Source organism: Chanos chanos, chromosome 3, assembly GCF_902362185.1.
Source record: "Chanos chanos chromosome 3, fChaCha1.1, whole genome shotgun sequence".
NCBI lineage: Eukaryota > Metazoa > Chordata > Actinopteri > Gonorynchiformes > Chanidae > Chanos > Chanos chanos.
The window spans coordinates 28,680,634-28,824,812 of record NC_044497.1 but is presented as its reverse complement, the minus strand read 5'-3'; the positions used below and the strand labels follow the sequence as shown (position 1 = coordinate 28,824,812).

The window sequence follows — 144,179 nt, the reverse complement described above, 5'->3', positions numbered from 1 at the left end:
TATGAGAATAACATTGGCTAAAACCTCACGCAGATGCTGTTCTCATAAGCAAAGACATACAGAATGACTGAAACTAATTAGCTTTGTAATTTGGGGAGAACGTTCAAAGCCAAGAAATGTTTTGTCCTCTCCATGGCTATAGGGAAAAGCACAACAATAATTAAGTCATAATAAACACATGCAATGCCAATGTGACTTAGCCATACGAGTTGAACTCTGAGAGCCAAATCTCTGATTCGGTTTGATAGTCGGTAACCTAATCACCTGACCTTTCAGAGCAGTCTGAAGCTAATGTGTAAGGGCCGACCAATGTATTGTTAAGGAGGAAATGTTCCACCACCCATGGGTGCTTAGCCTCCTCCCTCCAGACACTCGCATTCTAATGCTCTTTATAGATGCTCTGTGCAGCTGTTGGTTCATTTCAGTGAAACCCTAAACATATGGGATCCATTGGGGTCTAGGAGACCTCACAGCTGGGATACATTGAAAGTGCAGATCAGTAGAATGGACGAGGCCAGTACGCCAGACAGAATAAGCTGGGTCTTTAAGATCCTGGACAAGGTGCGATGGAACTGTGGGGTTTAGATCAAGCTTTGAAGCCAATGCGGCGTTCAGTTCGGTCTTTAACGTGTTGTGTTGTGCCTTTGTTGTTGGAGTGTTAGTTTGTATGCATGCATTAAGTTCATAAATGAGTATGAGCTCCAGGCGCAAAACAAGAATTCTCAGGGGCAATTTAAACCTCAGGTCTGCAAAATAACTTTCCAGTTCCTGTCATTAGAGAGTGAGAGTAACAGGCAAGCACAGGATTTAGTAGCCAGTGCATAAACCAAAACGGCAGGTGTGTATTTATGAGAGTGTGTTTCCTACACTCTATCCACATGCATTCTGTAACAGCACAGCACAGCACTAGGATCAGTGCATGAGGTCACACAGCAAAAAAAAAAAAAAAAAAACCCAAGAACATACACGTCTATACACACCGGCCAGAGAAGATCATATATAATCAGGTTCAACCAGGTGTGTGCAGACATGGTCTCAGCAGCCCAAGGCTGGATTTGAAGGCTAATGGAGAGGGACAGGAGTATTGGGAGAGAAAGCCATGAGAGATATGGTTGGCTAACATTCAATGACAACAGAGCCCTGAAGCAGAGGGAGAGATATTTGGACATGTCCGTGTTTCCTGTAATCCTCTCATGCTCAGGCTTTTTAGATAAAGAGCGAGAGGGAAAGAATGAAGAGAGAAAACGACTCTGATCTACTCAGCAACTCAACTAGCTTTCCAACAATCCCAGGCCTCCAGCAGTCCTCTCAACTCAGAAAGCACCTGTGATGCCTGAAACTCTACAATCACTGCTGCAATTTTTCATCCGCCAAATGACAAATCCCCATTCACTATTAGTGCATGACACTGTGTAATCTTAATTTCTCTCATCTAGTTTAAAGTCCTCTTCAGTTTAAAAAGATCACATTATTCCACCAAATGGCCTTTCCTATCAGTTACTGTTACACTTACCTTTACATTTAATCATTTGGCGGATGCTTTTGTCCAAAGCGACTTAAAAAAGAACAAAAGAGTAGACTGTATGGTCTAGCGGGTACAGATCAAATTAAAGATAAAAGAGAAGACATCCATAATCGCACCTGCACTGACATACACACAAGAAAACAGGCAATGCTCATGGTGATTTATGAGTTGTATTTGACTCATGTCTTCTGTGGGAACAGCAGTACCTTCATCATAAAAGTTTATCATTGTATCTTAATACCTGTCACTTTTTGACATCTGCCAGGAGATTTGTTTGTAATACAATCCCATTTTACCAAACCTGCAGAAGACTCGTGTTATCCTTAACACAGAGGGGCTCCAGCATTGTAGGAGTCTGAGAATCATTTATGTACTTTATGAATCCATACTGTCTGTTTACCTGACCCTTTGTCCCTTTTTTATTGAGACCCAATGAGAGTTCAGGGCCAGAAACTTGTCACGCATATGCACACACACTCACAGAGAGAGAGAGAATGAGAAAGAGAGAGTTAGAGAGAGAGAAAGAGTGAGTCTAAAGGGATACCTTTTCATTTTTTCAGACTTTGAATTTTTCATCTACTTTGCAGCAAATAAAAAACATACCTACAGTTTTAGAGAATTCCTGTGAACCCCCCCCCCCCCCCCACACACACACACACACACACTCACAAACATCTGGTAAAATTTAGTACTTAAGTACAGATAAAACATTCATCAATCACATCTCATTCCAAGACATCTGTGTCAGACATATAAATCACACTGGCAAATACTAAAGATTGATTTTGGTATGAATTTTCAGGCTATTTGAAAAGCTATGTCATAACATAGGACACAATGAACTTCCATTACAAAAGATCAGCCAGCTCAGCTAAACTTCCCACGTTACTCTGCGTTTTGGAATCACTGAGCTGATCCAAAATTTTTGACTCGTCAAATTGGCAGCACTTATAGAATTTGCTCTTAACTCATCATCATGTGTAGATTTACTTCTGCTGAAACTGAGTTATACTGTTTCACAAAACTTCATCCTCAAACGCTAGGGGAGACGAATGGTGATACCAAGGCAACCAGATTTGAACATTTGGTGGATGGAGTAAGAAAGGGAAAGGGAACTGTGGCTGCTGTACCAGGAGCAGATGTCTGCAGTCTTTACCACTGATCAAGTGTGTTCGGCGGCTGTTTCGTGTTTTAACCAGGCAAAGGTCTTTCCGTGAAGTCTACTTCACACCTTTCTGCCACTTCCAGAGGACTTAATCTCTGTTGTATCGCCCTGACCCCCTTGACCTGAGGTTTCCAAACGCTGGTGTCACAGGAGGGAAAAACTTGACCCAGAGACAGCCGACGGAACTGTAGCAGACAATATAGGTCTGTGCTGTAGCTGGAAAATGTTCCTACCCCAGGATCACTAGGCCTAGGAATGCCTTACAGGGATGTGTGATGCAGCACAGACACTGTGTGTGTTGTATGTGTGCGTGTGTGTGTGTGTGTGTGAGTAATATTTCTCTCTGTTGGCTGCAAGGTCCTGACAAAACTTCTGAAGCTTGAAGAAGTCCTCATTAACAGACATTTACAAAAGCAAACATTGCTAATTAACCTGTCTGAGAGCAATGCCTGTGAATTCTCCCTTTCCTGTGTTTCTCTGTCTCATTTCATAACTTTACTAGAGATTTCTTTGCTCTCTATCACTTACCACTTGCTTATGACATAAGTTTGTGGTTATCTTGTGGTCCTCAAAATCTAAACCGCCAATAACCAGACACGCTTTTATAAGTTTCCAACTGTGAGATATCCCATAAACAGATGCTAGCTATCTAAACATTACAAGCCATTATGGAATGGTCCTAGGCTAAAATTCATTTTGAATGGAGGATCTTCTCTGAATGAAATTTAATCCTGGATCATCCTTAACCCTCATCTTCAGTAATACAATTTCGAAACTGGACATTTACGCTAATTATCTCAAGAGACCGTAACAATAGCAAAGGTTATGGGAAGAAAAGCTATTTTTTTATTTTTATTTCACTGCAGAAGAAACAGCTGTCACAGGGATGCAGTCCTTTGTAGTGTGGTGGCGGATGGAGACAAAAGTGAAAGCCACTTCGTTTTAGGTTCTTCTGTCACTGTTTTTTTTTATATATAAACATCTTCAGACAAGTCATGAGGCAGAAAAGTCCAGACAACCACAGTGTAAAGAACACACAAGCATGTCTAAACTCAACAGATGACAACTTTTTACTTTCCACAGGTCCTGTGAACACGGCGTGACTGGCTTTACAACGTTCTTGAGAAACGCACACACACCAGGCTAGTTCAGCAGTTTTGAATCCATTGTGCAACAAAACCCAGAAGAAGTTAAACAAGTTCCTCAGGGGGGAAATGCAAAGTGTTGTTTTTTCTGTTACAAATCATCTAGACTGCTTCCTTTTCCTCCTCTCTCTCTCTCTCTCTTTTTTCTCTTCTCTTTTGAGATTCCCCTCATACTTTTCAAAGACATCAAACTCACGCTGTCCTGTGGGGGGGCTCTGAGGTCAAAAGGTGACTGTTCTCCTGCCAAGTGGCAGTAAACACCACTGTCATGTTTCTTCATGCATAAATTACCACAGGAGAGGGTAAATACTATCACAGGCCCTGGAAAAACTCGGGATTCAAGGGCATCAAATGCAGAGATGTGATGATTGGACACCAACAAAATGCAATATAAGCATCAGAAATCTTTAATTGATGTTCAGTGAGGAATGCGTACCAAAACCTGTGTTCACTGATGCACTGTGACACTGCAGTATAAACTACACATTCCTGTGATGACATGATTTTATCAATATTCCTTGGCCTAAATTTTAAACATCAAAACTCACTTTCATGTAGCATAAATTCATAAATATTGTGGTAAACAAATCAAAGTCCTAAAACCTCGTCCTTAAACCTTGTATTAATTGTTAGTTTAAGCATTGTTTTCAAGGCCTGTGGACTTTTTCCCCCCATCTTTGTTCCTGTGTGAGTGTTGAGGTTCTGTTGCTGTGAATAACTTGTGGAGAGGGGTAAACAGGAGAGGCATACATGAAGGGGTTAGGGTTAAACTGGCGCCGTGAGGGAGCTTTGTTAGGAAGGCACAGTCCAGTGTAAACATGCCCCATCTTTCTCCAATTACATTACTGTCCTTTAAATTCACATCCTCAACAGTCTGGGCCCATGGACGCATTTTCCTCTTTCGAGGCTGCTCAGCTCTTATATATTTCCATACTGGAGAAAGAAAGAACGAAAGCAAGCAAGAAAGAGAGACAGAAAGAAAGAAAGAAAAGATTGATTTTGTTTTCTTTCTCCCGAAAGAAACGTTCACATACTCAAGAGAAAAAATATCAATCCTCTCCACACCAGTGATTTATTAGTTGACTGTGGTCCATCTATTTATGCCAAGACTCATCTGAACATAGTACTCATTGTGTTCGTGACACACCCTGAATGAACGAACCCTCTGAGCCATCTACAGACAATACAAACATACATTTGTTTTTACCCAGCTGGACCTTCATTGGGGCAGTTACAGGTAAACAAATTCTGAAAGACAAAAAAAAAGGTAGGGTAACAGCTGGTATGAGTAGGGGGAGTCATCCCAAATAGTCTGAACAGATGTTACCCAAGTGGAGCTTTACTGGATACTGTATGAGTCTATTCTATAAGCAGCTCTGATGGTCGTTAATTCTTAAAACTGATCTGGATTTAAATTAGAGCAGTGCTTTCCATAGCACGAACATACACTGAAAACGTGTTAAAATGATGTCTCATAAAATTAAAAATAATTTCTATCAAATTTTACACCATTCAGTAAGTTGATCCAGACTATAAATGTCTGACAGAGCTTAATGGTGTGGTATACAGACCAGCAGCAGAAAGAGAAACCACACCCCACACATAGACCTGAAACACAGAGTTCTCTTTCTTCCAGGTTGGACTGTACTACAGTAGGACATAGCAGATCATTTGAATAATTTATTTCAGCCTCTCATTTACATGCATACTGGACCAACATGAAAGAGAAAAGCAGATTTAGATTTCACAAACAATTCAGTCACTTCCATATAAGCTTTCCTGACAGTAATATTAGCCAAAATGGAACCATACTCCTCCATTCCACAGGATAGATGGGACATTGCCATATTTACTGAAACCATAAACACATGTATGAATTAACTGTTTCAGTGCTGATGTGTAGTATGTGCGCATACATACTACAGTGTTGGATATGGACACAACACTGCTATGCTTCTGAGGCTTTTCTAGGCTTGAACTCTGACCCTAATGTGTCAGTGTGATATTGTTTTATTTCCACACTCCCATCACCAATAAACACATGCATTGCTGAGCCATTGTATGTCTTACAACAGCAACAAACAAAAACAACCACACCCACGCACACACACAAAAAAAAAACCCAAAACAAAACAAAAAACAAAGAACAAAAGGGGCATGGTTTGAATTTACTGTCACTGAAATTTAACGGTGCAACCATACTTTAATTCTGAAAGATTAAACGTTCACTGGAAAAAGGGGGGAGGCGGGGGGGGGACAAAGAATTTCCCGAGGGTCAAGTTTGCATCACACGCAATGGTGCATTATATGTGACTGATTACGTCATATGACAATGAAAACCAACTCCACTGGACTCCTCCCCTGAATGGCTAACATTCAAATCTGATCAATGAATCTCTGCACATTTCCCCCTCACATTCAAAAGCATATGAACAATAAAAGTTCTCACGCAAACTGCACCCTCTAACCAACTGAAAGTGCACATCACATTACAGGAAAATCATAGTATACATCCTATATTATTGTTTAGTATAGCTGTAAAGCACGACTCAGGAGCAAGTAAACTTTAAATTTTGTTTATGACACAATGGGTTGAGCTTTGTGGAGAGCAACATTATCACAAGGCACACTTACACTAACTGGCCCTTCGGCTCATAAACAGTTATAACCAAAGAGAATGAAAATAGCTGGCAGGGGAAGGTTTTTACAGAGAGAGCTGGCAAATTAGGTTAGCAAGACCACAATGCGCGAATATAAACTTCAAGAAACATCGACCATACGGCTACGGTGTTGTGTTGGGAGCAATGTAGCGTTGACAGGGCTACCAGCTTTCCTTGCTTTCTTGGTCGGCAGATAAACAATTTGTGAGTGATTTCTCTCTGACACGCACATATTATAACTAATAAAGGGCATGGCACCAAAGATTGGAAGAAATTTCCGAATAACCAAAGTGTAACAGTTTTATACTGAAATATAAAAAAATGCCATAAAAATTCTTCTCAATATTAAACAATCTGTTTCACTGCGCGCTCTTGGAACCGGGCTTTGTAACTGTTCACAGATGGAATTAATCAATGGATTTAATTGGTGACAGAATGGCAGCTATTTCTCTTTCGCCATTCAGAGCTTAATGAACGCTGGCTCCCACTACGAAATCTTCCAGTGCGTTTACAACATTCTCTGTTTAAGAATATGCTAACTCTCCCCCACCACGGTCGTTTGTTTCTGAAATTATGCCAAGTATATATAGGCTGCGGGCAGTTCGTTCTGCTAAACGTGGTTGCGATTCAAAAGAGGGGTTCACTGAGAGTTGTATGTGTACTCACTGTTTCTCTCTCTGGCCAGTAGGCCTCTGTCCTCAGAATACGATGAAAAGTTAAACTCTAACAGATTTCTGTGTGGGAGTGTTATTGGATGCGCTATCTGCAAGGAGTGACGTATTTAAAAAGGAGCAATAATTTTAAATTTACATTTGTTCATTTAGCAGAGCTTATAATCCAGACTGACTTGTAAAAGAGGATACAGTCAACTGGTAAAACCACAGAAGTGTATGTTCCTGCAGGCAGAAATCGATACATTCACTTTTGCCCTTTTGAGAGGTAATCATCCTGACAACCATTGATTCTGAGACAAAACACCTCGGGAAACAGCAGACGGATCCCGTCACAGCCATGCCCATCATAAAACATGCCATAATAACTACCAAGCGTGAAAGCTGTCAAAGTCATAGTGTAGCTGGATCAGTGTCTTGCCAGTTAAGGAAAGAAAGTCCATTCAGGCTGGTAACTGTAGACGCAGAATCACTAATGACTGCCTCTGCTGACGCCACACATGGACGCACATTGCAGCAGGTTACACACAATTAGTGACAGTGCATGAAACTGATGACACACTGTTTGTTTCAGACAAACAGCCAAAAGTGAAACAGCTCTTTTATATCCCTTCGCAGGACTGCACCCTGCACGGCAATGGCACTCTCACTCAGCCCCCTGTCCTCAACAGCTGTGTGCAGCTCATAAAAACAGAGCCTGTGTTCTCACATTATTCTGAATTATTTAAAAAAAAGAAGAAAACTCTTAGTTTCCTCTCCTCAGAAACTATATGTAAATGAGTCTTAAAGTGTGTGATTGGTATATTTTTTCCCCATATGTTTCCAGAACATACAGTATAATATGTGGCTTTGTCCAGTTCAAAGGTAGCTGAGGGATAAAATTACGAGGAAATTAGTTGACATACCAAAAAGAGATTAAAAAAGAGCTCAAAACAACTTTGCATGTAATAGTAAAGCTTATTTGGAATTCTTTCGAGTTCAGTACATTCTAGATTTTTATTTAGGAGTGTCTCTGATTGGCTTAGAAGTCAGGGGTGGAACATCTGAAATGAAGTGATCATTTTAAGTTTGGACATGAAGATCGAAAAAAAAAACCACACTTCTGTAAATAATAAAATATTCTGCTATGTGATAAACAGAAAATCAAAAGAGATATACAAAAGATATAAACAAAAAACAAAAGACAACAACATCTTTAGGGAGAAATATTTCAAGGGACTAACTAAATAAATAAGGATGATATGATGTAGAATTAATAGTCAGATTGCACTGGAGAGGCAGAAGATACAAAGAAGTGTGTGAAGGTATGTGTTACCATGGTTAAATAGAGGGTCAGCTAGCGCCGAGGGAGACAATGACATAGTGCAGCCCAGCACAGTGTAGTCATGTCCTGTAGGGCTTGTTTGTAGATGCTTTGCATTCAATCCACCCAGTAAACAACAGGCTAAGCTGGAACAAATCAAACCAAAGATGCTCCAGACATTCTTTAACAATAGCTGGAGCTCAGTGGAGGCTGATGACCCTTCACTATTGGAGCACTCTTCCATGTTGGCTCTGCAAGAGCAAAGAGAAAGGGAGCAATGGAGACAAACTTCACTTTTACTAGACCTGAGTGACTTGGCTCTGTCTCAAAGAAGAAATTAGGCATGAGGAGAAAGAAAGAGAGAGAGAAATAAAGAGCTACCTTTTCCTTGACTGGTCCAGTTCAGTTACTTTTCCTTGAAAGACTCTACCCTGTCCTGTCACTACCAAAAGCAACATGATCTCTCTCAATCTGATCATAGCAAATGGGGTTGTTATGGTAACAATACAAATTGAGTAGTCTTTCATTAAACATCAAAAGTGACTGTTTCCCAGTGCAGCCATTTGTAGCATGTCTTATTAAATAAGCTCTGGGAAAATCCACTGCTGCCCAAATGGAGGGATTTGGTCATTGTTATTCAAGCTAATTAAGTATTAAAGAGAAATTTAACCCCACCAATCATCCTCACTGAGTTTAACAAGGGAGCAGCATGATCCATGGGTGGAGTCAGATTAGGACTACACCATGTCCAAGTATAAATGAAAATCTAAAAACATTCCTCACTGTTTTAGCAAAGAAGCAGAATATGTGGTTACAAATGGACTGCTATCCTGTGGTAGCAAAGTCATCCAAAGTGTGAAATGTAGCAGGCAGTTCCACTCTGATAGATGTGACTCTGTGCAAAAGTGATATTATAAAATAAAATTCCTCTTACCTTACCACTACGTAGTTTCTTGTCGAGGACCAAAAGGGCCATATGTTATTCTTCAAATACAATTCATCCCTTTCTTTTGCCTCTGACAACAATCCCTACTTTTCATTTCTTTTTTCCCCCTCTTTTTTCTCTTCCTTTCTGTGCAGTAAGCTCATTTAATCTCTCTGATCCTGATTTGTCTTGCCTGCCTGAATCACTGCAGGAAAAATATGGCTTCATTTCACACCTCTTAATCCCATTTCACACTGTCTGTGGGGTCAGGGGGACCTGAGAGTCTCTCGCTCTCTTTCTCTGGTCCACTCCACACAGACATCAGACAAAGCCTATGTCCGGACATGGTGGGTTTTGATTCCCAGAGTCCATTGTGAGGTGTGTCGAGGTGTCTGTGTCTGGCTGTGGCTTGGTTGTGTTGTACTGGAGTGGAGCACAGGATGCCAGGTGGCATCAAATCTAACGCTGAAGTTAAATTGAAGGGTGGGGCAGACAGGAAGCTGGTAAAGCCTAGGGGGATAAGCCTTGTTCCCTCTAACCTTGTTCTCTGTAACGCATGTTAACCCTACTCACCCACAGCAGGAAACGAAGCCCTCTATGACAAACCAGTGTATGTCACATAAAGGCATACACATCAACAAGGACTTTGCTGAGGGTCATACATATTACTCACTCAGGTACTGAGTACCTAGAGTACCAGTTAAAGCATCGGCACTCTGTGATGTGGACTAATGGGGAAGATAGTGGTGTAGAGGCCATCGCAGAGAGAGCCAGGAAGCCTTCAGTTCACTAATTAACCATGTGATTCACCCTGACACCACACCTGACTAAGACAATAACAACACTGAACCCAAGGCCCGTGAGCTTCATACACTTCACTCCCATCTAATTAAACGGAGCATATGACAACTCTCACTGCTGTTTTACGCAGATCAGCTGAACAGAGCAAGCGCCAGGATACAGCACGGCCGTGCCAAAGAGAATGCATTTATTACAGTTCTCTCTGGAATGGTTGGACCTGCCCCCACCCCCCACACCCCCTATTGTTTCTGGCTCATTTTTACCATTCTGGTGAGGACTTCCATTGGTACCTTCCGAGAGAACACAGACAGTTGGTTTTATTTGAGCTTAAATGAATTTGCTTGCATTCTGTGATATGTGAAGCTGTGTTTGATTTTCTGTGAGGTCTCGATGTTAAAGTCCCTAACAGATCTTCACCGATGCATGTAATCATTTAAATAGTGAGAAGAATCACTTCATTAATAATTGGAAAGTCATTTGAATATGTTACGGAATGTAAATATTTAGCCAAATGTGACACACCAGAGCAGCTGGCAAACAAAAGCCTTCATGCTGATTTTTGAGAAAGGCCCTTTTCCCAGCACTTCAACATGAACAAGATGATTAAACTGATTTTCTCAGTCTGCAAATGTATCTCCTCATTACACAGCCGTGTTTAAATGATTTCATATTAATAAAGCCATAAATTCCCAGGAATTCTTTGGAAAACAGCCCTTGGATTTTCATATGATCTTTATGGGAATCGAAAAAACTTTGGACTGTGATCATACACACATACACACATCAGCTGTGTACAAAAACACACTGTCTCTCACATGGGCATATACATATGGGGTGGCTTTAATCAGTCTTCCATACTACAGATAATACAGGGGGCTTTGTGAAAAGCTAGGGAGACTTGAGAGAACAGGAAGGGCAAAGAGAGAGCCCTTAGACAGGCAAAAGGGTTGGAAGCAGCTGGGAATACCCTCCAGTGCTAGCATCTAACACTGTCCCCATTGGTCCATTAATCTCACTTTACCTCCAGTAACAGAAGCCAGCTGCTGGGGACTGACAGGTTGAAATGTTGAGGGTAGGGGATGGGGGGTTGGGAGGGGGCTAACACTCCTACCTACTGTAACAGACCTTTACAAAGTCCCATTTTAAACCTCAAACTGACAATGGGCCGAGCAAGATTCTACTGAGAGTCTCACGTGCGGGGGAATCATCATCTTTCACAGTGCTCTTTCACTCCCTTGTAGTGTTACATGCCATAGAAGAGTTCATTCAGACCTCAGATGGGATCCCGGATAAAATTGCCTCACAGCAGTGAACACACTGGAAAGTAAAAGGCAGTTTAAGGTTATATTAAAATGCCTATTTTATGGTCCTTTTATTATTTCTAAATGGTAAGTCTTTCCAGCATTTTTTTTTCTCTTCCACAATTGCCCAGAGCAATGAAATCAAACTGTAATTTTGACAAGACCTCTCTGAAGCACTTCACACACTGGTACTACATTCACGCCCAACAGAAGTGATGGATTGTCTGTTTTTTCAAACACCATTCCATTCCCTTGGTGATATGACTGCTTTTCCCCAACACTAAATAAGGAACAGTCAGTGAGTGTCTGTCAAATGTGGATTTTGAGAGATGCACCATCTGGTTTCACTGTGTTTCTCACTCTTATGCTACAAACTATTCATGGCAAACAGTAAAATGATTTAGACCTTTCAGAGAGACACAGGGCACATCATTCTGAGTTTGTTAGAGCTCCAGAGGAGTCAAGCTGTCCAAGGTTTGTCCAGAGGAGAACAAATTAAGAAAACAAAAACAAACAAAGGCCAGTGTTTTCTTGGGGGGTGGTATCAGTTCCTCTACACTTTACTACACACCTCAGGTTATCCCCTGAGCTCTTTAATTCAACACATAATTCCAGTAGGCATGTAGGGGGTCAAACCTATTCAAAGACAAAGGATGAAAACTAGTGAACACCTTTGGCCAACTTTTCAGTCATGGGTGAAGAAATGTCATCTGGGAGATCAAATCCCCTGGGGATGGCTAATTCAATCGAACTAAGAGATAAAGTCAAGCGCAGGCCAAAAAAAAGTTGTGTCAATAGTGATAGCTTTAGGAAGGTTTTTAAGTCTGCTCCAGAGCTGTTTTCTTTTAATAAAATCACTGGTAGTGACAGGGAAGATTGAAGTCCCCCCAGCCACTGAGCTACAAATCTCCCTGGCGTAAGGGGCAGGATATTACGGATGTCTGCCACACCATTCCCACAGACTTGCCTTACTGTACCACATGACATCTGAGGCACATGTTCCAAGTCTGGAATTCTGGAGACCTATTTGGAATTCCCTGACGCATTCAGAGTTTCCCCAACACTTCTCCTAAATCCTGTCCAAATCTGTAGGGCATCAGAAGTGTAAATTTACCTCTCAGAGAAAGAAAGAGAAGGTCAACATGTCAGTTCTCAGCTTGGGTATAATCTCATTTCTGCTTTGACCTCCACTGTGCACTGACAGGCACAGGGTTTTTTTTCCACTGGAGGAAAATCTACAGGGTGGTAAGGAGGTCACTGATGGCCTTTTATCTTAGCCTAATCTGGCCAATGAAGATAAATGAACATAGGGAAAAGGGGGTAAAAAAGAATTCATCAGTTTTTGTCACTTCAAGGAATGCATAGATATAAATATAAATATAGATATAGATATAGATATAGATATAGATATAGATATAGATTTAGATACAGATACAGATATAGATATAGATACAGATACAGATACAGATACAGATACAGATACAGATATTCAGTATGATTTGTACAGCAGTGTTCACAGTGAACATTGTCATACAGAAGCTTTATAGCGTACTGGGCCTGAGTTCCCCATCAAGCAAGCCCTAGGAGACAGTGACAAGGAAAACCTCCCTTTAACTGAGAGGTAGTCATTTGGTGAAACATTTGTCACGATCATGACAGTTAAATCTGTTTACGTGCAAGCTCAAATTGTCTTTTTCCCTTTCCAACATGGCAGATTATGAGATCCTGCTGTCTGTGTCTAAACATATGGAGACACAGACAGCAGAGCGGAGAGCAGAGAACATCACATAAGAGCCTAACAAAATACATCCAAAAAAACAGACTCTTTCAGTTCAATGGAACACCAATGCTCATCTCCTTTCATATTTGAAGGTGATCCTTGTGAATGGTTGTTGTCAGTGTCAGTATGCTATCCAAGCAGAGCATTTATCCATATGGATGTATTTCCTCTCCTTTCTTTTATAGGAGGGAAGCAGACAATCCTCTTTCCTGTAAGCCGCAGGGCTGAGATCTGTCTCTCCTGTCAGTGGTAAAAAACCCTTCAGAACCCATAACTCTGCCATAATTCTCCGAGTATAATCGACGTGTAGGGGTTAGCAAGGGCACAGATTTAAGACCCAACAGCCTTGTTCTTACGGTAGACAGACATTCTCTGTGATTTAGTGAAACCCAAATGGTAACCAGAGTCATCTTCCTGACTGGGCAATTTTTTTTTTTGAAAGGAGAAGAGCAGTTACCAGACACCAGTATGTTTGTTTTGGTTATGAGAAATGAGGATGGTTGGTGAGGAGGGGGAGGAGGGGTTTGTTTAAAAGGTAAGGGTGGGCGAGAGGAGCTAAAGGAGAGAGACCAGACACCCACAGATGTTCTCCTCACATTGCTTAATCTTAGAAACATGGGGCCCAGATCTGACGGATTTCAAGAATGGAAACTTAACACAACTTTACAGTATACTCTCAGATAAAAGCAGACACTTTCCCATCGTGTAACTGTATGATATTATCCATGCCACAGGAATGAACACAAACACATGGATACTTCAGGTTTAAGTTCCTAAAAAGCCAACTCACTACCTCTACCCAGAGTAATCGTAACAATAAACACATCTACAAAGTGAGTGTGTGAGGTCATTTGCTCCCTCAAAGTGGCTTGCTTTGCAGTTACATAGGTAAGATCTTGTGTTCTCAGCTGTTTGTATGTAAAGGAGAAGGTAAGAAGAGCACAAGCAGGCATTGCTGATACATCCCAAAAAACAACAAAAAAAAAACCATCTGGCACATGTCAATTTCCTCCTCATTTCAACCCGCGCCACTGCTGGACCAAAGATTATTTATTTTGCTGTAGGGCCAGGCTGCCTTATGCTGTGTTTGCAGGAAGGGATACAGACGGAAAGCTGCACGAGCAGAATATCATTAAGCGACCGTTGAATCTTCACTCCGAAACGTATGCCCAAAAACGTCTCCTCCAGCTGCCTATGGGAAAGCCAGACAAACATTTAAGTGTTTGGATTGGATGTAACTCTTTTTCATTTTACTTTACAAAGATCAGCACTCCAAGATGCTGCATCTAATATGATCCGATCTGACCGTAGATACCTTTCAACTCCTTTGTGACCAGCATACCCAAACATAAGCACACGTGCGTACTCAAATATGTATTCACTGCAAATATATCACATTTCTTCGTATAATCTTCTCTTCTTGCCAGAAAATGGTGGGCTGAATACAGCCAAGAAAAGTTTTAAACAAAGGATCTCTTGGATTGAGAGAGATATCCCAGACCTCATATAGCACCAAAAGAATACTTGGAGGACAAAGTTGGTACGTTTCACATAGTTTATCACATTTCTGACCACATATAATGAGCACCATCGTTTAGTCCGATTAATGACTGCAACCATTACAAATCACGTACTCACCATGAAGTGTTGATTGAATTACTCCTTTGCACTGATACCTTTGCCAAAATAGACGGTAAAAGGGATAACAGAAAACTGGCAGCCAGGCTCTGGGCAGCAGGGTATTCTCTTTCATTGTCACTGTATAGATTAAAGGTAATTAGGACATGGACATTGTCCAAGCAGGGAGAGTGTCCAAAGCGTGTTTATTTCTCAGGTATACAGGTTTAGGAGTAATAAAAACCAGACCCCAAAAAATTCAACCAATGAGAATAAACTAATGACCCTGGGGGAAGAATTCAACAGAGAACAAAGAGGAAGAAAAAGATAAAAAATGAAGAAAAGCAAGGATGAAAGTAAGAGATGAGAAGTAAACAGGAAACACACTGGAAAAAAAAAGAAACTGAAGGGATTAAGAAGATGAAGCAAACCGACCCCCCTCCGCCCCCATGGAATTCTTTTCAACACATTATCGATTCCCTCTGAATAAACAAAAAACGAAAGAGTAACGCCGAGAGCGTGTCCTCAAGAGTGACCGGACTCCTAGCAGATCTCCATTCTCCAGGACCCTAAAACTGATTTATGTAACGTTCCGTAGGTCCGGAGCTCCACGGTCATCAGGCGCATCCGCACTGACACAGCACACGTGCGCAGGAGAAACACACGCAAGCGTGTAAGCAAACACTGACGAGCGGTCCCTCCAGGGCCAGCAAACGGCTCGAAAAAGATTACAATTAACTATTCTCACACTGAAGGAAAACCGTTTTGTTTTAAGACTGGCCCTGACTGTTCGCACATACACACACCCAGACCCTGCCTTTCGCTCCTCCATGACCTCTGCCATGCAGCAGTGCAGGCGAGCACAGTCTTAGGCCTGCGATGGAGGCTGGGGAACAACTAAAGGGGAGAATACAATATCGGGGTAAAAGGGAGGGATGTCCCTGGGGAATACAGCACTATGAGGAATGCTGATGTATTTACAGTTTTTGTGCCTCGCTGATGTATTTACAATCTGATTATCATAAAAAAAAAAGTCGAAGTCTAAGCCAGATATAATATATCTCCATGGCAACAGGAGTGTGCTAAAACCTCAACCAGACACATGCGGTCACAGTCTCTAACAGATAGTCGCTGATTGAGAGAAATGGTCAGGCAATTAAAGCAGTTTAATTACAGTGGTGAGAGAAACATGAGAGTAATTTAGGCAGGACTGGGAGGAATTTTTCTGGAGGTTTTATTAAATCACATACATGAGTCAGAGAGGACTCCAGACTATGAATAAAGACACAAGCTTTACACCAACAGCCTGGCGTATTTAGATAAGATGTGAAGAGGATGAAAGGCCAATTCAGATGGAGGAAGGACACGTATAAATAAGAGGGGGATTAAGATGAATGGATTAAATGGATTTGAGACTGTGAATTGATAGCGCTGCTTCAGTCAGGCAGAGAACGGAGGGGTTTGTGGAGTGCCCCTCATCACGACCACAGTGATTCAGCGTTTGCTGACTTAGCATTGAGAGGGAGACAGTCAATTATCCTAAACACTCAGAGATGAAGACAGAAGACAGAACTGAGCCTCACAGCTACACTCAAAGGTCAAACAAGACCAGAAGGTCTGTCAGACTGATACATGGGAAGAGAAGGCCAGGCATTGGTCTGCTGGTCATTTTTGGCCCTTGATGACATCAGCGCTGGAGCACAAGATTCAAGCCATGTAACAGGTGGTTAAACAAATATTTTTTTCTCTGTATCTTCCGTTAACACTGTTTGTTGACTGACCTGTTAATGACCAAGCTCTGGAAGAGCGCATGGAAATCGAAAGCTAGACAAAAACACATAGGGACACAGATGTTACAGCCTATAAGAAAGGGAGACCAAGATGATTTACCACTCAGGGAACAGGAGACATCCGCCCTGGAGCTGCCTCTAATCAGACACACATCTGAGAAAAGGATTTTTTTGGTTTTTTTGGAGGGTTTGAAAAAGGTCCCAAGCTCAGTCATACTTTAACGGCTTTTTAGGACCTGTGTTGGACTGGCTCGGACAGAGCCTCTCCCCAGAACTCGAACCCGGTCCAACAGCACACCCGTAAAATTGCAGCCTGTCACTGGAGCACGGAGAGGCCCAGAAATTTACTGTTATATTAAAAAGATGAAGGAAGAAAAAAAAACAGGTGAAATGGATTTTTCGGCTTTTTAAAAGCACCCTGTGTCCAAAATAAATCAGGCATTTCCAAAAATTGGGATGGTGTGATGAGTGACCTCCCTACTCAAAACACACACACACACACATACACACACACACACACACACACACCTGCTGCCCTGACACTGATGCAAAAAAAAGAGAAGCGGGGTATGTAAGGTGCAAGAGATGGAAAAGGTCCTCTCAGTGTGACCATTACTATGCTAATGAGAGCTGGGTGTGTGGATCAGTGGCCCTATAAAAATAACACACACGCTCTCTCCATCAGCCTCTCCTGCTCAACAAACAGCGAAAAGAGGCTTTTAAATGACCACTTAAATCACTGGAAAAATTCAAACTGTGTTATGTATAGTAAACGCAGGTATTTCTTTTAGCCTAAATGCATCTTTCAATTTTGGGAATGATTTCATGCTGACACTATTTCCAGGTCTCTCCCCATAGAGAAAAAAAAAAGAAAAAAGATGAGGAAAAAAATTCAGGCTGAGACAAAAAAGTCCACCTCATTTACCTTAGAGGATCAAATTTACAGCATGTGCTAAATGCAGAGCAGTGCTGTCCTGCTGGTTCAGACACATAAGCCATAACAAGAGAGGCCCAATAAAACTAAAACAGCAGTGGACCTCTTATTCTTGTGTGAAAAAGAGTTTAAGAGAGACAAAGTTTAAAAAACAGGGAGAGAAAAGGAAAAAAAATTAAAAGTGTAGACAGAATAGAGGAAACATAGAAGAGGATGAAGACAGAAGGGGGAGAAAAAAAGTGGGAGAGCGAAACAGCTGAGGAGTACTGAAGTTTATTTTATCAAAGGTTTAGGAGAAGGAACACTAATGATATTGTGTCTGATCAGTGATCCACAGCTGAAAGCCATATTCATAACCAGAATTTCCCTTTCGCCCTTCCTCCCTGTCCCCAGACGTTCCCAAAGAGTCTCTCATGGGTCCAGAATGGGAGAGGTCCGATTTCATGTCACTGCACTCCAATACCAAAAAAAAAACAAAAAAAAAAAAACACGGTATCAGAACCAACACCTCTTTAGTCCAGCAAAAAGGGAAGAACTAGCAACTTTCTTTCTTTCTTTCTTTTTTTTAGACGTGAACAGACAAAACTAAGGGGGAATATACTCCAGCACTTGAAACTCTCAGATCATTCACCCACTGTAAGGGTCTGCCAGAGTTTAGGTTCGGTTGCCAAAGACAACACAAGGCAGTGTGGCGCACACATGAACCCCTACTACCTGACCCAGCAATTGATTGATAGGCGGAGGAAGGGAGAGAGAAAAAGAGAGAGAGAAAGAGAGAGAAACCTTGACAACAGTGCTACTCAAGAAAACGTAGGCTGTACCTCCCAAGTACAGAAAGAGCAGCAAGAGTTCACAGCAGTGTTTCTTTTTCCCTGGAATGATAGACCAGTAAACAGAGTGAGGGACTGATAGGAGAGCTAGGTTAAACTTTATGAAGCTGAAATTTTTCCTCCTTCGACAGTTTCTCCAAATCTCCTGACTCCTTCATCTCGCTTCTTTCAACACCCTGCTAGGTCATTCATGGAAACATTTACCCTCCAGGAAGTTTTCATCCAAAACTAGTCTATTTAACAGTGACACTAATGGCCAACTAAACAAGCCAGGGATACAGGCCCTCAAATGTACCATTCATCAAAAGTAGCTATGAAACTGGTCACACGAAGGCTACATACACTGGCTCACTTACGAACAAAGGGTCCAAATAGCCGGCAGACAGGTGCGGTGCTTCAATAAAACACAAAACGACTCTTTATTACTCCAAGCAATACAGGTTTATTGTCTACAAATGGAACATACATACCATTGCATCATCATATGATCTTCCCAAAGTATTAGGTTATATACAATAATCTCAGCCTTTCATCTTTAATTGATTACATGATTCATATGGCTTTTCAATGTTGTGTTTTCAGAGAGCAGGGAGAGTAGTAACATGTAGTCAATAAAAACAGAGTTACAGCTTAAAGAAAATGTAGCCTACTTAGGCAGAAATGAAAGCAGAAAGTACCTGAGTGCTTGGACCAAAAAAAAAAAAAAAAAGACAACTTAGTTAAGTAATGGACTATTATTCCATCTAACTAAAAAATACAATATTTGTTTTGCAATGTCGCTTTTTTGACACTGCATTTGAATGAAGAATGGGTAGAAATATAAAATCTAAATTATGGTGCTGCTAGATAAATGTATTATTAGTACAAAATGTAGTTTAGACACATTAGATGTTAAAGCTCGCTAGATAAACTAGTTAGCATGGTGGCAACCAAAGAGCCCACCTTAGTCAGTCAGTAAGAATACGCACCAGAGCAATGTCCAACAGCCCGGTCACTTTACCACTTAACTTAGAGAGGGGCGTCACCTTTAATGCCGAACTGGGGGGGGGGGTGCAGGGGAGCTTTAACTGTGCTGCAAGAAAACAGCTTTATTGTTATATTCTGCACAATGGGCCACTCCTTAGTCCAGCCATCACACTGCAAAGGAATCTGAGGAGAATGTCCTGAAATGTGACTTAATGTTTTCTGATGTGGTGATTTACATTACTTTACTCATATCTTAGTTTGCAAAGAAATAAAGTGCAAATAGCGCTGATCATTGCTGCAGTGTTGTGTATTTATATAACTTTTCTTTCCTCCTCTCGGGCCAAAGCAGGACAAGTAGTGTATGCAACAAAAAGGGAGGAGAATGCTTCAAACAACAACTGGCCACAAAGAATTCAACAAGTTCATTTATGAGGACAATCACTATTCTAATAAAAGCTACGTTGGTGAAATTTGTCTCTGAAGCTTTGCCAGAAAGCTGATTGAGACAGTTTCAGGCCAGCCCCTTCAGCGTGGGACTCTCTCCTCTCTGACGGCGACTATGTTGTGCGAAATTTCACTTGCATCAGTGCTGTCTCCCGCTCTGTGTGGCGGCCCCATGAGACCAAACAGACATTAAAAACCAGGCTTTATTCTGTCCACATGTTGTCGTGTCATTACAAGCTCTAGTCCTGACTAAAGCTTCGTTCCACTGGGCCTGATCTTCTGGTTCAGTATCCGGGTGAAGAGTCAAGAGAAAGAACGGCCCACTGCCCACGCTTTCAATAGAGGATACCCGCATGAGGACCTAATGTTAAAAATTACAGGCAGGAATTTTAAAGCAATGAGTCAAATGACCATAATCTACAAATTTTTCAAATCTCTTGACAGGCTCTTGACAGACTCAGACAGTGTGAGAGTCGCAGACAGACCCTGGCCATTTCTCCCATATAATAGTTATGAGGCAGAATGATTCACAGACCTTCAGCATGGGATTGTCAGGGAAATAAAATTACTGCAGCGTCGCACTACTCATCAGTTAATGCTGCAAAAGGATTTCTCTGGTTGACTTGTTGTTGGCTTTGCTTGATCTTAGAGGTCCTTTTATTGTGACAGCAGCCCATAACACCAATAACTTCATGAGCCATTTCCTTATAACTGCAATCATAAGACGAAATAGCTTGTAACCCACAAGCAAAGATTACTTGTTCATGTGTTGCCCACACTTTTACCTTATTTGTCAGCAGGAGCTCAAGTACACGGTTCGTGCATGCACAGTGCGAGCAAAAGCAGTTTGTGTGTCACGACAGCTTGCCTTATCCTCCTTCCGTTTTGGATTGTTTTTCAGGTTTTCAGTTTCTTTGTTGATTCTGATTTAGTGCAGATGGTCTTATGACTGCCTGGCCAGACATGTTGCCCTTATATCATTTCATTCCTCCGTTCACCTTTCCTCTCTCTGCGGTTTGACCCTGAATTCTGCTTCCCTTCCCTCTACCCTTATCCGTATCCCATCTGTCCAACCACAAGACGGTGAATCAGAATGACTTACTGACCAACTCCTCTAATATCTGATCCACTTCCTCTCAAGTGAAGTCCACTAATGACCCAGGAACTGTGCGCGAGTAAGCCATCATGGGCAAATCTGAAATATGTTAGGATCGTTGTTTATCTTATTTGTTGGATAAGACCGCTTACAAGGTTAAGCCGCGTAAATCTGGACAAGTAAGAGGGAAGTCATTGCTGAAACAGCTGAACGTCCCGTGTCTTCCCCGGTTATCTCTGTATAGCAGACCTAAAACCCAGATGCTTTAGAGAGCTCTGTAAGTGGCGTGGATCTGTCTGAGGAATGCTGTGTCAGAACCAACCGCGGGTTCACAAGGCCACGTGTTAAACCCCCGTCCTTCAGCAGCTTATCCACCTCAGCAGCACTGGAGACAGAGAGAGAGAGAGAGAGAGAGAAAGAGAGAGAGAGAGAAGAAAAATGAGATCAAAATCAGTCTCTTTCAGGTTCAAACTCATGAACACATGGTTCAAAAGAAGAGGAAGAAGAGAAATGAACATTTCAAATGAACAAGGGATGATAATCTCCAAACCAGTCTAAATGGTGGATACACATATGACATAGTTTTAGTTCCTCATAAAAAATTCTTGGAGCAGAATGTAATAATTTTTCATAATATTTATAAATATCAATCAGTTTGTATGAACCTCAGAGGTCTATTTTGTATAAAGCATAGTATAGCATGGTGATTTTAAAATATATATGGCGCTTGGGCGGGGGGACATTAAAGCATTTAATGAGACCCTTAGGTCTGTGCATACCAGCCTCATGCGAATGTGAGCCATTCTTCCCTTTCTTCTTCTGGACCCCACTTTTAAGGGTAGGACCACCTTGCTGTAGACGGGGACCAGGTTCGTTTGCTCCTGAACCACATGGCAAAGTTCAGAGACTACTGCTTCAAAGGAGCCTTGGCCTTGTATTCAGCTTCTGCCGTTAATTACATCTCCAGAACACTGAGTGAGTACTTACTGCTAACAAGCATACAAACACACACACACACACACATAAATACTCCCAAGAAAAATACGTTTTAACCTACACAGAGAAGTAATACACAATTAATCAAAGTACCCACCTTTGCAAAACAAAGCATATTCAGCTGTCCTAAAACTTTTTTTTTGTCTTTCTTTCTTTCTCTTACACACACACACACACACACACACGCATGCACACAGAATGAGGCGTAACAAGAATGACTAAGGCTCCGTGTGTGTATGTGTGTGTGTGTGAGTAGTGGGGAAGTGGAGCACGTGCCTGCCTCACGTTTAGGTCGTGTGAGGAGGCCATGTGAAATGAGGGTGATTCTTTCAGCTGTTAGCAACACGGACCCAAAACACCGCACGGCTCAGGAAGCTGAGCTCCACTGGCCCCCAGAGAGCTAGCACATCTCTGCAGAGTGATAGCAGCCCACATGGGAGAACCAGAGCAGTGCTGGTAAAGATATCAGCACCAGCCTATTCATTCATTCTCAAATCAAAACAAAAGCGCTACACATGCAAGCTAAATCTGAACATTTATCTTTACTCCTGTAGATTCAATACATACAATGATTTTTTTTTTTTTAATGTGCATGGATTTATTACTTAATGACATGCAAAAATTAGTGACAATGATCCCTGAAATAAAGATGATTTTGATATAATCCTAAAAAACGTTTTTGCATGAGGAGAAAAACAGAGGACTCTCAGTGCAAAAATGACCCCCCCCCCCCATCCTGCCCTAAAAATACTCACAAAAGGAATAGCAACTGTCATTGCCTTGCCACACGCGCCCTCCTCCTTCCTCCCAGCCCTACTAACTGTATAATCACAGGGATATGGTCAATTAGAGAAAAAGAGCCACAGTTTGACAAGCCATTTGTTTTCATTAGGATCTACACGATGCTTAAGAGCAGAAATGCAGCTCAACGCTCAAGAGACTTCCTCTCTCAGTGTGCTCCAGAGAAGAGACATCTCAGCTTATTTAACCCCCAGACGTATTGTTAATGTTGATTAATTCATAAGGCATCCAATAGTCTCGATTCACACACTTAACGTCTCTCTCATTCACAAACACAGCATGACATCCATCCACTTTTTGGCGTTTTTTTCCTCTCCCAAACACTGTGCCCAGTTGTTTGTGTGTGTGTGTGTGTGTGTGTGTGTGAGAGAGAGTGTGTGTGTGAGTGGAAACTAAGCAGCCAGTGTTTGCTTTGGCAAGCAGAGACTATGTCCCCGGTTCTCTGGCCATATGAGGGACACACATCTAATGGACTGAAAACCCACAGTGAGTGACAGGTCTTGACAAGGCCTCCAGGCTCCCTGCAAAGTGGACAACTCACTCACGTTTCTGCTGCCGTGGAAACCAACGAAAGGAATCACAGCTCGTGAGACAAAAAGAAAACTGTTACCACTCTAGACATAACATTAAGGAAATTTCTCAGATGGGGGCAGAATCATTTAGACATCAGATTGAATGGCGCGACTTCTCACTAAAGAAAGAGCTAAGAATTGGAGCCATTTTTGTCCTGACAAATCAGGCATTTGGTTTCGAAAGCTTCCCAGACAAGATTAACATATTTACATATAAGTACTTAACCCTGACCAAGGAGTGGCGTGAGAGCTCAACAGGCCTATATCCGGGTCGCGACCTGGACTGAAGTCTGAAGTCTGAATTGTCTGCCAAAGAGCCAAAGGCTGGTGTGAACTACTGACTCAAAAAACTGACCTGATAAATCAGACACTCAGGTGTGAGTGCTGATATTTGCCCTTCTATATCTGAAACAGTGAGACGAGCAACTTGGACCAGAACTGAAGCAAAACGTACATTATATGTTTGGTCCGTAGCTTTACGTAAATTAAGCAGCCGCTTAATCTATACGTGGAATGTTTTAGTGTTTTTTTTGGTGGCCCTGTTTAAGCATATAAAAAAGGTACTAGAAGTTCAATTCAGGACAGCGACGTCCCGCTCCTGACAGGACGTCATTCAGGAATTCAGCACTGCTTAGTGTATGTCAGAGGGACAGAATTTCTTCAGACTCTTTTAGGTAACTGCTGTCCCTCACATTATACTTTTAGCACTTATTCCAGAGAGCGTGACAAAAGCCAGCACCAGAGCAGGGCAGGTCAACTGACGTACCTCTCTGGATCGCTAATAATAAAAACTAACAATGCATGTGAGTTCAGTCAGGGGAATATCTGTGTGAAAGAGAAAAACAGGACAAAAATCTGCACCGTTCTGATTCCTACCACACAGTGTCAACAGGGGACTGTGATTAGCGAGATCAAAAAACACCAGACTCTGGGTGTCACTGTCCCAGTGCTGAGACATTTGGAATGAGGTTCTGAAAATATAGCTCATTTTTGTGAGCGGTTCAAAAGCCTCTTTCAGAAAGCGAATAAAAAGGCCACTGTTTCACATGAGAAAACTAGAAACACAAGTCACCACGGCAAAACTGAGCTGAATCACAACAAACTATTTTCTACCCAGTATAAAACAGAATCAAGCGAATCAATTTTTTAAATTTAAAAAAAAAAAAAAAAAAAAAAAAAAAAGCTCACTTAGAATGAGATTTGAAAGAGCTTATTTTAGTCACAACGTTACACACTGAGAAGAAATCTCATTGCTGGCAGCTGCAGAAGAAGGAAGAGGTTTGAATTGATGGAATGAATAGAGGTGAATGGTAAAGAAAACAGGCAGGCAGCCATAAGACCCATCAATTTAACAGAGAAGTCAGCTAATGAAAAGAGGTTTTTCCTCTTTCAATTTAACTCACCCTCCCAAAGCTCTTGAATGAGCTTTAGAGTGATAAGGTTATAGAACTGGTGAGACTCCCTCCCCACGCTGCTCCTGCTTTTCAGACGGAAGAAACTAAAAAGAAAAAAGAAAAAAAGAACGCAAAAAAAGGCTTTGGGAAGGATCACCAATACATCTGAAAGACACCTCAACACAGAGTATGGTCACAGCCTTAAATAGTGGGGCGTCTTCGATTCTCCCCGCTGTGGGAAGGGGGCATTTTTTATTCAGTCTTGGCTTGAGACCTAGTGTTTCCACAGTGTCCCAGTGCTTAATCACCCCACAGGCCACAGAAGGTAAAGCAACACAGTGAGACTACACAGACAGGAGGTGGTGAGACCTCTTGTCCCCAGCATCACGTCAGTGGTGGAGCGTTTAGTATCAGACATTAAACCCTGTGTGGGACGCTGCATTTTACAGGACTGTGATGGGAACACTACATAGCGCATACATAGCAGCACTGGACTGCGTCTTCTTTTAATGAATACCAGCTAGATGTGGGATGATAATAAAACCCACAAATGCAAGACATGCCCTTAAATGTGCCAATCCGCTCTAGGCCGTTTTATTTATCGGGCCGTTTTATTTATCTGAGCAAGCAAAAAAAAAATTGGGCATTTCAGATGTGGAGGGACTTTTGACATACTCTGCCCTCTAGTGGACATCTTAACCACACTGTAGCGCACACTGTAGCACAAAAAAAAACACACACATACAGATGTAACTACATAGTTGTATCAAAATGCTTTATTACTGGATGTGTCCTTATTAAAAGGTATAATAAATCTTGGGACAAGCCAAGCATACACCTGGCTGTAATAGAGGTGGCTGGAAGGTATGAGAGCAACATTAATGGCACAAGTCCTGGAAAACTCCAGCTTGCCTTGTGTCCTTGGGCGCCAGTTCTCAGAGCACTGCCAACAGAGAGGTCCCTCTGGTCTAAGCGTCAGCCAAAACTTTTCAGTCCAAAATGCACAAAGATTTAATATGCAATTAGTCTAATGTACAGGATGATGCAATATGACATGTACATATTCATAGACTTGTATGATGATGCTTTAGATCTCTCTCATTTTTTTGCAGTGAAGTATCACTAATGGTGATCACTAATATTCCTCTTCCTACTGAATCCCATTTTGCAGCATTGGGATTCAGCCTGGACTGTGTTGACCATAATGCTGCTGGAAGAGATGCTTCGGCATATTCTTGAGAAGTCCGTTGTCTGGGGCCCCTTACAGTATGTTTTTGGAGCTGCATGTGTGATCAGTCCAACGTGACTCCTTCGGGAAGCTCCACCACAACGGGGGCGCAGTCGTCCAAGTCGACGTCGAAATCCCAGCGGAACTTCTTGGTCAGGTAAGCTTTGAATTTCTCCGCCCTCTTGCGTAGGGTTCCATCTACTCCAGGGCTACTAGCAAACTGAAACAAGTCCTTCAGAGGACAGAGAAAGATTACATGCATACATGTGAATTGTTCTTCACAACTAAAATAAAAACACTTTGGAATTCATTAAGGTTTGTTTTCAGCTCACACAATGTTCAACAAAAGTGCTTTAGGAATTAACAGTAATTCTCATACTGAACACATGATGATTCTCATACTACATATTATGTTAATGTCTGCAAACCCTAAACAGATATACTGTGGGAAGCTATATTCATGTAAAAATGTAAGCATAAACACTGGTTTGGAAAGTCATACTAGTCCTCCAGTAGCTAAATCTCGAGGACTGTTCACATATATTACACTCAAAGACTGACAAACCTGATTTTAATCCTTTACATATGTCCTTGATCATTTAATAGAAACACACCACTGCTAGTGCCCTGACTGGTCAGGAACGAATGCTTTTTCTGCCTCCTAGTGGCCATAAGGTGTACTGCATAAAACAGCTTACCTGGAGGGTGGAAGTAAGGAAGTTGTTTTGAGAGACGATGTCCACAAAGAAGTCAGGTGGAATTTCTCCCAGCTGATGATAGAGCACAGAGATGAGGCCTAGGTACAGCTCCCGCCGTTCACGGATGGCATCCTCGCTGCGACACAGCAGCGTTAACAAGCACTTCCAATGCTCAAAGCCCTCATAAACATTCCCAACGAGAAAACACACAAAGGCAAACTGCAATTCACCTGCAGCAGAGAGAGATAAAGAGAGAAAAAAAAAGATAAGAATATACCAAAAATAATCAAATGAGAAAAAGATCTCAACCGGGCAAGAGTTCCTCTAGAAAAGAGCAGGGATGGAAGAATGCTGAAATGTTATCAAGGGAAGATGGATATGACCATGGCAGAATACAGCTGTACTCAGAGTCCTGGAAACCTCCTCAGTAAGTAAGAGCAAATAAGTTTCATGAATTTACGGACACATACAACCAAATCCTGCTTAGTGGAGTGGACATCATTAGTTTAGTCCAGGGGTCCTCAAACTTTCTTTTACCAGCCGAAGCCCTTTAACCCAAATTATGATCTTCAAAGCCCCCCCCCCCCCTTCAGCTTTTAACTGAATTGACTTGGATTGATGTTTCCATCACAGTTTCAGTAACCCCAATGCGTGTGTGAACCCTCAGCTGAAAACCTCTAGTCTACTATAAAGAAAGAATTAGCCTTCATCATGCAATTCTGCCTTTGAGCAGTTTGTTGAACTCACCAAGCACATTCAGCGGCTGCTCCTTGTAATGTCTCTCCAGCAGGCAGCTAAGGGCGTAACTGTGGTCCATGCTATACTGGGTGATCTGGGCGGGGGTGGCCCCAGGCGGATACGTCTGTTTGGGGATGTGGGAGAAGCGCAGCTCCGTGCCTTCCCGCTGTTTCATGCGGGGTAATCTTTCCAGCCCCTCTTTCATGCTCTGACAGGCTGTGGCGTTAATCGGGAGGTTTTGTTCCTCACGGTCTTTGGTATGGGTCAGCTGTAACTCCGGGACCACGTCACTGAAGGCGCATATCCTGCCACTGAGGGGCTGCAAGGCCTTAGCAACCTCTGGGTTGAGCCTGTCAGTGAGAGACACCCATTTCCGCAGTGTTTCGTACGGATAGGGACCGAGGTACGGGTCCAGTTCCCGAAGGCCTGCCCGCACACGCTCCACCTCTTCTTGATTCTGAGAGGCCGAAAAGTCCAGGTCCTCCTCTTTCTTGTTCCAGTGGGCCAGAACCAGTTCCCGAGGCTTCAGTGAGAGGAAGAGACCGGTTTTGGGACCTACCTCTCCACCTGTGCTCTCGGAGTTGGCTGAGCTGTAATGGAGAAAGTGAAGGCCGGGTGGAATCATCTTCACTCCGCGGAACCGAGGACCCACCCTCCAGCTCTTATAATCGACTCCCAGCTCGGTTCCCTCGGGGACACCTAAAAGCACCAGGGTGGCACCCTCCTCGAACAGTCCTCGCGCCACTTCTGGATCCATATCTGCTGCTGCCATTACTGACCAAAAAGAAAAGAGATTCACAATATTGCGACCACTAGACTACGAGATCTACTTACGGCACGTTTGATTTTACTCATCTTCATTCTGTAAGACGAAACTAACTAAATATTGTTCTACTACTGCTTATTTGTTCATTCTCTGTACTCCATCTCTGACAGTATGGTGTGACAGAATAGTTTCAGCATCAGTTCTGCCAAAGACCAATGCAGAGCAGAATTAATCCATTCCATTAACTATAAGGACCGGTGCTGAAACATGGTATCTAGCTAGCACTGTGCTTTCAGGTAGCTAATACTTTTAACGAGCCAGTTGTAAAGCCTCAAAACTTAGTGAAACACTTATTTCATGTGATAAATGCAATATGTTGTTTAAACATACCTGATAAAGTCTAATAGTACTTAAACAAATGATTTTGGTTATTCAGCTCTGCGTAGTCAAGACGTTGGCGGTTCCATTCTCCCTGTCGTCAACTAAGCAACATGCTTCCGGTTTCACAGCGTCCTGTGGTATTTCACTATAAAAGTCATGTTTCCTTGGTCAAATGTCTCCTTAGGGACACTTGTGTGCGCATCTACTTTGATAAATCACCTATGTGTTAAAACTTTTATTATGTCGTGGTCGGATTAGCCTAATACTATTTTAATCGTATCTAAATTGTAATATTTTATAATGGTTTATATTTATAAAATATACGTTTTTTTAATAATTTATTTTTAAAAAATCAACATTCACATAGAACATGTGCAGAGAATATAGCCGAAAAATAGCAAATTCATGTCATTTCACAATATTTTCATTCTAAACAACTCGATAAGGTTGAACTTGGTGTTTCAGTAGTATTCCAATTTCCAAATGAATGTTTAGAGTGAATCAATACTTTGTAGCTATTAAAGGTAGATCATTCTCATCACAGGTTCCAGCAGGTCACTACAACACCAACAAATAGAAGCATAAGAATATACATATGAATTACAAAATAATAACAGCTCATTATATCTGAATGCCCAAACTTTAAAATGGTGATTACTGACAATTCAAATGCAAAATTGATCTCATGTTACTGAGGAAATAGGGCAGATTTTATTTTCATCACTAATAACATATAATCAAACAGTATAAAAAGCATGTACTTAATTGTTACAAGAAGAAAAATGTCCATGCAGTGCTCAGGATGTTTTTAAAATGGGCAGGGTTTTTTTTTTTTTGCCATTAGACATACAGAGCACATTTGAGATGGTGTAATGAGAGCCTAATTGTGCTCACTTAAAAAGAAAATAAATCTTTAAGTAAATCAACTTGTTAAGGCAAGTGAAATGAAATAGCAGCACAAGTGTGTCAAAAGTCATTCATCTAACGTACTGCAGGATGTAGAGATTTATAAGATCACATGTTTTTATTAGTCAATGTAACTTTCATAATTTAAGACACAAAGCCTCTGAAAATGACAATTTAATGAAATACAGCATATTTTGGTTAACATAAATTGTGCATGTGCTTTTGTCATAGCATGGAGTAATTTCTGTATGTAATAATACATGAGAAAAAGACAAGTTTCTCTCCCGTCACTTTGCAGCATTAGAAATTTTACTGTACATTTACATTGAGTGCCCAGTCATTATTACAAAGAATGAGTAAAAAAAAAATAAAAAAATACTGTATTTAGTAAATCATAAAGCAAAATGTTTGTCATGTATGTAACATCAACAACAGATGAAACACGTGCCGAGATCTGTTTAGACTGTTGTCCTACGATTTAGCACCGGATGTGACAGAAGAAAATAGTTTAATCTATTGTAGTGTTGTCTGTTGTATTTCCAAAGTCATTTCTCGAGTCTTTTTTCCTCCAAGCACCAGCATATTCCTTATGTAGTCTAGGCTTGTTTCATCAGCGGTATACACTCTGTAACTTCTGCCAGCAATTTCTGAGCATTCCAATTATTTTCATTCTCTTCTTCCTTCGCCCTCCGGATCTCCTACCAGCTTTACAATTTGCCATCTTCTGCCTTTTTTCCTGAAACCAAAATGTGTAAAAATTTCAACTTTGATTACATGTCTGCATATAAAAGGGAAGATGCGTTTGGTTGGATCAAAAAGACAGTTCAGAAGGTTAAGCAGATAAAGATGTAAAAGCTTCTATGCAAATGTTTCCCTGAAACATATGGAATGTGTTTCAGTTCAATATGTGCACATTTTTTGAAGAACGCATGCTTTAGACCAACATCAAAAAGACTGGTTTCATTTGTTAGGCTGGCCTGGATTCGGTTTTTGCATAATTTTGAGGAAATCACTAGGAGGGATACAGAGGCTTTAAAATCTCACCAGATCACCACTCCTGCAGTTCTGTCTGATGAGCAAGCCCATCCTCTCCACCACTTTGCCCATATTGTCCCGCCCCTGACCCTTGCCTTGGCAGGCAAACAGCTGAGTCATGCCGTAGATAGAGCGCAGAATGTAGTACACCTGCAGCCACAAAACAGAAGGTATGAGTCAGTATGTCCACTAATATAAACATGGTCATAAGTCGAGTATACTTTTAATTGGTAGCTTTACCTTGTTAGAGGGGCAACGGTCCCTCGTTGCACTTATATCACTCGGACCTGTCAGATTCTGGGTTAAATAGAGGCACGCAATACAGTTTAAAAGCACATTTCTACGTCAAACGAACCCTCAAAGTGTGCCACGCATCATCAAATCATAGGGGTTTTTTTTTGGTTTTTTTACAAGTCTCTGTTTTGACCAGCAGATGTCAGCAATACCAAACACTCAATCGAGGTTACACCCACCTTCACCTTTTGTGGGTGGGCATTAAACACGTGCATTTAGAAGCCTAATTAAAAAGCCCCTGTTTAATTCAGTCAGGTAAGAGATTTCAGCAAATATCTGTGGTCCTCCACACCAAAACTGACAAACATTACATAGGCTACCGAAGATCGGGGATGGTCCTGTTAAGATACTCGAATAGTGTCTGTAGGAAACGTAAACTATTGTAAAGATAATAATGTTTATTTAGAGCCCAATATCACCATTTATAGTCTCATAGGGCTTTACATGTCTATAATGTCAGTGTCACTGTTTTAGTGCTGTTAAATGTCGAACACTTACAAGCTAACTGGCAACCACAAACGGCTCGTATCAAACGTACCAAATTCTGGAGTTCGGCCAGGATCAACGTCTGGTACGTACTTAGTATCACTGAATAGTTGCACCTACGTTTACTGTAGGCGACTGCGAAGAGCAGTATCACAGTGAGACGAAAAACTGGCCTGTTGACAAACTGCGGGTTGAACACATACAAAATTAATAGTTATGCAAGCCACTGAACAAAAGCGCATCTGGAAAATATCTGAATTATTAAAGTCAATCCTTTAGACCTCAAATCAAGAACATTCACTGCCACTACCAGGGAAAATTCAGATTGATCATTGATTGGCCACCGTTTATCTACTCTAATCGAGTCAGTTCAAATGCGCAATCATTCAATGACATTTCTGAGGTTTAAGATACAAACTTGCACACTAACATTTTGTGCCTATGAGTGAAATCATGTTAAAATTCTCAGCAACGTGTACACAGCTAATAATCACTACTTACCATTGATCATTGTCTGTTAAATGATCCTTCAGACGTACGAATCCCATCCTGCGAAGACTCGCCAGGGCTATGGCTGCCAAACATGGTTAAACGGAGTCAAACCAGCATGTTTCGGAGTAGTTTTCTGCGTGGTCTCCAGATGGCTCAACTATCATCCAAAAAGAGTAAACCGTTCGATCTACTTTAAGTGTTGTTCATGTATAATGAAGACGTTTGGATAGGAGCTCTCTTAAAGCGCCTTGGCAGGTTATTCTCCAGCATCGCCGAACTTTCGATCACGACTCTAATTTCCCTCACCGTCATGGATTGCTGGCGGTGGGCTTTGGATTTCACGAAAGCGCCAGTCTGATCAAGTCTAGAAAACTTCCGCGATCAATCACTTTTCAGTTTTCTTTCGGTTTCGGTAAGGATATAAAAAATAAATCATGTATCAGCAATGAGTTGGGCTGTGTGTGTGTGCTTAAATACTGAACAGTAAGTTACTAGGCAGCCGTTTTCTTTCAAATTTTCCCCTTTACAACGGCTGCCTGTAATTGTTATGTGTAATGGCGCACTTGAAGTTATTTTAGATTGATTGTTGTGTAGTTAGCCACAGAAACTGTCACAGAAAGAGCATTATGTGGTTGGTCGTTTCAGATGATGTATGATCTAGGATGCTGTGAAACGAAGTGGACACTTTTACTTCATCATTTATTGCAACGTTTTCTAGAAATGTTTAGACAAGCATCCTGGAACCCACAAATGCATAAACACAAAAAAGGGCAAAGAAAACAGGGTTCAATGAGTCGTGATACCGAGATTCAGAGACTTTTAAGTGGACAGACATTTCTAAATTTCTTCAAGGCTGTTAAAACTAGCCAGAGTGAACACACAATTAGCCCAGTCAAACCAAGAACAAGTTGTCATTGTTCCAACAAAACTATTTTAACAAAATTATTTTAAAAGGACAAAATTCACTTGTTTCTCCTTTCACAATCATCAAGAAACAAAGCATACACATTATTTTTATACATGGATATACTTATACATTGTGTGTGACAGTCAAAGGCTTAGAATGTATTTTTGATCTTTGCGGCCACCAACACCAGGATCTCGCCGATTTTTTTCTGCCAGTTGAGAATGTGTTTGGACTCTGCACACCACAGCTCCCCATGTCGTGGCTCTGCGTTCTCGCAGCGCTTTTTCACCTCCTCCTGCTGCTCCTGTGGAGAGACAGAACAAAGGAGAAAATTAACCCTGATATCCTTAACAAAAGAAAAAAAAATATCCAGGCAGTACTGGAATGATTTGGATCCAGGATCCAGTTCAGATGCGTTCCTGTGAGCTGGGTGGAGAACAATGTCAGTGTGTGTGACTGAATGATTCTTTGATTCATTTTATGATTTTACCTCAGTCCCATGCTGCAGTTCAAATTTATAGAAGAGGGCCCAGGCGTCGCCTAGGTCTGGCTCAATCTTTACTGTGCGCAGGAACCATTCTCTGGCTTTGGTTATCTTCCTTTCACTCCAAAACAACCTTGGATTTAGACACACAAACACACACACAATCACATCATGCACGGTCTGAAAGTATTTACCCTTAAACAAACTGATCAACTGATCTTTAAGTTAATTAGTAAAAGATCATAACATTCTTATGAGAGGGAGAACTGGACACTCAAGCAGAGGGGAAAAATGGACGTTTCTGTTCGTAATTCTTACTTAGCGACAGCCAGGAGGACGTGTGGATCGTGCTCGCACTTCTTCAGAGCGTCAACGCTCTTCGTCTTTCTCTGAGGTCGAGGCTCCAAGAAAATCGCCTCGGCCCAAAGAATCCCTGTTAGACAAATGACATCAGTGATGACTGTCAAACCTCACCTGTAATCGGTGCAGGTGAAAACACACTGATGAGGTGAATGATAACAGAGAAATTTAGATGCTAAACATACCTGAGTTGGGGCATTCCTGCAGGGCTTTGGCCATAAGAGTGTTGGCAATGTTCTTTAAGCCTGCCCTGTACTCCAGCCGAACAGACTCCAACCTGACACAAGGAGGAAGAGAATCAGGCTCAACCTGTGCCTTGGTCGTAATTTTGTGATGAGTACCGGGTGAGAGAAGAGAACTGATACAAACCATTCTGACTGACTTCTAGCCTCTGAGGCTCACCCTTTGAGTCAGAAGTCTCCGTGCATTCAGGAGAGACCAGAAACTCCAGCAAGAAGGTTTACACCAATTCTCCACTGCAGTGGATGCTGAGTTGGACTAAATGACTTACCATAGCTCTGGAGTCTGTGGGTTTTTGAGACGAGCTTTCTCCAGGATGGCTCTGGCCCGAGTGAGTTGACCTACCCTCTCCTCTAGTCGGGAGAGAAGCAACCAAAGCGGCATGGAATGTGGGCACTTCTTCAGCTGAAAGGAACACAAAAAGTTCTCCTCATAAACCACCTTAGCTTCAATCCTGAATCGCTTCCCTGGTCACACTACTCCATACCATCTCCCTTTTACTTAAAATTTCCTTAAATGATCTCTACTATTGCTTCACTGACACTCTTCTTGTTTTGTTTTTTTAAACAAATCAATTTCAATTTTAAGTCCAGGAATACATGTTTAATGTCTGGTAGTCAACCTGAGCTCATTTGCACAGCCGCTGCATCACCTGACACCAAACTTAAACATGCCTTCACTCATCCCTGGCAACTGGCCTGAGATGACTTTAAACGCTACTCACCCCCTGGTTGTAGGCCTCTCGGGCCTTGTCTAAGTTCTCTGACTGTTCCTCAATCTGGCCCCTCATCATCCACAGCTTTGGGAAATCTTCGTAATGCTTCAAGGCTTCTGTGCACAGCTCCTGTGCAGCCTCGATGTTCCCTAGCACCCACTCTAGCTTCACTGACTTCATAAACACCTGTGGAAAGAGAAATACAGATAAACATTATTGGATTAGCAGACAATAACTTGTGAATATACTTATTACATTGTTATACTGTTTTATACTGTCGATCTATTGAGTTGTAAAAAAAAAAAAATCATTTTAAAAATGGACCTGTCTCAGTTGGGAAGGTAAATATAATAAAAAGGTGTTTTCATTTTGATAAGAATTTCCCACTTTCAGAGGTGGGCTAGTGCCTCAGGGGGACATTTGATCTGTTGATTACAGCTTTAATGCTGAGACATGCTTTCCTGAACCAATCTGTTGAAACAAGCCCAGACAATGGGCACTCTCCAATCCAACGCACCATTAGGTTCCCAAAACATCCCTGCCTATCCTTTTTCATATCTTTACCTCTGACACACTGGCCTGCAACACTTCCTTCTTTTTTTTCTTTTTTTTGGGGGGGGAACGATACCTCCAGAACTGACCCTATCCCTTACCCAACACTTGCACCTAGTTCTGAACAATGAATAACCACAACAGGCTGTTAGACAAGACAAGGGTTCGAGAAGCTCGAAGCAAGTCAAACCATGATCTGCACATTTAGTCTGCTTTTTAGCTTCCTTAAAGCAAAGCATCTGTTTTCAATCTCCTGGCCTCTCTCTGCCATGACTTACAGCTTTGATCTTTATTACTTTGGTCACTTCTATGAGCCGAAAAAAACAATGCATCTGTCCTTGTTACCCATATAAATTAAAAACAAAACAGACTTGTCTTGTAGGGACCTTTCTTTCTCGGACTAAGAGTGTGAGTGTGTCGAAACGTTCCCCCAGGCTCTCCCTAATGCTTTGTCATCAAACGACTGTTGCACAAACAATAAGATAGATGACGGTGTGACTAACTACAACTGGGACAGTCATTAATCTCTCTGATGTAACTACAGAACAGGAGAAAAAAAACAGACCAAATAAAGCCCAATAGCCTGGGAAATGCCGGAACCTGGTTAAGGTATTTCCCACTGAGGGGTGTCCCCTTTCATCTTTACCTATTCGCACCTGTGTTAGTGCGACTCAGAGTGATTTACTTGGTGCCTTTCAGACACAGGTTCTTACCCTGGCGGTGGGGGCACTGCTGCGGGCCTTGGCCAAGAGCCGACGGGCTCTCTCATACTCGTTGTTTTCAGACTCCAGCTTCACAGCAGCCAGCCAGATCTCCTCACTGTTGGGGTTTGCCTGCAAAGGTAATAAGAGAACACGTGCAACTCGATGTTTTATGGAATATTAAAGACAAAGAGGAAATTTAAGAGCAGTCATAGCGAAGGAACATGCGAAGGTTTGGAGCTTAAGATGCACGTAAAGCAGGGGCATTTAATATGAACCATGTGTCCTGAGCATTTGTTTCTGGTGATCCATTACAAAACTTGACAGTGGCTGAAATGTTGGCTATACCATGCTGGCCAAAATGGACTAGATTCAATAGTGCTGAATTAAGAGCTGGGAAGGTGATGTAAGAGAGCCGGCCCGTTAGCTCACGGCGGCTGGATGCTGGGAATGGAGCTGACCTGGAAGGCCAAAGCCAGGATGCTTCTGGCCGCAGGCACATCTCCAGCCAGCCATTTAGACTTGGCCCCCATTAGCCACAAGACCTCGGCCTTTGGACAGTGGGCTACAGCTCTTTGCAGCAGAGCCTCTAATGACTCCCTGAGAGAGAGAGAGAGAGAGTGAGATGATTCAGACCATCCACAGTTGGGATTTGTGTGAGAGAAAACAGATTTGCTGCTCTTGAAATATAACGTTCATCACTAGAGAGACACTTCTGGTTACAGAGCTATGCAAACGTATCGACAGAAAAAATCAATGCAACCGACAGCAATTACAAATAACCAGTTTCAGCTTCTTTAGCTCTGGCTGTTCATTGACCTGCGAGTCAGAAATGTCTGAGTACATAATGAACCGTCATTGACCTGTGTTGGACAGAGGACAAGGGGAAGTATATCAGGAGAACAAAAAGAACCTTTGCCAGATTGGTTCTGGCTTTGAGTCAACCTAACAGAGAGGTCTCATACCGCGTGCCATGGTTCTTCTCGAAGTAAGCTGCCCTTAACCACACACTCTTCTTACTGGGGAAGACCTGCAGGGCATGGGCATAGATGGCCCGGGCACACTCCAGAGCCCCATGAGCGACACACTGAAATACAATCCAGAACATACCGGTTAAAAGATAGAAATGCAAGGGAAATAAAAGAAAATTTACCAGACAATTTCAAAGCGCACATAATTGGCTTATTTCTGCTGCGTGGCAGACTTCTCTCTGCTACTCGTTGGCTTGTAGGTCACCAGCAAATGAGTGTAATCTTTTGGGCTTTACAAAATCTTTTTTTTATGAAGTTCTGATTTTTTTTTTTTTTTTTAAACATCTTTGACTTCCATGGGTTTCAAAAAATCCTGATTCTGGTTTAATTATCCCGCTTGACCAACTTAAAATAATTCAACTGGATCTAGCTGTATTTTTAATCATTTATGAATTAGTGATTAGTGTACTGCATGTTACTGACTGAATCTCAAGCACCACAAGGACTGAGACATTTACAGTTTTCTGGGTTTAGATAAAATATGTTAAGTTACAGATAAAGCAAAAAAAATGAACAGAAAAGAAATAATCTAAGCAGAGAAAAAGCGACGAAGGCCATTACACTGTCAGCATCCTCCATCCACGTGTGTTTGCAGTCCTCTTCTTCAATGCCAATGCCAATCACAGCTCTGATCACGGCCTGGCATGTAGCCACACTGCCTGCCTTATCACACTCCTCAGCATCCTGACAGAGAGAGAGAGAGAGAGAGAGAGAGAAATTGATTTATCACTGTCTTCGGGAAACAAAGACCACCCAAGTAAGCTAAACTATTACTTATCCAGATAAATGTCTACAATTATTCTACGGAGAAGAGGGAGGGAATTTGGAAACACAAACCCAGGGAAAATGTCATATTTAGAATAACGACTGAATATACTACTTTCTACCCTGGAGGCCCTTTGAATGTCTCTTGATATTCATCTCATTCCAAATAAACGATAGTATTAAGCGTTATCCAAGTTCTGATCTAGCCAACTGTCCTGTTTCTCCCTCCAGCTGTCCTATTCAGGTCAGCGTGAAAACAGCAGCCAGGCCAAAGCCAACAGCATTACCACGGGGGCTTTGAAACTGAGGCCATTCTAAAGACAGTAACAGCCCACTGTCCAAGGCCTGCTTACACACAAAAAAAGCATGGAATTTAAGCAAAGGTGAAAAGGATGCCTCTGTTAAAAAAAAAAAAAAAGGAGCCCCACAGACATCTATCAAACAAACCTTTTCTCCTCTGTCTAAAGTTCATAATTATTAGTTCCTCACACACACATACTGCTCCCTGCTCCACTGGTCAGACTAGCCTGGCGAAATACTGGAAACAAGACCTTTATTGCCAAGGCAAGCATCTGGCAGCGTCATCTGCCAAGTTACAGTTTATAAACTACATTTGTTCCCGCTCAACCAGAAGAAGCTGTTACAAGGAGTACTATGAGTGAGGGGTGGGGGGATGGCACGACCACGCTTCACTGTTTTTCCATTCGTTCACTCCTGTTCCTCTCGCTTCACTGCAGTTGAGTTAGAAAAAAAAATATCTGGTGTTTGGAAAACTCTCTTATCGAAATTCTAAATATGTACTAAAATTATGACAGAACAGACCCACTTCAAAGATGAATTTATCATAGAGATCAAACGATATCCTAAATTAGGGGTCTGTTTTTATGAACATGTACAGACAAATTTTCAGTAATTATTCCACAGTGACCAGAAATAGAACATTTTGCAAAAAGTTGGCCTCTTTTTTTTACATGCTTTTCCTGTTCCCTCGTAATTCCGATTCATTGGTCTGCCCTGATCTGTTTTTGGTTTTCGGGAACTGCACATGTATCTGTTCAAGCCACTACAAGGGACCAAACCCAAGATAAGAAGGCAGAGCTTTGGGAGTAAAGCCTTTTAGATAATCAAAAAATAAAGACTCATTTTATGACTGCTTGTTTGCTTAGTCAATTAGCAATCAATTACAATCTTGGCTATTTAGACAGGTCTGAAGGATGGGGGAAGCTCTCACCTGAATCCACTGCTCGCGGTTGATTTCAACTCCGTTGGCACGTAGGGACGTGATTGCTCTGTCTATGATCTTCTCCACCATCTGCGTGTTACCATTGGCCTCCTCCAGCTTGGCAGCTGTAATCCAGATGTGTCTGTCAGTGGGGATGTTCTCACGGGCCTTGTTAAGAACCCGCCTGGCGTTCTCGTACGTCTCCAGCCGAGCCAGGGCCAGCCACAGCTACGAGAGGAGGGGACAGCGGCTCTGTTATTGTGGAATATACACGCAAGACCTGCTCCTGCTCAGCGGCAGAATGGATCATTTCTGACTGCGTGACAGAGTGACACCACACCTCCACGCTGGTTGGGCAGCACTCCACTGCCCTGCTTAGCATGATCCTGGCATCTTCTGGCTCCTCCAGCTCCACGGCTGTCTTCCACAGACGCACGGACTTCGACACGTTCTCCAGAGCTACACTCAGAGAGAACACACAACACGCACGCACACACACACACACACACACACACACACACACACACACATTTAATGCACAAAGACACAGCAGGAAGAAAAAATTTAATTGCACACACATGAATTTTACCTATATTCACATTACATGTTCACATTAGTATGTTATGTAATAATGAACAATATACATGGAGTAAAGGCCAAATTCCTGTATGAAACAGGTGCTGGAAAGAACACATATCCATCACAGTAACATAAAAAAGTAAAAACAGAATGTGAATTGAAAAGTCAACCCATGTTTGATAAAGGGACTTTTAAGTAATGAGAGAAATATGTAATGCTGGCACTGATAAACCTTAATCTGCTGTGTTGCTCACAGTTGGCTTTTGTGGAGAGAAAAAGAGGGAACAGACACAGTTTTAACATGCTGAGACTAACAAAGTCTTTCTAAAGAGGAAACACTCCATCTGTCTCTGTCATTTAACTATGCTGCTGGGAAGAGCAGGGGCAAGGGAACTAGAGCATGTGTGTGTGTGTGTGTGTGTGTGTGTGTGTGTGTGTGTGAGGTGTTGTGTGTTTTCGCGTGAGTGTTTGTATTTGCATGTGTGTGTGAGGTGTTGTGTGTTTTTACGAGAGTGTTTGTATTTGTGTGTGTTTTTGCGCGAGTGTTTGTATTTATGTGTGTGTGTGTGAGGTGTTGTGTGTTTTTGCGTGAGTGTTTGTATGTGTGTGTGTGGAAGAGTGTGTGTGTGAGGTGTTGTGTGTTTTTGCGTGACTGTTTGTATTTGTGTGTGTGTGTGTGTGTGTGTGTGTGTGCGCGTGTGAAGGAAAGGGGGCAGGGAAAGAAGGAGGTGGAGAGACACAGTGAAATATATAGAAAGCAAAACAGAAAACAGAAGAAGACGGGATGAGAAAAAAAAAAAAAAAAAGTAGTGTGGCGAGCGGAGAGACTTTGCACCTTTCCTCAGCACGCGCTTCTTGGCCCTGACGTCGGTCTCCAGCTCGGCCGCTCTGATGTAGATGCGCACGGACTGAGGGAGGTGACGCACGGCCTGAGCCACCACAGCTTTGGCCGTGTCCCCCGGCTGGAGACGGGCAGCTTCCAACCACACATCTTCACTCTATAAAACACACACACGGTTATAAACACCAACACTCTCAGTCAAAGCTGACAGCCCTTACACGGACACCCACAGGCACACATCTTCACTCTGTAAACACACACATTACACTCATATACACGCACACAAGCACAATTAAAACGCAGGAATGCTGTTGTGTGGGTGGTTCACAGTCAGCGTTTTTATGTCTGTCTGTTTCTTTAATGCAACATGTTGTACGCATTGTGGTAGCCTGAATAATTTCAAGTTCTTGATGTGACTAATTTGGCCGCAAACTGTTTCTCAAATCCTGCTATTCAAAGTTACACATCAAAATGCAGGCCAGGCGAGGGTTTTACTGTGTAGACTTTCCAAGTCTGCATAGCGAGGGAGTGAACACATACACTCTCAATCAATACTGACAGCCTGTACAGTTATGCCTCAAGGCAGACAGCCACTTTAATATAACCACAACATGGATATTTTTATTTTGTTTATTAGGGTGTAACGTTACGCAAAAGTCACGGTTCGGCACGCACCTCAGTTCTGAAGTCACAGCTCGATACGTTTTCGGTACAGTGAAAAAAAAACACGTGCAAAACATGAAATTTCTTTCCATTCATTACGACTTAAACTTGTAAACATATAAACTTGTACAAATGTAAACAGTGGCAAACTGGCCATAATTTCCTGAACACATAAGGAATGCACATAAAGGCATGTACCTTTCTTTCCTTAAAAAAAAACAAAACAAAAAAAACAAACAAAAAAAAAATTCAGTCAATATTGCCTGCTAACAAAATTTAAAGTGCTTCCCAAACAGGAGACCTGAAGGATAAGAGAGGGTCCCCAAGCTCTGGCTTTGTGGTCGCCATACTTACGAGGCTGCATTACTGAACAGTGCTAATACAGTTGCTAAGTTATGACTCCGTTATGGAATTGGAGAGGTAAATGAGTTTTTAATTTTAGTTCTGCACACAGAAATATAGAAAAGAGGGCACGCTGTATCTTGTCAAGTATCACTTTATTCGCTAACGTTTCGGTCGACTTACCATCAGAGCACAAAGAAGTTATGCACGTAATGTGCGTGTTTAAAGCTAGATTATATTCACTCGGATCACAACGCGCACCGAACCAAATGGACTGGACCGAACAGTACGGTGCAAATACGTGTACCGTTACATCTGATTATGTATAAATAAATACACAAGCATTCAAACTAAAAATATGCACGCCTAAAGATTCAACACCAGCAAACACTATCAAAGCTATATAACTTCTCTGATTTGATCGTGTCAGGTCCGTCCACAGAGTCGCCAGTCTTTGCTCCATTGAGAAAACGCCGAAAGCTTTGGGATGTGATTAGCATGGCTAATTAGCGTGTGATGTCTAGTGTGATACTGATGCTGCCTGTAGGGGTTCAAATGATTTCTTCCCAGAAACAGAAACTGCAGAGTAACGACCTTGGGTTAAACAACAAATCAACTACCAAATGTACAAGTCGTCTGCAAAATTGACTTGGGTTGCTCTCCGGCCATTTGGAATTACAATGGACATTTTGGAATTAAGGTCCTTTCTCAAGGAAAGAAAAAAGCAGCAAACAAAGAGCAGTAATGTTTAGGAACCAAATCCACAACCCTCTGGTTACTGGGTTACGTCCAGTAGGCGATTTGTAGGGGGGTGGGGGGGGGTGCCACCCTCCTTGTTAGCAAAATGACCAAAATGCATCCCCGTTGTTAACCTGCCATCCCCCTATATACTCTATAGAGCAGTGTCAGTAACCACTGCGCCCCCCACCTTCCCAACCCTTGGCCATTGGGCCATTGCCCAGTTAAAAAACAACAAATCACCTACTGGTTAAATCCTTAAACGCTAAGCAAAGATCAGCCCACAAGCACACTCTCAGAGTGAGCGCTGACCAACTGATGAAGGTGTTCACCAACATCTTCAACCTCTCCCTGAGTCAGTCCGTGGTCCTCACCTCCCTGAAGGCATCCACCATCATTCCTGTCCCCAAGAAACCGATGGCCTCCTGTCTAAATGACTACCACCCTGTTGCACTGACATCAGTCATCATGAAGTGCTTCAAGCGACTAGTTAAAACCCACATCTGCTCCTCCCTTCCTGTCACCTTGGACCCTCTTCAGTTTGCATACAGACCAAACAGGGCCACAGATGATGCCATCGCCTTGACGATACACACCGTGCTCACCCACCTGGACAAGGGGAATACATATGTGAGAATGCTCTTCATTGACTACAGCTCGGCATTGAACACCATCATTGACTCAAAACTCGTCTCAAAGCTCGCTGAACTCGGTCTAGCGCCCTCCATCTGCAGCTGGATATTAGACTGCCTGAAGGGCAGGCCCCAGGTGGTGAGAATCAGCAGCCACACCTCATCCTCGCTGATCCTCAACACAGGGCTGTGTGCTCAGCCCCCTACTGTACTCCCTGTTCACCTACAACTGTACTGCGAAGCACAGCTCAAATGTCATCATCAAGTTTGCTGACGACACGACCATCCTGGGCCTCATCACAGACAACGATGAGACGGCTTACAGAGAGGAGGTGAGGGCACTAAACAGCTGGTGCCAAGACAACAACCTCTCTCTCTCAACGTTAGTAAAACCAAAGAGATGATCGTAGACTTCAGGAGACAGCAGGGGGGTGGGCACCTCCCCATCCACATTGGTGATGCTGAGGTTGAGGGGGCCAGCAACTTCAAGTTCCTCGGTGCACACATCACTGAGGACCTCTCCTGGTCGCTACACACAGACACCATGGTCAAGAAGGCTCACCAGCGGCTCTATTTCTTGAGAAGACTGAGGAAGTTTGGCATGAACGTCCGCATCCTCACCAACTTTTACAGGTTCTACGAGAGCTTGCTGACGGGCTGCATCATGGTCTGGTACAGGAACTGCTCTGCCCACAGCCGCAAATCACTACAGAGTGGTAGATGTGGCACAGCACATCACATGCAACAGACTCCCTGTCATTCAGGACATTTTCCACCAGCGGTGTCTGCGGAAGGCTCACAGCATCATTAAGGACCGCAGCCACCCAGCACGCAGACTGTTCTCCTTGTTACCGTCTGGCAGACGATACAGGAGCATGGCTGCACGTACCACCAGACTTAAGGACAGTTTTACCACCAGGCCATCAGGCTTCTCAACTCACACATCTAAACATCCCCAATTGGAGACTGGACTACCGGCTTGTAGCACTGTCCACTGCTTAAGTGCACTGTTTACTCAACTTACTTAACTTGCACTGCCACTGATTACCTACACAGGTTACTCCCTACTGCTCTGTTCACTGTCTACTGCAGTTTCAATTCACTGCTGCACACTGATTACTCCACTGATTCACAATGTTTACGTGATACTGCACTGGTACATAAAGCTGTAGATCCCCCTATGTGCAATACCATTGTTCACACTCGCCACTTTAAATTTTAATTTTAAGCCTCCTTCACATGTATATAGTGTTATATTTCATATTCTGTTATATTTATTGCGCACCCTCCTTGTATTTTAATTGTTCTATTGCTCATACCTCTCTTTTCTATTATTTTTTTTGGTTAACTCCTTATTCTCCTACTCTTATTTTTTTATCCCTTATCTTACTCTTATTCTTACTCCTTAGTGTCTTACTCTTTATTTATTTAAATCCCTTATTGTACTCTTATTCTTACGACTAGTGTGCTCTTATTGCTGAGCTGACCTGTTTCTCTCGTCTCATACATTTCATTGTACCGTCGACCTTGTGTTAACCTACATATGAAAAATAAACTCTTAAACTTAAAGAATGGCTGAAGAGTCTATCTTTACAAGACCTCTTAATTCTGAACTGCAAGCTGTGTTTGAAGAGGAAGAAAATCTCTATAGCTCTTAACATACCAGGGCTGCAAACAATATTTTACAATATCTTCATTCCAGGCTGTAATATAACCATGCATGTCACTTAAGTCAAGTTCAACCAGTCAGCGTTTGTTCAAAGAATCAGTCACATTACAAATAAAAGAAAAGCCATATCTATACAGCATATATTGGTGTGTGGTGCCTTCACTCTCTCTGCTCCATAGGTCAATACAATCTCACAGCAGGTATCGGTCCAGGCCCTAAAGCACTAGAATCATAGACTGCGTCGTCCAGGCCAGCTCTGACTCAAGCTTTTTCTTTAAAAGCATATCTTGTCAAAGGCAAACTGCTTGCAGCCTAAAAGTCCTAATACTGTATTGATTAGTCTACATCAGGGGGTGGCCAGGTCTCCTCTTGGAGATCTACCCTCTGAAAAAAAATGACTTACAAACCTGGTCTAACATGCCTGTCTCTAATCTTTACGTTGTCCTGACGTGCCTTGGTTTACTGTGTCAGGTTGGTTTGGATTAGGGTCACTACTAAATTCTGTGGGAGGACAGATCTCCAGGAGAAGCACAGGGGGATTGTGGTCTACATGGTAACCTAACGCCGTCTGACTCTCCATGGGCCCATGTGACTACCTTCAGACCCCTAAAGAACAAGCACACCATCCCACTCTCCACAGTCGACACGCTTTGGCTGGGAGATCAGCATTGTTGTTCCACTTGGCATACGTTTCAAAGCAGCATAACCAAACAGGAGCAGGACTGTCTTCAGAAGATAAGGTGTTATCAGAAGATTACTTCTCAATGAGTCAGTTAACAACAGAGAACAAGCATAGTGGTCATGTTGTGTTTTTCTCTGTCAGTTGTTCAGCAAAAAACACCACTCTGCATTGAGAACTGAAACGAATCTGCCAGTCTGGATGGCTGCCCAGCATTTAACCAGCTTTTTTTTTTCTCATAATCTGTTTCAAATTGTGGCAAACTGCAGCTTTTTAAATACTTCATCTTGCATCAACAACCACATTATCAGACTTCGTCACAAATGCCAGACTCTGTAACTGCCACCCTATTAGGTATGTGTGTGTGCGTGTTGTGTGTGAGCATGCGTGGGTGTGTGTGTGTGTGTGTGTGCGTGCTTGTGTGGTTCACCTTTGGACACATCTCTGTGCCTTTCATTATGAGGTTCCTGGCCACCTGCAGTTTGCCTGTGACCTCCTCCAGACGTGCCGAGGCAATCCAGGCAGGGGGGTGATGGGGGTTGGTCTCTCTCACAGACTTCAGCAAAAGACGCGCCTTCTTAATGTCACTACAGTCACACACAAATGAAACATGTGACCGAATTGAGAGGAGAAAAGGTCAACACACAGAGAGAGACAAGACGAGAGCAAGAACAAAACACTCACACTTAGTCAGACAGTGAAAGTGTTCATAAACGGGTGAAACAGCCAACAAAATAAAAAAAAAAAATATGGAGCACAAAAGCGTTCAAGCAATCCAAAGGTCACGGTCAAAGAATGCATAAAAGATACAATAACATCGTGCAATGTGACCCTATAACTTTTTAAATGCAATTTCTCCCCCTTACCTGATGTCACCACCATGTGTCGGGATCATGGAGTTCAGATCTGTGAGATATCCCTTAGGGTCAACCACTGTCTGTCCACTCACTGAATCTGACACCTGCCAAAACACAGATAAAAACAGACCATCTATATATAGTTATATAAACAGTCAACACACACACATTCATATGTTCAATCAATGTGACTATCTTCCCTATCACTCTAAGAGTAAATGACAAGTCTATAATGAATAGCCTTTATATTTGATTTAAATACACAGCTAAAGTGATGTCTGTCAATAGTTAACAATGTGTTAGAAGCCACAAGCATGGGTGGGCTCGTCTCCAGAAAGAACAGAAACAATTTAAGTTGTCGGACTAACAGAACATTGACAGCAAACAGTACTGCAAGTACTGAAAGCAACTCATTCCGCTTTCTGCAAACACTCGACCGATGTCTGAGATTAATTTATGGGCAATGGGAAATGACAAAGAATTTGGATAGTTGAAAAAACCCACAATGATGTGCCTGAGGGTGTAAAGAATGAATGATCTTCAGAGTCTGTTTGTAAACAGTGGAGCACTTGTAATGAATAAACAGTGAGGATTTGGGTGGACTGGGCCACTAAACAGGACATGAGAGGAAGGCATGTGTGTTTGCTGTTTGACCTGACTGAGCCTCATGTCCATTAGCGTGTTTCTAGCCTGTCCAATCTTCCTCATGTCCAGTTCTCCTGCTCCCGGAGTCATGCCCCCAGGGTAAGGAGTGTTCAAACCCCCAGGGAACGGAGTGTTCAGACCTCCAAATTGCTGCGAAAAACAATAGTTAAATACATAACTACAGAAACAAACAAACAAACAAACAAACAAAAAAGCATAGTTAAATCTTTTCCATATTTATAATACAGTTTTAAGGGGAGTGCTGACCCCTACTGGTGTGATTGAAGAAAAAAAGCTGATCATTACACTAACTTTTCATGACATCTACATTACATCATTACATCAACATTACTCTTCACACAATAGCCCAGAATACTGAAAATCTCTACAAGAAATGCCTAAGAAATTATGATTGTAAAACAGGTTTAAGGGTACAGAACAAAACAAGAGCCGATGTAATAACGCCAAAAAACTGTTTAATTGCTTGTGTATGAAAAGGACAAAGTACTAACCCCTTGGCGAGGGTCTACTGTGGTGTGGTTATCCCCTCCTTGGAGGTGTTTGGAGAAGAAGCTGTCTGGCACAGGAGTAAGTTTCTCATAGCGTGGGTTCCTCTGGCGTTTGTTTCTGGCATCGCCGACCTCAGGGATGCTCAGCCACTCCTCCTCTGACACCTCTGACAGTTTTCTCTACAACACAACACACACACAGCAACTAAACAATAACACTAACTAAATAATAACTCAGTCTACAGGTGTATTTCCAAACAGTCTGTCGTTTCTCCAGGATAACAAAGGTCAGTGATTTCACGTCGAAAAGGTCAGGACGAGCAGATGTACCCGAAGAATATAAATTACCAAGCTAAAAGATCCAGAATGTAGCATAAGCAAGTTATTAATATGAAAACAGTGGCCACTTGTTGAAAATACTGAGTGAAAGGCATTTCTGCCACAGCAGAAGCATAGCTCATACTGTATTAAGCACAAACCTTGAGGTCTGAAAACTGTTGCTGGATTTTTGGTCTTTCCATACGGTACTTCTCAATTTCCTCCTTTTCCCTCAGCTCCCTAAAAAAAGGCAAAAATCAGTGCCAATAATACATAACTCCACCTTGTATTAAGAAACACAAACTGTTATACAAGAAGGACAAAAGACCCCCACCTTCTCTCTTTGCGTCTCTCATCCATCCTCTTATCCAGAGCGGCATAAATGGCATCAGCCTCTTCATCATCTTTCTCATATGGTCCACTGGAGAAAAGGCTTCCTGCATAGCCATTAAACTGAAGAATAAAAGCACATAAGAAATGCTTCAACCAACACAGAACAAAATCAAATCACCAAAAGTAACGAGAGTCAAACTTCTAGAGTGGTTAAAAAGACCACGCACATATGACACAGCAATGCACCAGCCAAGGGAAAACAGAATCTACTGAATGGTCCTAGGGAATCAGAGCATACTTTTATAACACCTGTTATATGATAATAAAAAATGAAATACCTCATCATAATTGGTGTCATTCAGATCTTCATCATCATCATCTTGATTTTTCTTCATCTGGTCTCCCACTGTTCTCTTTCCTGGAGGGGCATGGCGATCGTCCACTGGGTCGTTAGCATCACGAGCGGGACCAATATCAGATCGGGTTGTGAAACCAGTAGCACTGTGGAGGAGAAAGCAAACGGTCGGGGACACTCCGGCAACTGGGCAACAATTCAACTACTTCGCGGTAATTTTATTGGGTCTGCAGTAGCTGCGTGAACATTGTAGCTACGCAATAACTCTAGATTCCGTAACGTTCTTTTAATAAGCTTAATATTTATAATGTTATCTGCCACGGGAAATATCCTGCACTTTAAGTCAGCTCTGCTTGATGTTCAGAACTAGTTAAAATGATCTGGCTAGCCTGTAAGCTAACATTAGCAAGTTTACTTACCCTCTACCAAGACCAGGTACGTAGCCAAGCGGTGCTGGCATGCCCAAAAAGGGCTTTTTCTTTTTATTGAGCCCACCCATAAGCGGAGACGCTATAGGAAGAGCTGCACCACTACCAGTACCTGCTCCACCACCCCCAGTTGAGGTTTTCGTGACAATTTTGGAGCCTGCTTTCCCTGTGGCGCTGGCCATGGTTGCTCTAACGACCACACGGTTCACTTCCAGAACAACAAAAATCGTACTTCCTCTCAATTTGGTCACATCAAATATAGCAATATTACTAGAGCGCCCCCACGTACTAGGCTGTAGTATTGCATGTCGCCTCACAGGTGAGAGCCATCAATTTCATTCCCACACGCTGTGATCACGTTTCTAGCTAAATGGGCAAGGGTAAATGGAACATTATTATAAACTATACTATTATAAACTAGACAATTACTAATCGCTCACAGATCATGAAATTATTCGAGTGAATCCCAAAAATAATATTTTAATATTTTGATATTACTTTTCAGAGCTAATAAGTACAGTCAGAAAGTTTAGCTTTGCTATTGTGTACCCTCAACAAATTTAGAATCAGCTGCTCCGATGTATTTCTTAATTCCAGTCGTTATGTACTTATCTCCTGTCAGTCTGGCTGAGGGCACTGTGTGCTTTCATGGCAAAGATGTGACGTGTACCAGCATTTTTAACTAGCCTGAAGCATGCAATGTAATAATACACGTAGTTGTCTATGAAAAGAACGTCTATCATCTAGATTTAGATTTGTTAAACGGTGGGATTTACCCCACCCACAGTTCATAGGGACAAACTCGTTGGCACCACTACACCAACAACAGAGGGCAGTATAGTTTTTAAACTAAATTATAGGTAGCTTTGTTAGCCAGCCAGCCTATTGGAGGTGATATATGGAGCATTTCAGACTGAGTAAATAAGTAAGTTCCATTTTCTGTTTACATTGACAAAGTTTTAAAAAAAAAATCAAAATGTGAAATGAAACTGGTAGGTATCGATACTATCCTTCGGCACATCATCCGTAACACTATAAACAATTATAATTAAACAAACGAATAAAACATGTTTTACATGTATCTGCTTATCTTTTTCAATGCATCTTTATTTGCTCATTCACATTCTGCAGCACTGTCCTCGTTATCTTTTTTCTTTTTTTTTTTCTTTCTTTTTTCTTTTTCTGCAGGACATTACAGCTACACTGCCTACGGATTTCAATTCAGGAGACCTAATGAAAGTGGACACTGTCATATTCTGGAAGAGACATTTTCGAAAGTCAATTTAAAAAATGATTTGACTGATTCAGAATATTCTGCCGAGTTCAAAAATGAATTATTAAAGGTTTTGACGGATGGATGGTTGCTAATATTCGCTATGGCATGACTGGACTCCAAGACGTGCCCGATTGGACTGCCTATACCTTAAGCTACAAGAGGTAATTACTATTCATCTGACTATGAAATTGAATGAGATTCATGTGCTCTTGATTGGATATATATAATACACTGGAATATAATGCTATCAAGAAAGCTAAGACTCAACAGTCTTGTCAGTGTGTGAATCTGAGGTGTTTTCAATTTGTTTTGCCTTGAAGGGAAAGGGGAGCAGGTCATTTCACATGCTGGTACAGAATTCATGATACAAATTGAATGTCAGACACATTAACAGCCGAGTCAGACTACACGGCTCCGGTACCCAAATTCATTTAACTCAGAGCTATATAAAAGTCCACAGACTTTTATTTCATCATCATCATCATCTATTGAATCAGGAAAGTGCATTTGATAGTCTTTTTGTTAATTTTCTAGAACTTTTTTTCATAAGGAGATGAGGTCAGCCCATTAGAAATATGCCATGAGCGGGATGCAATGAAAACTTATATTGCTACTGTGAGCTGATGTACAGCCAAGAGTTCTCTTTTTATTTGGCCTTTAAGAACCCAGTTCCAGTGCAGGGAACAGGCCTGTCCATCGATAATTTTCCTGAGCTTCTTTGTTTCAAATTGACTTCAATTCTTTTGACATACTTGGGTATTGTTCAGTACTTTGCATTACAACTAAACCTAAAATGTATCTCTCAGAAGCACGCACCTGTCCTCTCAATTTCTCTATACTTATATTTATGTAGTCAAACTTCCAAAAATAAGTTCACATTTCTATTCATGTAATCAACTTTCCAAAATTCTTCAACAATTATGACAGCAAGAGACGATTCCAATGAAACTCATCAACATTGTCTACAACGAGGTGGTAACCACACATGTTTATTAACATTAAGCAGTAAGCCAGGGAGGTTATCTGGCTTTTGTCTCCCCTCTATAGCAGTACAAAAAGCATTGGTCCCAACCGAGAGCTTTGTATTAATGTGTTCTTTGCCGAGATCCACCTCAGTTTAAAGCACTTCTGGTTTTGGCAATGTTATTCTGAGTCTTATGTAAGAGAGAAAATCCTGCATACAACAGTGAGAACGGAGAATGTGTGCTGGGCCAAACAGCAGAAATGTCGAGGCAGGCACAGAACAGGAATCATTCTCTTTGATGTATTCCCAAAGAACAGTTGGAGGGCTTTCCTCTAGACAAAATGAACCAGCATACAGTCAAAGGGAGGATTTTTTTTTTCAAGCAAACAACCAGACCAAGGTACACTGGCTAAAGAGGTATCTTTTTTGGTCATTTTGTGTGTGTGTGGGTGTGTGTGGGTGTGTGTATGTGTCTACTTCTTCATATACATCAGATTCGGAATATTTTTATTTGCCATGTACTAGCTGTACAATGAGTTTACCTTGGTGCAGGTGTCAACATAGAACAGACCAATAAGAAAAGTATTAAAAGGGTATACTATAAAAGACAGAATAGACTGTAGACTATACAGTGGACAATAGACCAGACTATAAATAGAATAGGATATATCCTGTGAAATAGACTATGCAATATACAATAGACTATACAATACAATAGAATCTAAAGTCCAACAGACTGTGCAATAGACATTGGAATAGCCTGTTAAAAAGTAAACAGACAGTAGACTATAGACAATAGACCCAGATCAGACTGTGCAATATACATGCACTGTACGATACGACTTGTGTGTGATGTGTCTTTTTTTTATGAGGTATGGTGACCTGTATAAAGGTATTCATTCTGTCTGTCTCATCCTTTTTTCGCTTAACACAAAAAAGAACTAAAATTCATCAGAAATCCATTGCACTTTATGTCAGAAGAGATTATGACATAATTCTGTATGACTACACCATTCTGCAGTGACAAATAAAAACCAAAGCATCCAAGACTGGGATGCCCCATACCAATCACTTCTTCTTTTTCACTCACCCTGATATAGAGAGTGCAGATTCACTCTCCTGAGCAGCTGCTGAGGAATGCTACTGCACTTCATCACCTACCAGGGGATATTTGATGTATTAGACCAATGAGAGAGAGAGAGAGTCACTACAACAAAGTTTTTGTCTATTTTTACTCTTACACACAGTCTCTCTTGGCAGCAGGACAAGAGAAACAGCAAATAATGAAAAAAAAGAAGAATCTTTCAACTACTTATTATAGTTAAATTAAATTACCATCTGTCAGATCAGCTAATATGCATTTAAAGAAAAAATGTACCGTTTCAATATAAAGGAAGTATTAGTGGAGATAAATGATTTATTTTGTAATGATTACACTGTGTGCTTTTAACTAATAAGTTGTGTCCTTGGTGAAAGGACAACTGCAAATGTCATTAAACTTATCCCATTAAGGTAGCAAGGCAGAGATTGCTTAGGTAACAAACAGCCAATTGGGCTTTCATTGATCCACAGAATAGCTTGGCTGACAGAGCGTTGAGGTTCAAATATGGACGGGCTAATAATTAGCCAACATACTTTGCACAATACTGACAGAGGAGTGAAGAGAGGACAATCAATATTGAATTTTGAATAACATTATCCTTGATTAAATGAAGAGGACAAAGAGGAGATGAGGGTCAATCAAAAAACAAATATTATTTAATTAGCAATTACAGCAACATGGAAACCATTTCCATTATATGACCTCTAATTTTCTTGCATGATGAGAATAGCATCAGAGTTCCCAGAGAAGGGAAGAGTCTGAGATGGCATGGAGAAAAACGGCAAGGAGCCCAAGGAATATCCAATGGAATTTTCCACATTATTGGAAAAAGGCGACAGCTGTATGATCCACAAATCCACAGATTTGGCTACAACCAGTGGAAAACAGTTCTTTCTCCTAGTGCAACGAGTTCATCTGCTAGTCAATTCTCAGTATGAAAACTGCTTACAATAGCCACTTAAAGGTGTTCATTTTATGCTATGAATTTTCAACAGGCAGCAATAATCAAACAGTGAAGAAATGCAGCTACTTCTATGGAACTGCCTATCATCAAGTAACAATTTCACAAAGCCTGAATGTCTTCACTCATTAACTGGTTTGAATGGTGCTGAGATCAGTTGGCTCAGATCGGGAAAGTGCTCCAGAGGCCGAGGCAGATACTGGTGACATTGTTCTAATAGTGGCATGGCCGTAAGCAGCGCATGACAAGTTGTCTTTAGCACTGAGAGGAGACAGACACAGTAACAGACTTCAGGCCACCAGTACGAGACATGCGGGGGGGATGGGGTGAGCAGTGGGTTGAGGGGGGTGGGGAGGGGGTGTCAAATAAATGAGTGGGAGTGAATAAGCGAATCAGTCAATAAATCTATTAATTTATTTTTAGTCCTGGACATCTACTGCTGTTACGGGGCATTGTTCTGTTCTGGGGTATGCCTGTTGTGTTGAAAACCGATGCATATGCGTTGAAAACAAGAGGCAAGCAACTACATGAGACCTTAATCTTCGCGATTAACTTTGCAGTCATAAATTAGCTATTGATCAAATGGTGGATAGCAGATTCATTATTAATGCAAGGAGTATTTTTCTCTTTTTTGCCCTCTCATTCAGGTCCTCAAATAAATTAGATTATTGACCGAGGCATTTTCTGAAACTGGTGTCTTAAGGAGCTTCATGCCAGAGAGCTTTATTTCTGACTGGATGAATGTTTCTACAATGGACTGTTTGGACTTATTTTCTTGGTTCGGTCGAGAACGATGCGTTTTTCTTTATCAGATGTTGTTTGACAACATTGCCCCTAACCAGGCATTGGTGCCGACATTGACAGATTGGTGAAACTGGACGACATCCAGAGAGGGAGATGATGTTTCTAAACAACTAAGATGACCAGATATGAGCGGTGGAACAGACTTATCTGAAGGGAAGAGCCTGAGTACATGAAATATGGTGATAAGCACACTGATATCGCATTTTTGTATACAGATTATAAAGCTATGACAGTGGAACATCCTATTACAGTGATTATCATCAACATCCAGTGATTTGTTCTGAATTGAAGGCATTAGGTATTAAGAAAACAGTTGTGTGATTAGTTTAAAAAATATTGATATTATTCTATGTATTGATGCTGAAGTATCTGAAATATTCTTTCTTGGGTTTTGACAGGATGGTTCTTCATCAGAAAGTTGCCTGTCTGTCAGCTGGATATGTCACAGTTGAGTTTCTGGAACATCGCTGAATGAGATGAACTAAAAGAGAGGTACGGCCAAACCTTGCTGCTTCGTGTGGAGAAATTCATTCTTTTTCATCTTATCTGTGTAGATCCAAGGATAAGGACGGAATGCCTTCATTTCCCCAGTGTTGTTAGCCAAGGCCAGTCTGGCCTGAGCCAGAGAGACTCTTTCTCCAATAAACAGTGTGGTAGACCATGCTGTGTTCACCAAAATGAGCACGACAGATAAACAGGAGGAAGATTCCAGATTGTCTGTGAAACCGGCCGCCCAGTTTAGTAGAGAGGTTCAATTTGCATAAGGCCTGTGTGTGAGGAGAATGGTAAAGATCTGCAAAACCCTATCTTTCACTGCACATGGGCATTCAGGTTTACATACACAAACACACGCACGCACGCACGCACGTACATGCATCCACACAAAGGTATCAGACATAAGCACAGTGAACAGGGGGTGATGATGCGGTTAGTGGTGCTGAAATCTATCTTTGAAATGGATTCTGTCAGTTTTTGCTCCTGTCTGTCAGTAGTGAGACATCCTATTTGCAGAGAATTGTATGATGTATTTGTATGTGTTTGTGGAATGGAGAAAATTAAGCTAGAGGCCCAAGTACGTGTTTGAGGTGTTCATTACGCTGATTCTCTGGCCTCTCGCACATGGAACAGAGCCACGGAGAGAAGGATTTGGATTTGTCCCCGCAGTGTCATCCTCGCTGTCAGCTAACTCAATGCTTGCCATTCAAAATGCCACAGGCATGCTGAGGATCTAGAGGTGGGAACATGAGATGAATGGCCCCAGTATGTCCAGTGAGCGGACTCTTTTGTGTTCCAGCGTTGCCGCAGCAACGGGCGTCCTTGGCAAACGTGGTCGACCATATGAGACAACATAACGCAATAAAACTTTAATTAAAGGTCTTTTATGTGATGCGCTTTCAAATCTGCTATGTTGTGACTGCTCACATGTTGTTCGTGCATTTACCACACAACAATTAAACTGTCTTCTTGACTAGATGGCAGCACTGAGAGGTCCTCCTCTTTTTCACCAGTTTCTTTCTTTCCATTGTGTAGTCCCGTTAATTCCATCAACCATGTTTAGACAGGTGCTATGCGTGAAAAGATGTTGAATGTTTTACATTCATTAGAGCAGTACTTGGTTGCACATGACTAAAGTGAATGACATTCAAATTCATAATGACGAGCTGCTCTATTAAGGACGGTTCATCGCAGAACACTTTTGCAATTTGAAACATTCTTGTTCTTTTTCAGCTCTTGAATAGTTGCGGTAGAACAAATGCAATTGTTTAATTCTGAAAGACCCAAATTTGTTGTAGTGCAGAAGTGCAAGTCTTCAACATTCTCTGTGAATGAGAATTTTCTATGCTGGGAACGTAGCCAGGACTTCTTTTGTGTTGGAGTTTGACTGTACTGACACTCAACTTTTTAGACTGCTCTCCCAAAGACTGTCTTCTATTCTGTGTTTGTTTCTTTCCCTATCAAAGTGATGTCTTTTAACTTCAGAATCCCACACAACAAAGAGTATTGCAAAGAGTGCTCAGCTGTTGCCTGTTTATATTGTGAAGGCTATCAGTGCCGATCAAGCTGCGGACCAAGGATGGTTAATTGAGGAAGACATCTCCCTGGTATTAATTTCAGTGGTATCTCCTGGGTGTTGCTTGGTTAGCAGTTAAGCCTTTGAGCTGTTTCTTCAGTACAGGGTAATGCTGGAGAGTGGTTGATGTTCTCCCCTCCGCTTCAAGGGGCTCCGGTACGGATAAAGGCCTCGGGGCTTCCTTTGATAGGCTGATGTCCTTGACAAAAGTCCTGCCCTGTGCACTCTCTCCACCATTTCCTCTGGCTCCATATGCAAGCGCAGCCCTGGGGCGTGACGGCAGTCCATAACAAGCTTTTGTAAAGCTCCAGAAATAGGGCATATCACTGAGGTTTGCACTATTGTAGAGTGGGAGAATAAGCTAAACCGCTAAATCTTCTATCCAATCACAAAGACAACCCACACTCAGTATAGAGCCCATTGTGCTGAAGGACAACATCATTAGTGGAGACTAACTTGGTGTAGAAAGATTTTAAGATACAGTTCTATTTCTCTGACTGACACTGATAGTGAGATGAGACTGATTCTCTGAACTGGTGATGATGGTATGACTCAACATGGTGAAAGCAAAGTTAGGGCGAAAATGTGAAGCTTTTTTTTTGCATCCACACTGTGTGCAATTTACCTCTGCTTTTTATAACTCCAGCAACAGGGCAGGGTGGTTGTTTTGGCCACATTCCATGTTCACTTAACCACCGTTCCCTTCGTCCTCTCTCTCTCTCTCTCTTTGCCTCTGTGATTCAAAACAGAAACAAGTAAAATTTAAGAAGCAATTTGGCAGCAACATGGTAAATAAAAACAAACATACAAACAAAAAAACCTAAATTATTACACCACTTCAGTCAGATGAATGAGTAAAAGAATAAAGTTGTACTGACCATTCAACGACGGGGGAAATACATTAATTTTATAGATTAATCCGTCTCATATTAGACCCCCGCCCCCTCGCCGGCCACTCTCTCTCGCATACAATTTTGAGAAGGAAAGCAGCTATTGGTCAGGGCACTTCTTGTCTGTCTGTCCTGGGTACTCGTCAGTCAGGTGCGAAAAGGGAGGGGTTTAAACTTGCCATGGGATTTCCGGTGGGCTGAATGAATTTCATATTTATTAAGGAACGACAGTTGTACGGAGTATGTTTAGAAACCTCGGTACACCCTTCCTCTGATTACAGTCTTGTCACAGGACGGCGGGAGTAGTGAATCAAATCGACCGTAGGAACACATAGGAGTACGAGCTCGTGCAGTCGCTCAAAATCTTCACCAGTGGCTCGTAAGCATGGACAACCACTGAAACAACCACGGAGAGATACACATTAATTCCGACTATGGCTGTTGACGGTAGGGTCTTTATATATCATCTTTGAAATCTATGTTGTGTTCTATTCTCGAACAAAGAACTTGTGAAGACGAAAAGAACACGAATATTTTGACTATTGGCTGCTGACTTTATTTTAAAACGCACGTGTTTTTATTTTCATTTCTAAAGTCTATGATGTTTCAATATTGCAATACCATAAACCATCAACATTCTGCTTCCTGAGACATCAGTCTGCTGAAAACGTCAATTTAAACCAAATTTGTTAGCTAATTGCTTTATTTTGATGAAAGAACGGCAAAATCCTGGCCGTTTCTGTACACGGTGTTACTCTTTTTGTTGCTTGTAGAAAGTTGGAATATTTCATTCTTTTAAGACTGTAGGCTAGCCCATGTAGTCTTCGTAAAAGTTGCGCATCAATTCGATTTTTTATTGCTTTTACGTTCTCCAATATGACCAGTATACCCTCTCTGACAGTCTATTCCTAGTATCTCTTATGTATTTAGTTCTCGCCGAAGAAACATCTCAAGGAGTCTATGTAAGTCTATGCCAGTCATTATGACTTCTTAAAGCAAATTATCATTGGAATAATTGAGGAAGCACTGCAGTTTCATTCAAATGGGCTTCGTCTCTATTTATCTCACAAAAGGTTGTGAGATCGCCGAAGTATGGTGCTGAAACGGAAAGCAACGCAATTCGCGAGCTCAAGTGCCAGCTGTTTTGATTCGCTGCAGCCTCTATCGGTTTGTTTTTCCCCTCTCTTATGGGGATTTGGCGTCACTTCTGTTCATATACATTTTTTTTGTAACTCATACACTAAATCTGTCGTGATGCTTAGATGTGACTGAGTGATTATTGCGTGACACTGGACAGCCTACTGCTGTGTGGAGTTCTTTGCTTCACAGTTTGGTTGTGATGCTCACTCCGTTTTAAGATGTTTGTACCATCTGTATGGACTTGCTCATAGAAATATAAAAATGTTACATGGGAGCCTAAAACCCGTGTAACTTCTATTTTATAATTTATTGTTACACTAGTATGCTGTAAAGAGTGGTATTATGAACGTTTGAAATGTCTTAGTTTGGAAATGCATAACCTACATAGTCACTATAATGTAGTTCTGTCAGTTTTAATCTGTCGGTATTAGTGATATATAAAGTATGACGTACATTTGAAGGCTTTGTGTGTTTTGTTATTTGCTAAACTGCTTGGTGTTTTAAACACTAGGAATGTTAGCAAACAAATGCATCATGTTAGATACTCTCCCTGCACAAGTGTTAGGTAAAAACTGTCCCTAAGTACAGCATTAATTAAACAATATTTCTCCCCAGTTGTAACAGATATACTTGTAATTGCAACTGCAAATGAAACACCGCAAAACAATATTGAACCATGTACAGTATAGCCTATTTAATCTACATTTTCCTCAACCCTCAGCAAAGAAAGATCCCCTGGGGAAATGGGAGTTTATTCTGCCACATGGATACTGTTCTGGAGAATGACTATGATTTTTTTTTTTTTTTTGACTGAACTAAATTATTAATCATGTGTATGTTTATTTGCTCCATTACCTGTTATCTCATCCTTCAAAACAAATTACTCACTCATATATTAAAATATTATTCAAATGACAATTATACATCCTATTTTACAAGTCCTTTTCTCTGTGTTTGTAAAAAAAAAACAGGCACAGGGAACTGTCGTATCACAGCTGGAGAAACACAGCTGTAAGCTTAGCCCACACCTCCCTTATTTCACACCCCAAACTGAGCCAAGCCCAGCAGGCTGAGATCAGAAACTGGGTTCTCTCTCTCTCTCTCTCTCTCTCTCTCTCTCTCTCTCCACAATGGAGTCATCCAAGCATTTTCTAGGTTATGCTGTTCAGATGGACAATCAATGGGGGGAAGGGTTTGTTTACATTCCAGTACATTGTATATGATGTTGGGTGAAGCTGTTCTATAGACACCAATCTGATACTGCCAATAGCTTTTTTCTTCCTGACTGGGTACATGCCCCCCCCCCTAATAGCCTTCTAAGTAAAGAAAATAATATTATTGATTGAAATAACAGTGTTCTTTGTGTGAAGTGATACATTTCAAAAGACGAGTATGAATGAGTCGTGTTGTTTGAGATATTAATCTAATTTCTCATTCCTTATGAAGAGCTGGCATTGGAGGATTGCAGCCGTAACGATGTGTTTATTGTATGGTCACTAAGGCAGGTCTCACTGTTAAGCTCCTTTCATAAGTGTTTGTTGTTGAGCAGTCGATTGTCCATTGAATTCAAGCCTTGCCCTTGCTGCTGAGTATCTGGCATTGATACTCCTCTGAAGTGAGAGAGGGAGGGAGGGGTCCGTGAGAAAAAAAAGGAGCAAGGGAAATGAAAAGAAAGCAAATCAGTGTTTTCTTTTGAAATTAAAACATAGCCTTCAATGTTTTCTTATCGTTTGTTTGCTGAAGCCAGAGGGGCAACCATTTGGTTACTCTCTCAAAAGGTGGCTTAAGAGTGCTTTTGAAATGTGATCCTGTCTCTTGTCCCTTTGGTAGAGAGAGGAACCATCTCTCTCTCTCTCTCTCTCTCTCTCTCTCTCTCTCTCTCTCTCTCTCTCTGTGTTTGTGTGTGTGTGTGTGTGTCACACTGACACCAATCTGCGCTACTCAGAATACACAGGCTCTTCATCCACCTCAATCCCTTTGTACTTCTCTCTTTTTTTCTGTGTGTGTGTTTGTGTGTGTGTGTTTGGGTCTTTGTATGACAGTAGATCCTGACTGACGGCCTGTTGCCCTGCCGTTGGCCTGAATATTGTCTGAGACTCATGCTCTTACACTGTCAATCCAGTTGACATGGCATGTGTAGAGGACACTTTATTAGCCCATACCTCAGCAGGGCATTATTACCACGCCACACTGTAAAAAGCTTTATAAGAAACAGAGAGACAGGGTGGAGGACGTGACAGTCAGAGAGATGAAGAGACAGAGAGAACACGAAATACTGTGCTTGATTTTTTCCTTTATCTTTGTGTAGATGAATAAAGAAGAAGAAAAAATGGTGGTGACATTAGTGTGGTACATGCAAATATGTATGATTTATAAGTTATGATTTATTTAAGGTTAATGTCTTGTAGATGGATGTTACTACGTTACTGTGTCTAATGGGCGTCTTGACCTTGGACCCTAGACTGAGTCATACTGACACACAGTCGACATGTTGGATAGAACAAGCAGACGGCGTCTGGTTTCACTGTTCACTTTATCTTCCTCACCCGTCCTCCAGGGACACAGAGGGGGAGCAGGTGTACCCTGAGAGGGGAGATTGAGGGGGCGGGGTGGGGGGTGGGGGTGGGGGGGGGGGGGTGAGGGCAATAAGCGTTTACTCATCAGTCTCTCGGGTTCCAACCAGATTGAATAAGTGTTGAAAGGAGAGAGAGATCAATTCAGTTTAAATCAGCGGGCCGCTCTTGAATGGACACAGAATAGAAGGGAGGCGAGGGAAGGTGGGGTGGGGTTGGGGGGAGGACGGGTGCTGCCGGAGGGACTGATGGCTGATTTGACCGATGTGGGCACGCTCGTGCTAATGCAATAGCTGTGTTGAGATTTAGATAATTTGCACACAACGACGCAAAGCTTTTGAGAGCTATTCCTTCACCAGGGTCATGTCGTCAGCTCTCTCTCTCTCTCTCTCTCTCTCTCTCATATGCACGCTTTCTGTTGAGTTCATTTCCGACGGAGTGGCGTGGCTGTTTTTCTCTTTTTCTAAACACAGCCCCCTCTCTCTCTCTCTCTCTCTCTCTCGCTCATTCTGGGTCCAGCCCTGCCCTGTTCTCTCATCCTGTCATATTAGAAAATGCATTAGCCCGTATCCAATATTTCTCCTTTAATTAGAGATGGATGGAAAAAAGAGAGAGAGTGAGAGATGATGGGAGAAATTTAAAATGAATCTTGCTGTAAGGTTGATCCTAATTAGGCCTAATTTTGTTGAGGTCTTTTTTTTCCCCTCATATCCCTCAGTAGCTGACCTAATGAAAGTCAGTAACCTTGAGTATGTAAGCAATCGATGTTTCCCAATCTTTTAAATCGCTGGAGAAGAGTTCACCAGGAGATTTATACACAGCGCTTCATCCACTGGAGTGCTGTGGAGAGAGGGATCTATGAGGATTCACTTTAATCTTTTTTTCCTCTTTTCAACAGTTTACGCAATTTAGAGGAACGATCAAAGGTTCATGTTCGTTCTCGGCTATCATTGAACTGGCTCAAAGAGGGTTCCATAAGGCTACTTTAACAAGATTTTACAGATTAAATTTATATTATTGTATTGCCTCTGTATCAGTTATTCCCTTATCCAGTAGCTACTCTACAGTTATTACTGTATAAGACCTCCTCATATCCTTTATTACTTACTCCAAACAACACGACCAGGTTATGGCTTGTGATGATATGAGGTGTGGGATTTTGTGGAGTGTTAGCAAACATACCCATTACTTTAATTGTGTCTGAGCACATACATGCTATTTGGTGCTGTGAAAACCTCTGATTATCCACTGAACGCGAGATAAATGGCCCTCCCTCCGTTCACCGCAAGGTAGAAACACTTGGCGGATCGTTGAAAATAGCTGGGTCATATTTCACCCTCTGAAAAAAAGCAATTAAGCCATGCTTTTCAATATGGTATCATAGTCCGCTCCCAGCCCTCACTACCGCTGATGGTGATAGTAAATATGTGATCAGATGAGAGAGGAATCTTGACACTTTGCTCCTCTCATCCCAGACTGAGGATAATGATTAACACCTGTGTACACTCCCATCCATTAAAAACAAAACAATAAAACAAGGTGACTGTCTTTCTGTCTTCTTCCGTCACCCTCTTTTTCTATGATCCTGCCATCGTTACTCCTCCCTCCCTCTTCTCCCTACCCCCGCTGATCTGTTCATCCAGTCAAGGGCAAATACAAACTGGACAGAGGTGAGAGTGGCCTCTGTGATTTGTGTATGAACAGGACGCTGTACAGGGCATTTCACAGCACTCATTATATTAGTCAGACAATCCGCTGCGTTCTCTTGATGCAGTTAGTTAGTCCTGGTCTTCATGGTAGAGAACACGTAGACTGAGTCAGCGCACTGGACACTAGATAAACTAGAATACATAGACACAGTAGTGTACAACACCCTGCTGTTCATTTCAGTAGACAGTGCTCACGTACTTTGAACTGAGGGTGATCACATATCCACATGTCACAGTGCTTATAGATCATGACCCATACAAAGGGCAGAACTACACTGTGTTTGTTCTAGCACAACTATTTATAGTGGCTCATGGCTATGAGTTTTTTCCTGTTGAAATAAATGTTAATGTCTGTGTGAGAGACAGATTGAGACAGATTTCCTCTGTATAATGCGCAGAATATCTATCTCAGTAGCAATAATGAGGTTATTATAAAAGACTTTGATGATGAGAGATGTCACTGGATTAATCTACTTCTGTCACCAGTGGCACAGTCTGCCCCCTTCCCTAAAACAAGATCATCCTCTACATATCATTTTTAAAACGTCGCCCCAACAAAACAACAGTCACTTCATTAGTTTTGAAATACCCAGACTTTCGCCCTCTTACATCACCAGCCTGCCTGCGCGTCTGGGTTGTGTTTGCGTGTGTGTGTGTGCATGTGTGTGTGCGTGTGTGTGTGCGTATGTGTGTGCGTGTGTGTTTGTGTTTGCAGGCCTGTGTGTTAGTGTGGTTTGTTTTGACGTACAGCATATGTGACTGGATGTTTCATAACATAAAAAAATGAGTTTTTGATCAGTTCAGGTACAGTTCTGCTGGTTGGTTGTCTCTTGTAAACAGTGCTCTGAGAGTTCATGCTGTGTTTATAGCTTTTATTTACAGCTGGGCAGAAATGGCCCGATACAGCAAATGACCTACTCCATTCACTGTATCAGCAGGAGGTGAAGAGATGATGAAGTACAGGAAAACTTACTAGAGGTAGAAAAATTCGCCCTCTGATTTTAACATAGTGCAAATGTGTGGAGCACTTATGCTTCTATTATTGCAGCTTTCTTTGTCCCTCATTCATTGATGGCTCTTTTGCGTAGACCTTATTGGTTTTTTTGGAGATGCTTTGTGAATGACTACATATTATCAAACTGCCAACTCTTCTTTTTTCCTTTTTTCTATTCATATTTTCTTTTTTCTCTGTCTTACTGAGCTTCTCTAACTCTTTCTTACTCCAGCTCATTAGTAGTAAATCCAAACTGGCATGTAAACCGATCCAGCAGACACCAACCAGAATCTCACATGAGCCAGTGGATGGAGAGAAAGATTTGGGTGCAAATGGTAATCATACCCTGGAGAATTTACACATCAAATAAACATATGGCCAAAGCTGAGCAACCACATACATGTATTTATAGTAGTGTGTGTGTGTGTGTGTGTGTGTGTGTGTGTGTGGGTGTGTGTTCATGCAAGTACATAGTTTCATGTGTTTGTGTATGCCTGAGTGTGTGTGACTATGGTTTACACATGTTTGTAAAAGGGTTAGGGTGGGGTGGGGAGACTTTATATGTGAAAACTATGCAAATACTAAAAATGCAAGCAGTGTGAAAAGGCTAGGACTCACGTGTGATTCGTTCATACATAAATAAAAATATTTCAGCAGCAGTAAATTGATCTGGGGGGTTATATTTGATGCAACATGAAGGTCAGTGGTTTTGTGTGTTCATCCAAACGTTTTAATAAATATTCAGGGTTCCAGTTTGAGAGCATGAGCAAATTCCTCAATGGGCAATACGCGGATTCAGGACAGATGGACAGTCTCTCACTCCTCATCTTTTCCTGGCTCGGATTCTCATAATCCCACAGCATCAGTCGTATCAGAGAGGCCATGAAATAACTGTTACAGTTTTAATCTTTGCTATTTTATGGCCGCTGGCACATAAATCTTTTTCACATGTGTGCTTTATGGAGAGGGTTCTGGGCTCTGTAATAACGCCCTTTTGACCTTCTCTTCTCAAAATCCACAGCATCCACAGAGTGTTTTATGTCAGATCTCAGATTAGAAGGGATTTAACTGTGTGTGCGCACGCGCGCGTGTGTGTGTGTGTGTGTGTGTGTGTATGCGTGTGTGCACAGAGGTACAGTAGTTACAGATTAGGCACTCAGTGGGCATCCCAGCGGGCCAATAACAGGCACACATCTGTGCTATCTCTCCAGATTGGGATGTGACCCTGTACCCAGCTTTTGTGCTCTCAAGGACTCTTTAGCTGAAGGGAGAAAAGAGAAAGAGAGGGGAAGAGAGACAAGTTGGACTGAAAAGGGAGAAAAAACAGAGGAGGAGGGAGGGGGAGGATGGAGAGAATGAGAGGAGAGCAAATACAGTTTGGCAGCAAATGCAGAGTAAACAGCCCCTCTGTGTTTGCTTTGAGGCACTGTGTGGTTTCTCTCTCTCTCTCTCTCTCTCTCTCTCTCTCTCTCTCACTCCACTCTCTTTCTCTCTCTCTCTCTCTCTCTCTGTCATCCTGTCATGGTATGACATTATGTAATCATCCCTCAGCTCTCAAAATAAAGGCTCTGAAATATTGATCGCATCAAAAGTCAGGCCAGAGGAGAATGCACGTCTGTCACTGGTAATGTCAGCATATTCTGACGACAGGAACGCCTCTGAACGCGTCATCCTTCGACCTCATTTTCCTGTTCTTCACTCCCAACCTCTGAACTTATAACTTCATAAACAACCACCCCTAACCAAGCATCCATCACCCCGCCAACTCGTTCGATTCCATATAGATATCACAAAGCAGTGTGAATATTGTATATTAATCATTTGTATGTACCATTAGAAGATACATGGTGGTTGATATACTATGAGTATGTGGTTTGGGTGAGTGTTTTATTTGTTAGACGTGATTTGAGAAGGCAGGATGTGAAACTCCTTATCACTCTGAATCTGACTCAGCATCACTAGTCTCTCTGTGTCCTGTCATGACCCGTACCAAAGACACACCACTTCGGCCCAGCTCTGGTTGTAATAGTTCAGAATCTAATTGTTTTAAGCCAAAAAATAAAAGGAAAGAAACAAAGAGATAGAGGAGATAGAAGAGAAAGAAACCATTATTTGGAAACATGTCTGCTTACACATACTTAAGAGGGATTTGAGGGTTCATCAAGATTTGCTCTGCTTTAATGTTGTGTTTAACAAAACAAACTGAAGTCCTTTCAGAGATTGCAAACAAGCTCTCCGTCAGCCGGACAAAGGTTAATCAGCTCCGCATTTAAATGCTTTCCCACGAGCCTCATTAATGAGAAGACGCAGATGAGCTGGAAGGTGAAGAAGGCAAAAAAAATAAGAAGCAACAACTAAAATCAATAAAGCAACCCAAGTGTGTGATTTTGTCATTTACGTGTTTAGTAATATTCTATTAGGCGGATGGGTGTCTCTGGAGGCCAGTTAGACCATGGAAGAGTGCAGGAGCCATGGAGATGACGCATGGTGCTATCTCCTCCCCTCCAATCTATAGACAATCAAATGCTGGGCTTTCATCTCACCAAGCGTGGCACATTAAGGCCTGTGTTTTAATTACTGTTGGCTTTGCTTAGGTCAGTGAAAGTACTGAGTAGGATTTAGCGCCTCGGGCTAAGAGGAGAATGGGACTGGGCTCTGTGTAAAGAGAACAAGATATTTTATATGTTAGAATGTTCAAAGGGGTTCATATTGAATTTAGATTAGTGAACCAAGCTCCAAGCAGCATCTTTAGATGCCCTCCAACTGTAGTGTTGGTGCAACTTAGAAAAGAGAAAGATGTGTAGAGAGTAAGCAATTGGTAGATAGACAAGGAGAGAGAATGAATGAAAGAGAGGGAGCGGAAGAATGAAAGAAAGAAAGAAAGAAAGTAAGTCTTTTTCAGGCAGTGTTTCTGCATCAGTGTGTCAGGCACTACAGAAACAAATGCACATCTAGCACGTTAGCACATGTGTTACTTTTCACACTGTTAACACCGGTTTAAAATAAGACAACGAGACCTTTGGTTTCCGCCCAGCAGTCTGCAGGCACGCTCCTCTCTTTCAGGTCAGGGAAGAAGAAAGACTAATTGGACAATTGTGATTTGAGGCCATGTGAAGGTCTCAGGGGAGGCAGAAACACCCTCACTGTCTGCTCCCATCACACAGAATGGAGGCGAAATTAGCAGGAGGCATTAATATGGGGAGTAAATGATGGCTCAGTGGCTGGAGGATAATGGGAGAATGAATTCAGCCAAGTGGAAGAGAGATGGGAGGGAACGCATTTGGCAAACTCTCTGACACTACAGACAGCGGCAATTATGCCAGACGCACCGACACCCATCACGGATGAGGACTCGTCCATCAGCCACGGAGATCGGTTCAGATGCATTCGCCTGTACATGCACGCCTGCATGCATATATACATGTGTGCACACGCACACACTTACTCACCTGTAAAAAGCTTATCTAACTTTATTAAGACATTTTCTGTTGGGACTAAACCATATTATGGTATTGACTGTAATGTTCTGCCATGAGACCCTATAGTTGTTATTATTATTATTACTATTATTATTTAATTTGTTCTGTTCTCTCACATAATCGTTGTACTGGTCTGGGCAGACTTTCAGGAGGATGAAGAAGAACAGTGTGTAATGGTTTAGCAGTTTGTCGAGCAATAACAGAGACAGCATCTTCGGTTTATCTCAGACTCAATTCACCTTCAGAGAAAACAGCTATTAGACAACTGAGAGCGAGTGAAGAGAGAAGACAGCGCAGAACAGCAAGTAAGAATCTTATAGACAGACAGGGAGACACAGAGGAGAAAGAGAACGAGAGTGTAAGAAACAGAAAGAGAAGGAGTCAGAAGGAGGGAATCTGATTTAGAAAAAGTGAGAGAAAGAAACAGAGACACATAGAGAGAGAGAGAGCGAAGAGAAAACCATGACTGGGGGGCTGAGAACAGTTGACCCTGTTGGGCTGAGCCATCGGGGTTTCTTAGGGAGGCAGGCAGGGCTTTGATTCCACTCACTCTCTCAGTTCTAAAGGGGCAGTGTATAGTCAGTCACTTGACTATCTTGGAGCTCCCTTTGCCATGTTGCTGGGCCTTTCAGGGCTGTAATTGGCGTGGCTGTCAGGCAGGGCTTTTCAGAAAGAACAAGGAAAGCAGGAGAGGGCCTGATAACATGGCAATTATATGAGAGAAAATAGACAACACACAAAACAGGAGGCAGTGAATACCACAGGGAGAGAGAAGGGAGAGAGAGGTGGGAAAATTGTGACAAATGCACCAAAGAGGCAGCATGCGGCTCTCTCAGGGAAGAAGAGGCTTGTAGCTTATGAACACATGTGCTCCATGAATAACTGTCTGCTCCAGACAAGAGAAATCCCTCCTCACTGCACTCAGTACAACTCAGTAAAACACGTGAACTCTTATCACTCACAGAAGGACGTCCCCGTTGTGTTGTTGTTTACATCTCGGACACGCTACGCTTTTCATAACTCTTTTCTCTGTCTCCCACCGTCTCTTTCCTTTCTTTCCCCTCCCTATGCACGCGCGCACATATAAACTCCCATAGCGTAACTCATTGGGCATTGTTCCAGAGCTTTCCTAGAGTAATGAAGTCGAGTAAGCTTAGTTGGACTAACTGTTAGGACTAATTGAAGGTGAAAGGAGATGGAAAGTTGCTTTGCTTCAGTGACTAGCTCTGTTTCATCTGTAACAGAGCTCAGCAGATACCTCTCTACGCCAACAGAGCGATGAGATCATGGGAAAAGCACCTGAACATTTATCGCTTTATTCGCCTTGGACTGTTGTTTGGCAAGAAAAAAAATCCTCTGTGTTTGCGTGTGAACCTCTGTTTAACTGCCTTTGATTCATGTTGTAATACATAGGTTGTCCTGTCTTGCTCGCCTGTCAGTTGAAACAACATGTTTGCACCTCGGCGTTTGATCTGAAAGCAGATGGCAGGTTTTCGCAGCAGAGCCAGATAAATACGCACACATGAGTTGTTGCCATTACAACATGGAGCACAGAGAGAGACCCCTACTGAGTTTGTCCCAGCATGCATCTGTGTGACTGCGTGGATGTGCATGCTCGTGTACCGCTTCTTTTCATTATGCAGCCTCTCTCTCTCTCTCTCCCTCCCTCCCTCTCTCTCTCACTCTCTCTCTCTTGCCAGTTGGAGAGTGTATAGATATCACTGCAGTCTAAGACTTTCTGACATACTCTTCCCACCGAGCCTGTCCAGTTTTTCCGGCTGGCTGCCCTGAGTCTGTTGGCTCTCTAGACACTCCTACCCACTCACTCACTGTTTGTAAACAGCAGAGTCTCTTTCAGCTCTCACAGACAGAGTCTTCAGTAAGTCTACCAGCAAAACTCACAGACAGTCAAGGAAAATAAGTCACTTTTCTTAAAAATACAGAATTTTCAATGAAAACCCTGAAAAGGCTTTATTTGTCTAAAGTGTCATAGGAAATGTTTCACATTATCACTCAGTGCTTTCACAGCTGTAAAACAGCACCCTTTCCCCCGGATTCATCCTAGCCCTTTGACACTGCAGCCCCTTGACTTGAAGCAAAGTGTGTGTGTTTGTGTGTGTGTGTGTTTGTGTGTGTGTGTGTGTGTGTGTGTGTGTGCGTGTTTGCACAGGCACATATGTGTGTGTGTCTTTGTTTCAATGTGCGCTGATCTCCTGACAGATTGCCAGATTGTGATAACTGAGATGTCTTCCTCACAGTGCCAGGTACTGGCTGTGGGTATGTTAATAGATAAAGTAGCCCATTCACACGTCCTCCTCTGAATGGACAAACAAGCCGTGGATCAATACTCAAGAGAAACCACGCCTATCCTACCTGACACCAACTAATGCACATGCCTCTTAAAATACAAACACACACACACACACACTCTCTCTCATGCACACACAGAAACACACACAAACACCACCCACTCATACACAAACATAATGAAACATATCAGCAGTAAACATGTGGTTTGTCTATTGGCAAAAATAAATAAATAAATAAATAAATAAAATAGGGTATTAATCAGATTAGACACCTGTGATGTGTACACAGATCAGATGAAATCAGAGAGACTAAAAGCACATGATATGGCGTATAGGGAATGTTAAGGGCAGAGAATAATTCCTAGGTGCATCCCAGAGAGACCTCTGAACACAGGTCTGTGTGATGTGATGCAGTCAGTGGCTCTGAGGACTCGATAAAGTATTGAGTAGAGAGCAATCCAGCCTTACTCATTTAACCAGAGCATGGTAGCATGGCAGGCACTGGCTTTATCGATCCTGACAGAGAGCATTTTGTGTGTGTGTGTGTGTGTGTGTGAGTGTGTGTGTGTGTGTGTCTGTCTGTATAGAACAGGGATGGATTGTTTGTGCACAGAGAGAACCAGGACTTATCAAACAAAATGTCAGAGTGAATCACATTAAGAGACCTCGCCGTGCAGGGTGTGGACCCGTCTCACTCTCTGCCCGTATGGCTGAATAAGTGTCCAGGCTGTGGGGCACTAGACTGGATCCAGACTCCCTGTTCATGGTGGGGAATCATGAGAAGACGGAGAGTGGTGGTTCAGTCCAGTCTGGTACAGAGATGCTGGATAGCTATGACCGAAGGTACTGTTACTCTAGCTACAGGCTTCAGATCCCTGCACCTGTAAACCAGTTTTCCTTAGAAATATTTTAGAAAGGTTTGATATGTTGTAGCTTATCCTAATTTGACCGTGATTCTGTTATTTTTGTTGGTTGACTTGGTTGACTGATTAGAAACAGCTAATGAGAATATGGCCTCTTCGGATATTGCACTCAGACAGATGGCTGGACTGAATTAATGAAAGGCTTTTGGAATAATTTAAGTTATGGGTTCAGGTTGTACGTGTTTAATCTCAATATGTTGACAGAGGCACAAACAAAAAAGAAGAAAAAGTCCATCTGGTTTTTTTTGTTGTTGTTGTTGTTGTATTGTTTTCTTTTTAGGTCAATTGATCCCAACAGTTGCCACTTTCTTGCTATAATTATATTTTAAGTTCAAATATATGTGTATATGTTCTGTATTTTTGGATGTGTTTGAGCATTATTCTGGTGGTGAGAAAAGTAAACACATATTAAATATTTACACTCCTTTCTAGGTTGAGCCAAGGGTGATATTGCATTTGATTTAATTACAATTTTTTTGCTCCCTCTACACAAATTTTATTTCACAAAATAGAGGAGTACTGAAGAGGCATCTAGTCATAACTTTTACGACAGCTACATTAACTCTCCATGCATAATTTAGCATGCACATAAAGTAATAGTGAATCAGCCGAATCCGGACAGCATTTTCCGGGATCTTCCAACGGCGACATCAGAGTCTGTAAATGTGAATTATTCACAAATAAGACATTAGCGTCACAGCAACAGCGTAGAGACAGTTAGCAGACAGTACAGGGAGCAGTGCTCCACCTCTGTAGCTAATCTGCCAACTGCACCCCGGCTGCACTTTGCCCTTACATAAGTCCGTGACTTACACAACGCTGACGGAGTCTGTTACGACTTCCACAGTCAGCTGCTTGTGATGCAGCTTTAAACAACATTTGCAATTTAAACTTCCTCCTCTGTGCCTGTGATCCAGTTTTGACCCGACCTACCCAACCCGGGTAGCAAGTTCCTCATTGAGGTCTCCCACAATGACAAGTTAAATTCTTCTTGAAGTTAATTCTGTGGGTTTTTTTTTACCAGCATACGCACATATCTGTCATTCAATGAGTACCACTATATTTCTCAAAAGTTATAGTGGTTTAGTAATGACTTTTTCCCTTTCTCATAACAGTCCTGTGACTAATACATTTGCTGTTAGAATCAGTGCAATGGAATAATGATAAGTATGTTGTGTTAAGGGTTGTGTTTTTCTTATTCAGATCATATGATGTGACTTTGAAACTGGACCTCCAGAGACAGTAACCCTGTCCTGCTGATAAGCCTCCTTTTCTACCTTCGCTTTATCATTTGACATCGATCCATTCCAGACAGTGCTGAGTTACTGACTGTCAGAGAGATCTAATCTCTCGCAGGAACTTGTCAACTCACAATGCGCTCCGAGTTGAGAGGTCCTGAGGAAACGTGGGGGCTGGGTCTTTGGATGGAGACCCTCAGTCACACATTTGACTCTAGCCTATTGTTACAACTACCAAGAACTTCAGATGCTTCGACCCAAGGCCTCTGAGATGTCACTTATACTAGTGAATAGTATGTGTGTGTGCACATGCACGGGTGTGTGTCATCCTTTGACCTGCAAAACAATTTACAAAGAATTGAAATGTTGAAGTTCATCCTAATTTTATTTTGTCTGACTTTGTTTAACTTTGTGGAGTGATATTGAAACAGCTTAGCTAATATGTGCGTGTGTGTGTGTGTGTGTGTGTGTGTGTGTGTGTGTGTGTGTGTGTGTGCATCTGTAAGCATTTGTGTGTCAGCCAGAGAGTGTGTGTGTGTGTGAGAGAGAGAGTAGTCAGTATAGATAACTGTGTGGTTTAGGTCAATCATAGCATTCACAGGGAGCAGCAGTATGAGGAGAACTCAACTGAGTGTCATTTTGTCCAGCTGGTCAAATCAATGGCACATGCTGGAAGTGACATTGTAGTGCTGCGGGGAGGCCTGTCCCACCCACCAAGACTCGGCCAAGGTGTTAATTATCTCTTCTTCACCTCTCAGTCTCCAGGGACCTCTGATAGACTCTCCAGACATCTGCTCTTTAGGACGTAACACAATGACCCTTTTGAAGTTGATGAGAAAAGAATTGCATGATTTCTAAGTCCCCTTTTCTTTCTAGTGCTCTATCTTTAAGTCACTTGGCTTGTTCATTCTAACTTTTTTTTTTCAGTGGAGATGTTTCAAAAACAGACATGAAAGAGATCACACTTCACACATACTGAACGCATATTTGCCCCTCTTCATGCTAAGCGACAGAAATTGGATGCCTCTTTAAGCTGTTGAAGGGAAAAGAAATGGCCTTTAATTCAAATACGGGGGAGGGGGTGTTGTTACTAAAGTCAGTCTGTATGGATGATGGCAGGCCAACCGTCTTGAGAGAACAACTTTATTTTTTTTATTTTCTCAACGTGATTTCGCTCCTAGCTGGTGCTTGGGCAGGAGGGAATAATTTCATGCTTCGTTTTAAGGGTTTGTGATGGGTCCTGAAGGATTCCTCTGAGTAAATACTCCACTGCTCAAAGGTTGGATATACCAGCTCGGGGACATGTTTTAGCACCGGGCAGATTTGGATATTGAAAAGGGGCGAGTCAGCTCTACATTTTCTATTTGTGGGTCTCTGTATTTAGAGCATCTCCTGTAGAAGGTACTGGAGGATTTTGAGAGCAGCAGTAAATGTTGTTCAGCCCACTCTCAGTTTCGGTAAAGATGGTTGTGGACCTTTTCACACGTGAAATCCTTTCACTGTTAAAACGTTTATTTCTATTTTAAGGGTGAAAATAATAAGGCTTTAGATTTAAGACGGGGCAAATGTGGTTCTTTGTGAAGTACGAAGAGAAAACTTTACTTTTTTGGAGAACTCTGGAAATTGTTTTCAGTGAACCAAGGTACACTGCTGTCTTTTTTTTGGGGGGGGGGGGGGGGGGGGGCATGTTTAAAACTGCTTTTGTAATATATCCAGGGATTCAAAGAGTAATTGCTAGTCACCCCACCTTCATGAAATTAAAAATTAATTAACTTTTAAAAATGATAGCACATCAAGTTTTTTTTCTTTATCCATGTTTGATATTTGGCTTTAAAAGGATGGGGGAAAAACTTATTAAAGCAGGGGACATTGTCTTTCAAGCCTGGCTGCCTTTACCCTTGGCTCTTGGTCTTCCTATCTTCCTCTGGAGTGAAGCATTTGGGTTTGATGTTTGGGTAGCATTACTTGTGTCTAAGCAGTTTATTGCCCCACATCAGCTAGTCCAAAATCTATATAAATCCTTTTTTCCTTTGCTGAACATTGGAGAGCAATTCAAAGGAAACATATTTTAACCGGTTGAACCCTCTCCTCTCTCTCTCTCTCTCTCTCTCTCTCCTCCTCCTCTCTTCTTGTCCTTTTTTATCAGGATGTAGAAAATGCCCCTTTTTCCTTATGGAAAAGGACAGCAGGGCTTAATACGAGATCAATTACAGTGAAGGTTCGGGGGGGGGGGGGGGGGGGTGGGGGTGAGAGCAGGACAAAAAGAGGACGGGACGGGACGGGGGGGGGGGCTAGAAATCATTTTTCCACTGAGCAATGTGACATCCGTTCCACATAGCCAACTGCCTGTGTGAATACATTCTGTAATATGGAGGCAATTATTCACTGATATTAATTATAATATAACATTGTCAGTAATGAGGTCTGTCACAGAGGTAGCAGTTTATAGTTGTTAAACATTAAAAGTGGGGTGGGATGTCACAAGGTTAAACTCAAAGAGTGCTTGTAAAGTGAGAAATTTACTTTTACTTTATGATACGGCATAATGGACACATCCATAACTTATTCACAAGGTGATTTCTCCATTCTTTGAACAGCTCTGCAGCTTTTCCAACAAGCACTACAGCAAAAAGACCACAGCACCATTACTCTACCGAACTCTAACTTCTCACATCATTTATTTTTATACTTTATGGTATTACCGTAATGGATTTGCACAGTGCTTGAGGCAAAGGCAGTGGACAGAAGTGCAGACTTGTTCTGGTGTAGAGAACACGCTGCATTTCTTCAGGCAGCGGATCGACAGGCCTACCGATTTTTTGCGTATAGGAGATGACAGTTAGACAGGTAACAAGAGTGCTTTTCTCTCCCTGACCTCCTGATTCTGATTGGCAGGTTCCAAGGTATGGAGGAGAGGGTGCCCATAGGGGGGAACGACTCTGTCTCCACCCCTAAGTTGTTGATTGACAGATCTACAGAGAGTAGTCATTAACTGACAGTTGGTGGGTTTAACTGCCTTTTCTTCTTTTTCTTTTTTTTTTTTTTTGCTTTAGCTTTTGCTCTCCTTCTCCTCCGCTTTGATTGACAGTAATAAGGTTAGACTGGACAGGACACCTCTTTGTTTCCTGTCTAGATCACTATGGAGAGAGATGGTATGGGAGGTGAGTCAGGAAAAACATCGCTATGGCGATCCCAACGGGCATTTCTCTGCTGCGTTTTTTTTTTTTTCTTTTGCTTTCTCTCTCATCATCCCATCAATGCACCTTGAACATCAGATCTTCTCAGTAGACCAAGGAGGCTTTTGATGTGTGGAAACTCTTTTGCTTTTCACTGTCAGCTACAGGCAGGCAAGGCTTTTTTTCCAGAAACCCTCAGTCTTCGCACCGTGTTCACTTAACAGAGACACCCACAACTCAAACGCTCTCTTAGCCAAAAAAAAAACACACACACACACAAAAAAACCAGAAAAAGCCAACAACAAAAAAAGCACCTCACAAAAGCTTAAAGACTGTGAACGATTTCTATCAAGGGACACTGAGATGTGGTTTAGGAGGAGTGACAAACTTTCTCAAAGTCGTGACATGCGAGATGGTCCGTTGTGGGTTTTTAAGAGAACTTCATGTATTATTTATTGTGGCTTGCTCTACTTCCTCTCTCTCTCTCTCTCCCTCTCTCTCTCTCTCTCCCCCCATCTCTTTTGTCTGATATTCATTGGTGTCATCTTTTACCCTTCATTAAATATTTTGTACTTGGCAAGTGCTTTCTGTACTAGTAATCACATTAGATATGCCAGCAGAATTGCTTATATAAGATCCAGTGGGGAAAGAAGGATGCACAGAGAGAGAGATACAGGGAGGGGAGAAGGAAGAAAAGAAAGGACAGGCCCTGTTGAGCTTTCTCTTTTTTCTTTTTTTTTTTTTCAATTTAAGGATTTCGTGCCTCATAAGCTCATCTTTAGGGGTAATGCACAGGTCTTAATTTGCAGATGTTTTGTGTGCGCGTGTGTGTGTGTGTTTAGGGAGGCAGCTGAGTGGACTGAATGGTTTGGAGAGGGTATTAATGTGAGAGGAGAATGGAGAGGAGAATGAAACAGCCTCATCCCAAGCCAGCTCAAACAGCATGGTACACATACACACAGTGTGTGTGTGTGTGTGTGTGTGTGTATGCATGCATTTGAATTCAGTGTTAAGGTAACACTTTTCTACTCTCCTCTATCACTCTCTCTCTCTCTCTCTCTTTTTCATGTAACTTACCCAGATATTACTGTTTGTCATTGTGATCACAAAACTCAATGAGTTAAACACACAAGCATGCCACACACTTTTACTTGAACACAACCGTAAGTCAGTCTGCTATGCTGTCCCATTGTTTGATTGCCCCTTCATTAGTCCTCTCTGTCCTGGATCTGAGGATCTGGAGTATGAACAGACTGCGTGTAGGGACATGCTGCAGGGGCAGGAACTGGTAGGAGCCAGGGCAGTCAGTGTGAAGGGTAAGGTAGGGGAGGTTAGATAAGGACCCCTGGACCTTTCTGCCTGCCCTCTTTCCCCTGTGTCTGATGAGCAGGGCTCTAGGACACTGGCACAAACAGCCTCTTATTACGCATGAAGAACTGTCAGCTACCACTCAAACACACACACACACACACATGTACACACAGACAGGTACACAAACACTCACACTTACACACACACACACACATACACATACAAAGACGTGCACACAGACACAAATACAAAAGCCAGGGTGGTCAGAGAGAAAGTCAGAGAAAGAGAGGAGACAATTCTTCACTAGAGCAAACCCTCTCCAGTTTCTTCATTCTGTGTATAACAGCTATCACCAATCACTCTCTCTCAACATGTAGGGTAAATGGATGGTGGGAATTCAGATTGTAATAGCTTCATCCACAGTGCTGCTTAGTCTCTGCAGTTTGTCCCTTCTGGTACAGCTGTAACTTTTACTTCCACTATTTTGCTTAAAATCACTAAAGCTTTCAGGTTTGGGGTAAGGTGTTGTTTGGTAACTATTAAAAAAAACAGTTTTTTCCCCCACCAATTCTCACCTTCCCTTGTGCTTCTTTGTTCTCTCCTACAGCTGCATCCAGTTTCAGTTTCTGCAGGACTGTACTGGATCACACCGTCTCAGCTGAGGAACTAAACTACCAGCTTCCCCGCAGGGCCGGGGGCAACCTGACCTGGCACGACAGCCGTGGCCAGCGGGGAGCAGCAGGCAGGACAGTCAAACTACTGCAGCAGCCTGGGACTGAAGGATTACAGGTAGATGTGCATTCACACATTCATTCAGTGTCACTTCCCCTCTCTCTCTCTCTCTCTCTCTCTCTCTCACACAAACACATGCATACACATACACCTACACACACACACACACAGACACAGACGCACAACCACATACACACACACACACACACACACTGTGAGCCAGAGGACTAATAAAGAAAAATCATGCATACAATCAGACGCATGCACAGTCATAAATTTAAATGTATACATTACACACATAAGCACACTCAAATCATGCCACAAACACAGAGGGGGTTGGTATACTCTGATACACACACACACACACAAGCACATATATACGTACAGCATTAATATACTGTTTTAGGCATATTATACTGAGCATCTGTTTTCAGTACATGTTTTCCCATGTGTATTTATGCAGAAGGACAGCTGGAACACATAACTGAGAGGATGTGTGTGTGTGTGTGTGTGTGTGTATATGCCTGCATGTACATCTGTATATATATATAAAAATATGTATCCACAGGCTCTGTGGATATATAAAGCTAAAAATGTACCCCTGTCCTCCAACCTCTCCATTACCACTTGCTCTTCCCGTTGACTGAGTGGGCTGAATCACAACCTCCACTGTAAAAAAATTTACATCCCTCCTTTTTTTCATTCCAGGATCACATTAAAACATTTCTTTATTTATTTAAGGTCCCACGGGCTCTGTTTTTACTATGTTACCTCTGTCAACTTTTATTAGCTCAAAAAACTGCTTCCGAGAGCACTTGAAGCAGCTCTACGCTGTCAACAAATAGATTCAGTTCAGTTTAATATTTAAAGAATGGTTTAGGGAAAAGTAGACGGATAAGAACAGCAAATATAACTAAAACTGCTGTCTTTCCACATTACATTAAACACATATAGATTTTACTGGTGGTTAGTTTTACCTGTCTTATCTTTGATTTTGACTTGCTTATGACTGCATTTTTTTACAATTCTGTTTGTAGAAATACTCTGTATTTGAGCAAAAAGAATATACGCACTCTTTGTTTGATTAAGGCGTTCGTGCTCAAAACCACTTGAAAATTATGCAGCCTGATTTGCATGGCGTGGTATAGGGTAATAATAATTGATTCTCTCATTTTTCAGGCTTTAGAGAGCTTCATAAAGCATTTCTGATTAGCATGTCTCTCTGATCTGCCCGAGGGTCATTAGCCGTGAAATATAGAAAAGCCAGGCTCATGTTTGCATATTTCTCTTCCACCTCTGAAACATATTTCACAAAGGCCTCAGTGAACACAGAGCAAACCTCTGTCTCTGACTGCAGGCCATACTCTTAGTTTCTCTCATTTAAACCATCTTTTAGATTGTTCTTTTAGATTTGACAGAACTGTTTCAATTAATGGAGCTCAGGCCGATTCCCGGTCTCGTATTCCGGAAACGTCTGTAATGGAATGGATTTGTTTTTGTGTTTCCTCTCTGTGTTGGTGCAGATGGGTCCTGAATTGCATGAGAGCTTTTGGGTCTGTGAGCATCAGGGCGCACACACACACAGAGTCACACATACACACAGACACATGCACACAAATACACACACAGACAGAGGTGGAGGGTGGTGTGTGTGTGTCTGTGTGTGTGTGCCCTGATGCTCACTGTTTAAGAAAGGTAAAAGTAAACAAGCATTTCTTTGTTGTAAAATATTTCATTAACATTATTACACCCTCCATTTGAATCCAACTTTTTAGCTTCATTTAGGCAATATCTTAGTTATTCCACATAACACAGATTCACGTTTTTAAACTGAAGTGAATTCTCTTTACTATTACAAAAATTCATCAGTTGGATATGCAAAAAAAAAAAAAACCAAACAAATTAAAAAAAAATACATAGCTAAAGGGGAAGCAAAAGATTTCTCTCCACTGCCCAGATGTAATTACCTGTCTGTGTTTTAGGTCTATTACCACTGAATTTTAATCATCTCATTCCTACATAATCTCCCCCTCCTGTGAATGGATATCCTGATTACCCAAACACTACCAGTTCTTTAATGAGGGCAAAATTATTTTATGGTGCCTGTGGGATGAGGGAAAATGCAACATGCAGTTACAGAAAATGCTGTCTAATTGCAGTCTGTGCTTTGTTTCTGTACTTTATGAAGGAGCGTTAGCATCTCCTGAGGTCTGACCGGTCATTCAGACTTAAACTGAGGTTAAAACATTGTATTTTGTCATGGAAATATTCATGAACACATTCTCCTCTTGGCATTTTTGACAAATTAAAGATCCAAATGAAATATATCATTTCATATTCCTGTTCTTGGGAGAAGAAGAATACATTAGTCTTTCTCTGTGTCCCATCAGAATGTTAAACTCACTTTGCTGTGTTTCCTTGTGCTGTACTAGACCGCTCAAGAAACCGCTCAAGTTAGCCTACAGCAGACAGGATCTTTTTTCTCCAAAGTTCTCAAAGTCCACTAGCCAATTAAAGTGGTCTCTCCCTTGAGACTGTGAAAGGTGATGCAGACAGTAAAAAGCAAGTTTATAGAAGACTAAAAGCTTTGGCTAAAGTCAAAGTGAAAGGCTTACTAGGAGCGCCTCACCTCATCTCACCTGTGTGAACTGCAGAAGCATGATTCTTTTCAGACCCTGTAGGAACTGTAGTGACTATAATGACTGTAGACTCTCTCTCTCTTTCTTGTTTTGTTTTAATACTTTTTTTCTCAGTTTATTAAAGTTTGCGGTAATTTTGTTGGTTCAGTTATTTACATGATTTGAAACAGGCATCAACTTTTTGTTAAATTGAGCATTTTCTGAGTCCAGGGTTAGCATTGCTAATGCTTTTATCTGACTCATCACATTAATAAAGTGTGTGTGTGTGTATGTGTGTGTGCTAGACAGTGAGAGGGAGTGAGAAAGAGAGGGAGAGAGAGAGAGAGAGTAAAACCAGTTAAACTATATAAGAGGCTGGGAGGTACCTTAGCATGCAGTAGGAAGCAACTCCAGCACTCTGATTAGACTTGCAGAGGTCTGCGGGCAGAAGAGATCAGGCCCTGATTTGTTTAGTTTCCTCATTACTGCTGCAGGTCCTTGACCCTCACTACAGCCCCAAAATAATTAAAAAACAGAATCCTATACAGCTACTTTTAATTAAACTCACTGACCTCTATGGGCAGTCATTACAACATTAACTGAATGAAGTTGAGAGAGACAGAGACAGAGAGACAGAGTCCTTAAACCATTGCACAGGAAATTATTCATGTCACCTTCTGACATGATTGAGGAACATTTTGGATCCATAGCAAATCTTACCCAACTTCCCATGTCCTGTAAGTGAGCTGGAGGTTGGGTGGAGATGGATCATGGAACTGGGGCTTTTAAGGTTCCTCAGACTGTCCTCCCCTCCTCCAGCCCCTGGCTGAGCAGTATGTAATCCAGGGTAGGGAACAGGAGAAGTTCTGCAGCAGGGGAGACATGGTTTTGTCAGAGTTCCTGGAGCCTTAAACAAGAAATTAAAGAGTCACACAAAATGATTAAGAGAATAATACAAAATGGTTAATAATAACTGGGGGGGGGGGGAGAGAAAGAGAGAGAGAGAGAGAGAGAGAGAGAGAGAGAGAGAGAAGACTTGGGCTGAGAGAAAGAATAAAGAAATAAGTGCAGAGGACATCTGAAAGTGAAGAGGTTAGAGAGAAAGAAGCAAAAAAAGATGAGAAAGGGAGTGGAGGAGACACAGCTGAGACAGCTTGACAGCCGGTGAGGAGAAGTGTTTGTGTGGGGAGGTGGGGTGTGGCAAGGTTATGTTTGGAGGTAAGACAGGTCAGTGGAGGAGGTCAGGAGTGGCATCAGCACTGCCACCTCTGCACAGTAACAGTCACACACATATGCACACACACACACACACGCACACACAGTCCTGTGCTTCAGGGAGAGTGGAGAAGGAGCTTAGCACATGGCACTTTGGGTAGGGCCAAGCCGGTGTCTGAACAGGGACGGCTGGGTGGAATTTTAAAGAGCCATCAAACTCCCAGAGACCTGGGAACTAATTCTGATTCAGCTCCTCAGGGAGACCAGGAGACACACAACACGAGCATATGGCACTGTGATGCCAGGGAGAGGGGAGAGCGAAAGGGATAGAGAGAGAGTGTGAGAGAGAGGGAGATTGGGAGAGAGACAGAGAGTGTGTGCATGGTAGAGAGACAGAGAGAGAGGGAGATTGGGAGAGAGACAGAGAGTGTGTGCATGGTAGAGAGGGAGAGAGAGAGGGAGATTGGGAGAGAGACAGAGAGTGTGTGCATGAGAGAGAGACAGAGAGAGAGGGAGATTGGGAGAGAGACAGAGAGTGTGTGCATGAGAGAGAGACAGAGAGAGAGACAGAGAGTGTGTGCATGGGAGAGAGACAGAGAGAGAGGGAGATTGGGAGAGAGACAGAGAGTGTGTGCATGAGAGAGAGATTGGGAGAGAGACAGAGAGTGTGTGCATGGGAGAGAGACAGAGAGAGAGGGAGATTGGGAGAGAGACAGAGAGTGTGTGCATGGGAGAGAGACAGAGAGTGTGTGCATGGTAGAGAGGGAGAGAGAGTGAGAGATGAAAAAGCGAGACGTGGGAGAAGGGAACAAGGCTGAGGTGGAAGCTGGGGAAGAGGGGATTTAGAGGAAAGAAGGAAGTGAAATTCCAAATTGGAGCTGAGAGGCATGGAGATTCAAAGAAACAGCAGCATAGCACAAATATCACAGTGGGAGGAAACTGAAGAAAAGTTTTAAGAATAAAAGAGGAAAAGGCAGATGCAAAGGAAAGAACAGAGGTAATTGCTGAGACATATTCTCGCTACCCACACTAAAAGAACAGATAAAGCACGAAAAGGCGAAGAGAAGAAATGTGGACCTGCAAACATGGCATTCAGAGAGACCCATTCAGCTCCTCCACAGCTTTAGGCCTTTGAACTCAGCTGCAAGCCTGTGTTACTGCACTGATTGACTGAGCCCACTAAACAGGCCTATTAACAGTAGTTCTAAGCACTGAAGACTACAAGGACTGAACAATGGAATCGGTGATTAAGGAGATGGTCAAAGAGTCTAGAATTTTCTTCTTCTTCTTCTTCTTTTTGTAATGACCACCAGGGTTCAAATGAGAAGGCACATATGAGGGGCCTTCTGATAAAATATTAACAGAAGCGAACAGATTTAGATTAATTTATTATTCTTTAGTCGCCGCGTAGGCTTCCCCTGAGAGGGTCTCTCTTTCTCTCTGTTTCTCTGTGAAGGCCAAATCAGATGAGCACAGTGACAATGTACAGACAGCACTTTACGCGAGCACGCATGCTAATCCCAACTGCTAACCAATCAAAGAACAAACGTCCACAGGGAGGAGTGACAAGTAGCTCAGAGGAACTTCATTTATGGACATAGCACCTCTGCAAGAAAGACAAAACACTCAGTTAATTCACAAAGAAATTTGATTTAAACTTGCTACTGCCCTGTGTGTGATGGTAATGGGAACTGTAGTATTATAATAAATAGGAAGGTAAATCTAAGGAAATAGACAATTAATAGCAATATATTCTTTGGGATGCTATGATGGTCAAGCACATTTGTATTCAGGAAACACTAATGTGTGCTCACAAACAGACACACACTCATGTTACAACATCTCATGCTAGGTTCATCTTGGACAGTTTAGGAGGGACAAACCTACACTGGGCGTTTTTTGGGGGGTTTTTGGCCCTCCCAGTTTCCTCTTACCAGGCAGGATCCACTTCATGACCAATATTTGCTTTCCTTAACCTTCACCTCAGGTTATTTTGGATCCTGTTTTCCTTACTGATAAGGCTGCCCAACAGTGTAAGGTCCACAACATTCTCAAGCGGGCAGCTGTTTTAAACAATCGAAAGAGGTGATGCTGATATACAGCACATGGACTTTTATGCATACTGGTTAAGCTGGTTGAAGGGACAGCGAGATCACTGGAAAAGTCAAACTAAAAACTGGGATTCACTGTATGCCTCTCAGTGTCTGATATGGTTTCGGTTGTGAGTGAGTGGATGGTGAAGGAAAAGGTTAAGGAAAAGGATGCTGTCTCACACCAGAGTGCTCCTCTTTGATAGAGTATTTTATATGACTATTGTGCACCTGAAGTGCTTGCAGAACTTCTTTATGCTCAAAAAGATTTTTGATGGTGTACCATAAACTCCCAGGATTTCCAAATAGTGTCAGGACGTACACTATTAAAAGCCCTTTTTGAAGATAAATCAGGAAACATTCCGCTCCAGGAACTGTCCAGTGATGTTCTGCAGTGTAAAAACCTGATCTCTGCAGTTTCCTTTCTTCCCTTTGCCTTTGTCTTAGGTTTGTGTCAATAGCTGATTTCACTGTGCTGATGCGGTCGATGTTTAGATATGAGTGATTCCATGCCAGTTGTCATACTCTGACAGATCACCCTTCAGTGGGTGCTTTGACTGTGAGGCCTTTGGACTGGTCCTCTGGTTTGGGTTCTTTTGGCTAGATGTCTTGGAAGAGCTCTGTTTGGACTATGCTGAGGATGCTAAAGTAACGTCCCTGTGTATTTATGAGGGATAACGCTCTGTTGTTCTTGAGGAATCTTACAATGGCTCTTACTTCTGCCGTGATCCGTGGGCTGGTGATGCCATGTAGGAAAAGGCTCTTGTTTTATCGGTTGTGAGTTCTGGAGTAGTGCAGTATGAAGCCATTGTGCATGTTCCGTGGGAATATAAAGTGAATTCACTAGTGTTAAATTCAATTTAAACCAAACAATTTAAATCAAATCAAAAAATTTAATTCAAATTAAATTCTGAAAGCATTTACATTGTCCCAGCCTGACCAGTGTGGGGGGCACTGTAGACTCTTTAAGAGTGTATTTCAGACTGGCGAAATTCTATTCTATTAGTGATGGGAACATGTCTCTATCTGTTTTTAGTGATTTTATACACAGTACACTTATCTCAGCTGAAATCTGTTCAGCTTCAAATGCCAAGTTCTCCACACAGGCATTCTGTCTCCTCCGACACTATCTGTAATGTCTTTACTATTGTTCTTGTTTTTTGAGGTTGTTTTTGTAAACCTAGATGATTTTGGTAATCATCTATTTATTTCAGTTGTTTCTCCTTCTCCATTCTATGCAGTACTTTTGATGCTATCCATTTGTTAGTGTGCTTTTATTTAAATCTGAAGTCTCTGAAGTTTCAAGTTTAGATGGTTCTGGAAGTTATACCACTTGCTGTCTATGTTTACTCACTGCTCTGTTTCAGAAAATTGTTTCCAGAGCATTGAAAAGAAAAAAAAAAACACTTCAGCCACACCACAATTGAATTTTCCTTCCTGTTTAAAAACATCCATTTGTTTTTGGCAGCGGCCATCCTGTTGATACTGTTAGCACAGAGAACCATTTGGCTAATGTTTGTCAGGCCCATCACCTGTGACCAATACAGTATAGTTAGGCCTACTGAAGCGTTTGACTCCTGGAAGTGTCTCCATGACTCCAAAGTCACAAAATGGAAAAGATATGCAACCCCATATTTTCACTGGCTGTTTTAACCTAGATTCTCCACTCGTCCTCCTCCCTGTCTCTTTAGTCCCTTTAGGTCACATCCCCAGTGGATTATTAATGACACTCTGCCTCTTGCTGGACAGAAGTGGGTCTTTGGAGTTCAAGGGTGACTGCTTACTGCAGAGAGGCTGCCAGGCAAGCTCCATGTCCTGATGGATGGGCAGGGCAGAGAGGAGGAGGGAAAGTGAAGGATAGAAACGGTCTGAAAGGGGTGATGGGCGAGAGATTTCTCTCCGGTGTCCATTTCTCCGCCGTCTCATATCCCACAGGAAGATGGGAGCCATTACTCATGTTGGAATTTGAGCTGCAGTCAAATCACAGCTTTGTATCGCATCAGCCTTGGTCTCTCTCTCTCTCTCTCTCTCTCTCTCTCTCTGTTCCATTTGGTTGTCGCTCTCTTTTTGTTATGCTTACTCATGCATCTGTCTTTCCTCCTACTATCAGTTCTCTGCTCCCTCTCAGTCTCTTAAACTGTTTTCTGTAAATCGGTTGTTTTTCTCTAACCAGAACTGAGCCCAGCTTTCACTGCATTGACTTTAATTTTGGGATATAGAAAAAGAGACGCATTATAAGCTACTCTACAATGTTTAACAACACAAACAACAATCCAGCATGCATCTCTCTCTCTGTCACTATGGATTGCCTTTTGAGGAGGCATATTAATGGGCATCAAATTGTGAATCGTAAAATTGTATTGCACAGTGAGGGCGTGCTTCTCAGAGCTAGCCACTCCATTAGCGACGGCTTCTGTGCAGACGCCGTCCGCCCATTTATCGACTCCCACCTCCTCGCAGGCCAGGAGGGCGCATGCTTTATTCTCACCCCACTATCGACAGCGTGTCAGCCTCACAACAGCACCGCTCTGACGGTGAAAACGCGAAGACGACGAGGCGTGAAAACGCAGTCAGTGGTATAATACATTCATCGCAGTTTGATTTTCACAGTAGTGTAAGGTAAACAAACCACTAACACACAAAAACGAAACAACAAACAAACAAATAAAAACAGCACAGCGTGACTCACTGTTGTCATCCCGTTGCCAGTTTGCCACGACGTTCACTTGTATTCGGCGCTCTTACCAGTGCCCCGTCATGCTTTTAACGGCTGTTATCCATCCAAAAGAGGAAGTGTTTTAACGTGTCCCCAGACTCCATATTAATTAACGCGCGAGTGCGCAATAAATTTGACTTATTAAAAATCTTTCAGCTCCTCTCAAAGTACAGAGTGCAGCTTGCGTGTAATTAGAGGAAGCGTCACATGCACTTCAGCATGCAGATGATGTTTTTCTCGCGGCTCGCCTAACAATTATGAAACACTGCCAAACGTGATGTGCTCGTGAACTTAGAAACTGTTTAACTGTTTTGTTTTGGGGTTGTTGTTGTTTTTTTGTATTCTTTCTTTCCATAAATTTACTCTTCACCCCCAGCAGTCTGGTTTGGTTCATTTTTCTAGCAGAGAAATGAAACGTTGAGAGCGCATTTGAACAGCACAGCGCCAGCCGTGCGGCCTGAGGTACAAGTCTGTGTAAATCAGATGTAGTGTAAAATCAGTCAAATCTATCAAATACACTCAGAAATGCATTCTTACATGAGGAGATAAACCCAGGAAATCAGGCATTCTTAAAGGGTGTAAGTCATTGTATTCACCTATTTTCCAGCTACCACAGCAATGATGAGAGAGAGAGAGAGAGGTAAATTAGTATCTAAGCACAGTCAAACTTCAAACTGTCGATGTAAAATCCCAATCCACTGTGGACAGAGAGGGTTAGTGAATGCCTGAATGACTTAGCACTGTTCGTTGGCTCAGTCCTGTAGATAGTGAAGTTAGTGCAGAAATGAGCTCACGGAACTGTCGGTCCCTCAACTGAGCCCCAGACCAGGTGTGACCCAGCTCAGGCTCTCCCACTGCTGCTCACCCCGTCTCTCAGAGTCACTCAACTGGAACTGTGTGTGTGTGTGAGAGAGAGAGAGAGAGTGGTGTGTGTGTGAGAGAGAGAAAAAGAGGGAGAGAGAGAGAGAGTGCATGTGTGTGTGAGAGAGATAGTATATGTGTGAGAGAGAAAGAGGAAGAAAGAGAGGGAGAAAATTGCGAGAGTCCAGTGTAAGTTTATTGGAAAATGATTTTTCACAGAGGATTTTATAATTGCTTTTTCAGCTGGGTCCAGGCGAAGCCTTCACTGTGTATCACACCAGTCCCACGCTGTCCAGTCTATCTAAACCAGTGGTACTGTGGACCCAACAGGACGTGTGCAAGTGGCTGAAAAAACACTGTCCACACAACTACTTGACTTATGTGGAAGCCTTCTCCCATCACGCCATCACAGGTACAAACACACACGAAAAAGCCACAAAATCCAGCACACACTCACGCATACCAGATACATAAAAACATGCTATACTGTACCAAATGCCACAGACCACAGTATACTGTCACACACTTACAGGACAGCATTATGTTACCACACAACAGACCACAGCACACTATAACACAGTGTTAGCACATTATTAAATCTAATGGGTTACGTTTTTAAGTTTTCTTGAAAACATAATACAGTCTTATTGACTTGACTGAACTAATTAGAAGCTACTAACCTAACTCAAACTAACACTTTGTATTTGCAAACCTGAACATGAATTAAATTACTGACATTTACCTCATTCAATCAAAGCCATGATTTTGATTTATGTTTTCACGTAAAGTTAATTTTTTAGCTTTAACAGCACACGGTAGCTGTATTACCACATAACTTCAGCATCTGCCTTCATGCAGTGAGAGAAGATAGCTCTGTTACCTACTGATTTCAACCCGCTTTCACAAGTACATCAGACCACATACATTTCTGCCTCTGCAGACGATAGCACACTGTCAAATATCAAAGATATCGTACAACAAACAGCACCATCGCAAGTAGCGGAGATCAATGCTCACTTTCCCACAAACACCAGAGCAGTGCTCTCTGTCAGAGAAACCAGTCTTTTTACATATTAACTGTCACCTGACATCAAAGAATTAAGTGAAAATCAAGCCGTAGATCACTTCAAGCGGCTGCGCAGCTTCAAGGTTACAACAGATAAATAAAACAGTTGGTGGTCTGCTTGATGAAAGTTTAGGGGGGCAAAAAAACCCCCAAAAAAGGTAATTTAACACATTACCATAGGCACTGCTGAGGAAGGTTCATCTTCTTTGTTAAACGGTGTGTCAAAAAAAAATCATAGAAAGTTCCCATTAGGCAGAATTTTACAGAGCGTAACCGTGCATCAGAGACGCGATAGGGAATCTCACGATACACGATATTCACGGAATCAAAGACGCCACAGGCCAGAGCATTCTCATTCGCTCTGCTCAAAATTATCACTTAGAACTGAGGACACTGTACATCTGAATGTAAAACCTGGCAACATTTTGCTTAAATCTGCCAGTTGTAATATGGAATGAGTTCCCATGAACAGTTCTAACCTTCTAGTGATAATTTATTATAAGAATGTGTCGTATCCCTTTGTGGATAAATTTGAACAACTTCAGATTTTCTTTTTCCCAAATAATCTCTATGGGCTACCATTAAAGTGGTACAAGGGACTTGTGCTTGTTTATAGCATGTTTTGTTTTTCCTGTTGTTGTTATTGTTTATAATTCAAGTGGGATGCAGAGTGGTCCTTTGTCACATATGTTTTTTTTGTTGTGTTGACAAGTCTCTCTGTCTCCATTTGCCCAAATGTTTCTCTGTAGGCTAGTTTTGGCAAGTAGAGAAGGGTGAGAGAGGTTAAACCCTTCATTATGCTGTCTGCCAGTTGCAAACACCTGAACTACTCCCTAATGGACAATTATACGAACCATAATGTTGCACAACCCATCACGTCAGTGCCCTTGTTTTGTCTTCTCCACATCTATGGGTCACTGACAAACTGACTTTCACGGGAGGAAAGTACATTTTCCTGTGCGATATTTTAGTCTGTTCCAGCTGCTGTGATTGGACAGAGAAACTCTTGATGGAGAAGAGAGGGGAAAGCAGGGGAGTACAAGGGCTTGGGGGAATTTCTGCAGGTATCACTGATAATGGAGATGCATTAGAGCCCAGTTGAGATTGTTTCACTTGCTCGCTTGTGGAGACTTTGAAAGTCCACACAGCAAAAGCTTCACTTGGCTCGCATTTTAATATTTAACTTTGAAAAGCAGGATTTGAGTAGCAGGATTTAACTTTGAATAACAGTTTGGAGCCAAATTAGTCACATCAAGAACTTGAAATCAGTTATTCAAGCTACCACAATGCAACATGTCATATTAAGAAAGAAACAAACAGACATAAAAACGCTGACTGTGAACCACCCACACAACAGCACAACAGCATTCCTGTGTTTTACTCATGCTTGTGTGTGTGTGTGTGTGTGTGTGTGTGTGTGTGTGTGTGTGTGTGTGTGTTGTGCTGTACTGATGAGCACAGCAAGGAGTGAGTGATGTTTGTTTATGTGCTGATGGATAGACAGTCTATCAGGGGAAAAGACAGCTTGGCAAAGAATGTGATTGATTAGGATGGCAACAGAGTTCACTGCTGAGACAACTAACAGACTGCCCAGAGTTCTTCTCACTCTTTTACATGCTCTCCTCTCTCTCTCTCTGTCTCTCTGTCTCTCTCTCTCTCTCTCTCTCCTTGTCTCACACAAAGTAAAAATCAAGGACATGTGAACAAGAATAACAAGCACAAACCCAACTAGAGTTGTGGTACATGACTGATGTATTGTAAGGCAGTCAAAGCCTCTCCAGAGCTGAAAAGCTCAATGTATCAGCCTTGGGATGGTTGTTAGTGAATTGCAGGTCTTTCTCTCACACTCTCTCTCTCTCGCACTCTCTCTCCCCCTCTCACACACACACACACACACATGCACACACACTCTTGCTCAGGGAGAACAGATTTCCTCAGTGAGCTACAGGGTCAGTCTCTCTCCTCACCACAACTAGAAACTCACTCTCATATCCCATCTCTCTCTCTCTCTCTCTCTCTCTCATCTGTCTCTCACTCACTCACTCACTCACTCTCTCTCTCTCTCATCTGTCTCTCTCACTCTCTCTCTCTCTCATCTGTCTCTCTCACTCACTCTCTCCCTCTCTCATCTGTCTCTCTCTCTCTCTTTCTCTTTCTCTCTCTCTCATCTGTTTCTCTCACTGACTCACTCTGTCTCTCTCTCTTTCACACACACACACACAAAATGTATGACTACAGTATTCTTTGTGATGTAATGTCAGTAACACTGGCCTTTTTTTCCCTGGTCCACTTATTTATGTATTCAGTGGCACTTGTGTTCCAGTGTACTGAGCATCTCCTTTCCAGGGTCATTGACTGTATAGCTCCCAGCACTTTGAATCAGGGCCGACAGTCTGAATGCTACTGATACCAACACAGAACTGCCATCTTAAACACATGCACATACATCAACCACAACTCCCGCTGGCCATTCAAAACACATCTGAGCTTTTGTTTTAATTTTCATTCCTAGCTCTAGGTTTGGTTTGTTGTAGTATTTTTAAGTGTTGGAAAGAAACACGGTTCTAGCCCATATCTCATTTTACATTTAATAATTAATTAAAAGACAGAATGGGGAAAAAAGTCTCCAAACAAAACAGAAGGTAGGTTTTTTTTTTCACTCTCTTCCTCTTTGCTCCTTTTTTTCTACTTTTCTTTTGTAGACGGCAGTTCTATCTCTATCTGCAGGCAGTTATTAGGAAGCATATTAAACTGGTCTGAAGGGAATTGATTCAAGCTCTATTCATCTCCTCTGTCTGCTAATATACAAAGGGATCAAGGGCAACAACATTCTAGGACAAAGTGTTTCTTGGGGCTGATTTCTCCGGCACTGAGTAAGACAGGCAGGGGGATGGTAAGGATGTGTGTGTGTATGTGTGTGCGTGCGTGTGTGTGTGTGGCTGTGTGAAGGGACTGATTGGAGTCTGCTGTGAATAAGTGGATCTGTGTAAATCTCTTCATTAAGCCCACGTGCCAAAGGCCACAGAGCAGGGATGTGTCTGACTGCTCAGAGCTAGACATGAATGAGCCCAAAATGTGAGCTTTTGTGAGCCTCCATGAAAAACCCTAAAAAAGAGTGGGTGTGGAGTGGCCCTCCCTGTGTTTATATGTGTATGCATGCATATAAACATGTGAGAAAGAGGGAGAATGTATTTGTGCATGTTTGTGTGTGTCTGTGTGTGTGTGTCTGTGTGTGTGTGTGTGTGTGTGTGCGTGCGTGCGCACATAGGCCTTCATGCCTTTGTACATTTGCGTGTCTATGAATGCATGTGTGGCATTAAACTTGAATGGAGTTTGGGATTTGACCACTTCAAAGGATTATTCACTGCTGATAGCTTGGGGCAGAGACAACACTGTTAAGTTCTTTAACATAATAAAAAGATCTTTGGAGCCATGTAAGGAAGCCAGAAAGACGAGGAAGCATTGAACTAACACCTCGGGCGAATTCCACATATATCTGTTTCTATATCCATTTTATTCCATGTAACTTTTCTCTTTATTAATGTACCATGTTCTGTAACATAGGACGTGACAATACAGTTGTTCCTTTCACCACATCACTGCCATCTGGGAACGAATCCACTCAGCAACGTTAACAGTTACATTCAGCGAATGTAGGCCAGTGACAGGCCGTCCTGTCCCCCGCCCTAAAGGCATGTGGTAGTTCTAATGGAACTGGGAATGGTAGTTTGTCACTGGGGCCAGTCCTTTTGTGACCTTATCATCGTTTTCAGCTGGAAAACCAAAGAGGCATGTGACCTCACACCCCAGGCATCTTATCACCACAGGCGAGATGTGTGGGCTGGGGTAAGGACACTCGTCTGGACCTCTTTACCATGTGCTCTTTAACTCTTCTTCCTAGGCCCTGGTCTTTTTGCTGTTGAAAGACAGGACAGTTATCATCAAACCTTGATGATACCTTACCTCCCATAAGCTCCATTTGTGCTTACCTCCAGGGAGTCTGAGAAAACAGAAAGAAGTGCCAAGGGAAAACAACAGGGAGAAAGCAAATATGAGGTAGATGGAAGTAGAGGGGAGAGAGTGAGAGAGAGAGAGAGAGAGAGAGAGAGAGAGGTAAAATAGAGGTAGGTAGAGATGTTTCAGAGAGAGACAGTTTTAAATGACACTGTAAAGGGAATATTGAATATGTAGTTTGGGAGATTTATGTAGAGCAGGAGGTGATTGCTGAAAAGCTGGAAAGGCTTGACAACATTGAGATTTGAAGTTTGTTTATGCATTTCCTCTATCTTTCCTTTATCTTTCTTTTATTGTTTAATTCCCCTTGTGTTTTTTGTTCTTTGTTTGTTTGAATGCAGCAGGTGTATTCACTTCTTATTCTCACCTTCTCAAGCGTTTGTGCATGGCCACACACACACATACACACATACATTCATGATGCAGGTCAGTTTTGTATCATGGTAACACTTATATGATATGTCCCGGGTTTTGCACACATGAGAACAGGTTCTACATAAATAAGTCCATCTCTTACGTACACCTTTGAACCACGAGGTTCTGTCGTACCAAAAACAATTAAAAAAATAAATGAAATTATTCCAATAATTGTATGAATTATTTTAAAATTCAATTAAAACTCTCCTCATCTATCTGCTGCAATGTTCTGAATGAAGGGAGATCTACTGCAGACAGAAAAATTAAGGTCATTATGTTTTACTGGCAGCGTGGGGGTATAGTCCATAACCAAGCCCTTTTTTTTCCTCCTTTTTCGGTGTGGGGGTTTGTCCTTATCAGCGACAGCCCAGCCAAGGTCACTGAGTAGTTACCCCCTAACAAGGCCTCGTTAAGTCTCATTTCACACCGTGTTGTCTTAGGAGAGCGAACACATCCCCGGTAATGTTCTCTAATGTCCGCTTCATTACTTAAACCCAGTATGGGTTGTGGTTTGGAGCATGTGTCCTCCAAATTAGAATGGATGGTTTTATTTGTAGAAATAACAGCATGATTTATGTGTCTAATTATGACGCGGACCCCACATGCACAGGTCCGGTCCGTTCGTGATAAATTTTCACTTTCGAAACGTTTGAAGGACAAGCGGCAGACATTAACAGGAAAGTGCGGTTTATTGCCGGGTTCTAATACGCTAGTTCGGCTCTCGTGTTAGCATTAAAAGTAGGTTACAGCTGTGCGAAGGTAATGACGTGTCAAATATGTTTGGTTCCCGAGTTTAACGTCCCGTAGTCTTGTAAAAATATCCACTAAAATCATGAAGATGGATTTGCCCAAATAACCTATTCAAGGCATAATCTTCACAATATTTTTTCAGTCGTTAATATTACAGCGAGATTCAGATCTCTGCGCAATAAATGGCAAAATTAAACCTTTTCCACTGTGTCACTTAAACTACAAACTTAAACAGTGAATTTGTCCTGCACTCTCAACAGTTCAAATCCCACCGTGATATGAGTGTAACAGGATGTCCATCGTCATCTAATCCTGACGCTCATAAAACACTTTGACATGTGCGACAGTGCTTCAGAATGTGCTGTTCCTTTCTTCACACCTTTGTTCCACTGACCTCCTCCTTACCTGTTTTGTGTTAAAGTTCATTCTTTCTTTTGTTTTCCCCCTCAGATTAATCATAAATGACTATCGCTGGCCTTTCCTGTTTCTGTTTGTGTATGTTATTACCCATACAGTCCAACACATTTAATACATGTAGTCAACTGTTCCATGGACCACAAGATACTCTTACTGCCACTGATTAATTCTTCTTCCTCTTCCTCTTCTTCTTCTTCTTCTTCTTCTTCTTCTTCTTCTTCTTCTTCTTCCTCCTCTTCTTCTTCTTCTTCCTCTTCTTCTTCTTCTTCTGCTGCTGTTGCTGCAGGTCGAGCGTTACTCCGTCTGAATGGGGAGAAGCTGGAGCGGATGGGTATCGTGCAGGAGACTCTGAGGCAGGAGGTGCTGCAGCAGGTGCTTCAGCTTCAGGTCCAAGAGGAGGTGCGCAACCTGCAACTCCTCAGCAGAGGTGAGAATAAGCTGGAGATAGAGATAGAATTGACTGAATACTGGCCCTCATTTTCAAAGGGTCTACAAGGAATGATTTCAAAAATCTGGCCCCATAACCACTCAAATAAACCCTTTGGACCCCCTGAAACCCTTGGAAACAAAATTTTTGGAGGTCCTGGAAATATAGCTTTAAAAACTTATGGCAGCTTGGCATCACAAACTCTCAGCATCATTTACTGGGTTTGTGAAAAAAAATAGATGCTCACATATAAATTCAGAAAAGGCTACCTTTTAAATTCTGTTTTACTGTAAACATACTTGTACGAGTATCTGGTCGATACAGAGAAGTGGTGTTTCAGGATGTTGAGCAGAAATAGGCTTGTTTGAGTTAATGCACTACAATCGTCTTTTTAACTGTGACTTGATTGTGACATCACTGTTGTAAGAGCATAGTGTGAAGCTTTGCTTACAGTGTCTGAGTGTGAAGGCCTATGTGTCACGTAAAGTCACTCTTCAGCATGACACTAATCACAAGCACAAAGGGGCATGACTTTTGCTTGCATGTTGCGTATCTTAATATGATGTGACTCGTCTAGTTATTTTATGCATAGCCAAAGCAATAACATTCTACACAGCTACTTTATTGTATTTCATAGCACCAGAGTAAGATTTCAGTGATCAGCTAACCCTGGGCCGCTAATGGAACCCTGATTACCACAGGGTATTTCACATAGTGCACCAGCGTGGTTAATGGTAAATTGGGTATAAACCCTGAGGGTAAATTAGGTGTGGAGAGGGTTGGGCGTATTCAGGTATTGATTGTCTTTTTCATTTGGGATGAGGACAGACAGTAATGGTAAGGAGGATTGCAGTAGAGTCGCAAATTGTCTTTACAGGGGGAAGAGGGCAGGGAGAGAATGCAGACTACAGGAATACACTCCATAAATACACAACTTAATGATGCAAATTCATAATTCAACCATTGATAAACAGTCATGGGCCACGTTAGATGACCTGGATTTGACTTTAGCGACCGTAGCATGCTGATGAGCGTTAGCTATTCTGCGTGTGTGTAAAGTATGTTTGACTGTGTGTTCTCTGAGAGAGAGTGCTGTCAGTGCTAATTCAAAAAACTATTTAAGCAGTGCATCAAACCCATCCCTATATGCAAAGAATCATCTCTGTTGTTCAGTTTGAACCATCAGTCATATCCATTAATCCAGTAAAAATGCAAATGAGCTAAAGACGATTTGGCGTTTGGAAGCAACGACGATCTTGTTTTTTTCCTTTTTTTCTTATTCCTTCATTGCAAACAGGGCCAGTCCTTGAACGAGGTGTCAGCTCTGATTGTTTCCCCACATTAACAGGGAGGAATTAGAGCCTATTTAAGTGCTGTGTCAGGGAATCCTGTTGTCAGTGTAGAGGGCAAATGTAATTTAACAGTTCAGCACACCTTGACTCCTGTGCAGTTGAGGTAGCTAATTGAGTCATCCTGGTGAAGCACCTGAGGTTTGGAGATTGGGGAGTCAGAACGGAGGTGGAGGGTGTGGGGTGGTAGGAGGGGAGGGGTCAAATAAAAACGCTGTCGGAGCTGATTATCATTTCCCTGAACTGTACCATCAGGCGTCAGGATGGATAACCCTCAGTCCTTTATTGTGGTTTGTGCCAAAAAGTGGTCCGGTCCTGGTACGCTCTCATCTGGGCCAACCTAAAGTCCATCACACAGCATGGAACCGTGTTCACTTTCAAAGAAAGGGGCCTGTCTAGCAGAATGTTTGGCTCAGCCACCATGAACTGATATATAAAATATTGATCTGGCAAAAAACATGAGGCACTTAAGGTGAAAAGTGCTCAGAAAAAGATTGTATATGATCTGGGAGTTAACCAAACATGCCTGAGCTGGCAGACATCTCTCTTACACAACTTACTAATGAGGAAGGGTTTGTGTTTCAGCTTCAAGCCTCCAGATTGAAGAACACCTCTCTGTCTTTTACACTCTGTTGTTCCTCTGACGTGCTCACTTTCCTTTTCTGTCATCCTCTTTCTCTCTCTCTCTGTCTCTCTCTCTCTCTCTTATCCTTTGTGCAGGCAGGGTAGGGAAGTGGATGATGAATATTTCTGGAAGGATCTGGGAGGTTTCTGTACAGACAGATGGTGTGAGGGAGGTGGATAAAGAGAGGGAGAGTTGGAGTCAGGGTTTGGTGCTGAGCAAAGCAAGTCTTTACCGATAGACCTTTATGACCTAGCCTGTTACCTTCCTCTCCTAAACTCAGCATTTTTGTTCAATGGCCTCTCAAAGGGCCAAAGAGAATAATTAAAGTATGTCTGATGATGACCAGTGAAACAGTTTTTTGGTTGTCTTTTTTTCCTTCCACCAACAGCATATAAACACACACTCACACACACATATATGGACACACACAGACACATGCTACTGTCTGTAAAGTAGACATAATATTTGCTGTGTTGTGTTGAAGTTTTGCTTTACCCTTTTAGTTTTTAACATGGAGCTCTGGCATTACTGAGGGTTTTTTTTTTGTCTGATTCGTAATTCTTCTCTTTACATTTCTCTCAAATCTCTTTCCTTGTCTCCCGAGCTGTGTTTTTGTGCTGAAAGCAATTTAGCAGAGAGTGAAGCAGATGCTCACAACACTGTAATTGCTATTGGTATTGAGCATGAAACCTTATTACCTCTACTGCACAGTACCATAAAAAAAAGAAAAAAAACCATAAATGTACTGGTACCCTCCCACATTCAAACACAAAGGATAATAGAAAACACAAGGTTTGACTGCAGACTGGTCTTTCTCACTTCACACAATGTTCCTGTACAGTTCTGTTAGATTTAACAAAATGGTTCTATTGTGGCCAAACTTTAAATTGTCAAGATGCTGTGTACAGAATTTCAAATATTCACTGAAAAAAACCAAACAAACAAAAAAACCCCAATGTGTCTTCATGGTTTTCATCACATTTCAGTGAAATCTTACTCTCCCTCTGAACACATAAAGCGTGTCTCTCTTTTCCTGAAAGAATAATAAAACATGGGATCCATGAATGTGCTAGGCTTTTGTTCATTCGTACCGTCTGGTACCGTGTGTCTGTTGTACTAGGTTCCTGTCTTCACACAGAGCATTGCGAATGAAAACCAAGGCTTTATGTTTGTACGTTTAGTGTTGTAGAGCATGAGGTTCACAGGAAATAAGACAGGGGCCTAAGTTACAGAAGCGCTCTGCCTGTTTAATCAGACGCTCTCTTCCATATGCCTTTACCCACTAGGAGATGAGCCAGAGGGCCTGTCCAACATCTGTCAAGGTTGCAGAGGGACGTGCCGCTTCTTTCTCACTGGCTGCCTTTGTTTATTTGTTTTCTCTATTTTCAGCTGTAAACTGTCTGTCCTTCCATCATCAGAGAAACAATTCTTGTTTCCTTTGAAGCAGATACTTCATATGGAATCCACCATCTGTTCCATGCCCTCTCATCTCTGTGATAATTATCATGGATATTTCACAAAAACCACTGATTGTCCTCAAAACAACTGTCTATGATATTTTCTTCCCAAACAAACGCTTATTTTTGCCTTGAAGACTTGATTTTTTTTTTTTTTTTGTAAATATTTTGTGTGGTTATGGATTCTCTTAAGGTAATATGACATCTGCAAATGTCAAAAGGCAAAAGGAAAATTAAACAAAGAGGCAATTAATTAACAAAATGTCAGAAGAGCAGAACAGTGACTCCAGCTCAGCACTTGCATTCCAAACGCCCCCCCCCCCCCCTCTCTCTCTCTCTCTCTGTCTCTCTCTCTCCCTCTCTCTCTCTCTCTGTCTCTCTCTCTCTCTCTCTCTCTCTCCCCCCCCCCCTCTCTCTCTCTTTCTCTCTCTCTCTCTCTGTCTCTGTTTGTCTCTGTCTCTCTCCTGTCTATTTTTCTGTCTGCTTGTCATATAGTGTGACAGAATTATAGACATGTAGTCTAATGTGGTTCATTTCTATAATCAAATGCCATGTGGACAGATGCTGCTTGCTACTTGCTTGTCAGTGGTCACAGGTGGTTCTTTCAAACTAAAACACTAGGTGTTTTCGCAGCTCAAATACCAGCTGTCGGCTTTTTGTCCTCCCAAAACTTTGAAGAGCATGGTCCTGTGTCATATCCCCCCAGGCTACCAAAAAAAAAAAAAAAAAAAACCCCAGCATGAAATGCTAGTTGTCAAGGAGACCATTCAGATGTGCTCATCAGTTTAACCACAGAGTTCTATTTTAGCCTTTCCATCGTTGTCAGTTTGTATCGTTTGGAATTAGACTAGGCTGTCATTTACCTCTGTCTGCTTGCCTTCAGTGTTTTGACACCAGATTGCAATCAGTGTAGTGCTTCTTCCAAAAACTGAAAAGAAACTGATGACTGCCTGATGACTACCTGGACAGATTATCCAGTACAGAAATCTTGTCATAATTAATGTTTCTCTAAGGAGAACAGCACAGATGTGGTCTGACTCTGTTTTATTTACTTTCTCCAAGATGAAGAAAGCTGTTTTTTTTTCCTAACACTGACAAAAATCTTGGAGTCTTCTCTGATTTATAAGAAATCTTACATGTACATCATTTGTCTGGAGCTTTACTAATTGTTGCCTCATATTCACATAAATTGTGAAGCAGTTCTTTGGAACATCTGTGCTGTCTGTGTTTTCTCTGACACAGACCTGACTGCTGATTTAATATCTTACAATGTGACAAAAAAAAATCTCTTATACATTCAAACATACTTTTAACCCATGTCTCAAGATGATGTATTCTCGATTTAAAGGTTTAAATTTTAAATACATTCATTCTTGTAGGAGACAAAAAGGGGCTAATTTAAGATTAACTGAAGCTTCAAGTGGGTGAAAGAGAGTGTTTTCTATTCTGAATGTTTGCAGGACCCTTAAATGTCTGAAGTTTTGACAGGAAGAAAATTATGCATAAGACAACAAGAGATATGTGATAGTAATGGAGCGTGGAGAAGAAGGATGGAGGTCAAAGTTTTTTTGTTTTTTTTACAAAAGCAGCTCTGTGATACTTTTCTCACTCTTCCTATTTGTATTCCTTTTGTTCATATGAATAATACATCAACCTTATCTTTCTCCCTCCCCCCTTCTCTCTCTCTGTCTCTCTCCTTTCCTCCCTCTGTTCTGCTCTTTCTCCTTTCTTTCTTCAGCGTCCTTTGGAAACCTGTCTTAGCTCCTCCACCTGTTTGGCAGCTCCTCTCTTCCACGACACAATGGATCTCTGCTCCAGGAGGACCTGCAGTGAGCCTGATACTGTGAGAGAAAGGAGAACCATCGCTGGGCTGGAGCAGGAGCAGGAGCAGACTCCCCCGCTCCCCACCACCAGAGCCGAAGAGCCCATCTCAAATGCCAAGCTGCTGGATCTAATGACAATCACAGTGAGGGACGGAGGGAGAGGGAGAGAGACAGAGACGGAGAGAGAAAGAGAGAGAGAGACAATGCTGCCCCAACGCGCTGGACTCATATTGTAATATAGAGATAAAATAAAAGATTTAATATACCACCACAACAACATCACTCAGAGCTTCATCGGAGGAAAAGCAACAATCAGGATTTAAATTCAGTTTTTGCTTTCAGTTGGGTGGTTTGGGGACATTTTGCCGAATTTTTTTTTTTTTTTTTTTTGCTGTGGAGACTCTCCATCTGACTGGATTAATGATTTGCCTCTGGGTTTTTGACAGCCCTGTGTTTCACTTCCCCTCCCTCTGAACCTGAGGTCCTATTCTAGCAGGCTGACTGCAAAACACAGAAGATGACAAGATTCTCAAAAACTCAGCTCTCTAGATTTCAGAAGTATTATATCTCTGAAAAAACAACAACAAAAAAAAGAGTTGGTTTTGTCTGCTTTTGACACACAACATCCTTCTCTGTTTGCATAAAGCAAATAGTATAGAAATTCAAATATAAAAAAATATTTTGCGAAATATGAGCGTGTATTATTAATCTAGTAATACAGTTTCGGTCTGATTCTTTTAAGCAAACAGTCAAAGGCAGGTTTATTGAACTCAGTAGTCTGTTGAGTTTCATTACTGTCAATCTCTAAAAATAGACTGGATGGTTAAGGGGTGCACATCTGTGTCCCAGGTTGAAATGTACAAAATAACAGAAGTTGGGTGAAAAAAGAAGCAGGGCTCCAGTCCTCCAGATCTGAAATTGCGCATGTGATCTGAGGTCAGTGTATGTGGGCGATAAGGATTAGATTCACTAGACACTTGAATGTCAGTATCACTGGACAAACAATACACATTAACCAACTGCATACTTTTCATTGCGGGATATTAAGAACAGTGCTTATATATAGACATGTAGTTGGGCAGTACCAGAGTATTTTAGACATTGTATTTTTCAAAGTCTCACTGTGAACTTATAACTTGTATCAATCCAGATGTACTCTTTGGGGGAAAAAGGTCTATAAATAGTCAAAATATATGAAAATATTGAGAAATATAGAGTGTAGATATGGGAATGATGAATTGATGTGTCTCTACTCCTTCATTATTTCAGAAAATGTCACAGATGATACAGTGTTAAGTGACATCCTGAATTTCTGAAATATTTTCTGCCTTTGTCAAAGCAATAATGACAACAAACACAAAAATCAGGCAGCAATCGGTACTTCCATTTTTCTGTTCCATTTTCTCTTAACCATTATCACACGCAGTCCGTATAATCACTGAGAATAGCCTTCAGTAACTAAATTGTTTGATGGTCAGTTAGAAATGAGATTTCATGATTTCCCTCACATTGCTTAGTCATGTGCTAGGCACTGTCATTATCTGATCAGCTCGCCATGAGGCCCAGAATCTCATGTCGTAAATCTGGTTGTTTATTATTCGTATTGAAGCGTAAATGCCTCAGGCCAAGCTCTTCAAAAAAAAAAAAAAGGCTCACGTCACTGCAAAGGCCTCTCTTAAAAAACAGCTCATTCTCACACTGTTACACAGCTACAGCTACAATAGAAGAACTGATGGGACTCGCTGGGGACACAACAATGCCAAAACAGATTTTTACTACCAAACATTACAGCTATTGAAAGACCATTAGAGGAAAAGAGACCTAGTTACCGATCCAAGACGCAAAGTCAGCTGAATGCATTCAAAGCATTTGTCTGCCACTGACATGACTGATAATTCTACATTAGTGAAGAGGTGGGAGGGATCTTTTGGATGGATCTATGATTGGACCGTGTGGACTGATTGCTTAGGCACTCATTGGCCCCTCATGCTGTCTCCTCTCTGACACAGTAGTATTGTTCAGACGTGTGTGTTAAAACAGATTTTAAAAAAATGTAAAAGTCGTTACCAGCTCAACAAACTTTAATAAGAACTACATGGGATGGCAGTGCCAAATGTGGGTATGGTTCTTTTTTTTTTAATAAAATTATCTTTTAGCTCGCAGTTTTGACTTGTGTGCTTTCCTTGTCTAAGGTTTTTTTTTTTATGAGCATGCTGTCCTGGGTATTAAGTCCTCACCATCTGCTATCATTTTGTAAAGGCAGACCCTGGGCTAAAACACACAAACACAAACACACACACACACACACACACACAGGTGCAGTGGTACAGGGTTAGTGTTTTATTCATGAGTTCCTTCTCTGAGTGGTGCATTTGAAAGTACTCGTCTCAGTCCCTCAGCTTTGCTGGAGCGTGCCTCTGTTTTTATTTAAGCTGTGCCAAAAGGATTCACCTCAGCAGGCCCTGGCCCAAATCCCCACAGCATTCTCAGATAAACTCCAGTTGTAATAAGTAAAAAAAAAGTTAGCAAAAGAAATCTCCCTCTCTCTCCTTTTATGCTTTACTGTCTGTCTGTTTCCTGCTTTTTTTTTAACCAGGTTACCTGCATTTTTCATGCACAAAAACTTTAAAACAATTTTAGAATATTATCCTTCCCTATGTGCCAATTAAAATGGGCTTTTGTCTATGCTTGTTAAATGGGATTACTTTCCTTCTTTCACATGCACAAGTGTCACACACACACACACACACACACACAAGAATGCTGTTGTATGGGTGGTTCACCGTCAGTATTTTTTTTTTTATGTCTGTTTGTTTCTTTCTTACCTGCTTGCTTATGTTCTCACTTATTTTCCTCCAGAACAACTTTTTACTTTTTTATCATTAGCTTCCAGTGTTCCTTCTTTCCTTTTGAGTATAAATATTTCTCTCTATGTCCCTCTTGTTCCTCTATTGTACAGACACCCAGGTCCCTCTCTCTCAACACCCATCTCTTCCAGTCTCAAAACAACATCATAATTGTAGAGTTCTTGAAGGTAGCTGAAATTACTTTAGCATTTGCTAGCATGTCAGGCACCTGATGCCCCCTGTGTGACTTCAACTGTCAATCATCAAGCAGAAGTCATGACAACAACTCATTAGGGAGCTCCAAATCTCTCTGCCACCTTGAGGGGCAATTACTGTGAGATGTGGAGCGTTGCATCCCCATAATATTCTGTATGTTTAGAATACAGGCTGGGCTATGATAAGTGGATCCAGTGGAAAGGGAGGTTGAGAAGATGCTACCAGTTGTTTGGCTGGTGATTCAGTGATGGGAATGAAACCTCGGCGGACTGGAGTGTGTTTCTCCACTACAGAGCCTCTCAGCTCTGCCTCCCTGCTTATGGAAATGAGTTTTGTAATGCTTGAGATGATTTTTTCATATCAACAAGGGCCCACACCACCTGTCTGAACTGTCTCACTGATGACAATCAGCAAGCGAACAAACTGGTGCGGGCAAAATTTGACCTTGCTTTTGTACTTTCACATTTGTGGTAACTATTGCTTGGTTGTTCCACAGCTTTGTTGAATACTCGATTCTGAACTGACATAAGAGTTTCTGTATGATAACAATTTGGAACTAGCAACACACACACTTTAACATCTTATGATAAGATGCATTACACCAAATGCAGCTAACAGGGTTTATTCTCTAAAAACAGAGTTCTTTACTGTAAATTAACCTTTTACTGTTAGCCCCCCTCCTGAATTTCCTCCGTTACTGCATATTTGTAACGGCATTTTCAGATCTGTAGACAAAACATAGTATTAGATAAAGGGAACCTTATGTTCACACAATACATTTTTTAAATTATCATTTCATTTATTTAATAAGCAAATTGACCAAACACCCAGATCATCTATGTGAAAAAGTAATTGCCCCCCCTTACACTTAATAACTGGTGGCACCACCTTCAGTTGCCATGATTGCAACTTTTCCTATCGTTAAATATGATTATTGCACACCGCACTGGAGGAATTTCAACAAACTCTTCCTTGCAGAACCGCCATAAGAACTGGTGGGTTTTCGGACATGAACTGCTTGTTTCGGGTCTTGCCAACGCATCTCTAACGGATTTAGGTCTTTTCTCTTCAGTCACTCTGATGAGGACTTGCGTGACCCAATTACGCTTCAGCTTCAGCTCATGAACAGACAACCAGACATTCTCCTTAAGAATATTCTTACACAAAGCAGAATGCATGGTCCTTTCAATTATGGCAAGTCGCAAATCGTCCAGGTCCTAAGGAAGCAAAGCATGTCTACACCATCACTCTGCCACCGACATGTTTACTGCTGGCGTGATGTTCTTGCTGTGGAATGTTGTGTTTGCTTTGTGCCAGACATAATGGGACTCATGTCGTCCAAAACATTCCACTTTTCATTCATCTATCCATGGAATCTTCTCCCACAAGGCTTGGGATCATCCAGTTTTTTCTTAGTGAATGTGAGACCAGCATATATGCTCGTCTTGGTTAGCAGTGGTTTCCATCTTGCTACTCTCCATGAACACTGACCTCAGTTGTGGCTTCAGAAGCCTGCAGTTCTTTGCATGTTTTTTAGAATCTTTTGTGACTTCTTGGATGATTTTACACTGAGCCTTTGGCAGGTCAGCTGGGTAGAGGAAAATTTAATAGAATTTTTAATAGAATTTGATAGAATTCATGTGGAGTCATGAACACTGACCTCAGTTGTGGCTAGAGAAGCCTGCAGTTCTTTGAATGCTTTTTAGAATCTTTGCTGATTTCATGGATGATTTTACACTGCACCTCTTGGCAGGTCAGCTGGTTAGAGGAAAATTTAATAGAACAAGTGTTCTCCATTTGGGGATTATAGCTCTGTGTTGTTCTGTCCCTTAGAAATGGCTCTGTAACCCTAACCAGAATGACAGCTATCAACAACTTTTTTAGTGATCTCTTAAAAAACTTCCTTTGAACATAGCATAACATGCCTGTTGAAATCGATCAGTCTTTCTAAATGAAAGCAGTTCTGCAAGTGGGCTAGAATTCTTCCACAGTGGTGTGGAAAACTGATCATTGAATGATAGGGAGCATTTGGTTGCAGTCAATGCACCTATTTAATCATAGCTTTTGGCTAAGGATCTGAAAACATCCAATGTGATAAATAAGCAACAATAGAGAAAATCAGGAGTGGGAAAAACACTTTTTTCACAACACTGTACTTATGGGGAAACGTGCTCTCCTGGCCCCTGATACTTCTGTATGCTGTGATGCAGAGACCATTTGCATGATCATTTTTCTCTCAGATACAAATCCAAGCCACCATAACAGGACAAGCACAGTCCTCTGTCGCTTATCTGTTTCTCATATCTCCAGTGTACTGCTAAGCAGTTCTATCCATACACTTCATTCAAGGTGACACTGTGCCTTGTCTGGGACACGATGATGAACAAGCCTCTTGATTAGGACAGTGACAAGAGTACAGAGTGCCATATGACCATGTTCCTGATCTATTAGACACATTTTTGCTTCATCAGCAACTTGGGGATGGTAGTAAATCTATGACAGAATGGAAAGATTTATTCAATGTCAAACAGTGTGATGCTATGACCGTTATGAGATGAGATGAGAAGAGAGAGAGAGAGAGCTGTCAATACATATGAAAGGTATGAGACACTGTTTGATGTCAGTCAAACCTGCCTTACAGTCTATCAAATCCAGAACAAATACATGTTTTTTGCCCTGGTTTAACAGGAGTATGAACCACAAAATATTCTTTCCAGGGTATGTGAAGAGCTTGACACAGTCAGCGTGCTCCATTACAGGGCGTGACTGCCATTTATCCCAGTGTGCGACACTCTTCCTGCAGTGTGAAATTCAGAAGGATTGGGAATATAGCTCCACCAGAGAGGAGGTCGGGGGTGATACGCTGGTATGAGAAAAACCTCCCCATTATGTTATGTGAGGTTTTCTGACTGTAACCGTCCACTGTTAACCCCTTCTCTCTTCCCTCAAACTGCCCACCTGTATCAGGGCACTGTAGCACTTACCACTAGCCGAGACAAAGATGGATGAATCATGGGGCTCATATTATGCCTATCCAGCAGGGATTTTTAGTATGCTTTTCTTTGTAGTCAAATGTTATCATAGTAGTCCAACCAGCAAGTGTAATACTGGCAGAATCATGTTTTTAGTGTAACTGAACCATTACAAATGACTATATGGTGCCACTTCAGGTACACTTGATGGCCATGTTGGACAAAATATGCAACCAGTATCCAGCAATGCTCAGAAAATCCAAAAAATCCTTCAGCAAAGGGTAAATATCAACTCATGATGCCTCAAACTGCAAGCGCGGAAGCATTCTGTAAACGGCACTGCCCTCCAATGGCCATTTTAATATCAGTACACGCCACACAGTGAAGAGGTCAAAAGAAAAAAAATATCAGAGATAAATTTGGGTTGTCAACAAAGTGTCATACTTTGGTCAGTCAACGAAACGGTAACTGATAACAGATAAAAACGTGATGCAATACCAGTAATTCATATCAGTTTTGCTCACTGTTACTAATCGCCATAAAAATGTCCATACTCGCCTATTAATGGCTGATTATATGTATAGAGAATTCATAAGTGTGGTATAACGTCTCAACTATCCCGTGAGTGATCACATACTTCCCTCTACTGGTCATTTTGAAAACAGGCAGTAGGTTAGATTACGTCATTTCTTAGGGTTTTAAAAATGATGGGTCATAGATTAGGTCACTGCAAAGTCCTTAAGTGTAATATGGTACAATGTTTGATTTAATTTAGTGTGTTAACGGCTCAGTGTTACCGGGCACACAAAACTGTCCATAATGACTTATTACCCATGTATGCTAAATATTACAACTGATGGATGATCAAGATGATGATGTTGATGACAGCAAAAATAATAACAACAACAACGACAACTATTTCACATGATTTTAGTACCTATCAAATTCATTTAAATTGTAATGTTAAGTCTCATGGTTTATTTTTCAAAAGGGAGCTGTAGTCCCTTGAATCAAATTCACATTTGAGGTAAATTAGCCTATTAACCGAGATATTTAGCACATTTCATATTCCAAACAGCGTTTCAATTATGACACAAAACTTACAGATACACTTAAAGTAATAATTTCCCGCGCGGAAAAGAGAGTTAAAGACAGTTACATTACCTATAGTTATTCACAGTGTACGACATATTCGTTCGTTTTAATATGTAGTCATTTTAATAAAGTTGGTTGTATACACAACGTTTAACATCATTATCAGATTATATTGGTTAGCCAGCTAGCTCAGAGAATTTAGCCTAACCCTTTTTCGTCATGACGAGCGGCGTTACGTCGAGCCGCATCAAACGGTCAGATTCGGATAGGGTTTTATTAAGCAGAAATACGAATATTATTTGCTGTTTAAAAAATAATAATAATAACGCGAGAGTTTGCAAGTTGCCTTCAGACTGTAGTTACAACTGTCAAAGGTGGAGTGGATACGCGCATGACCCAGCACCCATACTGTATTACTGTACGCGGCCGCGAAGATAATATCCGTATAAAAAATAGGCATAATCCCGAGGTAAGGAATCGAAGACTGCGCCGAAATCGGACGATGCTGAAGCTTTCAGACCGTTTTCCATCGCTTTTAATCTTTTTACTCTAGCCAACTCTGTCGCAGATGTCGAAAATTACTGCACTAAACATATTTTTGTGCCTCCCTTTAGCTACAGCGCAAGGATTTTTTTTTTACTCCTCCTTCGTATTAAAGTCGCCATTTTGCTTCACTGCCTATAAAAGCTTCTTGTATTTTAATATTTTCTTTAAGGAGTCGACGACATTTCTACCTTTTCTGCATGTCGTTTTGGTGTGTCTTGAGTTCGTTTTTAATGAGACGATTGAGGTTTAAGAGGAACCTCGTGGTTTACATATTAATGAAGGCGAGCTGCAAGTGGAGACTGGAAATAAGGTGAAAGTGTTTAGGTTATTTAAATTGCTTTCCCCTTCTCCCCTCTCCTCTTCTTCTTTTTCTTCTTCGTTTCCCCTCCTCCTCCTCCTCCTTGGATACTCAGCGGGGGCTCTTGAGTGTGGCTACCGACCGTGACGACTGTCCGTCCGCTACAATCCCGATTTGCGGGGACGGCAGGTGTGAATGCCATGTAACATCAACAAGCATCGAGTGAAGAATAGGCTATAGCCTGACCCCACGTGGGTGACCCGGGTCGCCCGGCCACTCGTGTTGGGTGGCTCCAGCACTTCAGGTAGGTGTGGCCTTAAAAAATGAACCGTCTGAACCACTAGATCATTTACCAGTAGCGGTTGAATCATGTCATCATTAAGTTTTTGGTATTAAGATTACTCGCAGTCGAAATGTAAGCAAATGAGTTTACAAATACGACAAATTCTTTTTCGAAACGCTGCGCTAGACGGGTTTCCTTATGATGTGTGAAATGAGAGACAGGCTGCTGTGTACGTACGAAAAGAATTTGGCTTTCTTTCTTTTTTTCTTTTTTTTTTTTGCGGAGTGAATATACTTCCTGACAGTGGGTGCTTGGTGTGTATGTGTTAAATTCCCCAAATACCACAGTTCTTACACTTACCATCTGCTTTTCATATCATCCATTTCCTTTCTGCAAGCTGTCAGCTTTGATGTTTTCTACACGTTTAAGTGATTGTGTTTGAGATGTGTACTCATAACTCACACCAGGTCATATTAGGAGGCCTGTGATGGAGTTTGAGTTTGTTTGTTTGTTTGTTTTTTAATCAAACTGGACATTTGGACTGATCAGGTCCTTGTATGTATCTGATTGGTGGTAAGCCAGGCCTAGTTAGTGGTTTGACATATCACAAGAGCTGGAGATGTGTCTCAGTTACATCTGGCCGTTTGTCTAGTGGTCTGTGCGAGTTGGTCCGTGCCAGCTTTCTGGCCTGGTAATCTGAGGATCTCTCTTCTCTTCTCTTCTCTTCTCTTCTCTTTTTCATTAACGTTTGCACAGCTCTCAGTGTGCACATCATCCCAGAAGCTCAGAGATACACAGACAGGAAGCAATAATACAGTTGAGAAAATGTGTGGTTGTATGTGTCTGTGCACGCGATATGTGTTTACATGTGTGCATAGATGCACGTCATGGCTTGTTGATTTCATTGTCTTATCTGTGTGTTGTCTTTGGCCAATGCTTGTAGATGTTTTGGCCTGCTCTGGGTTTCAGTCTGTCCAAAAAAATCACTGCTCATGCATCTGAAATATAAAGTAAATGAAAGTTCATTTTAGACACAGTATCTTGTCATATCACAAAACTACATCTGACAGGAGGTAATCAGAAATTTAGCCTGAAATTAATATTTGATTTAAACAATCTTAAAATGTTAAGTTACCTTTTTAGCCTGGTTAAATCACTCACTGAAATGATTTCAGTATGAGGTTATAGACAGACATGATCCTATAGTAATCAATCCCCTTTATTGTAATTAGTCATTGTCAGGTTTCATCTATTAGCTTACACTGCCTACATCTCCCTCAGAGAGACCGCAAGGGATCAGAATGACATCTGTGGTGCTTATAAATTAAAAAGAAAAAAAAAATCAATCACTCTATTGTCACTCATTCAGTCTATTGCACAATCCCTAGAGTTACATCAACTCTGAGAGTGTTACATTGTTTCTATGGGAACAATATAACCACATAATTTGTTACTGGCTCTCAATAAGAACGACAGAACAGCATTGTCCCAATGCAAGTTATATAAACTTTCTCATAGTTAATTTAACACTTTAAGAGTTCATTTAACCCTGGCCAATTTGCTTTGCATTGAAAAAAGGCTGTTTAGGAGTGAAAAAAATGAGGTGAGAATTTGCACGAGTCACTCTGTTCTAAACTGAAACCACAGAGCATCTTATTGCAGATAAGAGGCTGTAAAGAAGCCTCATTGCCATCTGAAGATTACTGCTCTCACCACTGATAAGAGGAGATAAGTATTTATTGATTGATTTTTTTGATTGATGGGTTGATTGATTGATTTTTTTTTCTGTTCTAATTCTTTTCAATGCTGCTTCATTTGCTGCTTCATGTTTGTAGTAGGAATGTGTGAAGAGATTTGCCATGGGATCAGTATTTCCTCCAATCGTAAAAAGATCAGGACCTACCTGTAAGACCTGTTTGCATCCCCTGACAGATTACACTGCAGACTCATAAGAGCTGTTCCGTTCAGTTGAGTTTAGTTGAGGAAAAGAAAACTATCACCATTATTGGGAATATTGAAGGTAATAGTGCACTGAGGCCCCGGGGGCTGTGCTTATTCCCGTAACTCCTCAACATCTGGCTCAAAAAGACGTCCTTCTGGAAACAGCAGAATCAATCATTTTCTCTAGTGCGCTGAGACGACCAAAGTACACCAGATAAATGGTGTTGTCTGCCTTTGAGCTGTCTCCCCTTAAAATGACTGTGTGTGTGTGCGCGCGCGTTTGTTTGTGTGTGTGTGCATGTTTATTTGTGTGTGTGCCTGTGTGTGTGTGTGTGTGTGAGCATATGCATGTGTATGTGTTTGTTTCTAATCTCTGTATCTATCTGAGGTGCTGAGATTTCTCTGTATGTAACTTGTGTAGGCATGGAGAGCTCAAGTGGGACGCGCGTGGCTAAGCCACCATCAGCTGTGTCCAAAAGCCGTCCTGCCAAACAAGCCCCTAGCCCGGAGACAGCCAGGACAGACAGCCTGGAGAACACCAATCATGGTAAGAGACCTGCAGTCATCCCACGGGTCCTCCCAGGCTTATTCAAGAAATATGATTTCATTCTCCATTCTTTCCCTGTAAGTTTGGGCCGTTCACAAGGCACTGACACGTCCATTTTTTTAATGTCTGTTTTACAAGATCATCTTAGAACTCATCTGACTATTTTACACAAGACAAGATAATAACCACAGTTATCTGGCTAACTCGTGAAAAATGATTTCCTTTGTGACATGTATCTGCTAGGAAAGCCTCTGTTTTGAAATATTTCCAGGCAATCACTGAGTCCATTTTTATATGGAGATCTCCTGGGTTTTGACAAAGTTACAAACATTAAGATTAGTAGTGTATTTGCATTTCACCAACTTTATCTGATTTCATTCATGTATAAAATAACTGCATGTCTTTTAGTTACATTTTTTGGAATAAAAGATTTCTACAGCAGTGAGAAAATGATGACATGTTAATTACTTTGAAAGATGCTTTGAAAGATGTGATTGAAGCATTGAAGTGGCCAGGTAGTTTTTACTGTCACCGAATGACACGCTGTACTTCCACATCACTGAAGAGCAAATAAGCATTATTTCCCCGGAAAAAAAAAAACCCAACAACAAAGACTGTCACACAGCTTTTAGTCATATTCTGTGCATTCCCACAAAGTCTTTTGTAGGGCGAGTTTGGCAGTGATGGAAAGGAGACGAGATGGTTTAGAGTTTTCTCTCTCATTGGCTAGTTACCATCACTGTCTCTATACTAGAGGGAGAGGAACCAGTGCACTGGGAGTGTCACTGATTATGGAGGAAGTGGTTACCATGTCTAGTGTGTAGTCAGAGGCATGTAAAATGGATGTTTTTCTTTGGGAGCATCTTCCCATTGAACTTTAATGAGTGGAGAGATTGTGTGTTTTGGGAACTAGGGAAAAGACATGAAGAATCCTTGGGATGATGGAGCTATTTCTATAGCTTGTCAGTCTTTTACGCCTCATCTGTTTTTTTACCAATACAGCTCCAGAATCATCTTTCGCACTACTACGATACACAGTCTGTATTTTTTTTTTTTTTATGCAAGAGCAGTTCTGTGACATTAGTAGCTGCATAATTTATTTAAGGTTCTGCCTACTTTTCAAGCCTGTGATTGGTTTATGAATCCATCTTGTGGTAATTCTGGTGGTAATGTTATCATATATCATTTATCGAGCGTGTTTTATTCATTTTCATGAATTGGCTGCGTTTGGATGAATTTAGCAAATAGTGTGGCGTACTGAGCGTTTGCGGGCTTCAACCGATCTTAAACAGCGTTTCCCATGCTGCTGTGAGTATAAAACTTTGGCTAAGAGGAGGAGAATCCCATCGGTCTGGCTTTTCGATGAAAACAAACTTGGCGCTCATTCACAGATGAACAATGGGAATGGCATTTCATCATACAGACCATGCTCTTTGAATTTAAGGGCAGGTTGGGAAGACGTTTCTTTCTCTCTCTCTCTCTCTCTCTCTCTCTCTCTCTCTCTCTCTCTCCCTCTGTCTTGCACCAGCACTGTCTTTGAGAAAACGTTTTGTGCTGAGTTTGCGCATTTAGAGACATCGCTTTTTTGAGCCATACAAACTGAACGCTCTAAACCCGTGGCATGTTTTGGACGTTGTTGGAACCGCGCGGTAACAGTTACCGTAGCTTAGAAATGTGTATGAATTTAGGTATTAACGGTTGTCTTGTGTGTGTAGAAACGGGCATCTGTCCCTTGTTGCTAGGTTGACCACCGTGGCTGAATGGAATGAATTTAGACATCGTTATACACACTACAGCCCCGGCATGGCAAATTGATTAGGCCGTGTGTGGAGGGTAATTGATTAATTGACACTCATTATGCTCCTAACAGTGTTTTTATTGATGGCCTTTTGGCATTGCCATGGTGATGTACTATGTGTCTGGCAGGCAGTACCCAGATCTTTGGTGATACTCTTCAACAGAGTCTTTGAAAACAGTTTTGTCATTTTTGCCCTTTCTTCAATTCCTTTTTTTCTCTCTTTCTTTCTGTGAAGGTTGATCCATTTTAGGAGGAATGTTTGTTTCCACTGTTAGATACACAGTGTTGATCACAGCACAGAATAATCCACATCTGAGAGAACCAGTGGTCACTCTGTATGTGGAACGAACATAAAGTTTCAACACAGCTTCAGTATGAATTCACATTCACTTGTCTCCTCAGATTTGAGTCAGTAATGGAAAGGGAAAAAGGCTCAGAGTTTGACGTCAGATGTATAGCAGGGTGAAAGATTCCTGCGTTTGCGCCTGATTAGCCAGCGGTTTTCTGCCACTGTGCATAACACGTAAACAAAATGTCTTCAAGGAATTCTAAACTAACTATAATGTGGTGCGGTAATAGTTGTGGTGTAATTGTAACACTGTTTTAACCAAAGTTTAGGTTCTTAAGGATGTGGCTTTTGAGTAAAAAATGAGTTAGTACTGATGATTAAGACTGTGTCTGTCAATAATGCCCTACAGTTCATTAAAATGACAACTACTCAGTTAAGAAGATATGCAGTAATATTGTGCATTTCATGTGCCATTATAACAAAACTCATATTCTTTCCATAGAGACCTCATGACAAGCAGACTACAACAAACACAATATATTCTGTTTCGGTTTAATTAAAGCCAGGATTATTTATTTATTTATTTCATTTTATTATTTATTTTGTGTGTATTTCTTTGTGTAGCTGTGTTTTTTTCAAGGAAGTTTCCAGTAGCCCACTGCACAAAAAAGAAAAAAAAAATGGTTTCACTTTGACATCAACGGAGAGATACTTCAGTAACTTAATAAACAGATTTAACAGATAAATCCTATGGTAACTGAATGAATAAGTCTCACGCTTTCATTTCACTGAACATTCATCAGGAAACCGGCGGACGCGTCGATGCGAAACTCGGCAGTTTTCATGTCGTGTAAAATGAGTCAGTGAGGAGGAGCTCCTGGGCTAAGTTCATCGTTTGGCCGTAGCAGACTTACTTAGCAGAACTGATGTAATTTTCTGGCGCGCTTCACCTGTGTACGGCTCTGTAATAAGTTCTCTGGTCATCAGCGTCACGCGAGCCCACTCTGTCTTGGCAGCCGAGGAAAGTCTTTTTGGAAACATCTCAGGAGTTATTCCAAATGAATAAAGAGAGTGTTGACAGCTGCTCCGTACGCTTTTACAGTTCAGCGTCAAGCAGGTGACAGGAACTCTTTGTATTGTAATCAGTGACCGCTTTAGCTCTGCACTAACTCTTCAGGGGATGTCTTTAGCTTTTCCTAACCTCTGCTGGCATTTCATTCTGCTAATAAGTCTAAATACATTTTTCTTTTGTTGTGGGGTTGGTTTTTTTGTAAAGATGACCAAAACTTAAACTCAGATTACACATTTTCTTAGGTTATAGGTGGCTGAGAAGCGGTTTCTGTGCAACAGTTTAGTGTCTTGTCTCGCAAGACAGTCATTTACCTCTGGCTTGAGGTAGATGTATTTCACACAATTTACCGCCGTTTAATCATAACAGTCAGTCTAAACGTTCGGTGATTTCCGTGTGGCGGAAGGGCAAAAGTGCATCCTCTCTCTCTCTCTCTCTCTCTCTCTCTCTCTCTCTCTCGCTCTCTCTTTCTGTAGCCTGTCTTAGCCATTTTGTTCACCACCTCTCTCAAGTCTTTGTCTTCACACTTGGCCAGGTGTATTGTTGTTGCTATTCCGTCTCTCAGGTGCCAGGTCACCAGGGGCAACACGACTCTGCTCTGCCCCCTCGCACAGCTCCCATCTGTTCATCATTTTAGCCCCACCCAGTCTCTCATCTCGTATTGGTGCTGGTTGCCTCTGGCACAATATACATACGGCATTTCAGCAACAGAGAACAATTATCACTCTAAAAACTCTCTAAAATCCTTAGCACGCATTCAGATCTCTGTAAAACATTATCTCAGTGAAGAAGCAGAAAAAATAGAAATCAGATTTGATTGGTAGATAAAAGGAATCCATAGCATAGAAGATGAGACTGTTGCTAGGGAGTCACTACCTTCATTATTAGTTCAGTATATAAACTGTGTTAGGGTGAATAACTGAGCTGTATGGATACAGGTGTGAGCTGCTGAGGTATGAAAGCCTAGCTGTGTGTGTGTGTGTGTGTGTGTGTGTGTGTGTGTGTGTGTGTGTGTGGGCTTGTCTGGTGTACTGGATGATTGATTATTGGACAGTCGTATGGACTATACAGATTGTGGTCTAAAACATGTCATTTGTCCATACAAGGGTTTATGTTGCATGTGTCATAGAGTTTTTTTTTTTTCTTTCAGGTTGTCACAAATCAGCAATGCTCACTTTGCTTATGAGTACTCAGTAAATCCAAAATGGCAACTGGCTTTATCAACAGAACAACACATCTTAAGGTGCATCTTTCTTTTCATTTCACACACCTTATTTTAGATGACATAATTCTCATAAGATTTACATGTTTAGACGTATGTTTTAATTTGGGCTTGATTTCATTTGAAGTGAGTTTAGTTGACTTGAATTCCTCTGTGGGTCTGAGGCCTGCAGCCACGGATTGAGGAAAACTGAAAGGAGACATTGTCGATCTGCAGAGTTCTGGCCCGGTGCCAGTAGATGATATTGAAGGATTAAGTCTAGACCAGGTTCTTTACCAGAGAAGATGAATCTCCTAGTTTAGGCAGGGTATTTTAAAATCAATGCAGCTTTTTAGGGTTAGTACAGGGATTTTAAGATGAACAAGATTTTTTTCTTTTTTTCTTTTTCTTTTTGGAAGGTTTTATTTTTTCTCAAAAGATTCTCGCTATTTCGTTTTTTCTTTTTCCTCATTGCAGCAGAAATTTGAGTCTGTTGAGGTTTTTTGGTAACTCTGCCATGTTTTTTTTAGATTGGTTTAAAGCAGTCAGGACTCCTATGGTGTTCTGCTGTGTTCGTTTTTTGGCTCATCCTCCTGGAAGTGTTTTGTGGGTTTTTCTTGGTATGAGTGATCGCCCTGTGAGTGGAAAGATGCTCTGTTAACTACAAAAGAGAGATTAGACGTACAGGGGCATGGGGGGGGGGGGTGTCCCTTGTCTTAAGTGTTTGTTTTAAAATCTTTTCTCAAGCCTGAACTATTCAAACAAAACAGCTTAATGTTTGTGTGTTCCTTTGACCCCCTCCCCCTCCTCCCCTTTTTTCTTCTCTTGAGAAATTTCCAGAAAGCGTGAAAATGTTGTCAGTCCTCAAAATCCTGTCAGTCAGCCAAGACTCCATGTGAGGAACAGAGAAGGAGCGAGCAAGGGAAAGAGAGAAAGAGAGAGAGAGAGAGAGAGAGAGAGAGTGAGAAGGCAGCTGTCAGGTCCAGCTGTTGCTTATGATGCCGTCCAGCCTCTAATGGCTTGAGCAGTCAGCCCCTCTTCTCCCAGTGGCTCTCACACTGGAGCTTCTGAAAACGGGCAAACTTACACACTGTGTGCTTATCTGCCATGATGCATGCATCACTCTACTCTCTCTCTCTGTGTTTGTGTGTGTGTGTGTGTGTGCGTGTGTGCGTGTGTGTTTTCTTTTCTTTTTTTTTTTCTGAGTTTCCTTGCTGCTATGGTGTAGATTGAAACAAAGGCCTCTTGTGTCTATGGGCCAAACAGAAGCTTGTCTCTGTTTTACTTTGTCATCAGGATTCACAATAAGCTCTCACACTGGAATCAGGGCTGTTTTTTAGGGCTGTCTTAGGACCACATAGATAAGGAGAGTGTAAATGGGGCTATGTAATGGTAAAAATGGTGATTTTTCAACAAAGGGCATCTAAACATTTGTATGAGGAAGAGGAATAATCTGGTGTGAGAAGAAACAGTTGCTTTCTCCTTTGGCTGTAAACACTTTCAGAAAGACAGACTGGGGTCTTCCTGACAAGTGTTGAAACATCTTCATCAAACTGGACAAAAATGAAACTTGGATTCATCTCTTAGGATTGAGTGACCTTTTCCCAAAAAAAAGGGCACTTGAGAAATGAGAGGTAATAAACGTGGAAGGAGGAAGCCGAAACAATAAGAGGGAAAGCTGACGGGGCTGGGTTTCTGTTTTGGTGTTGATGATCTCTTCCAGAGTGGAAGAAATGAAAAGGAAGCAGTTCCAGCCATAGTGAGCAGAGTGGCCAGGTTATTTGAGATCATTATGCAATTGGCAGCTTTGCTAGTCTCTCTCTCTTTCTCTCTCTCTGCCTCCGTCCCTCTCTCTGTCTCTCACCTCCGCACTATTTATGCTTTTTTTTTCCCTAGCATCTCTTCTCTCACCTTCTCCTTACTCTCTCTATCAATTGCTCTGCTCTCTCTCTCTCTCTCTCTCTCGCTCTTTCTCTCTCTCTCTTTCTCTTTCCTTCTCCTTCTCTCCTGCTCCAGTGAGGATGAAAATGAACAATGTGCAGCTGCAGAAATGAGACAGCTGGGAGGGTCTCACACTCTCAAAAATTACAGCATCGTGCTCTTTGTGAGTGTGTGTGTGTGTGTTTGTATAGTGTGTGTGAGAACAAATTTTTCAGTTTTGGTGTTATGTGATACCATAAGCATTGTTTATATTTGAATTTGTGTGAGTGTGTGTGTGTGTGTTTGTGTTGTGTCCAGTGTGACATCTGTTGGTGGGGATAGTTGGTCTTTGTTTCTTGACAAAGCAAGTGTGTGTAAGAGAGTTTGGGAAAGGACAGTGAAACAACTTGTATATATGTTCTGTGACAGAGAGGTAGAAAAACTCATATACTCATATCAAAACTATACATTGTAACATAACTTAAGTTATGATATATTTGTATATTTTCAGTGTGTGTGTGTGTGTATTTATGTTTGTTTTTGTGTGTGTGTGTGTGTGTGCATGTTTGTGTGTATGAGAGAGAGATAGAAAAAAGAAAGAGGGACAGAGAGAGTGTATTCATGTGATTTGGACTGTGTATATGTGTTTGTGTGTGCATTTCAACGTGTTGTGAAAACAGATACTGTATTGTAAGCGGAACTGTTTGTAGCATGACTGTCAGACATGAGTGGGTTTAAAGGTGTAAAGCATATGTGTTTGTATTTTGTGTGTGTGTATGTATGTACGTGTGTATATTTGTATCTGGGTCTGTTTATGTGTGTTGGTGTGTGTGTGTGTGTGTGTAAAATGAGTGGGTTTAAACACATACCAAAAGGGGGGTGAGAGTGGTTAAGAAGACAAATGGGTCTCATTCCCATAGCAACAAGAGCATAGCTTACCCAAGAGCAAAACTCATTAATTGTCTCTCTCTCTCTCTCTCTCTCTCTCTCTCTCTTTCTCTCTCTCTCTCTCTCTCTCTCTCTCTCTCCCTCTCTCTCTCTCTCTCTCTCTCTCTCTCTCTCTCTCTTTCTCCCTCTCTTTTTTTTCTTTTAATAAGACCTTTATTTTTAAAGACAGGAATTAAAATTCACGCTCAATTTCATTCTCAGCAGAAGTGCTGGACCGTCTAACAAAATCCTCTCCTTAAAAGCCTGCGATGCACACGTGCCTGTGTGTGTGCGTGTGTGCATTTGTATGTGTGTGTGCGCATGTGTGTGTGTGTATGTGTGTGTGTGTGTTTGTGCATATGTGTGCGTGTGTACATGCACATGTGAGTGTGTGTGTGTGTATGTATGTGTGCACATGCGTGTGTATGTGTGTGTCTACGCGTGTATGCGCGCGTACGTGCGTATGTGTGTGGGCACTTATGTGTGTGCGTGTGTGTGTGTTTGTGTGTTTGCGTGTCATAGATGTACAGGAAAGTACATTCAGAATAGAGTATGAAAAGACCATGACACCGTTTAACAAGAGCCAGAGTAAACTGAGTGTCAGACCTGCTTCTTTTCCATTCACACATACCTGATCATCTAAAAATACAAAGTATCAGACCTGCTTCTGTTCCATTCAGACATACCTGATCATCTAAAAATACAAAGTATCAGACCTGCTTCTGTTCCATTCAGACATGCCTGATCGTCTAACAGGTCAACCGATGAGGCCTCTGTCTACCTAAATCTGTTCTTATCAGACTGAACATGTAATATAGCATTTATCAGATTTAATCTGCCAAAAAGGCCATCATCCCATATGTGCTTCACTTCTGAACTCGCGAAATATTTCCTTTTAATGGCGTTTCATTTAACTATCGACTTCTCATGGTGCCTTCAGGGTAAGATGAAAGATTACATTTAATCCTTCAACCAGTATGAATAAAACCACGCACATTACCGTCTCCCTCTCTAAACATGCCTCCAGTAAGTATTTAAGGTTGTCGAGGAAATCCTTCTACAAACATTAATAATAATTATGGTGTGGAACTTTTGTTTCTATTTTTAAAAAAAGGTTTATGAGTTAGACCCAGTCAAGCTGAGGTAAGAGGTTTAAGAATGAACCTGTATAACTGTAGGAGGAAAAAAATGCTCTCTCTTACCACAGAGGTCACCATGGTTACAGTGTTTGCAATAGGATAGTAAATAAAGGGAAAAAACACACAAAGACAAAGAAGGACAAGTAGTGTTTGTAATTCATAACATTTGAACATATCCTAACATGAACATGAGTAAATACAGTCTACCTATAGTCTCGCTTATGATTGCCTGTCTTTGTCCCAGATGAGTTTAGGGGTCACTAGCCGTGGCTGGAGAGAGGAGATAAAAAAAAAAAAAAGACGTGTATTCTAAGACAGACATAATAACAGGCGGATGTGACATGTAATTAAAGCTTTGTCTGGTTGAAAAGCCCCCCTCGCCCCCCACCCACCCACCTCCCCCTCCCCAGGCTTAGCCCTGCTTCAGAGCGGCTGGGCTAGAGTGCCTCGCTGATGCATGAGAAGGCTAATTGTGGCAGAGAGGGCCGTGTTAATGAGTGAATCTGCTTTCCTTACCCACACACGGGAGGAGGAGGGAAGAGAGAGAGAGACAGAGAGGGAGACTATTCGATCGGGAGAATGTGTGGGTGTTTGAGTGTATGTGTGCGTATGTGCATGTGTGTCTGTTTTGGCTTTTATCACTGCGTTCGCCCTGCAGTTTGTTAGAGACCTGGGTGATTTATGTATGATTTTATCCTGGCTCGCAAAAGGGCCTTTATCCTCAATGATTCTCATTTACCCTCAGCAAAAACGCTCTCCTCTCCACTGCCACAGAATCTCTTGCTCTGTGCATTCTGCTCCAGACACACACGAGTCTACCAGCCATTTTCTAAGTGTCCTTATTACTTAGTTGCTAAGCAGCCACAATCCACTGAGCCCCCTTGAACTGTTAGTGTATAATTACTTTGAGTTTTATAGTATTTGACCTTCCTACCGTGCTTGTGGTTTCACAGTGACCTCCACGGACCCCGTAACCGAACGTTCAATAGCTGTAATTATCTCTGACAGTCCAGGGGTCAACCATACTGACTGAAATACTGAGGAGAAATCTAACGCTCTAATGATTCACAGTGTACCTTTGAAAAGGTTTGTTCGACTACCCCGGTCAGCGGCTCAGGTCTCTAGGTAGGGCTACTAGAGAGTCTTATAACACGTGGAATGAACTGAAGGGAATGTTTGTTCTCTGTTCCGTAGGATCTTCCTTTAATGAGAGACTGGAAGGGAAGAGGAAGGGTCGCCCACGGATGGAGGGACAGGAGCTGCGGAGCATTCCTGTGAGTAAAAACTCAGTCCAGTCATGTGACTGTCCTCCCTCCCTCTCTCTCTCTCTCTCTAAGCTGGGTGGATATGTTGGGTACATTGAGTAAATAGATGACAGTTTTGGGAGGCTGATGGTTTTATGAATGGGTGTGTTTTTTGATGGTGGTTATTGGACAAAGGGTCTTTCCAGACTCAGTTTGGAGAAAGGAAGCCTCACTCTTGGGTAGAACAGCTTAACAAGGAACAGTTATACTGGCTGTTCCTCTGTGTGGGTGTGTGTGTGTCTGTGTGTGAGGGTGAGGGTGGATGGGTGTGTGTGTGTGTGTGGGAGGGTGGCTGTGTGTGTGTGTGTGAGGGTGGGTGTGAGTGTGTGTGCATGGACGGGTGGCTGGGTGGGTGAGTGTGTGAGGGTGTGTGTGTGTGGGAGGGTGGCTGGATGTGTGTGTGCGAGGGTGGGTGGGCGTGTGTGTGTGTGCATGGACGGGTTGCTGGATGGACGTGGGTGTGAGTGTGTATGTGTGTGTGTTTGTTTGGCCGCACGTTCCGGTGTGAATCACTGGATGTGGTAAAGATGTTTTCGTACTCTGCAGGCCCATATGATGGTTCAGTGGAAGGAGGAGTTTAAGAATCGCTCTCGTGTTAAGTGCCCGTGTACAGGCTGCTGGCTGGAATTTCCTAGTATTTATGGAGTCAAGTACCATTACCAGCGTTGCCAAGGGGTGAGCATTGAGCCCCTCCTGCTATCTGAACTCTCACTTCACCTGACCCCACCACCCCATCCAGGATAGTGAGCATAGATCTGATCTCTGTGTTTCCCAGGCAACCGTCCCTGAGAAACTGAGTCACAGCTGTCCATACTGCGAGGCGGTCTTTGCCACCAAGGTGCGTCTCCAGAAGCACAAACTGTGGAACCACCCAGACAGGGTCACCATGGAAACAAAGTCAGAGCCCAAAGTTCAGAAGGGGCCCATGAAGGGAAATGCCAAAAAGAGGTGAGAAAAAAGAAGACACATTTTTCACCAAAAATAAAAAGAGATCATAGACCTTCTCTTCCCGAATGGTCTCAGATATAGACCCAGCAGTCGGCCAGTCCAGTGATGAGAAGTCCCTCAATGCAGGTGTAACGTACAGGCTCCTAACCAAACTTTGGCATTAGAAGTTGTAGTTTAGGCTAGCGTAGGACGATAAGCCAGTAGCCTGTATGGTCTGATAAAACACAGCGTTATGATGGTGTGTGAACATCCACACAAACATCATTTTGGTTTTTGAAGTTTCATAATTATGATTGAAGCTGAATGCTTGATGTACTTTGTCATAGATTGTTTTAAGCTGTTACTATAGGATACGAATGAGTCATTCGTGGTAATTTTATGACAACGCCAATGTCAGCTTTATGACAGAGGCATTCTGTAAAGCACTGCCAGTTATTTCAGTTGAGTCAGTCTCTTTTGCATTTAAATGAGCCAAACATTTCCTGCTTTGGAAGCCAGCAAACTCTCCAGAGAGACAAACAATTGAAGAGAGTAACAAAAATAGGGCCGCTAATGCCTTAAATTAGGAGACTTAATGGTATGGGAAGTATTATCATTCACTGGTACCGCTTTGTGTCTGAGGAAAGTGTGTATGCGTGTTTGTGTGTGTGTGTGTGTGTGTCTGTGTGTGTCTGTGTCTGTGTCTGTGTGTTTGTTTATCCTGTTCTGCCCTCAGACCCATGGAGAACAGTCCGCCCTCTCCAGTGTTCTTCAAGGTGAAGAAGACACAGGAAGTGTCGCAGCCATCACAGAACGGAGAGTGCGCTCCCCAAAAACAGGACAGGAAGCAGCACTCCTCACAGCAGCAGGGCACATCGTCAGACGCCTCCCCCAGAACCCCCGGAGGCAGCGAGAGCGAAGGAGGCAGTCTTCCTCCACCCTTCCCCGAGGAAGACCCAGAGAGAACAAAGCACAGTAAGAAAAGCGAACCTGTAACCGAATGGCGATAACAGATTTAATACGGCCATGACACGGTCTCACCTCATTTCATTTACAGTCACTGTAAGTCTGTTTACTCTAATTTAATCACTGAACCATCAGTGCACAGATATATACTACACTTTATATTACTACACTTTCACAACACCATGCTGCCAGTCATGGTTATAGATAGAGCAACACCACTGTCCTCAAATTCAAATGAAAATAAATACAATTAAAATGAGAGTGTCGTTTTATGTTTATATGTATCACTATGATTATTTGTACTTTAGTCATTGGAGATGATTAGTGCTTTCCTGTTCTGCAGCTGAACTGCTGATAAGCAAGTTACACTGTCATTACACCAAAGCTACTCATTTTAGTCTGTTTACAATCTCAGGAGCATCACTACAGATCTCTACACAGAAAAAAGAGCATTTGGTTTACTACACAAAAAAGAAACACAAACACTCACCCCTGTAACGATGTATATATTTTTTAAATACGCATAACACACACAGTGCCTTTACTGCATGATTATAATATGTTTATTTTCTGTGAAAGTCATTCAGGGGTATTGGTTTTGATCACGTGTGAAAAACTGCGATTCCCTGCTGATTTCCACGCTGTCTTCACACGCCAAAGCATCTGCTGCTTTCCTCCGTCACAGAAACGCTACATATCACCTCCGTTATCGCTGTGAAAAATTTCTCCACTTTTAATAGAAACACATTAGAGGAGCAAGAGCGCTAATTGATAGCTACATGCTGAAGGCGCACAGACAGATTAAAGCGACAGTCTTTACAGCGCTCTCCCTTTACTGCGCTCTGGGGGACGGGCGCCGGCCCCTCGGCTTTTGCGCTGTGATGAGACGGGTTTACGGCTCTCGCTGTGCATGGGCTATTTATGGGCTTTTTTTGTTTGGGTAAATGTTCCCCTTGCCCGTCGCTTCGTGGCAAAGCATACAGTAAGTGCTCGGGAGAGGCCGGGGGGGGGTGCCAGTCAGGGTCCGATGAAAAATCCTAGAGCAGCTGCATCCCTGACATCAGCGCCGCGAACACGCTGATATCTCAACACAAAGCCCCCTGTCATTTTTTCTCACGGTAGAGCATTCACGACAGAGCGTTTACAGTAACACATGGCCAAACAGGTGGTGAGACATTCATATGGCAGTAGTTGTGCTTCTTTTTTTATTCATTATTATTACTATTATTATTTGTGTTTCAGAGACCAGCCATGCTCTGCTAATTTTATTACTGGTCCTTTGGCGCCTAAGACTTCATAATTGAGCTCTCACTCTCAGTCTGTTTAGATAACATGCTACTTGTGCTGAAGTAGTATATTTCATTACACTGTAGGGAAATTATGCAGTGTGAAGCTGTGATGGTGTTGTTGTTGTTTTTTTGAGATGTTTGACCTCTTGGTTATTCTCTGTTCTCCATTTGAGCCAGGGAGGAAGCAGAAAACTCCAAAGAAGTTCACAGGAGAGCAGCCCTCCATCTCGGGGACGTTCGGACTAAAAGGTTGGCCCGCATCTCTCTTATCAACCCCTCCCCCCACCCCCTCCCCCCATGTGTCACACCATTTCATATTACCTTCTCATGTGAATCCCTGTCCTTCCAGAGGAACGCAGCCAACTTCAATAAAGCCACCAAGCCACAGCTGGCATGCTAGCAAACGTCACTCGTTCTCTGTGTCGCTCTGCCGACTGCATTGCCCAGCAGTAACAAGACGCCCCCCCGCCCCTGAACCTGTCTCCACAGTCTATGATTGATACCACAGCACTCTCTATCCCCAATCCTACCTATGGGGGCAACACCTACCTCCATGTTCCATATCCCTTGTAGACCGTAGCAGTGTGTGCAGAGTGCTATCGTGCCAGCCAGATTTCAGTCTTACACGGCATTGCTTTCATTTTGGGAGCACAGGCTGCTGTGTTCATAAACAACACCAAACTCCTCCAGGTTCCCTTTAATGTCATGTGGTTGTGATTTTTCTGCCATTAGCTCAGTGGTGGTAATTATTTCTCTCAATGGTAACATAGTCATTACAGAAGTGTTTAATTTCCTGTCTGAGTAGAGAAGGCCTTTGGTCCCTTTCAGCAAGCAGGGCCCAATTCACAAAGCCATGTCATTATATTTATATGTTTTAACATCTTATATTTCTTTTACAACACTAGGGGAGAACAGATATCATTTTTATATGTTTTAGTATATTTTGTATGATTTATAAATTTACTCGTCTTGGTTTTCTTTTCGGTCACTTAGACCGGGATGATGAGAATGTTTCATCATCCAAGCAGTAGTTTTCACCTCCATATTTGCCTCATATTTGCTTCCTGTTTTTTTTGCCTATTTACATCTCCCCAAAACACAGATTCTGCCCCCGCCCCCGCCCCCGCCCCCGCCCCCTTGGATTTTCACCGTTCCTCCTCTCTTTTCTGGTCTATTTTGCCACTTGCGGCTTTTTTTTTTTTTTTTTTGCTTTCTCTGGACCCACATTCTATTACGTTTGTGTTCAGGGATCAATAAAGTTGAGGAGAAGCTGAAGGCGGGCAGAGCGAAAAGGACCGAGGGGAATGCGTTCAATGACGAGTCCCAGAGGAAGCCTCCGACTCCAGCCACAGCGAGGAGAGAAGCCCCTTCCATCAGCTCAGGTACGGAGCAGCTCCATCGATCGCGCCATTTTAGACCAGCCATCATCTTCATTTTCCTGTGTGAAGACCAAAATAAGGCCGCAGACACAGGGCTTTGTTTCTGCCCAGCGTGACTCCAGTTTGGCCAGTATACCAGTGTCCTCTTCTTTTTCCCTCAGGTCCTCCATCCGAGGCCCAGTGGCACCGTGCCATATCCGAGCGGGGGGAGGTGGTGTGTCCCACATGCTCCGTGGTCACCAGGAAGACCGTCCCTGGCCTTAAGAAGCACATGGAGATCTGCCAGAAGGTCAGCCGAGATACACTAGCTGTCAATCAAATCACAGCACAGCCAATGAGCAGTGACCTAAATATAGTTTAGCTGTCCCTGTGTTTAATCTGACAGCCATAGAGATTTTTTGGGGTTTTGTGGACTAGTGTGTTTTCATTAGGGCACAGTGCAGCTTTGCTAGGGTTACACACACCCCAATGTGTTTAATCTGACAACCGCAAAACGTGCTGATTTTAGTCATATTGTAGAGTAACACAGCTGGTGAAAAGCACACATACGGCTATGTTGCCACCATGTGACATGTGTCATTAGAAATTGTATGCACTCCATTTAATATGGCTTGTAATTCATCTGCTATGTTAAATGATTCTGTTTCTCGGTTATAGTCGACCTGAACTCACATGCGCAGCATATTGTTTCGAGTGGCCATATGTTCTCTGTATAGCTCATTTCCTTACTGAAGATAACATCTGTTTTCCTTCTTACCCACTTCCAATAAGACGGCTCAAATCTGGCTCCACTCAAATTCACTCAAACACACGTTCTGCATGTCGAGTCAGTAACATACAGTAGCACGATAATATAATTCAGACCCCTTTTTCTTTTCTCTCTTTTCTCTCTTCCTTTCTTTCTTTCTTTTTTTTTTTTTACTCGTTATGAAGTACTCACAATGTTGTTTTCCCTGTTGTCTGTGTGTGTACAAAACAAGACCATCACTTACCTCTGTTTCTCAGCTGTTTCTGTGGTTAAAAGCGTGGAGCGTTGTGTAGGTTGGGGGGATCATTCAGGCATGCCATTAGCTACCTCTCTCTCTCAGGACCTCTGCACTGGGGGCCAGGGGACCCATTAGATGTGCTCTATTGATTGGCCAGCTGTAGGAGAGATTCAGCGAACAGCCCTGCTCAATAGGGAAGTCACAGAGGGAGAGTTTTATGGAGCTGAGCACACTTCTCTGTATAACTCTATAAAACTGACGGCACCTCTATTAAGAAGCAATCGATTCAGCGAGATATTACGGAGGTCACATGTGACTGCCGTCCTCCTCTGCTTCATCCCTTCCTCTCTCTTTCTCTGTAAATCTCTCCATCAAATATTTGGCAAATCTCACCTTCCTGTGGCCCTCCAAAAGACGTTTATTTGATATGATTTTTTTTGTCATTGTGACACTTTGATCTCTCTGCTCAAATTAGCAGTGCTGAAAAGCGGTGCATTTTTTTGCCCTGTTTCCCAGAACGCATTCGAGGAGATTTATGAGAAATGGTTGCCGATTCTTCGCTGATTCTCAAACACTTAGCATTGCGTTTCTTCCGAAGTGTATGTTTGTATAGTAGACACTTAAAAATAAACACATTCTATTACTGCTGTGTTTATTTTCCCAGCTTGATTTGCCTGTCTGTGCAGAATCCACTTTTGGGATCTGATGAGGTTTGATATATGGTTTAATTGGTAAACCAGTATTTATGCTCTTTGATATAAACAAGCACTTTTAGGCAGATGGGTATATTAGGTCTTGGTTTGACCTCATAGCTCAAGGAAATGTGATGAGGATGACCCAGTGACCTCTGACACCTTTCCTCAGCTCCAGGACGCTCTGAAGTGTCAACAGTGCCAGAAACAGTTCAGGTCCAAGGCTGGCCTGAACTACCACACCATGGCAGAGCATACAAACAAGGTGAGGAACATCCTCTGCGTGTGTGTGTTTGTGTACTTCTGTGTGTATCTGTGTTTGTGTGCTTTTGTGTGTATGTATATATGTGTGTGTATGTGTGTGGTTGGGTTGAGGTGGGTGTGTATGAGGTTCGGCAATGAGAGGGGGGTTTAAAATTACACCCATTGACCAATATGGAAACCAGGGCTTGTGCTCTGTGTGCTACTGAGAAATGGTGACACATACACACTAAATCAACCAATGAAATGCTGGTGATTGACAGCGTCAGCCACAGTGGAGTGTAATAGAACCAGCCAGTCAATGGACTGACTGTTTATAGTGTGGAGCTTAGCACTCTGCACGCACACACACACACATTGATACACAAACACACACACACACACATTGATACACAAACACATACGCACCCACACACCACACCACACACAGGAGAATTCATTCTTATGCTGTGAATCACAGTCTTTGTTTGTGTTCTCATATATAGAAGCTTTATCAAGAGTGAGATGTAATAAAATAAAACAAAATAAAAAAAAAATAAATGAAGAATTTTTTTTAACTCCATCGGGGCAGGCTTACATTAGCCAGGCAGTGTTCCAGTGAAATCCCTTCAATTATGTAGGACTGTGTGTCTGGAAAACACCATTAAACATTTATGACTAAACACATCCAAAACATTGTTTTGTGGTGGAATTTGTTCTCTCTCTCTCTCTCTCTCTCTCTGTCTCTCTCTCTCTTTGTGTTTGTGTGTGTTTGTCTGTGTTTGTGGGCTGTCCTTTTGTCTTTGAGAGCTGCGCTTTTTGTGCTGAAGAAACAAGCTGTTACTGTGTGCTCATTCAAACGTAATCCAGGAAGACTGTATGCATGAGATGAGTGAGTGTACCATGTTTTTTGAGTGGTCATTGAGATCTGTTGACTGTGACTGGCTGACAGGTGCTGGGAGCTAGCCCGAGGTAGCTCACATATAGTCCAGAAGATCTTGAGGATATTAGCTTGCTAGTCTTGCTCAGCTCCCCACTGGTACGGTTGCCTAAAGGGTCTGTATTTCTCTGGGGACCAGGTGTTTCTCATTTTGGAGAGTGTGTGTGTGTGTTTTTTCCCCTGCTAAAACTGTCTCTTTCTTCCTCTCTCCTCGCAGTGTGAAACAAAGACACATAACCAAAGCTTTGTGTCTGATGTAGAGACTAGCCTCTACTTCCAAAGGTGGTGCAGAGTGGGAAGAGTGGACACAGTCGAGAGAGTGTGTGTGCGTGCGTGTGCATGTGTGTGCAGGTGTATGTGTGTGTGTGTCTTTGTGTCTGTGTGTGTCTGTGCCTGTGTCTGTGTGTGTAATTCCACCGGATGACCTTCACACATCCACACTGACATGCTGGCATTTCTGCAGGGAGGATGCTCTGCATTTTCTCACCCTTCTACTTACCCCCCCCCCCCCCCACACACACACACACACACATTCACATTCTCACTCTGTCTGTCATGCAAACTTTCCTTCACCTTTTTTTCTTTTTTGGTTTTATTGTCTTGTCTTTCCCTACATCTTTCTCTAAACGTCTAATTCCCTTAAAAAAAATGCTCAAAGAATAGTGGGTATCTGTTTGCCCCTGGCACCAATCATAACGTGCTTCTGCTTTTATTGTGCGTGTGAGTGACTCTATGCCTTAATATGGTATCAAATTCCCCACCCAAATGCCTCGTTTCAGGTTGTGTGTCAGTCTATCCAGCGCTCAACTCCAACATTGCTCTGTGCCCAGTCTCATATTGTGCCCCCCCCCCCCCTTTTTTTCTTTTTTTTTTCTTTTTTTTTTTCTTTTTTTTCAATCCAAAGCTAAAAAATTCTCTTGGGTAAACATTACTTTGACAGTTGTCATAAACATGCTTTGAGTAATGGCCCCTCTGAATCTTTTTTTTTTTTTTTTCATGATTTTGGCTGGCTGGTGGGATTGCTGATTGGAAACACATTTGTAATCCATACAGAGATATGTTTAGGGCGATGGAGAGCGCTTTAGCAGAGAATACTGATGGTTTGTGTTGTATTTTTTTCTCCACCCTTCCCTCTCAGCCCTCCGGAGAGGAAAGCGTGACCGCCGACGGACAGGAGGAGAGAGAGAGACTACGTAGAGTCCTCAAACAGATGGGCAAAATCAAGTGCCCCAGTGAAGTAAGAAACCCTCCATCCTTTATGGCCTCCTTTAATCCCCTCTCTCATTGTCTATTGTCTCCCTAACATCTTCCACCCAGACTCTCTCCATTTCTTAATGTCTGTTCCGTGTTCTTCTCCTCCCTGCCCTGATGGCATCTCCCTCCGTCTGCTCCTCCCTTTATCCCTCAACGTTTTGTCACACTGCCTGTGTACACATCATTACTCTGTTTTCAATTACTCATATCATACCAAGAGTGGGAAAGATGGGAGAGGAAAACTGGGCTAACCGTTAATTCCATTTTTAGTGAACAGATGACAAATAAAAATAACTGAGCAGTCGTTTGCACTTGCGTTATTTCTTTTTTTTTGTCTCAGCATCTCCATTTTCTTCTCCCTCACAGTCGGCATAATACTCATAATAACATGAATGCTGATTGATTTATGACTTTTTAATGGCGTATCAAGTGTTTTGGTTGATGCTTAAGGTCTATGAGTATAAACAATGCAAGTAATAACAGGGATTGAATTCTGTGTTGATTTTGTTCACACACACACACACACACACACACACATTTTCTCTCTCTCTCTCTCACTGTCACTCTGTCTCCCTCTGTCTCTCTCACACACACACACACACGCATGCATTCATTCTCTCTCCCTCACTCTCTCTGTCTCTCTCACACACACACACACACGTACACACAGGGTTGCTCGGCTCACTTTGCCAGTCTAATGGGTTATCAGTACCATCAGAAGCGCTGTGGCAGAGAGCCGTGTGAAGTGGAGAAGCCCGTCTTCCTCTGCCAGCACTGTGGCAAGACGTATCGCTCCAAAGCCGGCCGGGACTACCACCTGCGCTCTGAGCACCCCTCCACCACACCCACAACCACACCTCCAGCTGCCACGACCACAGCTGCAACCACAGCTACAACCACAGCTACAACCACAGCAACAGCTACAGCCGCAGAGGTGAGGGAGACAAATGCACCACTCAGCCTCACTCGTCCTGTTCTCTTTCATACTCATTCCAACATTTCACCTGCCCCTTATTCTCCTCACCTTTTACTCAGACAGAAGTTATCACAGATATCCGTACAAAGCAACCAAAGGACCAGTGGAGCCATATCTGTTTGTACACACCTAAGTTTGATTATGTGATGTTTTGACTAAAATATATATATGCTTTACATTAGTGAACTACGGTGTTTGACAATCTGTTTGATTCAAAGCACTTCTGCTTTCTGATGCTTTCTGTTTGTTTCAAAGCATAAAACATGGTCATGCTGTATTCATGCTTAAGCTGTGTCCCTGTCGTTTTCAACCACACGGTCACCTGTGGTTTGTTTGGCAGTGATTCTCTCCTGCCTGTTTTTGCTTAGCTGTTCTGTTTGTTCTGTGTCGTTTGGTTCGCCTGCCGTGTCTCTGGCACTCAGGTTTGCCCTGAGGACTGGAAGCAGGGAGGGAGGAAAGAACAAACCCCGACACACAAACAGAAGGAGGAAGCTCAGAGCAAGAGCCCCGCCAGGGTAAAGGAGAGACCCGAGGAAAAGGAGGTGGAGACAGAGGAGCAGAGAGAGGAGGTCCCGGCAACGCAGGAACTGCTGGATTTCGAGCGGACGCCCAGCGGGAGGATTCGCAGACGTTCGGCTCAGGTCGCCGTCTTCCACTTGCAGGAGATCGCCGAGGACGAGCTGGCGAAAGACTGGGGCAACAAGCGGCGCATCAAAGACGACCTGGTACCTGACATAAAGAGAGTGAGTAGTTTCACTAATGCGCTCTCATTCACAAACACATTACAGTGCAACAACATATAAAGAAAACACACATGTGTCATAGGCCTCTACTCATAACACGTGACATTCATTCACTCACACTGACAGCTACTGTCAGCTCCTCATCACTTTACTGCTCCTCTCAGCTGAGTGTGTCAGTGAACACACAACTTTAATTCTGAGGTCCGTGTTTTGCTTCACCCTTAACCAGCTCAACTACACACGTCCTGGCCTTCCAAAGTTTAGTCCCAAAACCCTGGAGACCTGGAAGAATGAAGTGAAGGAGAAAGGCTTTATCTGTTGTCCCAACGGGGTTAGAGCATTGTTTGTTTGTTTTTTTCATTTCAATATTTATTAGATTTATTTATTTATTTTCTCTTGCATAATAATTCTTTGTGCACTGTACCCTCAGAGCTGTGAAGCTGTGTACTCAAGTGTGTCCGGTCTCAAAGCCCATTTGGCAAATTGCAACAAGGTTCTAACTTTCACTCGACTATATTCACATTTCTGTCAAGAACACAATACTGAAATACTTTTCATATTTTACATCTTCTCTGCTTTTCAATGCTGATGTAATTTTCTGCCTTGCAGGGAGGGGGCGCTGTAGGAAAATACACATGCCTGTTGTGTCAGAAGGAGTTTAGCTCAGAGAGTGGGGTGAAATATCACATCAGTAAAACTCACTCTCAGGTTTGTTCTACACATACAAACTCTATATATATTCAGTAACTCAGAATTGTTGGCTTTTTCGCCAGTTCATTTCCCCGTGTAACTTCATGTCTTTTCCCATAATCCCCTGTGCACCGACAGAACTGGTTTCGTGCGTCAGGCCACGTGGTGTCCAACAACCAGAGGAAAAGCTTGCAGACTAACCGCCCTGAGAAGGAAGTTAAAAACGGGGTGCCGGGGAAGAAGAGGGGTCGGAAACCCAGGGAACGCCCGCCAGAGACGACCTCTGTCCCATCAAAGACTCAGAGCGCGACTCCAGCCTCTGTCCTGGTCCAAACTCCAAACCCAACCCAAACTACAGCCCAGCCCCCAGCCCAAACCCCAGCCTCTGCCACCATCACCATCACCTCTAGTCCTCCCTCAACCCTCGCAGACAGGGGGATTTCAACCCAAAACAGAGACACACAGCCCGTTATTAAGAAGAGAGGCAAACCCAAAAAGGTGCCCCCCACTGAATAACACCTCACTGCTTCAGAACTAGACAAGATGCTCTTAAAAAGAAAGACCCCAGAAAATTCAACTCGTGAAAGCTTTCGGCACTAAAGGTGAAGGAACCTAAAGGGGTTAAAGCCCAGAGAGAAACGAAACAAATGGAGGAAAAAACATCCCTACAGGAAGACAAAATGATTTCTTCCTGTATTAATTTCACACTGATATTGTGTTTTTTTTTAAAACCTTATATATACATACATATACACTATATGTGTCTACTGGTATACTGAAATATAATGGTCTTTTTTCCATTCCATTTTTAGACCTCATTTTAATGGTTAAGCTACTCACACAGAGGGGTTCATTGTAATCAAAGCTAAATCCCACTTTCTATATTAAAAAAAAAGCTTTTTTTTTTTCCTTTTTTTTTTTTTTAGAAACAAAAAGTTGAGAGCATTTCAAAATGATTGTTTGTGTAGCTATGTCTACATGTCCGTAGTTTTTATGTTGTGTTTGAAAGATTTTTTTCCAAAGGATATCAGACTTACTCAAATAGCATGACAAGCTAATTTACTGCTAGTGTTTTATTACGGATATACTGTACTGTGTATATATACAACATCTATATCTATATATGAATATATACAAAAGCAATTAATTCGTCCATTCTTTTTCAAGCAAGGTTGGTCAAAATTTGGGCGTCTTTGATAGTCATTGGTCATTTGCATTATGTTTGGTGTACCTGGATTTCTTCTGTTGTGGCAGCTGATTGGTGTAGCAGACTTAGTGAGGTAGCTGTTGGAACTGACTGCTACGGTGCAATAGTGTTGCTTTTGTGGTTTGTCTCTGGTGTCTCTCTTTGTCAGCATCAGAAGAGACTATGCTAGTGGCCACATATGAAACTCCTTTTTTCTGTTTTTCTTTCTTTTTTTTTTTATATCCCTTGGGCTTTTGTCAGTAGTTTTAGAGTTGAACTGTTAGGTCCTCGTTACACTCTCAGAAAAACAGAGGCTGTTTAAGAAAAAAGAAAATCTTGTTTTATCCAAATGAAGTTGAAGAATAGGGATAATGGTATGAGGAATTAGAATATAGTTTGAATGTTATGTGCAGTGCAGATATAAAGAAACCTTCAAATAGAATGAAAAAAGCAGTTTGTATAATTGTCTTATTAATGTCACAGTGTCAGCTGAGAAGAACATATACCTCAAAAGCACTGGAATGCCCTTTGACATCTGTGATGTCATCAACTTTACGTCAAGCTAAATTCATCCTTCTAAATTAATTAGCTCCAATTTTTTTTTAGAAATGATCACCTCAAATGAAATAGCTAAACAAATAGATTTCAGTGTCACCTGTCACATCAATATCTATCTGCACATGAGATATATATATATTACGTCCATATGTTACTCTGAGAGATTTTTGGAAAAGAAAAGTTTGGTGGGGGTGGTGGGGAGGGTCGAAAAAGAGCTTCTGTGACATTTTTCTTTTTGTCTAGCTGCATTGAGCAGTGTCACTGAGTTGAAGCAATGCATATATAAGCTGAACAGTCCATCTCAGTGACTGTATGCAATAGTGTGACTGTTTGGTCAGATGAGTGGCATTTTTAGGGTAGAGCCTGATAGCACAATCAAATTGGTCACCTCTGGCTTTAAACAGGAACCTGAGGTTTATACACTGAGGAGACCAAGTGATTTTTGGACTCTCCTTTGAAGGGAAGAATAGCAACCGCATTGATAGGAAAATGGAAGCTATTAAGAAAAAAAAGAAAGAAAAAAAAAAAGAAGCAAAAACGGCGTCCCTCCATGTGACGTGCTGACCCTGTGTGTTCTGATAAGGCCCGTTTGGTGAAACCGCTTGTCTTGCACTTTAACTCCCCATCCCCTCCCTCCCTCCTTTTATCTTGCACTTCACAGGCCCCAGTTAATCTGTCACTACCCCAACCTTTATCCTCGCCTGGGTACCACGCACTGTACATCATGTGAAAAAAACAGAAAAAAAAAAGAATGAAAAAACTGTGTCATGTGGAGAACCATTTTAGCCTACTATGCCCCATTTGTTAAACAAATCTAAGACAAATCTACGACAAAATGCTCACACTTTGTGTCCTAATGATACATTTTAAGCCATATCTGTACCCAAAAAAAGGCAACAAATTGAAAGCTGGGTATCTTTCTATTGCAGCTTCCTCATTTTGTATTAAATAATGAAGATTGAAAGGATTTTGAGGGGAAAAGAAATCGATTTTTATTCTGAAATGAATGAAGACTCTAATTGAAGTACTTGAAACCATGATCTAATTGCCATAAAGCAAAATATTTGACCACTGGTCATTAACAAAGAGAAAAAAATATATAAATTATTTAAAATATATTTATATCTATCAAGTAAAAGAATCAGCTCACTTAAAGTGACGTATTCATTAATGTTTGCTTGTAAATATAACCTACATAGCAGTCTTATAGTACTTTAAGTAAATTAGGATGAACTGTACATGGTTTGAGAAAAGGTGCTTCAATAGCCATCATACCTTATTGACTGTTGAAAAACTATAGAAACCTGTCGACTTTGCCATCATTTATTCGAGTATGAATTGCATTCATCAGTTTCATTTTTCTGTCCTTCAAAAGGACCGAAATGTCATCAGTTTTTTGTTTGTTTATTTGTTTGTTTAAACAGAACATTCTGTGTAGTCACCTGAAAGTCCCATCCTGTCTTCAAGCCACAGTGTTTGTTTGGGGGTTTTTTTTGGTTGTGTTTGTTTGTTTCGTAAGACATTTTATAATGGATTTTTTCGTTTGTTTTTCAGTTGAGTTGTTGGGGTTATTTGAGTCTCGTAGTCACGATATGGGTAAATGACAGGGCCCTTAGTGTAGTGTTATGATGTAATGGGCCTAGTCTCATTTAAAAACAAAAAAAAAAAGAAAAAACAAAACAACAACACACTCACACAAAAAGAAGTCTGCGCTTTGGTGGTTAACACCTTCAAAATGAATAGTGCACCTTGAATTGTTATGTTTAGACAAAAGCACCTTTCATTGTTTGAATTATTATGTAATTACTGCAAAAATATAACTGTTTTTTGGATTTACCATTCTCACGTTCACTGATGCTGATGTTGGTGTGTCTCTTATCGGTAGAGATATTATTATGTCTTGGCTTAAACAATCTGTCTTCCTAGATAATGTGGCTTACACATATGCAGCAATTAAAACTCACAATACTGCAACATTTTATTTAGAAACGACAGCAATACAACATTATAGGATATGTACTGACTTGCAGATGAAGGCACTATTTGCAACTTTTCATAGTTTCCTGATCTCAAGGCATTTCATATCCATTTTCTTTTGCTTGTTTGCTTTTTTTTCCTCCTTTGTGACACACTGTTGCTTTAACTATTTGAATAATAGTTCTGTGCTTTTCAATACAGGTCAAAGTACATGTTGACAAAGTCCTTTTTCTGAAACAATATACACATAATGTGTGTGTGTGTGTGTGTATTTCTGTATTTTAGTGCACTATCCCATGAAATAGGCTTGAATTTGGAGTGTTTTTGGAGATATTGGTGACCTGGACTGTGTGGTGTGGCTTTTGTACCTGGGGGGTCAGTAGAACAGTGTGCCCTCTACAGTTTTGCATTTTTTGTCCTTTATTTTTCTTTTATTATGAATATTTAAAAAAAACGATTGTAATAGATCTGCAAACAGGTTGATCCACGCTAAAATGAACCCTAATTGACAAAAAGTATGATAATAAGACGATTTTGAGACTGTGATCCTGTATAATTTAGAAATAGGGAACACTGCAGTGTTACACAAGAGTAGTCCAAAGTCCAAAATCATGAAAATTTTGCCCACATACTTTGAAATTGATAGTAAAGTTTATTAGACAGTCAACAATTGGATGCTGTGAGTGTCCATTGTTGTCTAGGGGGAAATCGTTTTATTTTTATTATTTCTGAAATGAAGTTGGTCATCTAGTTACTAATTACTATAATTTTCTGAACTTTTTTTTTTTTTTTCAAAATTGTATTAACTGTGCATTAGTACTCTTAAACGAATTAATAAACATGTTGTTGACTAAAGATTTGATTTTCGTTCATTTATCTTTATTGAGGGCCTCGTTAGATTTTTTTAAGCACAAAATCAGCGTTATTTTGAAACGTAAACCAAGACCTTAACATGATATTTCATTTATATATAGTTAGCGTCTATCGTTTGTCGCTTGGGCGAAAAGCCCGGAGGTTGTGCAGATCTGTTAGTTGGAATCTACTGTCTGACTTAAACATTATTTTTCTTTTTTGTCTTTTCTTTCTGTCTTTTTTTTTTTTAAGAACTCCGGTTTGAAATTCACCGTATATGTAAATGGACGTTTGATGCTTTGTAGATCATGAAAAATAAACCAGTGGCCTTCTGGGCGCCGAAGTCCTTGTAGCATACACCAACATTCACAATGACGCGTTCATATAGAAATGGAACTGCATTCCCCAGCATGCATGTAGAACGACCCACCTCGGAACAGCTGATTGTCAAGTAGCAACGCAACAATGTCTGCTGTGTGCGGGGAAGGAAGGGTCTCTACGATGGAGTGCGGGGAGAAATCATCAGTGCGGTCTACGAGGTTAGTATAAGTAACTATGCCAATGACACAATTACAGTAACACTTCCTGGGTTTTCATATAGGAACTTTTTATGTTGCCAACATAACACGCTCACATGTACATCCAGTGACCTGTCGCGTGGTGTGTCCTCATGGTTACAGGGTAGCACGTTAGCATCCGCGAAAGCCCAGCTCGTATTGCCCATGAAAGTCAGGAAGTCGCTTTCAAAGTGGTGCCCTGCTAGTGACATGGCAATAGAATGATATCACGTACTGCGTGGCAGCATAACTTGTCCGTAGATTGTACGCTGGCGTAGTTTAAAGCAAAGTTTGCATGAGAATATGATGTAAACGGTTTTGGCAAATATGTCAAAAATAACCCAGTCTTCTTACACAGAGTGCAACTGGACCCATGCGTCCCATTGGTCAGATTTCTCTGCGCATAACACGCGATCAGATTCCAGTGACATTTTCAACATTCCAAAGGCTAAATATCTCACTCTTAAAATGTTTCCCGCGACATATCTGATTATGGCGTTACTGATAATAAGTATTTGTTTCAAGTTCCCTGGAGAATTGAGTTTTCTCACTTTGCAATTAAAAGCAGATTAATTTTAGTTCTGCTTCTTTTTGATCGCTAAGGAATGTAGCAAATGTACTTGTAAAAGTTGTAATAAGTACACAGGACACAAAGTTTAAAACATCACTCAACAAAATGTACGTGGGCCGACGTTTTGACTAATGGCACAAAAGCAGTGTTGTCTAACGTGGGAACTGAAAGTTTTCGAAGACGAAGATGTACATCTCTACCCATTTTCCCCCGCGAGATAACTGAAAAATATTGGAAATAGACTCGTTGAGATGATTGAGATGTTGAGATGATTCATCGCTAAAATCCTACGCACGACTTTTGGGGAAAATATTATTCAGAGTCAATGAGACAGTTGAAGACACATTTGTAATGACGCCTCGCCCAAATACAGAACGCCTTATCTGTTCACGCCGTAACAGATCACGTCTTCACTGCTTATTAGTGTCGCTGATCGCCACAAGAGGGTGTAATAACATAACAACCTCTAATTCATAAATTGGTCAGAGGGCATAACCTTCTCACCCGTCCAGATTAGTTGTATTTTTTCAGTCAGCAAAATGAAATGACTGTAATCATGACAGAACTATAACATGTAGAAACCTGTGAATGTATTTTTCATTTGTGTACAAAAGACTCAGTGGGACATTTTCGTCATTTCTACGCTGTCTGTACCCATATCGGCTACATTGGATTACAGGCAGAATCTTTACTCTGTTTAGTATGTTGGGGCGTGTTTTTGTTTCTTTCTTTCTTTCTTTCTTTTTTGGTTTGCTCTTTTGAAAGAGTGCTCTCTTTTAAGACGTAGGGCGTGTTTCCGACAGAGAGACCAGTTGTTGTCTCCGGTGCCCTATGTGCATTAGTGATCATATAACTGTAAATCTGAAATCAGTGGAGCTGCTGGTATTCAAGTGTAGTGTAAATAATTTCATCTTTGTTAGGGAGACCATATGCGTGTTCTTGACAAACAGTGCCTCATAGCTCAACTACGCTCTTCCATAAAACGTCAGTTAACGACACAGACACTTAACAGCGACATATTATTAGTCAGGGATAGCACTGAGCATGGGAAATATAACCATTTTTTAACTGTTTGAACAAAATTTTAGACTTTAGTTTTTTCTTTTATTCAACATTAATCAACAATACCCATGGAAAAACATTATCAATATTGTCTTTACATAACCAAAACAAAAAAAGGTAACCGGAATTGAACTAGTTTTGTGAATCTGGCTTTTTGTTAACTTTGTATTAATGTTTTTGCAGTACTTTGATTAAACACATATTAACGAATGTGTTCTTAAGTTTGTGTTTCAGTCCATTAGGCATCCCCAATAACTCTGTGTTTATCTGACGTTGACAGTGTATGTATGTACACAGCACATATATTACAGTTACAGATGGCGCTGTTGTTTCCATATTTGGTAACCAATTCTTCCCCTAGACTACAGGTTGTCAATACCTTTCAACAATCTTACATTTTGTACCTATAATACAATCTTTACATTATGATAACAGACTTAGTATTTCACTACTGTACACAATTATTATTGAAGCTGTTATAAAATATATAAAATGTGAATATTCTGCACAGAAAAGAGATTTTTTTCATGTCTCTATGTTGACCTCTACTTAACGTCACATTGCCCTAACTCAGTGGAACACAGTTTGTATTGAAGCTCAGATCATTTGCACAATGCAAAATGCACAAAGCATTGACGCCTCTTTAAGCAGGCCTGTTTTAGCATTATGTCTGACCTTAATTGTCTGAGAGGAACATAATAACAGAGTGCCTAAAAACCTCTGTTTTAAAAAAAAAGAGGGGGCACAGATTTTTAATCCTCTCTGCATGTGAAAACCGCAGGGTTTATCTGAAGAGGAGTGGCTAGGTGTTTGTTGCTCTTTCAGAATCTCACTCACAACTGGGCTCTGATTCAGGGGATAACTAAACCCCATACTGGTTGTTTTCATTACCGGGAAACTACACCCAGTCACAGACCGGAGTTCTTTTAAATTGTAGGTTTCTCATGTGAATCTTGGGTAACAGTCACAGAAAAGAGTCTTAACAGTGTGTTGGAAAGACCGTGAAAGGCCAAGGCGAACTTTGTTTAGCTTTACTGTTTACAAGTGTCACCCCCTGAACCCAATACTTTTCTGTGCTGTGTCTTGTTCACTCCTTATGAAAGGTTGCTATTAGTGCAGGTGTCTGCTGTTTTTCTTTTTTCTTTTTTTCAGTGCTGGAGGGCAGAGGGAGTAGGGTTTCATCATTCTGTTTGTGCTCCAGAGTCTGTCTCCTATGAGCTTGGCTGAGGATTGGCAGTCTCAAGGGTGGCTAGGGTGGGGTGGGGGCAAAGAGGGGGGGGGGGGGGGGGGGGGGGTTGGAAAGAGAAAGAGAGAGAGAGAGTGACTGTCAAACTCCCCAGATATGAGTGGCAAGTATTCACAGACACGGTAGCTCCTGATTGGGAACGTTCTGTCTCTCTCCTCAAATCCCCACCATTCCACTCCCAATTCACGATCTCTCTCTTTCTCTCTCTCTCTCTCTCTCTCTCTCTCTCTCTCTCTCTCTCTCTCTGACTTCGTGTTGCACGGGCAGCAGTGAGAACTGTTGTTGTTCTTGTTGCAGCATTCAGTCTTTCCTCAAGTGAACCGTTGCGACACTAAATGTCACAGACAGATGACTGGCTTCATAAGAGGCTGGCTGAGGGGGCGTGTGTGTGCGCGTCTGTAGGGAGGAGGTCTCTGTCCAAACGTACTGCTATTAATACCACCTAACGAACATAATCTGTGGGATAGGTTATCCTCTTACGTCGGTTGGCAGGGCTTGCAGAAGCATAGGAGTGGAGGGGAGGGCAGAGGAGCGAAGGGGGGGGGGGGTGGGTGGGGGGGCTGGTACGAGAAAGAGAGAGTGAGAGGAAAAGATACTGCTGTACTTTCATTCCTCAAACTCTCTCTTGAATGGCTACAGTGCACTAAATAGAGGTGTGTGTGTGTGTGTGTGTGTGTGAGGAAAACAAAACAGATGTTGATTGCATAGTTTCGTTTCTTCCCCTGGTTGCCTTTCTTGCTCTCTCGTTCTTACTCTCTCCCGCCCTCTGTGTTACCGTTTAACAAGTTCTGTAGCGATCTTTCACTTTTTGCAGCCGTGTATTTGCCAAAAGGCAAGAGTGAGTGAACAGTTCTGCCAGTCTGTCTGTGTGCGCGTGTGTGTATGTGTATATGTGTATGCCAAGCATACTCCACCACTCAGTCCTGATATATTAGCCTTCTCTTTCCTAACTGGATCACTCCTTTTATCATGAACGCTCTCCCGGCATATTCGGGAGCCAGGATATCAGGCTGTTGGTCTCTCAGGGCGGATGGCAGGTAAGACTTTTTACTTTATTTTTTGTAACAACTACTACGAGTACCACTCTCTCCCTCTCCCTCTCTCTCTCTCTTTCTCTCTCTCCCTCTCCCTCTCTCTCTCCCGCTCTCTCTCTCTTTCTCTCTCTCCCTCTCTATCTCTCTCTCTCTCTCTCTCTCTCTCTCAGTGTCTCTCTTCATTCTTGTTTAATTGTTTGAACAGTTAAAGCTCCTAAGTGAGTATTCTCTTGTGAGGAATGACAGGGTGTCAGGCTACGCCGTGTCTGAGTGGAGAACTATGTGCAGTATGCCTTCTGACTGTAGCCGACAGGCAGAAGGTCACCTGTTGGCCGCTCTGCTGGTGGCCAGTTTTGGTTGCGTCTGACAACTTGGTGCATCTACTACAGATAGTCATATTTACTGTTTATCAGACAATTATTCTTACACCAATTGGCTTTAATGCTTCAGCGTTCAGCATTAACTCTACACTTTGAGTTTAAATGGCTCTGTAAGACTTCTGCAGTGGTCTAACATTACCTCAAATTTTAGTTGTTGTTTTTAGTTGCTGTTTTTATGCTGTGCTATAAAGATGAAGTTGCTGAGACACTGTCTTGTTTGTAGAGGTATATTGTCCTTGAATTTTACTGTTCCTTAGATGAGTAAAGAGACCTGTGAAAGAGCAGGGTTCACAAACACAGGCTAATCTTTTATCACATTCTCATTATGCTCTAGCTGGACTTACAGACCTTTTATTTTGGAACTGGTGATTTATGTACCTTGCCACACACACACAGTCAGTGACTACCTCAGGACAAACTGATAAGATAGTGTAAAGGCTGTCCCTCAAGTCTTTGTTCTCTTCCTTAACTTTAACCCCTTCGGCATTTTACTGCCAGCTAAGCTCCAATGGTATGTTTGAAACACAGAAAGAAAACCAGGAGAAGTTAAAGCAGGAAGCTAAAACTCTGAATATAATTGAGACATTTTCTCCTGGCTACAGTAATGGCTGGTTTTTTTCAGTCTCCTCTGGACAGAATGTGGATAGCTCACAGGTCACAGTAAGTGTATAAGGATTTACAGGACATTTTTTCCATCACAAGTTAGTACAGATGTGTTATTATGTATTTATAATGTTTTTACATTCATATACATTGCCGGTTTGTTGCTTAAGATGCCCTTCTGAGGTTTTGTGTAATGTTCGTGGCCATAGTGGTGTAGGTGCTGATCTAGAATTAATTAAGTGTATGCAAACAAGGAATCCATGAGAATGTATGAGAGCTATGTGGTCTGTTTGTGGCCCCGAGGCAAGTTTCTTACTTTTCCCTTTCAGTTTTCTTCTGGATTCCTGAATTGCTCTGTGAGTTTCCTGGATCTGTAAACAAACGAAGGCTTTTTTCACACTTTGGCTTGGGCCTTGTGCTTTGAATATTCATTTAATACTTGTCGACAAAGGCAAATTTAGTGGCGCAAGCCCATTGTCCTTGGATTTTTTGCTGAACTCAGAGAGTCTGTAATTGTCTCCAAGCTCATGTCTGTGTTGGTGTTGTCCAGCTAGAACAACACACCTGACAACCTGACAGCTTCAATTCTTTGTGTGTGTGTATAACCAGTACGTATCTGTTTAAGTGCCCACTAAAGGCCTGAATTAACTATTATTAATTGTTCAGCAATCCTGTTTTCCCATTCCAACTGAATAATTCATTTACCATACCATATCATATCATTTATCTCTATGTATTAGCTATATGTTAGAAACCAACACAAGATCCTGGTCCCAAAGTGTTAAATGATTGTTTTCTGTTATTTATATTCTAATCATTGATGAACACCTGTTGTGTGTCGGAAATGGTAGTGGTCTTGCACAGAACACCTTAAGGTTCATAACTATGCTTCTAAGCATGAAGAAATGAGAAGTAATGCCATTTTTCAGCTACTCTTTCTTTTTTCTTGATCACGCTTTGGAATACAGATTCCATTTATACGTCACAAACGTTCCTGTAAAGGATCCCTCCATTGAAAAAAAACAAACAGAATGTTGCTGTTCAACTCTGTGCCTCCTTTCTCACGAAATGGCTCTTCGAAGACGCGTCCGCCATTTGTTTCTCACTTTCTCGCAATTTGTTTTCTCACTTTTCATTGACTCGTTTTGATGAACTGCTGTGTAGTTTTGTGTAGCGACATTGGCACAATGGGGTGTTTGACACAATGGAGTGTTTGGCACAATGGGGTGTGTCATTGACACAATGAGGTGTTTAGTCTCATGACAGTGTCTGAACCCGTGTGTTTTTCATGACTTCACTCTAAATGCACACTTACTACTCACTAGTACCAATAACACAAGCACATGTAAAACAGTAAACAGCATGTTGTCACCCTGATTCACCCTTAAGAATGGTAAAACACTGCTGAGACTGATTAATAATGGATTCATCTCACTCCTCCTCCCTCTTCTGTGTGACCCCAAGTTTTTTTTTTTGCACTGTATAATACCTTAACACAATGAAGGATATGACTTGTACCTAGTATTTCATGTTTGGTCTGTAATTTTTTATGCTATATGTTGGAATATTTTGGGTGCTAATAATTGACCATCATTATCAGTCATGAATGAGTAACCTGCTGACTGACATGTCCTCTGGTTTGAATGTATACCAATCACTACAGACAAAAATAAGGTCAAATGATAAATGTTCTTTATCTGTGGCCCATTAACAAGTGTTTTACAAACCTTTACAAATATGATAGGGGACGTCACATGACTGCTTATGTAAGAGGTTGTGAACCACTGATAACACCTAGAGGAGCGCACAAATGTGTGAATAAATGTGAATAAACTCTCTAACACACACACATGCACTGCTACGCGGGCTCTAACTTCCAGACAGTGTGAAAAGACACTGTCTCTTACCACTTCATTGAACAGGAAGACAGAGGGAGGAAGTGGTAGGAAGTAACTTTTTCATTTTTTTCTCTTTTTTTTAATTCGTGTTTCCTGACTGATAGTGGCGGTGGCGAAGACTCCCTGGACAGACTCCTCCCCCCTGTGAACACAGTGCTGGCACAGAGGAAGCGGACCACCAGCCAGTGTAAATCAGAACCCCCCCTCCTACGGACAAGCAAGAGAACCATCTACACCGCTGGCCGACCCCCCTGGTACAACGAACATGGGACCCAGTCTAAAGAGGCCTTTGTTATTGGTGAGAAAGGGTTCAGAGTCTCATTTATTTGGTTCTGCAATTAACAGTAATCATAAAACTCCCCTCGCCCATTTATACATATAATTTCGGCCGCTCATTGAAGCTTATCTTATCTGTAACCAAGCAAGAGAACCTACCGCTAAAGCCCCGCCCCTTCTAGTTCAAAACCCCCTGGGTACATCTGAGGGCATGACATAGTTGTGAGTATACCATGATGTGGTTTGTGTTAAGGGTTTACTGATAAGAGCTGTCCTCTGATGGTGGCGTGAACTGTAATGCTTGCTCGGATTAAAATTCATTGATCCATTTTACCCACAGGGCTGTGTGGGGGCAGTGCCTCCGGAAAAACCACGGTGGCCCGAAAGATTATCGAGGATCTGGATGTCCCCTGGGTTGTGCTACTGTCAATGGACTCCTTTTACAAAGTAAATTTTCATATTGCGTGACTAAATGTGACTTCTCTCTCTGGACAAATATGGCAAACCGCTTTGTTGAACTGCTGTGTTTGACAGTGCACAGTTAGACAGTGTGTTAGTGCACAGTTAGTATTTGAGCTAACAAACAAAACATGTGTGTCTGTGGATGTGGTTCACAAGGACAAAGCTTGCACGAAAACTCTTCAAAAAGCAAACAGAGGTAGATGGTGAACGAGAGCATCAGGATGAGAGGGTAACTTGAATGAAGACAAACAGTTGAGTTTGTTGCGAGAAAGAGAGAGAGAGAGAAAAGAAAGTGAGAGTGAATGTGAATGTGAATGTGAATGTGAATGTGAGAGTGAATGTGAATGTGAATGTGAATGTGAAAGAAGCTTATGCCCGGTAGTGTCTCTCCCAGTTCCTTATGTAAGACTTGATATTCCACACTGGTCAGAGCAGTGAGAGAGGAATTTACAACAGGCATAAACATCTCTCTCTCTCTCTCTCTTACTCTCCGTCATATAAAATAGCACTCACCTCAGGTTTAGCTCAGTTTCTCTAAGCAACTAAAAAATGTTTTTCCCTCACATTCTGTCTGTGCTGTAGTCCCCATAAGTATGGCCATATAACTTGTTTGATATAGCCCTAACTGAGGTTTCTAATAAAAATCAAGAACTCGCATACATTCTCATTTATCACAGCAGTAATGATTACGCTGTGAAGCTGGATAGATAGCGTATGACACTGAAAAAGAGAGAGAGTTTGTGTTTGTGTTTTCGTGCTTGTTGTGGAAGCGGAGAGGGAAAGAAACAGAATGCCAGAAGGCAGAGTTAGAGCGTTTAAAGAGGGCCAACAGTGGCTACACAGTGTGTCTGTGTCCTCAACCTAAATTTAGTCCACCCCAAATCAGCCACGTCCTACCTGGGAGGGGTTGGGGGAATATCATGTGATCAATTTTCATTAGTTTGACTCTAAATCCAGGAGGGAAAGGCTTAACACAATTTGAAATCTTTCTGACGTGTCTCTGTACATTTGGGTGGCTGACATGGCCCTTAGGTTGCATGTAGACCATTGAAGTTTCCAGCCAAACATTTCTATTCACTACAAGGTATTTGAAAGTGCAGGGGAGTTTGAATGTATCACTATTACCACGTATATGACAGGCTTGTAATCTGAATGGTGGAGCAGAGTTTTGGGATGCACAGAGCTTTAGGTCTCCAGTTTTAGGCTGAAATTCTGCTGTCTGACTGACTCTGTGTTCTTCTACCTTTGCCGTGGTGTCTCTCTGCAGGTTCTCACACCTGAACAGCAGTTACTGGCTGCCAGTAATGACTATAACTTTGACCATCCAGATGCCTTTGATTTTGACCTGCTCGTTCACACACTCCGCAAGCTGAAGCAAGGCAAGAGTGTTAAAATCCCTGTGTATGATTTTACTACACATGGAAGGCAGAAGGAGTGGGTGAGTATACTAACACACACACACACACACACACACACACATACACACACTGTAACACTCATATCACTATTTAATCTTATGTCATTTAAATCCTTTTTAGATGTTACATGAGTTTTTCTGTACAGACCTTTTAGACGTTGGACATTCTGTACATAGACAGAGATGAGAAAGATCATCCTTTTAATCTGTCCATTAGATATAATATTCAAGCCTCTGTATCATTTATTTAAATTACTCTTTAAATATTCCCCCTTAATAGCAGCAAGAGCATGTAAGTCCATTCTCTCATTTTCATGTGTGTGATTACAGAAAACTGTGTATGGTGCCAGTGTCATCATATTTGAGGGTATTATGGCTTTTGCTGATAAAGAGCTATTAAAGGTAAGACAAAGTCTGGTTCATTGGCTCAGTCTGAGATGACAGTGTACTCTCAGTGAAACAAATTATTTTCATAATGAAAATATTGAGAAAGCTGTTGTGTCAGAAATTAAAAAAAAATGTTCCAAATATGTAGGCCTGTGACCAAATGAAGTGTAATACAATGATTGTCTTTTGTTTTTGTTTTTTTTTGGGGGGGGGGTTTTCAGTTGTTGGACATGAAAATCTTTGTGGACACTGACTCTGATATCCGGCTGGTACGGAGGCTGAGGAGGGACATAACAGACCGTGGGCGGGACATTGAAGGGGTGATCAAACAGTACAATAAATTTGTGAAGCCTGCATTTGAACAATACATAGAGCCGTCTATGAGACTGGCAGACATCGTGGTGCCGCGAGGTGAGTATAATAATAATACCTCTCCCT

At 41.9% G+C, this 144,179-nt stretch overlaps 5 protein-coding genes across 9 annotated transcripts in view; 3 read left to right on the top strand and 2 right to left on the bottom strand.

The window, feature by feature from the left end:
- Nucleotides 1–25,898: 25,898 nt before the first annotated feature.
- On the bottom strand, nucleotides 25,899–28,616 carry aar2 (AAR2 splicing factor). Its single transcript, XM_030769698.1, has 4 exons — nucleotides 28,537–28,616; nucleotides 27,390–28,154; nucleotides 26,643–26,872; nucleotides 25,899–26,176 (listed from the first exon to the last, which is right to left on the bottom strand). Exons 2-4 carry the CDS (start codon nucleotides 28,150–28,152, stop codon nucleotides 26,009–26,011), a joined length of 1,161 nt encoding a protein of 386 aa, XP_030625558.1. The 5' UTR covers nucleotides 28,153–28,154; nucleotides 28,537–28,616; the 3' UTR covers nucleotides 25,899–26,008.
- Nucleotides 28,617–32,475: 3,859 nt separating this feature from the next.
- On the bottom strand, nucleotides 32,476–48,487 carry prpf6 (PRP6 pre-mRNA processing factor 6 homolog (S. cerevisiae)). Its single transcript, XM_030769192.1, has 21 exons — nucleotides 48,297–48,487; nucleotides 47,861–48,023; nucleotides 47,524–47,642; nucleotides 47,351–47,429; nucleotides 46,875–47,051; nucleotides 46,372–46,512; nucleotides 45,727–45,821; nucleotides 45,291–45,447; nucleotides 40,132–40,294; nucleotides 39,058–39,176; nucleotides 38,727–38,945; nucleotides 37,292–37,414; nucleotides 36,665–36,786; nucleotides 36,161–36,299; nucleotides 35,712–35,831; nucleotides 34,456–34,632; nucleotides 34,003–34,136; nucleotides 33,677–33,768; nucleotides 33,450–33,564; nucleotides 33,138–33,264; nucleotides 32,476–32,951 (listed from the first exon to the last, which is right to left on the bottom strand). Exons 1-21 carry the CDS (start codon nucleotides 48,485–48,487, stop codon nucleotides 32,799–32,801), a joined length of 2,925 nt encoding a protein of 974 aa, XP_030625052.1. The 3' UTR covers nucleotides 32,476–32,798.
- Nucleotides 48,488–56,648: 8,161 nt separating this feature from the next.
- samd10b (sterile alpha motif domain containing 10b) lies at nucleotides 56,649–99,962 on the top strand. 2 transcript variants are annotated; one of them, XM_030769987.1, is made up of 5 exons: nucleotides 56,649–56,820; nucleotides 75,833–76,014; nucleotides 85,701–85,869; nucleotides 92,408–92,548; nucleotides 97,718–99,962. In XM_030769987.1, exons 1-5 carry the CDS (start codon nucleotides 56,808–56,810, stop codon nucleotides 97,738–97,740), a joined length of 528 nt encoding a protein of 175 aa, XP_030625847.1. In that variant the 5' UTR covers nucleotides 56,649–56,807; the 3' UTR covers nucleotides 97,741–99,962. The 2 variants fall into 2 exon arrangements, with proteins under 2 accessions (XP_030625847.1, XP_030625846.1); XM_030769986.1 differs by lacking the exon at nucleotides 56,649–56,820 and adding an exon at nucleotides 69,153–69,420.
- A 5,400-nt stretch (nucleotides 99,963–105,362) lies between these two features.
- On the top strand, nucleotides 105,363–129,791 carry znf512b (zinc finger protein 512B). Its single transcript, XM_030767714.1, has 18 exons — nucleotides 105,363–105,400; nucleotides 105,891–106,079; nucleotides 108,421–108,546; nucleotides 118,084–118,163; nucleotides 118,740–118,868; nucleotides 118,969–119,141; nucleotides 119,857–120,095; nucleotides 121,553–121,624; nucleotides 122,623–122,757; nucleotides 122,916–123,043; nucleotides 124,605–124,697; nucleotides 126,751–126,849; nucleotides 127,537–127,800; nucleotides 128,265–128,585; nucleotides 128,815–128,916; nucleotides 129,016–129,078; nucleotides 129,195–129,293; nucleotides 129,414–129,791. The coding sequence occupies exons 3-18, from the start codon at nucleotides 108,423–108,425 to the stop codon at nucleotides 129,789–129,791; spliced, it is 2,499 nt and encodes an 832-aa protein (XP_030623574.1). The 5' UTR covers nucleotides 105,363–105,400; nucleotides 105,891–106,079; nucleotides 108,421–108,422.
- A 4,515-nt stretch (nucleotides 129,792–134,306) lies between these two features.
- Nucleotides 134,307–144,179, top strand: part of uckl1b (uridine-cytidine kinase 1-like 1b) — a 19,029-nt gene continuing 9,156 nt past the window's right edge. For 2 of the 4 annotated variants that reach the window (XM_030768443.1, XM_030768441.1), the window contains exons 1-6: nucleotides 134,307–134,387; nucleotides 141,304–141,497; nucleotides 141,816–141,922; nucleotides 143,205–143,375; nucleotides 143,685–143,756; nucleotides 143,963–144,152. In XM_030768443.1, the coding sequence (XP_030624303.1) occupies nucleotides 134,314–134,387; nucleotides 141,304–141,497; nucleotides 141,816–141,922; nucleotides 143,205–143,375; nucleotides 143,685–143,756; nucleotides 143,963–144,152 (808 nt within the window). In that variant the 5' untranslated portion in view covers nucleotides 134,307–134,313. Of the gene's footprint in view, nucleotides 134,388–138,134; nucleotides 138,322–141,303; nucleotides 141,498–141,815; nucleotides 141,923–143,204; nucleotides 143,376–143,684; nucleotides 143,757–143,962; nucleotides 144,153–144,179 lie in introns of those variants that run through there. The other 2 variants (XM_030768444.1, XM_030768442.1) reach the window with 1 other exon arrangement.

Excerpts from the sequence above, each read along its gene's own strand:
- aar2 (XM_030769698.1), bottom strand. The coding sequence starts at position 28,152 with ATGGCAGCAGCAGATATGGATCCAGAAGTGGCGCGAGGACTGTTCGAG. Across the intron at positions 26,873-27,389 it reads GCAGCCGCTGAATGTGCTTG|GTGAATTGCAGTTTGCCTTT; the intron begins GTGAGTTCAACA and ends TCTCTGCTGCAG. Across the intron at positions 26,177-26,642 it reads TCCTTACTTCCACCCTCCAG|GACTTGTTTCAGTTTGCTAG; the intron begins GTAAGCTGTTTT and ends TGTCCTCTGAAG.
- prpf6 (XM_030769192.1), bottom strand. The coding sequence starts at position 48,487 with ATGGCCAGCGCCACAGGGAAAGCAGGCTCCAAAATTGTCACGAAAACC. Across the intron at positions 39,177-40,131 it reads GAAGCGCGTGCTGAGGAAAG|CTCTGGAGAACGTGTCGAAG; the intron begins GTGCAAAGTCTC and ends CTCTGAGTGTAG. Across the intron at positions 32,952-33,137 it reads AACTGCAGCATGGGACTGAG|GAGCAGCAGGAGGAGGTGAA; the intron begins GTAAAATCATAA and ends GTCTCTCCACAG.
- samd10b (XM_030769986.1), top strand. The coding sequence starts at position 69,354 with ATGAGAAGACGGAGAGTGGTGGTTCAGTCCAGTCTGGTACAGAGATGC. Across the intron at positions 85,870-92,407 it reads CTCCCATCACGCCATCACAG|GTCGAGCGTTACTCCGTCTG; the intron begins GTACAAACACAC and ends CTGTTGCTGCAG. Across the intron at positions 92,549-97,717 it reads CCTGCAACTCCTCAGCAGAG|CGTCCTTTGGAAACCTGTCT; the intron begins GTGAGAATAAGC and ends TTCTTTCTTCAG.
- znf512b (XM_030767714.1), top strand. The coding sequence starts at position 108,423 with ATGGAGAGCTCAAGTGGGACGCGCGTGGCTAAGCCACCATCAGCTGTG. Across the intron at positions 118,869-118,968 it reads ATTACCAGCGTTGCCAAGGG|GCAACCGTCCCTGAGAAACT; the intron begins GTGAGCATTGAG and ends TGTGTTTCCCAG. Across the intron at positions 128,917-129,015 it reads TTATCTGTTGTCCCAACGGG|AGCTGTGAAGCTGTGTACTC; the intron begins GTTAGAGCATTG and ends CTGTACCCTCAG.